The 144179-nt window shown below is 33.2% G+C and overlaps 6 protein-coding genes, 2 long non-coding RNA genes and 3 pseudogenes across 13 annotated transcripts; 7 read left to right on the top strand and 4 right to left on the bottom strand.

Moving 5' to 3' along the window:
• Positions 1–33699: 33699 nt before the first annotated feature.
• Positions 33700–40726, top strand: LOC120124892. The gene is made up of 3 exons (XR_005516313.1): positions 33700–33709; positions 39004–39008; positions 40582–40726. It is a non-coding gene; the product is annotated as an uncharacterized LOC120124892 (long non-coding RNA).
• Positions 40727–44945: 4219 nt separating this feature from the next.
• LOC120124891 lies at positions 44946–49288 on the top strand (annotated as a pseudogene).
• Positions 49289–55585: 6297 nt separating this feature from the next.
• LOC120124959 (protein FATTY ACID EXPORT 3, chloroplastic-like) lies at positions 55586–56177 on the top strand. Its single transcript, XM_039143502.1, has 2 exons — positions 55586–55868; positions 56008–56177. The coding sequence occupies exons 1-2, from the start codon at positions 55629–55631 to the stop codon at positions 56068–56070; spliced, it is 303 nt and encodes a 100-aa protein (XP_038999433.1). The 5' UTR covers positions 55586–55628; the 3' UTR covers positions 56071–56177.
• Positions 56178–57914: 1737 nt separating this feature from the next.
• LOC120124884 (transcription factor bHLH167-like) lies at positions 57915–59570 on the top strand. Its single transcript, XM_039143450.1, has 3 exons — positions 57915–58039; positions 59054–59395; positions 59477–59570. The coding sequence occupies exons 1-3, from the start codon at positions 57977–57979 to the stop codon at positions 59543–59545; spliced, it is 474 nt and encodes a 157-aa protein (XP_038999381.1). The 5' UTR covers positions 57915–57976; the 3' UTR covers positions 59546–59570.
• A 9643-nt stretch (positions 59571–69213) lies between these two features.
• LOC120125137 (boron transporter 1-like) lies at positions 69214–72810 on the bottom strand. Its single transcript, XM_039143631.1, has 12 exons — positions 72627–72810; positions 72452–72534; positions 72163–72355; positions 71932–72070; positions 71535–71700; positions 71216–71382; positions 70920–71093; positions 70733–70828; positions 70496–70633; positions 70096–70415; positions 69742–70012; positions 69214–69636 (listed from the first exon to the last, which is right to left on the bottom strand). The coding sequence occupies exons 1-12, from the start codon at positions 72728–72730 to the stop codon at positions 69340–69342; spliced, it is 2148 nt and encodes a 715-aa protein (XP_038999562.1). The 5' UTR covers positions 72731–72810; the 3' UTR covers positions 69214–69339.
• A 14111-nt stretch (positions 72811–86921) lies between these two features.
• LOC120125136 (protein MODIFIER OF SNC1 1-like) lies at positions 86922–97635 on the bottom strand. Of its 6 annotated transcripts, none has more exons than XR_005516336.1 (12): positions 97503–97635; positions 97371–97412; positions 95132–95206; positions 93210–93290; positions 93059–93103; positions 92559–92928; positions 92046–92148; positions 91487–91564; positions 90153–91374; positions 89817–90084; positions 87188–89739; positions 86922–87106 (listed from the first exon to the last, which is right to left on the bottom strand). XR_005516336.1 is itself a non-coding variant. In XM_039143627.1 (12 exons), exons 4-12 carry the CDS (start codon positions 95161–95163, stop codon positions 87271–87273), a joined length of 4668 nt encoding a protein of 1555 aa, XP_038999558.1. In that variant the 5' UTR covers positions 95164–95207; positions 96403–96452; positions 97371–97412; positions 97503–97635; the 3' UTR covers positions 86922–87270. The 6 variants fall into 6 exon arrangements, 5 of the variants coding, with proteins under 5 accessions (XP_038999558.1, XP_038999559.1, XP_038999557.1 ...); XM_039143627.1 differs by adding an exon at positions 96403–96452 and having other exon boundaries at positions 86922–89739; positions 95132–95207; XM_039143628.1 differs by having other exon boundaries at positions 86922–89739; positions 97349–97412.
• Positions 97636–112731: 15096 nt separating this feature from the next.
• LOC120124755 lies at positions 112732–115165 on the top strand (annotated as a pseudogene).
• A 463-nt stretch (positions 115166–115628) lies between these two features.
• LOC120125116 (heme-binding protein 2-like) lies at positions 115629–116533 on the bottom strand. The gene is made up of 2 exons (XM_039143606.1): positions 116302–116533; positions 115629–116211 (listed from the first exon to the last, which is right to left on the bottom strand). The coding sequence occupies exons 1-2, from the start codon at positions 116493–116495 to the stop codon at positions 115776–115778; spliced, it is 630 nt and encodes a 209-aa protein (XP_038999537.1). The 5' UTR covers positions 116496–116533; the 3' UTR covers positions 115629–115775.
• Positions 116534–117257: 724 nt separating this feature from the next.
• LOC120124847 lies at positions 117258–118382 on the top strand. Its single transcript, XR_005516306.1, has 3 exons — positions 117258–117492; positions 117947–118083; positions 118328–118382. It is a non-coding gene; the product is annotated as an uncharacterized LOC120124847 (long non-coding RNA).
• Positions 118383–118584: 202 nt separating this feature from the next.
• LOC120124846 lies at positions 118585–124619 on the top strand (annotated as a pseudogene).
• Positions 124620–125067: 448 nt separating this feature from the next.
• LOC120124865 (probable aquaporin TIP3-2) lies at positions 125068–126201 on the bottom strand. Its single transcript, XM_039143434.1, has 3 exons — positions 126069–126201; positions 125730–125989; positions 125068–125457 (listed from the first exon to the last, which is right to left on the bottom strand). Exons 1-3 carry the CDS (start codon positions 126199–126201, stop codon positions 125068–125070), a joined length of 783 nt encoding a protein of 260 aa, XP_038999365.1.
• Between the last annotated feature and the right edge of the window lie 17978 nt (positions 126202–144179).

Raw genomic sequence — 144179 nt, 5'->3', positions numbered from 1 at the left:
TAGAGGCTCGAAAAAACTCCATTAACATAGTAATGGGTAATTTCCGGGAATGACGACTTAGAGCGTTGATTGATTCTGCACTATTAGACGTCACGAAACCATATCTTACTCCAAATTGATGTACTCTTGACCATCTTTCAAACCCGACATCTTCTAGTGTTTGAGCACATTGAGGTAAAACACGTCTTAAACAATTTATATGCTTATTAAAATCCACTTCCCGATAAGCTTTTATAGCCTTCCAGTATGTCCATTTGTGATTTTTTATACAAGCAGACCTTGATTTTAGATTTTTGTACAAATGAACACCACAAAGTCCATGAAAAGCATCTGGGAAACACCTTCTAACAACGTTGTCAATTGAGTTTGCCCTATCGGATATGATTGTCAGATTGCTAATAGGACCTATAAAATCCCTAAGATGCCCCATAAACTATGTCCATGAATCAGATGTTTCAGATTTGCCAACCCCGTAAGCTATTGGTAGTATCCCATTGTTAGCATCCATGGCTACTGCTAATAAGTTTACTCCAAGGTATCGACCTTTCAAATGTGCTCCATCAACTATAATAACTAGGCGCATGCAAGTAATAAATGAACGAATCTACAAAATAATATACACAAGACATAATCATTTAAATGTGAAATGCATGTAACTAACAAAAATGAGTCAACAAAATTATATTGATTTACTAACCGCAACACCAATGGCGATAAACAGCAACTCAAAGTGTCTATCTCTATCTGTTTTGATATGAGTTACCGACCCATGATTTTCAGCTTTAAATTGTGATAATAAGCCGATAGTTGGGCAAACGATCCTTCTGGAGACCCCCTCAACAATTCCAAGGCATAATATTTGGCTTTCCAAGCTTGAGAATATGAGATACTAATCTTGAACCGAGCATTCATGTCAGTCATAATTTCATGTTCCCGATATACCCTGCCATTCAAAAACATTAACTCAGCCAGAAAACCACCCAACACCTTTTTGTTTGCTTGTCTATGGTGAGGAAAAACTTGGGTTCTTGAACATGTATGTTTATCAATAAAAGTCCTAACTTGAAACATTTCGCAATCTTTTATCCTCTTTGCAATCATACGCCACGTACAGTTTTTGTCAATCATACACTTTGTTTCGAAACGATCTTTGCTTGATTTGTTAACTTTTAGTTGATAGGCATCTTCCACACATTTCGTATACAAAGTTATCTTCAAGTCTTCCTTTGTATCAAAACAATCATCTTTCTTGATACGAATAACTTTTGTGTAACAATCAACTGCTATCTTTACCAACTCTTCTTCCGGTATCTGAAGTAATTCTGGCATATTCCAGTTATACTCCCGTGGCATTTTCTTCTTTTTCTTTTCTTCAGGGACTTCTTTTTCTTCTTCAGGGTTATATGAATTACAGAATGGATGTTCAACATGTTCATTCACAGTCGTAACTTCCTTCTCATTATTATCAACAACATCTTCCTTGGCAGCGGCTGTTTCATCATCAAAATTCGGGTATTGACCAATATCAAAATCATTACACGCAGGGTCCGTTTCTTCTTCTGAAACATCATCAAAATCTGAGTTTTGAGATTGTGTTTGATATTGTGTTTAGTATTGGAAATGTGGTGAAACAAAATTTTCTTGGTGATGAAATTGTGGTGGAACCATTAAATTTTGAGGTTGATAACAACGTTGTACATTGTGAGCACCATAAACTGGGTTGAAGAACTTAGTTGATTACTACCCGCAACTGACCTAACTTCACTACTTCTAGGTTCAACAACATACAATGTAACATCATCTTCTTGCGAAACACTAATGTAAGCAATGAATCGTTCAACATCTTCATTGTCGATTAACAAATAAACTTTACCTTTTCTCTGATAAGATAGCCTAAATCCACTTAGAGACTCTAAATTCAATTTATTTGCAACACATAACATTAGAGTTTCATAAGTTAACTTTTTTAATGACAGTTTTAGTTGAAGATTCATGGGTAAAAGCATATATTGTAAAACACCATGAACATTTTCCCATGACCCTCCAAAACACAAATCTTTCCAAACATGATCAACATTAGATGATTTCATTCTACAAATTGTAAATTAATTTACTAAACAAATGAGCTATAAACTACATATAATCACTAACTTAGAGAAAACATACCTTTATTAAGTTGATAATTGATAATTTGGGAGAGAAATCATTGAAAAATTATATATAAATAAAATTATGTAAAAAAAATTAGAGATGGGGAAGGATGTCGTTGGATATAGGAACGGATGTCGTCGGAAAGAGTGATAGATGGAGATGGAATGAGTTGTGATTTAGGGATTTAGGTTATGAGTTGCTGTTGATGCGTAGTTATATACCCAAAACATTTGTGTTGCGAAACTAAAACATGTTGCGAAATTAAAATTCGTGTTGTGAATTCGAAAATCGAGTTGCGAAAACAAAAATTCGCGTTACGAATTCAGAAATCGAATTGCGAATTTGAAATTCAGTATTGCGAATTTGAAATTCAGTATTGCGAATTTGGAAATCGCGTTGCGAATTTGGAAAATCGCAATGTGATTTACATATTCGCGTTGCGAATTTGGAAACTGAGTTGCAAAATTGGAGTTCGCGTTGCGAATTTGTTGGTCATTTTCGTAAATCCAAAAAAAATTGGTTAAAATCGTATATTATAAGGCATTTTCGGTCACTGAAGTTATTTTCTCTTTAAAAAAATCAGGTCCTTTTTAAAAAAAAAAAACCAACTCTTTAAAAAAATCACAACCGCGAATATCTGCAAATACCACAATAACATCCATTATTTTTGTAACTGATAAATGCAACGCGACCAAAAACGCAGCTGCAACCGCAATTTAAATCCCTGGTTTGGGATATTATAAAGGGGAAATAAGTACATTCTTCCCTTTTGCAAGGTAAAGTAGTTTGATTCCCTCGTCTCATTCTCATTCTAGAAAAGTTGCATTCCTACTAGATGTCATGATCTATTCATTTTCTTTCCTACTAGATATGTCATGATCTATTCATTTTCAGCAATCTTTTTTTCATTGTGTTGAGTTAATCGATCGACAGAATTGGCCAAGAGGGGTTGAATTGGCAATTAAAATTTTGGTGGAAGCTTTTGCAGAAAATTGAAAAGATTTACACAACAATTTAGAGTGGTTCGACTTTCTCAACCAAAGTCTACGTCCACTACCTTAGCTATCCACACTAAGGATTTTCCAACAAATTCACTAATTTGTTCTTTCTTTTGAAGCCAAAGAGATAACCTTACAACACCCTCAAGAATATACCCCAATTCTTGAGAACACTCTTTCTCAAAGAGAAGATTACAAAATTGCAAACTTACAAGGAAATCCTCACAAGGTAGATTGTTTACACAATTCTAGAACAAAGAAAAGAACACTAAAAATTGAATACAGTTGAGTACAAGTAGTGTTCTTGAAAGCAAAATGAATATTGAATGAAAAATAGGCTTGAAATGCTCAAACTTGAGGTTTGATGCTTTCTATTTGATTCTCTCTTGATTATAGTTGCTTGTTATTTTTTGTTATTGATCAATGGCTTCTAAGCTTGTTTAAATACACCTTCAAATGATTCTGAATGTTGGGGATGATTAGTGGAGTCAATAGAGCCGTTTAAGTGTGAAAACAATTAATTAAAGCAATTGGACTCTCAGTGCATCGGTGCACTAAGAGTGCGTCGATGCATAAAATACATTCGATGTTTTGAAAAACCTGATGCATGGTTTTGTTCATCGATGCATAACATGCACTGAGTGCATCGATACATGGTATGTGCATCGATGCATAAAATGCATTCGATGTTTGAAAAACTAATTGGTGCATCGATGCATGATTGGTGCATCACTTTGAAAAATTGATTTTAGGCTTGATTTTGGTTCAAAATAGTTTTTGAAAATTGTTTCAAAAATAGATTAAGTATAAAACACAATTTTACATATTTAGTAAGGTTTGAAATTGATCTTGAAAGACTTGGAGTAATAATTTGATATTCGAGTAATTAAATCGAATATACTTAGAAAATCATTTGTGAAATCTTAAAATTAATTTAATTTAATTTGTTATATCGAAACATCAAAATGTTTTCAACAATCTCCCCCTTTTTGATATAACAAAACATTTGTGTAATTTTAAGATTTTCTTTGAAGATAAGTTTTGAAATCAATTTTTAAATTACTACTCCCCCTTACTATAACACTTCTCCCCTTTTAAAACATTTAAAACATTAATATTTATTTATCCCCCTTTTTGTTAAATCAAAAAGACTCAAAAATTTAAACAAGGTTGTGAAAAACATTTAGCCAATTGATTAAACCGTTAAATATAGCATAAGCTGCTAAGATCAAAGATCAAAAGAGATATTAGCCATTAGTTTCATAATCAATATTCATAAATATGTAATGGATAATTGGTCATAATGAACTAATACGTAAATGATATAAAAATTAATAAACATTAAGCTCAAAATGAAAATTCAAACCAAACCAATATATATTAAGTTTAAAATCTATAAAACATCCAAATCATATCTCCAAACAAAGTCAAACAATCCAAAGAAAACAATAATCCTCAAATATTCAAAATTTTTTAACAAGAAAAGTTCAACAAAGATCCAAAACAAAACAATATATACTCGTCCATAGAGGGATTGGGAGGCGGAGGAAGAAATCAGGCTTGCATCTCAAGAGAGAAAGCATGCATACGTGCAAGCATCTCCCTTTGAAACTTCATATGTCGAGCTTCTAAAGTGTCTAAGCATTGATTTACTGCTTCGTGAGTAGTAGTCAAATGGGATTCGATGGAAGCATATTGTAGATCAAATGTCTCCAAAAATGAACGAAAATATGGAGGCACTTGATCTTCTGGTGGAGCAGGCTCGTCATCTGGTACGTGATCATCGATGTCTTGCATAAGTTGTTGAAATTTAGGATCATCGTCAACAGCTGGAGCCGAAGGAGGAGGAGGAGCACTAGAGGAGCTAGGAGCAGCTCGTGAGGAACTAGCTCCCAAAGTTTGCTTACCGGGTCTAAAGACCTATTGATCGGTTTCCTCATCTTGTTTCCACTCGGCTTTCTTTAACGAGGTTAGATTGATTGGATTTTGGAGAGGAATGGGATTATCGAGAGAGACGTCTAGACCAAGTTTGATAAAGAGGTTACTAAGAAGACATCCATAAACTAATGTTTCTACATGTTTTGAAGGAACAATATTTATTATATCTACTAGTTGGCTAAAAATAATGTGGGGCAGATTTATTTTGAGTTTGTTCTTAATATAATACATCCACCATAAATCCCTAGCACGAAGAGTGGAGTACCTACCAGCAGATGGTTGAAACCACCACGAGATTATCAAATGAAGAAAATGATCGTGATGAGAACGAAGGGTACTAACACTAGCGTTTGGAATATAGGGATAATCCACATTTTCATTTTCATTATATAACTCATCATCATCTAACCCAAAACGTGAGGCTATAGTTGTGGGGTCAATATTAATATATTGGCCTAAGACATAGGATCTAATAGCAATAGTCCCACATTGAGTATCATTTTGAATGCACACTGCATTAGAATAGAAAATGCGGACTAACTGATGAAAAATGACAAGTTTGAGACGAAACAATTTATTAAACTTCCAAGTTTTAAGAATTGGGAGGTATTCAAAATCAATGTCAATCATGGCTTGAAAAGAAGGAATGCGCTCTTCCCGGATTCTATAGGATTGGAAAGACTCCATATACCTATGGTACAAGTCATCTCTACGACGTTCAGGTATGTTGAAACAAAGTCCTATAAGACTATTAGGATGAGGAGGAACGGGATTTGAAGGTTGGTTTGAACGAGAACGACTAGATGAAGTTATAGGGCGTTTGGGATTAGACATGGTTTATGAATCGGAATAAGAAATATAACCTGCAAATTGAAACACGTGTATGCAATTTAATCAATCCCAAAACTGAATTGAGTCTGCAATAATTCAAGGTTCTCTAAATCAAATCCTAATGGGAAAAGTTTTGAAAACTATTTGAAAATAATGTTTGTAAAATTATAATATGTATAGTTTTTCATGAAAATAACATAATTAAATCAAAAGCATCAAATATAGAAATTAAATTTAGATTTTCGAATTTTTTTTATTTCAAAAATTCAAAAATTCATTGAATATTTGTGAGTTTTTGATGAAATTAGTTGTAAAAACTAGTTTGTAATCATCAAACTATCAATGCCCGATATAATGTTCATCCTAGAACTAATTAAAACTAGTCCTAAGATCATAAATCAATAAAATAGAGTTTTTGAAATATTACCTTGAAAATTTTGGATTTGAGAGGAATGTGATGTTGTTTTGCACGATTTGATGATAAATGCAGGATTAGGAGTTGAAAAACTCAAATTTTTCGACAAATTTTCGTTGATTTAGAGAGTTTAAAGAGGAAGAGAGGTGTACGGCTAGAGAGGGTTTAGTTTTAGGGTTTGAAGCAAATAAGAAAAATAAGCCTTTTAAACCCAAAACCCGACGGATGCATCGATGCATGACCATGTGCATAGATGCACATTCAAGGCGTGCATCGGTGCATCAACATGATGAATCGATGCATATTCAAAAGGATGCATCGATGCACTATTAAGTGTATCGATCATGAAGCACAAAAATGTCAAAAATCCATTTTAAACACTTAAAATGCTAAATTAATTAGCTCTAGTGGTATTGGCAACTCATACATTGAAAATTAATCATGTTCAATCAATCAAATTAATCTTTAAACAACATTTGAACATAAAATTAATTTTCATTAGGAATCATAAACTCCCCCTAACTAATAGCAAATAATGCAATCAAACAATATTATTATTATAAGCATTTTCAAATTTAATTTAAAAGTGCTAAAATTATTTTAAACACTAAGTGAAGATAGGTTAGTTAAACCTAATTCTCTCCTAAGTGTCCAAAATCTTTCCTTGTCTAAAGGTTTTGTAAAGATATCCGCTAATTGATGCAAAGTATCAACAAATTATAGAACTACATCTTCCTTAGTGACATGGTCTCTAATGAAGTGATGTCTTATTTCAATGTGCTTAGTTCTAGAGTGTTGGATGGGATTTTTAGTGAGACAAATAGCACTAGTATTGTCACACTTGATAGGAATGGTACCTACTTCAATTCCATAATCAAAAAGTTATTGTTTCATCCATAAAACATGTGCACAATAACTACCGGCTGAAATGTATTCTGTTTCAGTGGTAGATAATGCAACACAATTTTGTTTATTTGAAAACCAAGAAATCAACATATTTCCAAGGAATTGGCAAGTATCGGAGGTGTTTTTCCTATCTAATTTGCATCCTCCATAATTCGCATTAGAAAAGGCATGCAAGCTAAAGCTAGAGTCTCTAGGATACCAAAGTCTTAAACTAGGAGTGTCCTTAAGGTATCTAAAGATTCTCTTAACAGCTAGTAAATGTGATTCCTTAGGACAAGATTGAAATCTAGCACATAAGAAAACACTAAGCATAATGTCCGGTCTACTTACAGTTAGATAAAGCAAAGAACCAATCATTGACCTATATAATTTAACATCCACACATTTACCTCCTTCATCCAAGTCAAGCTTTGTAGAAGAGCTCATTGGAGTGTCATGAGGTTTCCCATTTTCCAGTCCAAACTTTTTGAGCATATCTTTGACATATTTAGCTTGATTGATGAAGATGCCATCTTTTCTTTGCTTGATTTGGAGTCCTAAGAAAAATGAGAGCTCCCCCATCATGCTCATCTCGAATTCGCTTTGCATTAGCTTAGAAAATTCTTGGCAAAGAACATCATTAGTAGAACCAAATATTATATCATCAACATAAATTTGAACTACTAATAAATCTTTACCTTTATGCTTTAAAAACAATGTAGTGTCAACATTCCCTTTTGAAAAACCTTTTTCAATTAAAAAGTTTGACAATCTTTCATACCAAGCTCTAGGAGCTTGTTTTAAACCATAAAGTGCTTTTGTCAATTTAAGAACATGATCAGGAAATTTTGAATCTTCAAAACCTGGAGGTTGTTCCACATACACTTCTTCTTTAATAAAACCATTTAAAAATGCACTTTTAACATCCATTTGATATAATTTAAATTCATGAAAACATGCAAATGCTAATAACATTATAATTGCTTCCATCCTAGCTACGGGAGCGTATGTTTCATCATAGTCTATGCCCTCTTCTTGAGTATACCCTTGAGCAACAAGTCTAGCCTTGTTTCTCACTATATTACCTCTCTCATCAAGCTTATTCCTAAATACCCTTCTAGTACCTACAATAGATTTATTACTAGGCCTTTCAAATAATGTCCATACTTTACTTCTTTCAAATTGATTTAACTCTTCTTGCATAGCCATAATCCAATGTTCATCATTTAATGCTTCTTTAATATTCTTAGGCTCTATGCATGAGATAAATGCAACATAATTACAAATATTTCTAAGAGAAAATCAAGTTTTTACCCCTTTGGATGGATCACCTATGATTTCACCATCCTTGACATAGTTGTACTCTCTTGGGTAAGATACTTCCCTTTCTTCAATGGTTGGATTCTCGAGAGGATCATGAGTTTCCTCATCTTTCGTTTCTTCCTTTGATGATGGTTCTCCAACGTCATGTCTAACGTCATTTGTATTTGTAATACCTGCATCATCATTCAAACAAGAATCCTTCCTCGGAAAGGAATTATCATCGAAAACAACATGTATAGACTCTTCTACAACTAAAGTTCTTTTATTATATACTTAAAAAGCTTTCGAATTTAAGGAATATCCCAGAAAAATTTCTTCATCACTTTAGCATCAAATTTGCCAAGATTGTCTTTACCGTTGTTTAAAACAAAACATTTACATCCAAAAGGATGAAAATAGCTAATGTTAGGCTTTTTATTTTTGAAAAGTTCATATGGAGTTTTCTTTAAAATATGCCTAATCATTACTCGATTAATAACATAACAAGTGGTATTTGTGGTTTTCGCCCAAAAATATTTTGGCAAATTGTTTTCACAAAGCATGGTTCTAGCCATTTTTTCTAAAGTTCAATTTTTCCTCTCAACAACTCCATTTTTTTGAGGGGTTCTAGGTGCTGAAAAATTATGGCTAATACCGTTAGAATCACAAAATTCAGTAAATCCAAGATTTTTAAATTCAGTTCCAGGATCAGTCCTAACACTAGTTATAGAGTAACCTTTTTCATTTTGGATTACTTTTGAAAACGTGATGAATTTTTCTAATGCTTCACCTTTAGTACTTAAAAATAGAACCCAAGTATATCTAGAATAGTCATCTACCAAGACAAATGCATATTGTTTTCACCCAAGCTAGTAATCCTAGTTGGCCCAAAAAGATCTATATGGATCAATTGTAATACTCTACTAGTTGATACATCATTAATGGATTTAAAAGAAACTCGCTTTTGTTTTCCTTTAGCACAAGCATCACAGATTTTATCATTATAAAATTTTAGTTTAGGCAACCCTCGAACTAAATCACCTTGAATTAGCCGTTGCAAAACACTCATATTAGCATGTCCTAGTCTCCTATGCCATAACCAACTATCATGCTCATCCTTAGCAACTAGGCATAAATTAGTCATAACGATAGAGTCTAAATGCACCATGTAAATATTTCATATTCTATGACCAACAAGCATAATCCAATTAGATGCAATGTCAATAACTTTATAACCATTAGTTTCAAACATGACATTGAATCCCTTATCACAAAATTGACTAATACTCAAGAGATTATGCTTTAATTCATTCACATATAAAACATTTTTAATTTGTATGGAAGAGGTATATCTAAAGTACCTATACCTTCAATGTGACCTTTTGAATCATCACCAAAAGTCACTTCTCCTCCATTTTTGGTGTTAAGCTCAATGAACCGGCTTTTGTCTCCGGTCATGTGTCTTGAGCATCTACTATCAAGGTACCATGAATTTGAATTTGTTTCCTGTGCCTTGTAGTAATGCTCTTTTTCTTACAAACATAGATTAATTTCTAATTTTTGGTACCCAAATTCTTTTGGGTCCATATTCATTAGTTTCCAAAATCCTAGTCCCCTTAGGTATCCATTTGTGTAGGATATCTTTATCTTTAGTAGTAATGAGCTCTTTAGGAACCCATATACTTCTAACAATTTTTCTATTAGAGGTTCTTCGGGGACCTCTATTATTGTAGTTTTTAAAACTTTTTCTAACAAAGTTGGATTTTGAATTTTCTCCATTTTCAAAATGTTTTGTTCCAACTTTATCAAAAGAGGTTTTCATCAATTTTCTTTTGATGATCATCATTGACCTTTGAAAGTAAATTTTGCAAATCCAAATTTTTCTTTTCAAACTCTTCTAGTTTGATTTGCAAATCTTTGATTTTACTTTCAAGATCGTTGTTGGTTTTGGATATGAGTTTATTTTCATTTTTCAATTTTGAAACACCATTTTTATATTTTAAAAACAATTTCTCATAATCCCAAGCCAACCCATTATATTCCTCTAATAGCTCATCATAAGATAAATCATCAAATTCAAATGAGTTAAAGGTTACCTTAGAATCTTCCCTGAATGCCATCAAGCACAAGTTTGCTACTTTTTGTTCCTCTTCATCAGAACCTTCTTCATCGCTCCATGTAGCCACATGAGCCTTGTGCTTATTCTTTGATTGACCATTTCTTTTTAATTATGGGCAATCATATTTGACATGCCCCGGTTTTTTGCATTGATAACAAATGATAGGGTCCTTCTCTTTTGGTTCATTTTTTAGGCCTTCATTTCGTTTGAATTTTCTTCCTCAGTAAGGTCTCATCATTTTTCTGAACCGTTTGGCAAACAATGTCATTTCCTCGTCATCGTCATCTTCATCCGAATCACTCTCATCTTTTATGGATTTGAGAGCAACTCCAATGTTTTTCTTCTTCTCCTTCTCCTTTGGTGCCTTGTCAATCTTATCGAGGTCCACCTCATCTTCAAGCATCATTTCATGAGTGAGGAGGGAACCAATTAGCTCTTCAAGAGTTAAGGACTTTAGGTTCTTAGCCTCGATGATTGCAGTCTTCTTGGATTGCCATGATTTTGGAAGTGAGTAAACTAACTTCCTCACAATCTTTTCGTTTGGAATGATCTCTCCATATGATTTGAGACCATTGATAATCATTGAGAATCTATCCGTCATAGCTTTGATATCTTCATTTTGGTTTCATCCTGAACTTTTCATAGCTATGTGTTAGAAGACTAATTTTAGATTCTTTTACCTCGTCGGTGCCTTCATGAGTGACTTGTAGTTTATCCCATATTTCTTTGGCGGTTGTACAAGATGAAACTCTTTCATATTCATCTGGTCCAAGAGCACAAAATATGATATGGATGGCTTTGGAGTTGAGCTAGAACATTCTTGTCTCTCATTCACTCCATAATCTTGGATGAGTGAGAGGCTTGATATATTCGTCTTCTACAACATTCCATGTTCCCATGTCACTGGCTTGAATGAAATACATCATCATATTCTTCCAATAGGCATAGTTAGCTCCATTGAAGAAAGAAGGCTTGTTGACGGGCATCGAATCGAGACCGGAGTCGACGTTTGAAGTGGAGGCCATTGATGACTTTGATTATTGATGTAACTCTTCCCGAATCGACTCAAGAGGCGATTAAACCTTCAAATGAGTTAGGCTCTGATACCAATTGTTGAGTTAATCGATCGACGGAATTGGCCAAGAGGGGGGTGAATTGGCAATTAAAATTTTGGTGGAAGCTTTTGCAGAAAATTGAAAAGATTTACACAGCGATTTAGAGTGGTTCAACTTTCTCAACCAAAGTCTACCTTAGCTATCCACACTAAGGATTTTCCAACAAATTCACTAATTTGTTCTTTCTTTTGAGGCCAAAGAGATAACCTTACAACACCCTCAAGAATATACCACAATTCTTGAGAACACTCTTTCTCAAAGAGAATATTACAAATTTGCAAACTTACAAGGAAATCCTCACAAGGTAGATTGCTTGCACAATTCTAGAACAAAGAAAAGAACACTAAAAATTGAATACAATTGAGTACAAGTAATATTCTTGAAAGCAAAATGAATATTGAATGAAAAATAGGCTTGAAATGCTCAAACTTGAGGTTTGATGCTTTCTCTTTGTTCTCTCTTGATTCTAGTTGCTTGTTGTTTCTTGTTGTTGATCAATGGCTTCTAAGCTTGTTTAAATACACCTTCAAATGATTCTGAATGTTGGGGATGATTAGTGAAGTCAATAGAGTCGTTTAAGTGTGAAAACAATTAATTAAAATAGTTGGACTCTCAGTGCATTGGTGCTCTAAGAGTGCATCGATGTATAAAATACATTCGATGTTTTGAAAAACTTGAGCGCATTGATGCATGGTTTTGTGCATCAATGCATCAAATGCTCTGAGTGCATCGATGCATAAAATGCATTCGATGTTTGAAAAATTAATTGGTGCATCGATGCATGGATTGGTGCATCACTTTGAAAAAATGATTTTAGGCTTGATTTTGGTTCAAAATACTTTGTGAAAATTGTTTCAAAAATAGTTTAAGTATAAAACACAATTTTACACATTTAGTAAGGTTTGAAATTGATCTTGAAAGACTTGGAGTAATAATTTGATATTCGAGTAATTAAATCGAATATAATTAGAAAATCATTTGTGAAATCTTAAAATTCATTTAATTTAATTTGTTATATCGAAACATCAAAATGTTTTCAACACACTGAACTCTTGATATGATACAATTTTATGAATGTGGTCATCATGGATTTAAATAGCGATCCAATATTGGAATAACAACCATTATACAGCAGGAAAGGTAGCGTCTGACACTATTATTTCACAACCCTAACATACGCAACGATTACAGTAGCACCGCTATTATAATAATCACGATCAGGGTTTTAAATTATGGTGCGGTCACGTTTTTTGTCATTTCATTTTTATTGCGATTGCGGTCGTCGCGGGCGCGATTGCAGTCGTCGCGGGTGTAGTGGAAGGCAACGCTACCATAAAATTACGGACACTATCGCGGTAGCGAGGTGCTATTTGAAACCCTGATCACGATAAAGGAAACCATAATTTAAATATCTATTGGTCACAATAAAAACACAAAAGAAAAAGGCAAAAAGCACATGACTATGTTTTCTTTATGTCATCAACATCAAATTCCCCAAATCCACACCAACGAAGGATGCATAATTCAAACATAAATGGATGACACGGGTCCCTTTCAGCACAAACATAATGCAGGCCAAAGGATACCAAAGATAAGCAGATATGACTCACAATGATGATATTGGGATGCCTCAAAAGAAAAAAGTAAAGCCACTTCAGATATGAACTGCTTCTCAAGAAAGTTAGCTAAATTATCATCCTCCTTAGACTGGCTGATTATGTTAATGGCCACACCTCTTTGCTTATATATCCCTCTGTAAATCCTACTAAGTCTCCCTGAAGCAAACTTGTTGCCAATAAGCAACTGTGACATGTTGGCACTCCATTATTCTTCTTCTTTTCCTTTAATCTCAGCACCAGTGGAAACCAAATACTTGGACCATGAAATAGCTCTCTTGTATTCTCCAAGTGAGAGTCTCCTCCCTGACTTAACATTGAGATTTGCTTAAAGCAGTAAAATTTCTTCATGGGTTAGCACTAAAACTCAAAGACAATCATCAAATCAACCCAATGTTGGACTTTAAAAAAACACTCTCCAGATTTTGAAGCAAGAACATGTAAATATATAGAGAGAGGTTATGATTATGATTATAATCTTTGGGTCTTTAAAGCTAATAATTTTTTTAATTTCATTAAAAAAAACAATGGATAAGAAGGAACATGGGTTTTCTCAGCTAATTAACTAACTTGAAATTGAAGTAAATTGGTAAAATTTAAAAAAAAAATTGTGAGCATAAAAAAGAATTAGAAAAACATGACTAGTGAAAATTTGTTTAAGGTATATTGTATTTGTTTCAGTGATTTAAAACTCGTCACGAGAATATGATAAGTTTTATAAAGCATAATATTTTATTAAATTCGTCACGAAAACATGATAAGTTTCATAGACGAATTCCATAACCGTTTGACTTTAGAAAATATAAGTTATTTTTATTTTCATTTTCTTATAAAATAGAAAAGTTGAAGAAAATGTGTGTAAAATTATAAAATATTTTCTTGAAAATAAAAGCAAAAAATTAGTGAAAATATATAATAAAAAAAGTTGTTTTCAATAGTTTCATTAAAATTGTTTTAGAAAATTGAAAAATAAGAAAACAATGTATCTATATTTTTAACTTAACTTACATCGGTTCATATCCTTATAATAATAATTTTTTGACTTAATGGTATATGAAGCCGTCAAACTTTTACAAAAAAAAAATCAATGTGGTTTATGAACTTTTTTACACTTAATGTAATCCTTAAACAAAATTTTTTAACAATTTAATTATGTAGTATTTTTATAATATTTAATGTATTGAATAACTTAATAATTGTTTATATTTTATATATTAAATTTAAATAATTTCTTATTTTTTTCTAATAAATTAAAAAAATATTGAATTTTTTAAAAAATCAATTACGTCATCGAACTTAACTGAAAAATCTTTAAGTCCATCTATCACATCATCATCCATTATATACTGTCAACATTGTAGATTGCAATGTAAGCATAATGATAATCAACGGTTGATTTTATTGGTCAAAATATTATATTAATTTTTTTCATAGCTTAAAAATCAAGTTGAGTGTAAAAAAAAGTTTCTACACTAATTTTCCCCCAAAAAGTTTGAGGACTTCAAATACCATTAAACATTTTTTTTAATTTTAATAACACTTTTATGTGTTCTTGCTTGCAATAATTGTTTTGTGTAATTTTTAAATTTAATTGATGTATAATATGCATTAACATTATATTCGTATTATGAACTAAAATAATTTGTGTTATGAGTTTTTTTTATCAATTTTATTATTTTATATTTGCATAGTTCACATGTTAAATATATGTAATGAATTTTTTAATAGTTATATTTTAATTTAATTATTTAATAACTATTTATTCATCTCTATTTAAAAAATATATATCAAATACATTTTCACTATTTTTATTTTCTTAATTTTAAATTTTCATTTATATTAACCATGTTTTATAATTTAAAAAAAACTAAAAATGAAATCTATTTTCTAAAAATAAATATAAAAAACAGAAACAGAAAATATTTTCTAACATTAAATAGATACTAAATTTTTTTATTAGAACCCTTGATATAAATTCCAATAAAAATTATATTTTATAGAACTCAACATGCTCTCTTGATGAGTTCCTAATTCACTATAATAAATATCTTAGATCCCTGAATAATTTTTCATCAACAATATATTTCAAATTATTTTTGGCGCCAATATTTTTTTACGTTAATTTTTCCAAATAAATTCCATTTTCTTTTTTATGAAAAGAATTTGGGTTAATCCTCGTATGGTTTCATATTATTTGAAATTAGTTTTTTAAAATATTAGTTCAAATTTTTTAGATAAAATATAAAGATAGATCAAATCTAGGTCTCAAAGAGGGGGGATAAAGATCAAACTATAAAGTTTACATATTTACACGAATTAGATTTACCCGTGTTTAAATTTGAATCAATTCGCACGAACTAACTTACCTCAATAGTTAAAGGAATTGTTATTATTTTTAGAGGTCACAAGTTCAAACATCAGCGATTGCAACAAAGTGATTGAACATTTCTTAAAAAAAGAAAAAGATTAATTGAACACCACCTATTATAAACACAATAATAATAAACGATATTCCAATAATAACAAAACATTTCGAGTTCAGAAAATCCCAAACCGACATAAAACGAAACAACAAAATCTAAAATCACAACACAATAAAAATAAAAAGAGATATGTAGGAACCAACAATCAGTTAATCAAGCGGGATGAGATACTAAATCCTATAAATAAGATCATATGTTCGAATCCTAGCGATTATGAATGAAGTAATTTGGGTTGGGAGAGTCACCCTTATCTCCTCTGCAGTACCTGATTTGGGTTAGTTGATCAATAGATCGGATACCGATTATTCATTATGTTCCAAACTTATCTTTATTCGTTCAAAAATTAATGATTGTCTAAGCTAGACGTTAACATTATAACTAGGATATGATAGTCGTTTGAGATTCTGAGATTATATTTTATTATATCACAGTTAGCAGATTAACATTGAACTTAGAATATCATTAATCTTTTCATAGAAAATAACGAGTTTGGAATATAATAAATAGTCAAATGACTATTTTATAACTTTTAATAGTCGAGAGACTCAACAAAATAATACTCTATAATTAGAGGAATATTTATAACTTATAATAATTAAGAGACTTGATAAAGTAATATTTTATAAACGATGATCATTTTTATACTTTACCCATAATTTTTTTTACAAGAGACTGAAATTAAGCATGCGAGAAGTCACATTACAGGTATGTGGGGGGGAATATTTTTTTAATTTTTATTTTAAGTAGATCTGATTGTGTATGTATTATATTTGGTAATTAGTAATCCATCACCCATTTCATGGAGAATTTTGGGGTGAAAGGAAACCATTGCAATATTTTGTTTCATCGAAAGACATTTTCTTTTATTCAAATCAGTGGCGGAATTTGGTGATAGTGTTTGAGGGGGTCAATTTAAAATTTTAAAAATTATAGGTTTAAATTATTATTTTTAAAAAATAAAGAGCCCATTTTACATTATTTTAGAAAAATTAATGTCTAACTAAAATTTTTAAAAATTTGAAAGGCTTAATGATAATTTTTTTAAATTATGGGAGGGTTTTAATTAAAATCATTTAAAAAATTTAAAACTTAATATGAATTTCTAATAATTTTATGGGGGCCAAATTAAATTTATGAAAATTTTAAGAGTGTAAAATTTCAAAAAATTATTTTTAAACTATAAATACATTTTTAAATTATATTTAAATTTGCTAAATAAAAATTAAATTAGTGAATCAAGTTGCTTAACAAAAATTGCCTTCGCTTTTGACAATTGACATTGTTGGATTTCAAATATTATAGATTTTATAAATTTAATCATAACTAAATAAAAAATAAATTCATGAAGTTGTAATTTATAATTTTAAAAAAAATTGTTAATTTTTATAAATTTTTTATAAATTATTTTTTATAATTATTACTTAGAAATGTTAAAAAAATGAAACTTTATTTATAATTGAGCGGGTAAATGAGATTGTTTTATTAATTTAATATATCACTCCACTATTTTGATGACAATCAAAATTATCGTATCTATTTTATAAAAAAATAGTTTAATATCAATTATATAACTTTTGAAAGTTTAATATCTAAAATATTATTTTAACATAACTTAGTGATTATTTAAAAATTTTATCCTACAAAATTAACGGGTTAATCATAAAGCGATCCTATAATTATTTAATATTTAATTAATAAGAATCATTTAATTAATGATGTGTTTGGTTGGGCAAAACTCTGGAGATAATGTTCTCGAATAAATTATTTCACTAGATAATGCACTCCCAAGATTAATTGCTCAAATAGGGTGAAATCCACAGTGTTGGCCGTAGCTCGCCATGCCATCCGGGCGACCTACTAGGTCGCCATGGCTTCCCGACGAGCTGCAGAGAGATAATGAACCTTTGAACGTTTGCATGTGCCATGCACGTCCCCAACGCATAGGTCGTCATGCACTCTGGGTGACCTTGTAGGTCGTCATGCCCTCTGGGTGACCTTGTAGGTCGCCATGCACTCCCAGCCCCCTTGTACGTCCAGAAAATGATGCATGTGCCATGTACGACTTCTAGCGGAGAGAGAATGATTGCCATCACTCCCACATAGGTGGCCATGCACGCCCGACGACCAAGTTTATGTTCCCTCATGCCATAGTTGCTCCCTCGTGCTCCCGCTACTCCCTCGTGCCATAGCTTCGAGACTGTCCCCTCCCGCTATCATAGTTGCATTGTTGCAACGTAAAATCAGCTGCTGCATGCATCAATTAGTGCTGCATTATTGCATCGTTCAACGGTTGAAAAATTTACAGCCTTTAACGTGAATTATACAGCTCAAATTGATTGCAACTTACCAACCGTGCAAAGATCATTATATATTGGATATGAGGGGTTTAGGGTAGAATCATAAGAAAGAAAGAAAATTTGGCGAGAGAAAGGAAAAGAAAAGAATAAGAATAAAGAGAGATAAAGGCTCAAACATCGTACGTGAGGTAATTTTTTATTGTTTAATTTAGTTTATTATATGAAATAATTAGTTTGTTAGTTTAGGGTTTAGGGTAAAATAGAAATTTAGTTAATTAGTTTGTTAGTATAAATTATTAGTTTGTTAGTTTAAGTTATATTATATTAGTTTTTTAGTTTAAGTTATATATTAGATTATATAAAAAAAATAGTTAATTAGTTTCTTAGTTTAATTTATTAAATGTAAAAAATATTTAATTAATTTGTTAGTGTGTTTAAACGTATATTAGGTTGTTTGTTGAAGTTTAAGTTATATTATAAAAAAGTTAATTAGTTCTTAATTAGTTTGTTAGTTTGTTATTTTAACTAAATTATATTATAATAAAGAAATAGTTTATTAGTTTAAGTTATATTATAATATATTAGATTATATAAAATTAATTTGTTTAATTTATTGTTGTTTAAAGAAATAATTTTTTTACACGTACAGGGCATTATTTCACAACATTTGCCCACGTACAGATTGATTCGAAGAAAGAAACAAGAAAGGAAAGGAAGAATGCATAAATACGGGGTAATTTATTATTTTTTGTTGTTGTGTATGTGTAAATTAGTTAGTTAGTTAGTTTATATTAGATTATATAAAATTAATTTGTTTAATTTATTCCCTTTTAAAAAAATATTGTGTTTAAAAATATTTAGTGTTGTTTTAAAAAAATATTTTTGTTTAATTTATATTAGATTAAGTTTAAATTAGTAAGGAGTAAAATTTGAATGGAATATAATCTTAAAATTTATAACAATTAATTAACAAATTTGTTTGATATTTAAAAAAATAAAACATTATCAAACTAATCATTACTATTAGTAATCATTACTAAATGATTTATGAAATTGTCTTATCTAATTTTTTTAATCTAAATTTATATATATTTTTTATTTATATAGAAAATGAGTAACAATTTTTTCACGATTGTCCATTATAATGAACAGATTATGGAAAATGAGGTCAGAGTTGTTTTTCAGTCTGATAAACCAATAAATATGATGTTCAAAAAAGACATCACAATCATAGAAATGAAGCAAAAGATAGAGAGAAAAATTCGAGCTACAGTGGATGATTTGAGGTACAAATTTATGATACGTCCCAACCCAGTCAGATATGCTGCAGTTCCACTTGAAGAAGATGATGATATTGAAACCATGATTGGATTACATGAGTCAACTAATATAGCAGTCAATGAGTTATTTGTTGATGTGCGTAACATATGTGATGTTCTTGGGTCATCAAGAGATGTGGCTTGAAATTCATCTGAAATGGCTTTCGATCGGGAGTTTGAGTACCCGACATACACGTTCCAGAACAGTTTTATGGAACTATTAGAAAGTGGAAATGAAGTCGGAGGGACATCTGCAGCAACAGAGTATGAGACGAGAAACATACCGGAATTGGATGTTGATATTGATGTTGAAAATCGATGGGGAGAAATTCATGATGATTCAAGCGAAGATGAAAAAACTGAAGAACCCGTTTTGGGCGACGATGAAATTTTTTTCGGTGGAGGTGCAATTGATGAAGTTTCGACACCGTATAAAGCTACTCCTCACATGTATGAGATAAACTATGATGCGATGAGGCCACCTGAATTCCCAGACATGCCACAGGATACGAACTACGTCAACCAAATTTTGACAAGAGATTGGAGAATTTGAAGGTATTTTACGATGATCAGCGTGTTTGGAAGTGGGCTTCAAAAATACCGCGGGAAAATGGTCGCAAGTATACGATGAAGGTCGGAGATACAGATATATGACCACAAACCTTGCTGAGACCTTTAATTCGGTACTAAAAGGTACACATCATCTCCCAATAGTGAGTGTGGTGAAAGAGACGTACTTTAGATTGGTTAAGGTTTGGTCGGATAAAGGCAAGGTAATTGAGAGTCTCAAAAATAGAGGTAAAACTTGGACTCATACAGTGGTGGAATCAATGAAAGCAAATGAGTGATTGGCAACATCAATGGTTGTTCATAATTTCAACCGAGTTGGTCATACTTTTGTCCTGCCGTGCATACAACATAACGTCGGAGGAGAAGACCAAACATTTAGAGTTGATTTACGACACAAATGGTGTGATTGTGGTAGTTTTCAGGCATGGAAATATCCATGTGCTCATGCAGTCGCTGCATGTATGTATGTTGGTGTAAGCGCATACACTTATGTTGATGAATGCTTTCACCTACGTAGGATATTAATTGTCTACAGCTATGCGTTCAGACAGATCCCAAATGAATCATATTGGCCCAAAAATGATCATGACGTATGGCTGCCAAATCCAATGCTTCACAAAAGTCCAAAGGGTCGACCTAAGTCCACTCGTATTCATACCAGTATGGATTTCCATGCTAGAGAGAGAGGACAAGCAAAGAGATGCGGATCATGTAGGGGTGAATGCCATTTAAAAAGCAATTGTCCTAATTTACCAAGATATAGGCCTCATCATTAATAATCATATATGTATTTCTATGTATTTATCCAGATTTAATTTTGTAATGATCTATAATTCGAGGACTTGAACATATTTAAATGGATGTGTGGTTCAACTAACCATATTTTCGTTACATAACTAATACCCATCCAGGGAACACTTGTTTGATTTATAATAATGATATGATTTGATTTAGTAATGATTTGATAATCATGATTTAATAATGATTTTATATTTAAAATTATAATAATTATTTAGTAAAAAATAGTAATAATGAAATTATTATTAATATTTAATGATTTGATAGTTATGATTTAGTAATGATTAGTAATAATGAAATTATATTTAATGATTTGATAGTAATGAAATTATTATTAATATTTAATGATTTGATAGTAATGATTTAATAATTATTAGTAATAATGAAATTTAATAATGATTTTAATATTTAATGATTTGATGATTTAATAATTTAGTTTTTTAAAGAGATTCGAACGCTAACCATTTAAATTGTAGCAAAAAAACAAATTTGTTCAAATTTAAATCAAAACACATACAATTTTTTTAATAATTATATGATTTAGTAATTATTTGATAATAATGATTTAGTAATGATTTAATAATGATTTTAATATTTAATGATTTGATGATTTAGTAATGATTTGATAATAATCATTATAATAATGATTTAGTAATAATCATTATAATAATGATTTAATAATAATATAATAATGATTCAATAATGATTTAGTAATGATTTGATAATAATGATTTATTATTAATATTTAATGATTTGATACTAATGATTTACTAATGATTACTAAAAATGAAATTATAATAATGATTTGATACTAATAATCATAATAAATATGTCGATTAGTAGATGAATTTATAGCTGCATTATTGCAGCGTTAATTTAGCTGCTAAATGCAATAAATATTGTTGTTGAATTGCAGCCTTTTAACGCTCAATAATTACACGATTCAACGCTTAATATTATAATAATTATTTTATATTTAAAATTATAATAATAATTTAGTAATAAAGTAATAATGAGTCAACCAATATTTAATGATTTGATAGTAATGATTGGTAATAATTAAATTATTATTAATATATAATTATTTGATAGTAATGATTTATTAGTGATTAGTAATCATGAAATTATAATCATAAAATTATAATAATGATTTAATACTAATGATTTAATAATTATTACTAATAATTATGGAATAATAACAAATGAGTTTATAAGTGTGGACTACTCGAATTTAAATTTATACATAGTCGAATTTATTAATGATTTCTAAATATTTAATGATTTGATACTAATGATTTAATAATTATTATTAATAATGATTTATTATTAATATTTAATTATTTGATACTAATGATTTAATACTAGTAATAAAATTATAATAATGATTTTATACTAAAAATCATTATAAATATGTCGAATTTGTTAAGGTTAAAAAAATAGTCTAATTTCAATATTTAATTTGTAACAAATAACAAATGAGTTTACAATTATTGCCGATGCCGGGGTATTGTTGAATGATAATGTCGGGGCGGACGTATGATGCGTTGTGGCCGTTGCGGTTGCTCAGGAGTATGGTACTCATCCTCCTCATTCATTAGGGGCATTTGAACTGCCATGTGTTCAAAGTCATACGTCGACGAAAACATGGGAGAGTAGATGGGTGCCTCAAGCTGCACAAACTCTGGTATGTATGTCGGGACAGTAGAATCATCAAGTGTTTGATGCAACGACCTGTAACGCCGAACGGTTGTGGTGCGCTATTATCCACATCGGTAATTTCCGCTTCAGGTTGTTGAGATGAACTCTCACTCCCACTCGGTAGAGAGTATTCAACTTAACCAAATCTTTTCTTAAACCTAAAAAAATGTCGCCTCTCTACCATTTTTGTCAAGAACGGCTTTCCATTATCCAAAAAATAAGCAAGGTAAGCCGAAGTCTCAAAATTACAGTCGTCATCTTGAATGTCGTCAAGAGTTGGCATGAATGAAGCCCTATTGTTCCAAGAATTAATATAGGTTTCATGCTTCTCAACCCAATTAACATTTTCTTTACGGCGACCATCAAATCTGTGCAGGCGGTCATGTGTCTCAACCCAATTCACCTGACGACGACCATCTAAGTTTTGGAGGAGGTCGTGATCTCATGGACTCCTCGGAATAGGTTGATGGAAGTGGAATTGCCTCAGCACTTTATCCCCAAATTGGATCTCAAAAAAACAAAATTGATCAATGGTATAACAGGACACCAATATTGAAACCCATCTAAAACATCGTGCGACACCAACGCCAAAATTTCTTCATTCATGTATGATCTCCAATTAAACTGTAAAATTAAAATAACAATAAAATTGATTTAAATCAAATAATATAGTTAATTTAAATAATAATTAAAAATAACAGATTATACATACCTCCTTTTTGGCCTTAATGTTGATCTTCAGCCTGAACTCTTTAATGTTGTTGTGAACCAACCTCGTGCCTTCAATTTTATGCCTCCATCTATATATCAATCAAAACAAAAATATGGCCATTTTGTTCAATAATTTTAATCAAAATAAATATTTTATAATTAATATTTTATATTAAAATAGAGAATTCATATTACCTTCCGGCAAGTGGAAAGTCAACCGCAGTCCGACTAATCGGTGTCAAAAACGGAAGTCTATGCCAAGCCCATGATTATAGCAGCAACAGACATCCACCGATTTCTGTTGTATTATTATCATTCACGACTAATGACGCCTTGCACATCTCATGATACAAGAACGCCAATACCACCGATCCCCAGCTATATTGCCTACTTTTCTCAAAATTTCTTAAAAAAAGAAGATACTCAGTGTGAACATAACTACCAGATTTATCCGACAACAAAATACTCCCAATCAACTGTAATATATATGCTCATGTTGCATATATAATTTTGTGCTCCGTACTATTTGGTTGAAGCTGAAATTCATTCTTCAACTATGACAACCTCACACGCCACCCTTTATACTCTGGTGGTACGGGCGTTTTCCCAAGAAACAAGCTGTAAAGTTGTGCCACATTATTAAACTCATGTGACATTACCACCGACATCCCATTTGTTTGGACCCCGAGTTGCATTGCTACACCCTCCAGAGTTATCGTACATTCGCCACACGACAAATGAAACGTGTGTGTTTCTGGTCTCCAATGTTCAATCAACGCACTGATCAAACCTGGGACCAACTTGTAATCTCGCACAAATGTTACATACCAAAATCCAACCTCTTGCAAGTTTTCTTCTATCAATCGGTGTGGCTTGGGCACTTTATGTAGCCGAAGACGAAGGATTCGCTGCTCGTAATAATATTCAAATATTTATTAATTATAATTCATTAAACAAATATTTTATTCACCATTATTCCCAAATGACTTGAAATAGGTTCATTGTCAAGTCTCAGCAGTGGAATTTGGTCAGCCATTGGAATGAATCTATAAAAAAAATTAAACAACAATATTTAAAAATCATTTAATATAATCTAATATAAACTAACTAACTAATTAATTTACAACAAAACAAAAAAAAATTAATATAATAACTTATAATATAATAAACTAACAAACTAAACTTTTTAAAATATAAGTTAAACGTAAACGCTAAACCCTTAACAACTAATAAAATATTCTTTTATATAACTAAAACTAATAAACTATTTTTTCGTTATAATATACTACTAATAAACTTACTAACTAATTTTTATATAATATAAATTCAACAAACAAATATAACTTAACTATTTAACTAACACAAACTAATTAAATAATTTTTTTATATAACTAACGACTAACAAAACAAACTAATTAATTATTTTTTAACTATATAACTATCAAGCATACTAATTAAATAGTTTTTTATTTATGTATACTATAACTTAAACTAATAATCATATAACCCTAAACTAACAAACTAATTAACTGATTTTTTTTACCCTAAACTCTAAACTAACAAACTAAAAATTTATAATAATAAACTAATTTAAATAAAAAAAATTACCTCACAAGAGCCTTATCTCCCTTTCTTATTATTCCTTTCCTTTCTCCCTTTCTTTCTTTCTCGGTTGTAATCTCTTTTCCCTTTCTTCGGCTGTAATCTCTTTTCCCTTTCTTCGGCTGTAATCTCTTCTCTATTTCTTCTTTTTATGTTCTCACGTTAACCACCTCCCATATATAATTTAGGTGTCACCGGCTGCCTCAATTATTTCACCAATAATTGTACAATTCATGGACTGAAATGGTTCACATGCATGCATCAATAATCAACTGCTTCTTGCTGCATGAAGCAGATGATTTCACACTACAATTGCAGCTATGATAGCTGCAGGCATTCAACGGGGAGTAGGAGGGGAGCACGTGCATGAATCTCAGTTTGCTCGATCACATGGTGACCTATAAGGTCGCCCGGCACACATGGCGACCTATGCATGCGAGAAGGCATGGCGAGACGTGCATGGCACATGCAAGCGGGGAAAATGTCGCCCGGAAGGCATGACGACCTACAAGGTCGCCCGGAAGACATGGCGACCTTGGAAGGCATGGCGGCCTACGGCCAACACTGTGGATTTCACCCTATCTCAGCAAATAATTTGGGGCGTGCATTATCACGTGAAATAATTATTTCACGAACATTATGTCAAGAATTTTTCCGTTTGGTTGTGTAACTTGTGTTGCATTATTAATATATTTTGGTGGACTACGTGCGAGCGTCCGAGCTATTAGAGTTAGACTAAAAGAACTTTTATTTAATTATATGTGTGTATTGCTCTATTGCTCATTTTTTATGAACCCTTTGCTACTATTCAGTCATATTCCCTAACTTTTTATTGATTTAGGGTTCAGGGTCATGAAAAACATAAAAATCCTCGAGGTGGGGTGCAAATGGGTTTTACATATATATTTTCGGGTCCGGCGGCCAAAAACCCGGCCTGTCCCACCTCGAGCCCATCCCTAATTTTGATCACTCAAGCTTAAAAATTGTCAATTTAATTATTCAATTTTTGAATTTTTTTAATCATTTGACTTATTTTATTATTTTTAAAGTTGTGATATTTATTATTATTATTATTATTATATTTTTGAATTTTTTTAATCATTTGTTATCGTGAACGTGAAATTTGTTATATAGAGGTGACAATTTTCATATAATTTTGATCCATTTCATATGACAAATTTTATTTTTAATATATTTTACAGAATTCGTCATCATCATATAATAAATTTCATGTATACTATAATAAATGACCTATATCCAAAAATAATTTTCAATCACGCATACTTTTTAATTTTTTCCACCAACAATATTCTCAAAATTTAAACCCAAAGGTGATATTGATATTAAAGTTTAGGGTAAATTACACTGTTCATTGCTACTCTCTCTCCTATTGCTAACCGTACTTTTAATTTTTTTTTTATTTTATTCTCTGAACTTTACAGATTAAATCATTTTGCTCATTCTTGTGTTAACTCTATAACAGTGTGATGACATGCCATTTTATTATTATTATTATTTAATATAAAATAATTGAAAATATATAGGGTAAATTACATTGTTCCTCACTGAACTTTACTCTCTCTCTCATATTTTGCTCACTCAATTATAAAATAAAAACAAAATGTGGCTGAATGCCACCGCCGGCCACCGTTGACTACCATATATGGTGACTGTTTGATCCCAAATTTCATGGGTCGCTTCGCCTCGACACCTTGAGTCCGAATCTGACCTCCATTTTGTTAGAACTTACTTCGAAGTCCACGAATCAGAGATTGAAAGTGAGGGAGCTGAAACATTTCAGCTGAGATTCACAGATTTTGGGACATTTTCCACTGAAACAACCACCAAATTCAGACTCAGGTAGTCGAGATGAGCTGACCTGTGAATTTTGGGATCACACGACCATCATCAACGATGGTCAATGGTAGCCAAAATGAAAAATGACATGGTGGTCGATAGCAACAATGGGTGAAAAAAGAAAATTCAAAACGACGTCGTTTTGGTGTATACTTGAGTTTTTCAAAATGACGTCGTTTTGATGCTTGTGACATTTCATAACACCGTTAAAAAGTTAACGGTAGAGTGATCAAAATAGAAAAATTTGTTGAAAACATTTTGATGTTTCGATATAACAAATTAAGTGTTAATTAATTTTAATATTTTATATTGAATTATATATTCGATTAAATTATTTGAATATGAAAATTATTACTCCAAGTTTTCAAAAAGTCTATTTCAATCCTTACTCAAGTGTAAAATTAAGTTTCAATCTTAAATTATTTTTGAAACAATTTTTACAAAGTATTTCGAGTTATATTCGAGCCAAAAATAAAATTTACTTAGTATGGTATCGATACCCACCTATAGGGTACCGATACCCCTATAAACGCTTTGGTTCCGAGAAATAATAGAATGCTCGGATGGTACCAATACCCCCCATAGGTATCGATACCCCCATGAAATGGTACTGATACCCCTCAAGAGGTACCGATACCCTAAGGCATATAACAGTCGAAATATTTGAATTTTACACTGCAGGTACCGATACCCTATGAAAGGGTACCGATACCCCCACGCTCCAAACTTTTTTATTAATTGTTTTTCACACTACAATGGCTCTAACTTCATCCAAATGGTTCCCAACGGTTATAATCATCCCAAGGTGTATTTAAACAAGTTCTGAAGCCATTAATAAACAAGAAATCATTTAGAAACAAAAGAGAAAGCATCAAACACCAAGTTTGTGCAATTCAAGTCAATTTTCCTTCAATATTCATTTTTCTTTCAAGAACATACATTGTGCTCATTTGTAATCATTTTTTAGTGTTCTTTTCTTGTTCTAGAATAGTGCAAACATCTTACCTTGTGAGGTTTTCTTGTAAGTTTGCGAAATTTGTGTATTTCTCTTTGGGAGAGAGTGTGCTCAAGAATTGGGGTATAATTTTTAAGGGAGTTGTAAGGTTACTCTTTGTCCTCAAAAGAAAGAACAAATTAGTGAATTTGTTGGAAAATCCTTAGTGTGGATAGCTAAGGTAGTGGATGTAAACTTTGGTTGAGAAAGTCAAACCACTCTAAATCGATGTACAATTACTTTCAATTTTTTGCAAAAGCTTCCACCAAATTTTAATTGCCAATTTACCCCCTCTTGGCCGATTTCGTCGATCGATTAACTCAACAATTGATATTAGAGCCTCACCCATTTGAAGGTTTAATCACCTCTTGAGTTGATTCGGGAAGAGTTATATCGATTATCAAGTCATCAATGGCCTCTACTTCAAATATTGACTCCGGTCTCGATTCGATGCCCGTCAACAAGCCTCTTTTCTTCAATGGAGCTAACTATGCCTATTGGAAGAATATGATGATGTATTTCATTCAAGAAAATGACATGAGAGCATGGAATGTTGTAGAAGACGGATATATCAAGTCTCTCACTCATCCAAGATTGTGGAGTGAAGAAGAGAAAAGAATGTTCAAGCTCAACTCCAAATCCATCCATATCATATTTTGTGCTCTTGGACCAGATGAATATGGAAGAGTTTCATCTTGTATAACCACCAAAGAAATATGGGATAAACTACAAGTCACTCATGAAGGCACCGACGAGGTAAAAGAATCTAAAATTAGTCTTCTAACACATAGCTATGAAAATTTCAGGATGAAACCAAATGAAGATATCAAAGCTATGACGGATAGATTTTCAACGATTTTCAATGGTCTCAAATCATATGGAGAGATCATTTCTAACGAAAAGCTTGTGAGGAAGTTAGTTTACTCACTTCCAAAATCGTGGCAATCAAAGAAGACGACAATCATCGAAGCTAAGAACCTAAAGTCCTTAACTCTTGAAGAGCTAATCAGTTCCCTCCTCACTCATGAAATGATGCTTGAAGATGAGGTGGACCTCGATAAAATTGACGAGACACCAAAGGAGAATGAGAAAAAGAAGGACATGAGAGTTGCTCTCAAATCAACAAAAGATGAGAGTGATTCAAACGAAGATGACGATGACGAGGAAATGACATTGTTTGACAAACGGTTCACAAAAATGATGAGACCTTACCGAGAAAGAAAATTCAAACGAAATGAAGGCTTCAAAAATGAACCAAAAGAGAAGGACCCGATCATTTGCTATGAATACAAAAAGTCGAGGCATGTCAAATATGATTGCCCACAATTGAAGAGAAAGGGTCAATAAAAGAATAAGCACAAGGCTCATGTGGCTACATGGAGAGATGAAGAAGGTTCCGATGAAGAGGAACAAGAAGGAGCAAATTTGTGCTTGATGACATTCGGGGAAGATTCTAAGGAAAAAGAGCATTGCTACAAGGAAGGGAAACAAATTTAAATTCATGGTACCTTGATAGTGGATGCTCAAGACATATGACTGGAGACAAGAGCCAGTTCATTGACTTTAACGCTAAAAATAGATGAGAAGTGACTTTTGGTGATAATTCAAAAGGTCATATTGAAGGTATAGGTACTATAGGTAATACCTCTTTCATACAAATTAAGAATATTTTATATGTGAATGGATTAAAACATAATTTGAGTATTAGTCAATTTTGTGATAAGGGATTCAATGTCATGTTTGAAACTAATGGTTGGTCATAGAATAGGAAACATTTACATGGTGCATTTAGATTCTATAGATATGACTAATTTATGCCTTGTTGCTAAGGATGAGCAAGATAGTTGGTTATGACATAGAAGACTAGGACATGCTAGTATGAGTGTTTTGCAATGGCTAATTCAAGGAGATTTAGTAAGAGGGTTGCCTAAACTAAAATTTGATAATGATAAAATCTGTGATGCTTGTGCTAAAGGAAAACAAAAGCGAGTTTTTTTTTTAAATACATTAATGATGTATCAACTAGTAGAATATTACAATCGAGCCATATAGATCTTTTTGGGCCAACTAGAACTACTAGCTTGGGTGGAAAACAATATGCATTTGTCTTGGTAGATGACTATTCTAGATATACTTGGGTTATATTTTTAAGTACTAAAGATGAAGCCTTAGAACATTTTATCACATTTTCAAAAATAATCCAAAACAAAAAAGGTTACTCTATCACTAGTGTTAGAAGTGATCATGGCACTGAATTTGAAAATCTTGGATTTACTGAGTTTTACAATTCTAATGGCATTAGCCATAATTTTTCAGCACCTAGAACCCCTCAACAAAATGGAGTTGTTGAAAGGAAAAATCGAACTTTAGAAGAAATGGCTAGAACCATGCTTTGTGAAAATAATTTGCCAAAATATTTTTGGGCGAAAGCCACAAATACCGCTTGTTATGTTGTAAATCGAGTAATGATTAGGCCAATTTTAAAGAAAGCTCCATATGAAATTTTCAAAAATAAAAAGCCTAATCATTCTTTTGGATGTAAATGTTTTGTTTTAAACAAAAGCAAGGACAATCTTGGCAAATTTGATGATAAAAGTGATGAAGGAATTTTTCTGGGTTATTCCTTAAATTCTAAAGCTTATCGAGTATTTAATAAAAGAACTTTAGTTGTAGAACAGTCTATACATGCTGTTTTCGATGATAATCCCCTTCTGAGAAAGGATTCTTGTGTGAATGATGATGTAGGCATTATAAATATAAATGACGTTGGAGAACTATCATCAAAGGAAGAAATGAAAGATGAGGAAACTCAAGATCCTCTCGAGAATCCAACCATTGAAGAAAGGGAAGTCTCTTACCCAAAGGAATACAACTATGTCAAGGATGGTGAAATAATAGGTGATCCATCCAAAGGGGTAACAACTCGATCTTCTCTTAGAAATATTAGTAATTATGTTGCATTTATCTCATGCATAGAGCCTAAATATATTAAAGAAGCATTAAATGATGAACATTGGATTATGGCTATGCAAGAAGAGTTAAATCAATTTGAGAGAAGTAAAGTATGGACATTAGTTTAAAGGCCTAGTAATAAATCTACTGTAGGTACTAGATGGGTATTTAGGAATAAGCTTGATAAAAGTGGTAATATAGGGAGAAACAATGTTAGACATGGTTCTCAAGGGTCTACTCAAGAAGAGGGCATAGACTATGATGAAACATATGCTCCCTGTAACATACTCCATACCGGGTTAGTGATTAAATTGTAAAGTTTCAAAATTTGGTGATTAAAGTAGAATGATGAAAAAGTTCAATGACTTATTTGAGCTATTTTGTGTTTGATTAAATTATAAAGAAGGAGGATTAGAATGCTAAAATGGTCTTTTCATAGAAAGATAATTATTTGGGGTTAATATTATATTAAACCACGTGCAAGTATAGGAAATCAAAACAAGCTTCCAGAGTTCTCTTCTTCTTCTTCTTCTTCTTCTTCATACGTGAGACCCAAGCTAAAGGTAAGATCTCTTGTTAGTGAATTTCTTGAAGAAATTATATTTGATTTATGACCATTAGGCAATAGTTAAGCTTAAAGGAAGTTTGATTTGTTTTAAAACCTCAAGATGAGAAGTATATGAAGAATTAAAAAAGGAAGTAGAAAAGTGAAATCTTAGATTAGAGTTCATAATAAGAATTGGAAGTGAGATTTGACTTGTCATCAAGTTAATTAAGAGATAGGAAGTGTTAAAATAGGAATTTGAGCATGTTGTAAAACTAGTATAATTTTTGCAATTACATAGGAATGACTAGATTTGGAGTTTAAAGAAGTGATTATGGAGTAGAAATGAGTTTAAGTATGTGTATTAAAGTTAGGAATATTAAAGGGAGTAAAATAGGAAGGTTTGAGCTGAAATAAGGTGATTTTCGAGCTCAAAATGGGATTTCTGGGCTAGGGGAATCGGTACCCATTCAAGGGGAATCGATTCCCTCTCAAACGAATATGAATTCCAGAATGCTAGAGGGGAATCGATACCCCTACAGGGGGAACCGATTACCCCATAAAAAAACTATCAATTCCTTACATTGTTTAGGCTATTAGAGGTTAATTTCAAGACTTAGGCATCTAATAATCATCTTGAAAATTATGTTTATGTAGATATTGAGCCTAATCGAGTTCTGGAACAATCGACAAGTAGGATCGATCGAGGGAAAGACAAAGAAATCTAGGTGAGTGCATATGCATAGCATGAATATAGTATTATAATCAGTTCTAGACTTATGATAAGTCTAGATTCAATATTTTGATACATGATTACATCCCATATTATGAAACATGATATGAGTTTATACCATATGCATTATGTGACATGAATATGCAGGAAATAATATGTCTATGTGATAAAGATATGAAAATATTATGTCTACGTGATATAAATTATGTGAATTGTGAAAGCCCATGTTATGTAGATGAGAACTATAGGTATAGTTGGCATGCCAAGGGTAGAGGGTCTACGCGGTCCTTTGGGATATATATATATTCTTTGGAACATGTGTGAATTCTTGTGAGACACATACTTGATACCTAGTATATCTATATGATTCTTAAGGAATGATATGTGGTCCTTATGGACATTATTATATGGCACTACGGTGCAATTCTACGTGGCACTCCGGTGCAATTCTACGTGGCACTTCGGTGCAATTATACGAGCTGTGGTGACAGCATAGTGTACAACCTCACAATACTCATATACCTTAGGTTCTCAGTATGGTATCATGGGCTAATGAACTTAATAATGTGAACTTATGAATGTGAAATTTGATAAGTCTATGTGTAAGAATATGGTTATGGTTATTGCATTGATTACATTCATATTATCATTGCAACCCATCTCATTTTGGCAATTTCTTTATATTTTAAGGTTATTATTATATTGCCTCACTAAGTCGATGACTTAGCGTGTGAGTGTTGCATAAGTAGGATTCGATAAAGTAGACGATCGAGGTTAAGCAACTGGACAACATTACTCCTGCAACTATCAGATCATAAGCAACTTAATAGTATGTCATTTTGTTATGTAAATCAATGTTGGCATGTAATAGAAGGTTAAGTTATGTATGCTCTGAGTATTTTGTGAATCTTGTATAAACCTATATATATATATATATGTAGATTATCGTATTTTTTTAATATAATTCAAATGTTTTGTTATTTTCTTAAGAATAATACTTTAAAAAGGTAATGTGACATCTCAGACTCGTATCCGGTTCGGGTACGGGTTGGGGGTGTTACATTTAATGGTATCAGAGCTATGGTTTAGCCGATTCTAGGCATAAACCAGAGTCTATAGAGTTTTTAAATGGTATACATGCCAACATATAGTGAGAACTTCTGATCTGGTATAGTATGAGTATGTTGTTTTGTTAATAGAACGATGTGTTTATTCTTATTAGATGTCCGAACATAGTAGCTCCCGAAGTGAAGTGAGAGAGGATAGGCCTGCTAAAAGCAGTAATTCACCTGCCCTGGCCAGGCAAGGTGAAGGACATGCATCTTAGGGAGTGCCTGTACAAGACCAAGATACTTTATTCAGGACGTTGGACACTATTCTAACGCGTCTTCAACCTCCTGCTCTACCAACTCAAAGAATGAATGTAGCAAAAGAGTTGAGAGGTTTAGGAGCTCCTGAATTTAAGGGAGAAGTCAAGGAAGGTCCGGTTGCGGCAGATCTTTGGTTAAATGATTTGAAAATCATGTTGGATGGTCTCCACTGTTCTGAAGTGGAGAAGTTAGATGGAGTTGTCTCGTTGCTGAGGGGTTAGGTGAGGATATGGTAGACGAACATCACCATGAGGATGTCCAGTGACCAGTTGACTTGGTCTTTGTTCTTAGATGAATTTAAAAATAAGTACATTAGAGATCAGTTTATTCGGCATATGAAGCAGGAGTTTTTGAATTTGAAACAGATGAACCGCTCTATATATGAGTATGAGTGCGAGTTCAACAAGCTGAGTCAGTTCGCAGCCGAGCTTGTGCCTACTGAAAAAGATGCTTGTGAGTGGTTTGTGGAGGGATTACGCCCTAGATTGAAAGAGATGCTGATAGTATTGAATTTGTCCTCGTTCCAGGAGGTGATCAATCATGCAAAAGCTTTAGAGAGAGCCCAGAATGAGAGATTCGGGGATTCAAGAGTTCAAACATCAAAGAGGACAGGTGTTTCTTCCAACTTAGCACCATAAAAAAGAGGAAGAGATTCGGGATTTCGAGCACAAGCTAGATCAGAATCAGTTGTAACCCATCTCATTTTGGCAATTTCTTTATATTTTATGGTTATTATTATATTGCCTCACTAAGTCGATGACTTAGCGTGTGAGTGTTGCACACATAGGATTTGATAAAGTAGATGATCGAGGTTAAGCAGATGGACAACATTACTCCTGCAACTATCATATCAGAAGCAACTTAATAGTATGTCATTTTGTTATGTAAATCAGTGTTGGCATGTAATAGAAGGTTAAGTTGTGTATGCTCTGAGTATTTTGTGAATCTTGTATAAACATATATATATATGTAAATTATCGTATTTTCTTAATATAATTCAAATGTTTTGTTATTTTCTTAAGAATAATGCTTTAAAAAGGTAATGTGACATCTCAGACTCGTATTCGGGTCGAGTACGGGTTGGGGGTGTTACACTCCCGTAACTAGGATGGAAGCTATTAGAATGTTATTAGCATTTGCATGTTTCAATGAATTCAAATTATATCAAATGGATGTTAAAAGTGCATTTTTAAATGGTTTTATAAAAGAAAAAGTGTATGTGGAACAACCTCCTGGTTTTAAAGATTCAAAATTTCCAAATCATGTTCTTAAATTGACAAAAGCTCTTTATGGTTTAAAACATGCTCCTAGAGCTTGGTATGAAAGATTGTCAAATTTTTTAATCGAAAAAGGTTTTTCAAAAGGGAAGGTTGACACTACATTGTTTTTAAATCATAAAGGTAAAGATTTATTAGTAGTTCAAATTTATGTTGATGATATAATATTTGGTTCTACTAATGATGTTCTTTGCCAAGAATTTTCTAAGCTAATGCAAAGTGAATTCGAGAGAGCATGATGGGGGAGCTCTCATTTTTCTTGGGACTCCAAATCAAGCAAAGAAAAGATGGCATCTTCATCAATCAAGCTAAGTACGTCAAAGATATGCTCAAGAAGTTTGGACTGGAAAATGGGAAACCTCATGACACTCTAATGAGCTCATCAACAAAGCTTGACATAGATGAAGGAGGTAAATATGTGGATGTTAAATTATATAGGTCAATTATTGGCTCTTTGCTTTATTTAACTGTATGTAGACCGTACATTATGTTTAGTGTTTGTTTATGTGCCATATTTCAATCATGTCCTAAGGAGACACATTTACTAGCTGTTAAGAGAATCTTTAGATACCTTAAGGACACTCCTAGTTTAGGACTTTGGTATCCTAGAGACTCTAACTTTAGCTTGCATGCCTTCTCTGATGCGGATTATGGAGGATGCAAATTAGATAGGAAAAGCACCTCTGATACTTGCCAATTCCTTGAAAATATGTTGATTTCTTGGTTTTCAAAGAAACAAAATTGTGTGGCATTATCTACCACTGAAGCGGAATACATCCGGTAGTTGATGTGCACAAGTTTTATGGATGAAACAACAACAACTTTTTGATTATGGAATTGAAGTAGGTATCATTCCTATCAAGTGTGGCAATACTAGTGCTATTTGTCTCACTAAAAATCCCATCCAACACTCTAGAACTAAGCATATTGAAATTAGACATCACTTCATTAGAGATCATGTCGCTAAGGAATATGTAGTTCTAGAATTTGTTGATACTTTGCACCAATTAGCGGACATTTTTACAAAACCTTTAGATAAAGAAAGATTTTGGAAACTTAGGAGAGAATTAGGTTTAACTGACCTTTCCTCACTTAATGTTTAAATTAATTTTAGCACTTTTATGAATAAATGAAAAATGTTTATAATAATAAATTTTTTATTGCATTATTTGCTATTAGTTAGGGGGAGTTTATGTTCTTTGGAGAAAATTAATTTTATGGATTAAATTGATTGATTGAACATGATTAATTTTCAATATATGAGTTGCCAATACCACTAGAGCTAATTAATTTAGCATTTTGAGTGTTTAAAATGGATTTTTGACATTTTTGTGCATAGAGTATCGATACCCCCTTTGAATAGGTATCGATACCCCTGCAATAGGTATTGATACCATCTTTGAATGGGTATCGATACCCCCTGATGGTACTGATACCCTCCACGGGGTTTGTTGATAAACACCCCAAATAAACCACATTTTCTCAAACCCTCTCTTCTCACTCTTTGCCGCCGTTCCCTCTCTCCATCTCCCCTAAATCACTACATTGCTTCAAAACATCGATTTTTAGTCGGAATTTGTTTGCATCTCAACTCCCAATCCTGTTTCAATCATTAATTCGTGCAAAATATCACTATATTCCACTCAAATCCAAAATTTTCAAGGTATTGTTCAAAAACCTCTATTTCAATTAATTTTTGAACTTAGGACTAGTTTAGATTAGTTCTGGTTGAAATAATTATCGGGCATTAATCACATGTTTCTTCTAAACTAGATTCTACAACTAATTTCATCAAAAACACAATACTTTTCAAAAAAATTCAAAATTTCGAAATAAAAAAAATAATATATATATATATATATATATATTATTTTTGAAAATCATGGGTTTAATTGATGTTTTTGATTCAATTATGTTATTTTCATGAAAAACTATACGTATTATGATTCTTAAACATTATTTTTAAAATAGTTTTAAAACATTATTGAGTTTTTGGGATTGATATATTTGCATACATGTGTTTTCAAAATTGCAGGTTATCCATTCTATTCCGATTTCCTAAGTCATGTCTCACAAACGACCTAGGTCCTCTTCTAGTCGGCCTAACTGACCTCAAAACCCACCTCCAAATCCAAATCCTCCAATTCCTCCTCAAATTCCTGATTCCATTATGACTATAGGTAATTCGTGCTTTAATGAACCTGGACGTAGACAAGATCTACACTATAGGTATTCTCATTACTTTGAGTCATATAAAATTCGCGAAGAATGCATCTTGTCCCTTCAATCTATGGTAGATATGAACTTTAGATATCTACCTACCCTATTAGATTGGAAATTTGATAAACTCTGTCAACTCGAACCGATTGTTTATCAACAACCCGTTCGAATCTTCTATTCCAATGTCGTTTGCATTCAAAATCAAGAATAAATTACAAACATAGGGATTCGATCCTATCTTCTTGGTCAATTCATTTAGATTGATTCTCAGTATATAGCAAATGCTTTTGACTTAGATGATAATGGATTATACAATGAAAAATAAATCATAGGTTCCCGTTACAAGGTTAGATCAAGTGCGAGTATCTTAGATCATCACGATCGATTTCTTCATCTTTTGATCTCTTGGTGGTTTAGACCATCCGGAGGAAAATACTCCACTCTTAGAGCCTTAGATTTGTGGTTGATACATTGTATCCATAATAATATGAAAATTAACCTTCCTTATATTATCTTTTCGGTTCTCGTTGACACCGTGAATCTCGTTCCTAATAAGAAAACTTGTCCAAGTCTAGTTTATGGTTGTCTACTGAGTAACTTGTTTAAGAAAACCGAGCTTAGGGTACAGCTTGATGTAGCCATCCCTCTCAAAACCAAATTAATCTTCTTTCCTTAACGAGATCAGGATGGACAAAGGATAAGGAAACCGATGTATGGGTTCGATCCTCTGAGGAAACTCCGGGAGCTAGTTCTTCACGAGCTCCACCGGGAGCTGATGACGATCCAGAGCTTCAACAAATAATGCAAGATATTGACGAAGCCGACGACGAGCCGGAACAGCCTAAAGAACAAGCACAACAAGCGGATCAAATGCCTCCATATTTTCAATCTTTTATGGAGACATTCGATTTTCGATATGTATCCATGGATTCACGCATAACTTCCATAAAGTCTCATTTATCCACAATGGGAGCTCAACAATTGGAAATTCTCTGGGAGATACGCACGAACAATACAACTATGAATGAACGTATTAATGCACTCACACATGTGATGGCAGCTATGCGAGCTCATTATCCTCCTCCTGATCCTCCAACGGATGCTTGAACCTTGCTTTGCTTTAGATATCTAGGATTGAACTTAGAACTTATTGTTTTTAGCTTTTTTGATGCTTTTGTGGATGTTTAAATTTGCTTTGAATATTTGTGATTTGAATTTGTTATGGATATTTTAGATGTTTGGGATGGTAATTGTTGGTTTGAATGTATTTATTTGAATATTGAACTTAAAAGTCTATTAATTTTGCATCATTTAGAATATATGACCAATTTCCATTGCACATTTGTTTATGAATATTGATTATGGAACTCATGGTTATTCTTTCTCTTGATTTTGATTTAGCAGCTTAAGCTTTATCTAATTCACATCAATTGGCAAAAACTTGTTATATAAACCTTTTAGAGTCTTCTTTTTTATTTAACAAAAAGGGGGAGAAGTGTTAGAGTAAGGGGGTAATTTTTTCAATTTTTTCAAACTTGATTTCAAAAATGATTTTCAAATAGAAAACCTTAAAATTACTAAAATGTTTTGTTATATCAAAAGGGGGAGATTGTTGAAAATATTTTGATGTTTCGATATAACAAATTAAGTGTTAATTAATTTTAAGATTTTATATTGAATTATATATTCTATTAAATTATTTGAATATGAAAATTATTACTCCAAGTTTTCAAAAAGTCTATTTCAATACTTACTCAAGTGTAAAATTAAGTTTCAATCTTAAAATATTTTTGAAACAATTTTTACAAAGTATTTCGAGTCATATTCGAGCCAAAAATAAAATTTACTTAGTATGGTATCGATACCCCCTATAGAGTACCGATACCCCTATGAACGTTTTGGTTTCGAGAAATAACAAAATGCTCGGATGGTACCGATACCCCTATGAAATGGTACTGATACCCCTCAGGAGGTACTAATACCCTAAGGCATATAACAGTCAAAATATTTAAATTTTACACTGCAGGTATCGATACCCTATGAAGGGATACCGATACCCCCACGCTCCAAGCTGTTTTATTAATTGTTTTTCACACTACAACGGCTCTAACTTCATCCAAATGGTTCCCAACGGTTAGAATCATCCCAAGGTGTATTTAAACAAGTTCTGAAGCCATTGATAAACAAGAAATCATTGAGAAACAAGAGAGAAAGTATCAAACACCAAGTTTGTGCAATTCAAGCCAATTTTCCTTCAATATTCATTTTGCTTTCAAAAACATACATTATGCTCATTTGTAATCATTTTTAGTGTTCTTTTCTTGTTCTAGAATTGTGCAAACATCTTACTTTGTGAGGTTTTCTTGTAAGTTTGCGAAATTTGTGTATTTCTCTTTGGGAGAGAGTGTGCTCAAGAATTGAGGTATAATTCTTAAGGGAGTTGTAAGGTTACTCTTTGTCCTCAAAAGAAAGAACAAATTAGTGAATTTGTTGGAAAATCCTTAGTGTGGATAGCTAAGGTAGTGGACGTAGACTTTGGTTGAGAAAGTCGAACCACTCTAAATCGCTATGCAATTACTTTTAATTTTCTGCAAAATCTTCCACCAATTTTTTAATTGCCAATTCACCCCCTCTTGGTCGATTCCATCAATCGATTAACTCAACAAAATTGAAAGTACGTTGATCAAACTAGGAGAGATAATAAAATTCAGTGAGGAACGGTGTAATTTACACTAAAGTTTACACTAAGTTATCTTATTTTTTAGTACTATTAATTATAAGGGTAATCTATGTCAAATATCACTCATCTTTAAGTTCGTACTCGAAAATGCCATCGATATTTCAATTTTGCCAATTTTAGCACGGGCGTTTATGTTTCACTGCAATTTTGCCACTCCGCCGTTAATTCGTTAACGGGACGATGACATGGCATCTTTTTTCCGTGACGGCGATGACATGGCACCCTCATCAAAACGACGTCGTTTTGGCACGACCGTTTTGATGCTCAAAAAGCTCAAAACGACGTCGTTTTGTTGATGAAAAATATGTTTTTCATGAGATTCGAACCATAGACCTTTAGAATCCAAATCTAAATACCCAACCACCAAACTAACTTAAGAACTTGGTATAATCTTAACAAAACTATTATAAATTTGGTTCTTCATGTGAAAAAAATTATGATTACTAGTTGTTTAGTCGATTTTTGGGATTGAAGCCTGGTTTTTTAATCAACAGATACCCGAAGACCTTCATTTTGTTCTGAGAATGAGGCATACCTTTAAATCTCTTGGATACCAATCTGGTTTCTGTCTGTCTCAGTTATTTTCATTGAATAGAAATGGTTCGTCACTATCGACTATTCTTTCGAAGCAGTCCACCGTTCCAATGTTGCCACCTCCTCCGCTCTTCAATTGGAGCCAACAACCACTTCCGACAACAACTAATCCGACGCTTGCTTCGCCTAATTTTCAGAACCCGGTTAGACTTGGATTTCAGCAACCCAAAGACGAAACCCACATGTTCCTACTACCACGTTCGTCCGAAACCCAAATGGAAGACATGATGGTTGAGCATGAAAACGACATCAAATGGCCTAATGGCTTGAGTTTCTTCAGTGCTCTCACCGGACGAACCGAAGACACCAAGCTTTTATTCAACTCTGAGAGCGTAGGGAACAAACCAGAAACAAACCATCACCCACTTATACTCGAAGAAAAATACTCGAATCAAAATCCATATAGCTTGGATAGTCATCCGAAGAATACGAGGAAGATGGATAAGTTAAAGAACTTTCTGATACCCGCAAGGATGGCAACGTCTTCATCGTCGACTTCAGTCGAGCATCATCAGCACCAACCCGGGGAGTATAGGAACTCCGAGCCCGGGATGTACACGGATGTCATGGAAACGTTCTTGGAATGAAATGCAGAAGAATTAGGGTTTGTTTGTTTGTTTGAATATTTTCACATGAAGATAATGAGGAAGATAATGAGGGTGACGGTGGTAGCGTTGCTATTTATAATAGTTTTGCTAAGGTTATACCAAGTTCTTAAGTTAGCTTGGTGGTTGTGTATTTAGATTTGGATTCTAAATGTCTACGGTTTGAATCTCATTAAAAACATATTTTTCATCAACAAAAGGACGTCGTTTTGAGCTTTTTAAGCATCAAAACGGTCGTGCCAAAACGACGTCGTTTTGATGAGTGACATGTCATCGTCGTCACGGAAAAAATATATCATGTCATCGTCTCGTTAACGGATTAACGGCGAGTGACAAAATTGCAGTGAAATATAAACGTCTTTATTAAAATTAACAAAATTAAAATGTCGATGACATTTTTAAGTCCGAACTTAAAGATGAGTGATATTTAATATAGATTATTTAAATTATAATTGGGGGCAGAGTGGGGCCAGGTGGAGTCTGGGATCCGTGGGTGTGTCGGACATTTACCGTATTGGTATGGTCCTTTTCCGTATACCATTTTGAGTTTTGTGCCATTCATTTTAGTTTGCAGGCTGTTACAAAGGCCCACCCGCTGTTTAGAAACGCGTGGAACACGCATCTCCAGCCAAAACTAGCAGGGATTGGCAGATCCGCCTGATGTCGGGGACAATTGTTTCTCCCCTCTTTTGCATGCCTCGCTGTACGTAATTATCATATGTTTGTTTGGTCTGGTTTACATTTAATTGTCATATATGTATTATACATTAAGTTAATCTATTAAAATATTTCAATTTCAATTTAATATTAAAATTAAAGTTAGAATTTTTAAAAACAATAATAATAATAAAGAGTAGGTTATTAAATTATGTGATTCATTTTATTCTCATAACTAAATAAAAAGACTGACGTAATAATTTTAAAATTCATATAATAACACGTCTAGTTTTCATATTTATATATTTAATAAGATTAGACCTATTTTAAAATATAATAACACGTTTAGTTTTCTATCATTAGTGTGCCGGTCATATATTTTCTTTTTCGTTTTTGTTGATTGATGACAACATTAATTTTAATGTTGGTTGTCAACCGTCGATATTATTTTTTATATTTTTTATTTCTATATCGTATATTTATTTTCTTTTATTTTTTTATTTTCAATAATTCTATTTGTGTTGCATGTTTTCATATGCTTTTACAACATGTTTTCTTATGCTTTTTGACATGTTTTTCTGTTCTTTGGTCGTTTTTCCATTTTTTTTTCTCAAGGTTGATTTGATATCGCCACAACAGATCAATATGACACTTATCAATATCTTGTTGATCTTCCCTGCTTTGGACCATCGAATTGGATTTGAATACCCAATTTGCGTTTGTGGATAGCTTTTCACGTCGCTCGATTCTGATTTGCGATTTATCAGTGATCTTTCAATAGTTTGATCTCCTTTTGTGGTTTGTTTACCGATGCGATCAGATATGTTTATATCTATCTTTGTTCGAGTTTCTTGGTTAGATTTAATCTTTCCTTGTATGATCCTTATGTAATCTTAAGTTGCTAATTTTGTTTCAATGATTATAGGAAATTTTCCTAGTTATGTGTTTAATTACGATTGTGATTGTAAATCATTATTGTAATTTGAAATATTTATTATTTTAAATAAAATTAGTTGCTTCTATCAAAAAATTATAATTTAATAAATTTAATTTTTAATATTTATAAATTATTTTAATTTAATCATGTTTTAATTCTAAATAATTTAATAAAGTTAACCATCTAACAAAATAGCTATAGGTTCTACTAAAAGGGTTGTTCAAGTGGTAAATAGTTTGATATCGTTTAAGTAAAGTCTCATTTTCGAGTCGTTGTGTATGTAAAAAAATTTGTTTAGAAACTTACCCACTAAAACCAGATGTGTGACTCAGGTCAATTCAGATTAATTAAAGTGAAACCTCGAAACTAGAGGGGAAAAATAGGTACTGGTTCTAAATAAGCTTAAAAAATGGGACGGGCTTTGCAGTTGGACCCACCACAGAATAAGGCTTGAGAGTACTTGGTGACTCGGCGGGTATCCATTGTTCTACTCGGTACTCACCCATATGAACTTACGGGCTATGATGAAGCAACATTTTGGAAGTTAACCCTAATGTGACGAATGACTGTGAAATAAGAATTTATTATGTGATTTAAATGATAAAAATAATTAAAAATTTTAAATTCAGATAATTATATTTAAAAGATATATATATCATCAATAATTAAAGAAAATTATGAAATAGATGGAGTAGCATAAAGGATATATAGCTCAACTGGAACTCATTTTCCCAATTTAACATTAATATGTTTTTCACGAGTCAAATGACATCTGTGGTAAAAGAGTTGTTCTCTTTAAGGTATTGGATTTAAGTACTAGAAATGTTAAGAGTATGAGCGCTCAATGTCAATTGGTATAAAGTTATTTTAAAACAAATATTACCTTGTACTTATCCTAAATTAATAAAAAAATGATATACTGTATTTTACATTGCGACTAAAGATTATTGTTGAGTTAATCGATCGACGAAATAGCCAAGAGTGAGGGTGAATTGGCAATTAAAATTTTGGTGGAAACTTTTGCAGAAAATAGAAAATATTTGCACAGCTATTTAGAGTGGTTCGACTTTCTCAACCAAAGTCTACGTCTACTATCTTAGTCATTCACACTAAGGATTTCCCAACAAATTCACTAATTTGTTCTTTCCTTTGAGGACAAAGAGTAACCTTACAACTCCCTCAAGAATTATACCCCAAATTCTTGAGAACACTCTCTCCCAAAGAGAAGAATACAAATTTCGCAAACTTACAGAAAACCTCACAAGGCAAGATGTTTGCACAATTCTAGAACAAAGAAAGAACACTCAAGAATAATATAATTGAGTACAAGTAGTGTTATTGAAAGTAAAAATGAATATTAAATGAAAATTGGCTTGAAATGCTCAAACTTGATGTTTAAGGGTTTCTCTTTGTTTTTCTCACAATTCTTGTTGATCAATGGCTCCTCAGCTTGTTTAAATACTCCTTGAATCACTTCTGAACGTTGAGGATTATTGGAGAAGTCAATAGAGTCGTTATTGTGTAATTATCATTTAAAAAATCTATTGGGAGCATGAGTGTATCGGTACACTGTTATGGTGTATCGGTACACTGTGTGTAAAATTCAAATATTTCGACCGTTATATGACCGAGTGTATCGGTACACACCAGGTGTATCGGTACACTATTTACATTCGATGTTTTAAAAGAGCCATGAGTGTATAGATGCATGGTTGTGCATCGGTACATAAAATAGCTTCGATGTTGGGTGCGCATCGATACACTAAAGAGTGTATCGGTAGATCCCTTTGTAAAAATTGATTTTTGGCTCGATTATGGTTCGAAATACTTTGTAAAATTGTATCAAAAATATTTTAAGATCCAAACATAATTTTACACTTTAGTAAGGATTAAAATTGACCTTTAAAAAACTTGAAGTAATATTTTGATATTCGAATAATTTAATCGAATATACTTAAAAATAATTATAAAATCTTAAAATTCAATAACACCCAATTTGTTATATCGAAACATCAAAATGTTTTCAACAATTATATTTTTAAATTTAAAGAAAAGTGTACAAAACTAAAACGAAAGTGATTAATTATGTAGTTTACTCATATTATAAAACTTAATTTGTAAAAATTTGATAAATTAAATAAAATTTAATAATTATTTAAAGGCTTAGTGCCCAAATAAGTGTCCAAATTATATCTTTTGTGCTAAATACGAGCCTACATTTTTTTTGGCCCATTTGAGTGCCTAACGTTAGAAAAGTTAACACTTTTGGTGCTCGAGCCGTCAACAAAGTTAGTTTTTTTCATTAAATAACATGTGTCACAATCTGATAATTTTAAAATTTTTTAAATATTAAAAATATTATTATATTTATAAAAATCTCTAGCATTTCTTATATTAGGGGTTGAAATGAAGATTTTTAAAATTTAAGAGTTATTTCAAAATTTATATATTTTTCTAAAATATATAATTTTTTTAATTTTATATAAATTTTTTAAAATTATTAAATTGTGACATATCAATTATATTTTTGGACACTTATTTAAGCATTAAATCTTATTTCAACATAATTAAATAAGAAGGTAACATTTTAATATTTTCAACGCCACCTCGAATTAACTAAGGTCGGCCCTTTTGTTTACTTTCGAGTCCTCAAAATGCTGCTGAATTTCACTTCACCTTTACCATTTTCTTTCTTTTTCTTTGTTATTTCTGAAAATTAGTTTCTCTAATGAATGAATCAAAAACTAAAGCAAAGTTAACCATCGTACGAATATATTCTTGTTCGATTTCATCCTCTTTTTTGTTTTTGGTTTTTTGGGTTCCGAATGAATATCAGATCTTTTGTGTTTTTCTGTTCTTACTCTCTCTAAAGCTGACGACTCCTTCTGTTATACTTTTTTCAAACTCTTTCTTCTATGACCATAAGAGGCGTCGATTTCAAGTGGTTAGTTTTTCATCTCTTTAATTTTTTTTTCATTTATTTATGCATTCAAATTAGGTTTTTTTTATTATCGTCCCCCCTTTTTTGCAGGTATGATGGGTTTTTCCTGTCTATGCTGGCTACAAGTGTGTATCCTTTTTCTCTATCAGTTCGGTTTCTGATTTTCTTGCTACTTTTGTACATTTATGGAGTTTTGTTTAGCACAGTTTGACTGCTTGGAAAATTGGAGGAAATGAATCTATTGTTGTCTTCTTTTGTGTTTATTGGAGAAGTACTTGTTAGTTTAACAATTCTTTTCGATTAGAATCATTGTTGCAATCAATTGGAAGAGTTATCATGATTGTACGTACCCATTGCATATATGGATCATGGTGAGTGTTTTTTATTTGAGAATTTTTTTATGGATTGAAAGAAGTTTTTTCCTTCTGGATTTTGCTGATGCAGGAAAAAGTTTCTTCTGAATCCGTAACTCAATGGCTATTGTTTCAGGTTGATTACACTGTTGTGTTCGTTTTTCGTCTTTTGATATTTGTAGATAACGGGCTCGCTGCTGGAATGGGTTTGTAAGTACTCATCTTTTACTCTTAAGCAGTTCAAATGAGACTGTTTGATCACAGGCTTGAGAATTTTTCATCTTTAGGTATAAATTGTTGCTTTTTTTTTTCATAGTAGTGCTGTCATGCCACTCAACGTAGCTACTAGAATGGCAATTACCCATTACAGTTTAAAAATCTATTTTTACTTTGTACTGTTTGATTCTCAGTTGCAGTTACCTGCAATTCTTTCTGTAAAAGGTAGTATTCCGATAATAGCAGCTGTTTTACATGACAGGTAATTATCTTATGCTTGACTTCATTTGCTTCTAGGGATTTGGGATGGCAGCAGAGGTATGCTCGTTTTTGTGGAAGAATAGTGGTCCTCTCAATTCTGTCTATGCTACTCTATCCATTTCTTTGGGCCTGGACTGTAATTGGCACTCTATGGTTCACCAGTGCTAGGAACGTGTAAGTGTTTATTGCTTTCACGGTTGTTGGCATTGTTCTCTTCTGAATGCTATCTTATCACTGGAGTCTGGGGTTAACATGGCAACATATGCAGTTGCCGGAAGAAGGTCAGAAATATGGTTTCCTTATTTGGCTGTTTTTCAGTTTCTGTGGACTGCTCTGCATTGCTTGTATGTCTATTGGGAAGGTTAGTCATGCCTATACTTCATTAGAGTCTCTTTCAATGACCTTGCTTCTGTATGTTATGGATCCATGATGACTACTCTGTTTTGTTTCTGTCTCTTTACTTTAATGTCAAGTGTTTTCATGACCTGGATGTGTGCATAGAACATACAATTTGTTTGTCATTTTACTTTTTTTCTTACCATGTTCCTATCTTTGTTCATGAAATTCATTTTCTGCAGTGGATGACACGAAGACAAGCACATCACTTACGGGCTTGCTGAATTCCTATTTCAGAATACGGGGTGAGTTCTTAATCTCTTGCTACATGTATCTTGAGTTGTGTATCCAGCAAAATTTTTCTTGGTTTATTATTTCATTGAAATTCAACTATTGATGATATGTCATGGACTTGGAGTTTTGAGGAAATAAAAGATTCACAAGGCGTTTTGTTTAATATTGAAATATGGATAAAATATACTTGTGATAAATGTATCATGGAAAGGTTAACGAGTTCAGGTAAACAAAAGAGATTATCTTGTGTATAATTTTGTATGCAATGGTTGCTTTGGTGTTTATGATGTAAATATTTGCACAATTTACGTTCTGAACATTTGTTTTTCATTTTGCTTCTTATCCAATCTAAGTGGAGATTTCTGTAGGAAGCTTGACTAGAATTTCTAATTTGGTGTTCCAAAGCACTACATTTATCCGTCTTTGAGTGGAAATCTAATTCAATTATGTGAATACACAAGAATGTTGATCTTGGAAAGGTAATGCAGCTTGGTTCTGCTGAGTCGCTATAGTTTCTCCAGTGCCTGACATCCTTCGAACCTGACCACCAACCTTTGAATTAAAAAAAGTGCCTAAAAGTGGTCCAATCATTCACATTTTTAACCTTAAATGATGCAGTCTTTGTCTTTTGTTTGAATTAGTCACTTTTGTTTCAATTTTGTCTAGTTTATAATTATCATAAAATTGTTTGACTATCTAAAGCATGTGTGCAAGTGTTGGTGGTTTCAGAAATTCTCCTTCCATATCTGTATCATTTCAGTCCGATGGCTCTGAACTAAACAGATACTTTAATCTAGGTCTTGGTGGACATGATTCGTGTACCAGATTGGGCGTTTGAAGCTGCTGGTCAAGAGATGAGAGGCATGGGCCAAGATATGGCACCGTACCATCCTGGACATTATTTGACTCCAGCTCAGGTTGGTGCTTAGTTATCATGCACCCTATTAATAATTTCCTTTGTTCTATTTTCGTGTTTGTGTTAAATTTTAAATTCCTAGAAAAGCTCATGTAGAACAAGCAGGGATAAGAAATAGAATATATAAGTTTAGAGAGGAATTCCGGAATAAACAAGAACAATTATGTTCTCAGAGTATCGGGGAGAAAACCTGATGGGATTGATATACAGTGAGAGTCTCAATAATATAATATTCAATGCGTAAAAGCTAATTGAAACTACAGTGACGCAGGTATTGATAACTAGACGCTATACTTGATTAAATATGCAAAATGAACAGATATGACCCTAAAACCCCAGTATTTGAAAATAACAATAAAACTCTAATTAGTTTGAAAAATATCCTGATTTTGTGTACAAGTTACTACAAACCTGAATAAAATAAAATATTTTCTATCCTGATCGTCATTCGTCCCTCTTTTTTTGGTCGTTGCTCAGACAGAAGCAGTAGAAGCACTCATTCAAGAACTTCCGAAATTCTGGTTGAAGGCCGTTCCGACCGATTGCAGTGAATGTCCAATCTGCTTGGAAGAGTTCCATGTAGGGAATGAGGTAAAACCTTTTAGTTTTACTAATCTTCTTGGTTAAAGAGTAGATAAGCCACTCTCCATCAATTATAAGTGGGATTTGTTCCTTGTGAATTTGGCTCTTTAAAGGTGATTTATATTGACGTAAAATCTGTTATGTTTGTGGGATCCGAAGTTTATAGTCACAGTCCTGAGTTTGCAGGTTACTGGCCCGAATATGTTAGTTTCGGTGTCACTGCAACTCACACTGATCATATGGAAAACAAAATACCTAATAAAATAGCACCACGAAGAGAACTTCTCCTGATTTTAAAGCTTAGTCCATATTTTCACTTTAGCTGTATCTTGAGTTTCTAACACGGAGTGGTGCAGGTTCGTGGATTGCCTTGTGCTCACAATTTTCATGTGGAGTGCATTGACCAGTGGCTTAGACTGAATGTGAAGTGTCCTCGATGCCGATGTTCTGTGTTCCCAAATCTTGACCTAAGTGCCTTATCCAATCTACGAAGTGCCGAGTCTGAACGATCATCAGCCAGTGTAGTGACAACAACCCAATACGTGAGAACTCAGCCTCCCAGCCAGAGCTATTTATTGAGATTGCAAGGTCTACTCCGCCCAGTTCGAACAGGCAATGCTGGGCACCAAATGATGCAGACTCTTTAGAAACTGCTGAGAATGGAGCCTTTAATGTGGTAGATCAGAATTCTAGAGGCACAGAAACTGTTGGACACAGGCTTGGTCATCTCTCCAATCCACCATAACACTGAACATTTCTTGAACAATTTTTGCTACATTTTTTTGTCTAGCCTGTAACCGAAATAGGCTAGGCTAGACGATGTTTGTCACATGGCCGTTGCTAAACACTTGCAGTGTGTTGGCCTATCATGATATCAGCACAGGGTTGCCTAATCACGTTGGAACCAAATATGTTCCATGTTCTTAGCCATGTTCTTGAAGAGGTTAACAATCCCATCATTGTTAATAGGGTATTGGGTTTCAGGCTCCACCCCATCACCTTGAACCGATAATTCTGATTCAAGCCCAGTAATCGTCAACTACCTGCGGTAAAATTGACAAATAAGTCAAGCAGACAAAAAAATTAGCCCATTAGACCAATTCAGATTTTATTTTGAGATCTACAATAAATGTTAAAGTGTAGGGTAAATTTGTTACGCCTACGTGATGAATTTATCTAAATAATATTTTTTTTGTTTAAATTCGTCATGTCGACGTGATTAGTTTCAATAAAATATTTTTTATTGGATTTTGTCATGTCGGGATGACAAGTTCTAATAATAAATATATTTTTATTATAATTTGTTATGTCGACGCGACGAATTTCAAGTAACTATAACAAATATCGTAGATCTCGACGAATTTCAAGTAATTATAACAAATATCGTAGATCCCGACTTAATTTTGAAAATGACCTAGCCTATTAGGCCAATTTTACCCCCTACCCACTCGATCCATTAAACTTGCCTATGTTTCACCGGCTCCCTCCACTATTGTAATGGAAACTCTCATCTCTCATCACCACTGTCTAATCTAAACTATTCGGGTAGTGATAAGTGTTGAATATTGCATATTTTTACTATTATTTACTTTTTATTTTTTTGTTTGTTTGAATATTACTAATTTATTTTTCATTTTTAGAAGACAAACAAAATTATCTTGAATATTTAATTTGGAATTTACTTAGGTCAATGTTATCCAGAAGATGATGAAGTAGAATTCAACTAGAGCTATATGACTTGAATATTTATTTTTATCTTTTGTGATAAACCTTAAAATTTAGGTTTTTTGTTATGAGCCTTGAGAAATAGAGAAGTTGAGATCGAAGAAAATGAGAGGATTTAGAAGAGAAGAAGAGGGATTATAGAAAAAATATTTCTTTTTTCATTCATCAGATAAGATTTATCTCCTTCAGTACATAGTTTTATATAATTACAATAGACTATGGCTAATAGATTATCAACAGCTATACAATTCTATAACTTATTGTAACAACTTCATTCTCCCGTGACAGCTAAGGCAAACATCTCTGGTGAGCTCCCAACTGGATCCACTGTTGGGCTTGCTCTCGTTTTTCTTCATAGTGTCCATTTGTGCCTCACGTGACTCCAATCTCATGTTAATCTTTTCTGCCATAATTCCTCAAATCAAAATCCCTAATTCCTTATTTCTCTTTTTCAAAATCCCTAACCCTTTCTTTGAATTACCCAATTCCTTTGCTTTACTCATGAACCCTTTGCATTGTTCTTCTCCTTCGTTCGTGACATTTTTTTAGTTTGATTATTTTATTATTATTTTTTATTTAAGAATTAGTTATTTTATTTACTTAGAACTCTGGGTAGGAGTTTTTAATTTAATTATTTTTAGGAATTAGATTGAAATTTATATTTCCAATGTATTTATTGAAGTTTTACTTTTCTTTCGTCTCTTTGTTTTCTTTCATTATTTTCTTTTCACAATGCTAAGCATGATTAAATTCATGCTTAGCTAAACTCCACTTAGCCTAAAACTTTGTGAAGCTCAATTCTAAATCGTTAGAATTGAGTCTCGTTCTTCATAACTTTGGACGACATTCTTCGTTTCTCTGAAAATTAGGAGTAGCAATTGGTCATTCCTTTAAAGTTACTACATCTTCAATCCAAAAAGACGTTGTTGGCTTGAAGGTTGTTTTGAAATACAGTTGGAAAGACGAATTAGTTTATCGTAATTCGAGTTCGATTCTCAAAGAGACGCCATAACCCGAGTTGGGCTCTTCCAGCACTCAAAGTTGTCTTGGTGCTAACATCGATAAACATGATTAATCCAGAAAAGACCGAATTTCGGAGATAGTCTCGGTTAACCCGATAGAAGAGTTAGCTACGAATGTTGGGCTTCGTTGACTGTAATTGGCGTGCATCAAGGAGAGAAAATCTATTTTGATGATCGATTGAAATTGAGGCTAAGCAAAACCTAAGGTTATATCATCTCTATTGAATTCTTCTATTTTATTTACTTTCACCTCATTTTCCATTTTCCATTTATTATTTATTTTTATTATTTTATTACTTTTACTATTTATAAACCCCCTATTTTTTACCTTTACAGTAAAACCCAATGATCGAAACAAGCAAATTATTCAGACTTCCTTAGTCATTGTGGATGAACCTCTATTTCTCTATGCTACTTTTATTATTTATTTGAGATTAAATTATTTATTTATTTGAAAATTCGATGTTTATCAGGTAATGATTAACCGTTAACGATTAGTTGTTATTAACAATTCGCAACCTATTACAAATTTCCATTTTACATATTCAATGCTTCTTTGAGTATAATGAAAGTACTTCTCAAATAAATATTATATTAAAATTTTCAAGAAAAAAATTATTTAATTAGAAAGGTTTTAAACACAAACTCTATACTTTTTTCTTTTGAAAAGTACATATTGATACTATAATAATTAATACATTTACATATTCATACTACATACTATTGTATTAGTTTAAAGTTAAAACACAACACAAAATATGTCATCATCAATCATATTGTAGAGTTCTAACGCATAATGCAAGGCTAATACACTATCAAAGTTTCAAAGACAAATCTTTAATAAAAATAAAGCAACAATTATACTCAAAATTCGTAATTATAACCATTAATTGTCATTTTCAAAAACTTGATTAACTAAAATTATTTAATCTCAATCGTTCGATTAATCAATATATAAAATATAACGATTATATTAATTAACGATTACATGTTAATCTGCTCACCCTTAGGGTGTGTTTGGTTCACAGAATGTAAGATTACCAGTGGGAATGTAAGATTACCAGGGAATAGGATTACTGGGAATGTTGTATTTTGTGTTTGGTTGGTTTAGCAGGAATGTAAGATTACCGTGTTTGGTTAAAGGAATAAAAGATTATTGGAATGTATATTTGACCAACTTGTCCTTATTATATATTTGTTTTTTAATAAGTTGGAAAATATTTATATATTTTCTTTAAAAAATTTAATTTCATAAAATTTATATTTTTTTTACAAAATTGAAAATATAAAAGGTTTAATCTAAGGGTAAAATTTTATTTTAACCCCTAAACTTTATACAAAATTTTAATTATAGATTTTTTTTGTAAATCTAAAATAATTTAAGGATAAATTTGTAATTTAGCCTTCGTAGAATTTTTATTATTCAATGACAGAATAAGGATATTTTTAAAAAAAACAAAAATTTTAAGGGCATTTTAGTCCAAAACGTCGGTAATCCAACAATACCTAAGGAAAGGGAGGTAATGACATTCCCGATAATATACCCCAAAAAATCCACTATTGGTAATGTAAGATTACCGAGAATGACATTTCCGGCCAACCAAACGGAGGAATGTGGATTCCATTCTCATGAGAATCTCACGTTCCCCCAACCAAACAAACCCTTAGGTGGCGTTTGGTTCGCTGGAATGTTTATGAGGGAATTGAAATATGTGAATGAATTGAAATATGTAGGAATTGGAATCCAATTCCATATTCTGTTTGGTTGGCAGGAAATGGAATTAGAATCCAATTCCATATTCTGTTTGGTTCGCAGACATGTCAGATGAATTTGATTTTAGTAATGTAAAATGACAGAATTGTCCTTCTTGTTTTTTTGCTTTATTTTAGTTTATTTTAGAACTTACATGTAGTAATATATTATAAAAAATTAAAAAATATTAAATTTTCATTTTATTGATTGGTTATTCATTTCAATAAATTATAAAAACCATGCTAATAAACATTATAAGTTAAAATCATCGCAATTAAAATATGTTAATAAGTTACCAAAAGATAGAGCAATATTTCGATACATTCCAATCGGAGTATGTTAATTAGTTACCAAAAAATATAACAAAAACTATTTTTATTCAATATATGAATTAGAAACTCGACCCGACACGACTCAAAATAATAAAAAAATTATTTTTATTCAATAAAAACATTGACTTAATTGAAAAAAATTATATATAGAGGGGGTATTATTGTAATTATTCCTAAATATATAAGGTAAAATTATATATTTTTTCGGGTCGGTCCAGTTTTTTTACCCTAAACCCGAACCCGACATGACCTAACCCGAATATCACACTTCAAAAAACCCAACCCGACTCGACCCGAATATCACACTTAAAAAACCCGACCCGACCTGAACAAAATAAAGTTTCATCCGACCCGACCCGAAATAATAATAAAAAAATTATTTAATAAAAACAGTGACTTAATCCGACCCGACCCGAATTATATATATTTTCGGGTTGGTCCGGTTTTTTTCACCCTAAACCCGAGCCCGACCCGACCTGAACAAAAAAAAGTTTCATCCGACCCGACCCGAATATATGAATTAGAAATCCGGACCGACCCGACCCGAAATAATAAAAAATTATTTTTATTTAATAAAAACAGTGACTTAATCCAACCCGACCCGAATTATATATATTTTCGGGTCGGTCCGGTTTTTTTCACCCTAAACCCGACCCGAATATCACACTTAAAAAACCCGACCCGAACAAAATAAAGTTTCATCCGACCTGACCTGAATATATGAATTAGAAATCCAACTCGACCCGACCCGAAATAATAAAAAATTATTTTTATTTTAAAAAAACAGTGACTTAATCCGACCCGAATATCACACTTAAAAAAACCCGATCCGACCCGACCAAAATAAAGTTTCACCCGACCCGGCCCGAATATATGAATTAGAAACCCCCCGACCCGAAATAATAAAAAAATATTTTTATTCAATATATGAATAAGTTACTAAAAGATTGATGAGGGTAGTATGATCAATCATTTGATGGAATTGAATTCCATCAGATATTCAAATTATCTTGAAAAACTTGAACCAAACATGAGAAAGTGGTGGAATTAAATTTCAATTCTCATCAATTTCAAAGGATTCCATCCAACCAAACGCCCCCTTATTGTTATTGTTAATTGGCAGTACGGTTTCTCTATCTGAATTGTTGCATACCGCTATAGTGGAACCTCTAAAATTGTTGGAATAGGCAATTTCTTAATTACACTGTACATTTTATACAACAGACTCCATTTACAAAAGAGGTGAAAGTCAGATGCTTATTTATTGACTTTAAGGATGATCTTTTTGAAAAGACAATAAGGAATTGTCATGCCTCATGTCTATTGTGGACCATTAACCAACAATTGAATGCTTTTGATTCTAAAACAACACCATTTCCTTTTTTTTTTTTTTAAATTTATCTCATTTCAAGTAAAGAGAATCGGTCAAGTGTTGTATACTCCTTGAAATGAACACTTTTGGGTTTTACTTGTTATTTTTTAGGGTAAAGTACACATATGATCCTCCGACTACATAATATTACTTTATTGAATCATTTGACTATTAAAAGTTACAATTTGCGGTGGCGGAGCCACAGCTTAAAAAGAATGGGCATGTGCCCACTCTGAAATCCGAATTTTCTTCGATTAATTACTTATTTTTCTGATGGTGTCCACTTTGAAATTTTTTGTGCCCACCCTGATATATGAGTTTTCTTTGATTAGTTACTTATTATACGGACGATGCCAACCTTAAAATTTTATTTATACCCATCCCATTTAAAATTGTATATTGTTAACATATGTGTGTCGTCCCTAAAAAGTATTTTTGGTTCCACCATTGGTCCCCTGACTATAGGACGTTACTTTTTTATGTCCCCTGAGTAATAAAAGTTACAAAATGGTCACCCGACTATTCATTGTGTTCCAAACTCGTCCTTTTTGTTAAAATTGATGGCAATTTGAGTTAGACATTAACTTGCTAACTGAGATATGATATAATATGAACTCCGGATCTGAAACGACTATCACACCTCAGTCAGTAGGTTAATGTCTAGCTCAAACTACCAAAAATTTTTTAACGAAAAAGGACGAGTTTGGAACACGATGAATAGTCAGATGACCATTTTGTAATTTTTAATAGTCGAGGGACTTAAAAAACAATGTCCTATAGTTAGAGTATTGTTTTGTAACTCATAATCTATGTTGCACTGATACGGATATAGGGACAGATACAGGAACATGGACGGAAAACGATAATTTTTAAAATTATAGGATACAGGGACGACAAGGATAAAGTAAATTTAAAATTATAAATATATATAAAAAATCATAAATAAAGTCAAATATCAAGACTCAAACTACAATATTAAATTTAGAATAGTAAAATTCATAAACAAATCACAATATTAAAATATCAAATTTCAAGATTGATGTACAAACTAATTAAGTGACTAATGGGACAATTTACCCAAAATTATTTCTCGTGCATTTCGCCCAATCCTTGGTTACCCTTTTTCCTTTTGTTTAATCAAAATGTTTTTGGCTTACTGTGAAAAAAAGTAAAGAAAAATTTTGGTGATACTGGAAAATGTTATCAATCAAAAGCCCTAACCCTAGCTCCGCCGTGGAGCCATTGAAGAGACCGATCACTTGTGCTTCTGCTTCTCCAGTTACACTTTGTTTGCCGCCTTTCCTACGGCTCAGACCGCCTTCTAACAGAGTCTCTCTCGCCGCTCCCAATGAATTGGCTGTCGGTTTTCGTTCATTCCATTCACGGCTTCACTTCAATCACTCCGTCGTCGCTTTCGCAGCTTCCCACGAGAAATCAGTGAGTTCTGATTCAAATAAATGATTTCTACTTCCTTTGAACTTACAAGTTTTCATTTGTTTTACTTTGTGATTATTGAAAATGGTATTAAGAAAATGTCCCTTTCTTCCTAATTTTATTTGTTTAGTTATTGGTTTAGAAGCATTCAGAACTAGAAGTAGAGAGAAAAGGATGGAGTGGGGAGCGAAGAAGAATCAAATGAAGCATGGAAGCAAGCTTTAGAGACATTCAAAGAACAAGCTTTGAAGATGCAAAGCGTATCCATGGAAGCTTACGAAATTCATTCCAAGAAAGATTTGACCATCCCTGGATTCGGTCAGCCGTACCTGCCATCATGGCACGTCCCCGGGCCGTACTCCGGCCGTCCACGTACCCGAAATGTATCGAGTATTTAAAACGGGGCTCCTTTGCCGTCCCCGTGCTTCATAGCTCATAATAATCCGAGGATTCAATAAAACAATATTTTATAGGCGAAAACCATTTGTGTATTTTATCCTCTTGCTTTTTTTTAGTATTAAAGGAGAAAATTTATCAGTTAAAATCCATATACGCAATTAATAAATTTTAAAAGGAGAAACTGTGGACGGATTATTATTGAATCTGATAGTAAGTAGGCTATCGCTGTGCTTCAACGCCAGCCTAGAGTTAATGGTATTTCTATGATGGTACCACATATTGGAGTCTTCAGTTCAGTTATGTCCCCCAAGAATGTAATCGGGTTGCCGATGGTTTGACGTGTTTAGCCTGGACTCTCTTTGCAAATGTTCAACGGTATCTGGAGCCGCCGGTAGGAGTTTTGAATCATGTCAATATGGATGCCCAAGGCTTGAGGAATGATTAAGAGCCTAGTTCTTCCCACGGTATTAAGAAAAAAGATTAGATAACAATCAAATCTAAAGAAAATACAATCCAAAAGATATTTAAATACATTAAGATGTACGAAATTATATCACTAATCGATATTCATTAATTGATCGAGGGATCAAAGATATTCATGTTATTTCACCTTATGTGTGTTCAAATCCTAATATTTACTTTGAAAATGAAATATTTTTTTTATTTATGAAAAGCAGATCACAAATAAAAGAATATAAAAAAATATTTAAATCATAAAAAAATTTAAATTTTTTAAAAATGCGATCACGTTACAATATTCCGTCGATCCATTCTTAAATAGAAGATATGAAAACACATCATGATCTTTCTTTTTCTTTTAATACTTTACATCCCACCAAACAAAATTCTAACGCCAAGTACGGAGTTGAAATACTTGAGTAGTGTTTCTAGAACCTAGTTTGATTCGGTTTTCAAAGTCAATTTCCGGCCAACAGAGTTGTATGACCACGTAATTTGTTTATTAATTTAATTGGACGGTGGTCATACTTAATTCAAATATTTCAAAGGTAAACATAGGGCGAGTAAAATTCGACTCGAGTAGAAAAGTTAACTTTTTTTATTTTACTCGATTCGAAAAAATTAGACTCGAATTGAGCTCGAATTGTAATTTCATAAACTCAACTCGATTCAAATTTCAAATTCAATTCGAGTTGTAAAATACAACTCGAATAACTCGAAATTTGTAGTAATTAGTAGATTGATTTTCAAATTTAAGTCGAAGTTTGAGTTGAGTCCATCGACTTTATATGGTATATGTAAATCACATATGAAAAAATATATAATATATATATATATGATTATAAAATATCATTTAAATTAGAATTAAATAATTTCATAATATTATAAATATTTATAATATTATTTAAACAGAAACTCGAAAATTTGACTCGACTCGAATTTTATAAAACCAACTCGACTCGAAAGAATTCCAAATAAAATCTGAATTATAAAATATAGGAATCGTCAACTATAATAACTCAAAATTTTTTTATTTGGCTCGATCAAATGCTCACCCTAGGTAAACATATATTTCCGATCAACCAATTTACTTTTAAATAAATGATCGGTGGCGACTCCAATCCATTTTCTTATGTCGAAACCCAATTCTGTGCCCAACCGAAAGACGGTTCCGACAATAAGCTCACAACAGTGGCGGCTGTCGGAGCTCGAAACCTGATAGGAAAACCATAGAGAGGAAGCGTAGATATGACATGAAAACTTTGTGCTCTAAGCTCACTTCTCTTATTCCTCATCACATCTTCAAACTCTCCAAGGTATTTTCCTCTCTTTCTCATCACTCTTTCAGTGGTGCTACTACTTGATGACAGATTTCTCTCGGTTGCTTATTTTGGTTTATTTCCCTTCGTTTTAAAATTTCTTTATCACCTTGTATATTATAAAGGCATGCATCATACTATTTCTTAATGATTAGAGATCAACCTTTTTTAATCATCAATTAAAATGATTGATTTTTGGGTGTAAATGAACCGAGATTAAATGAATAAGGCTCAATTCGTATTTGTTTGTTTATTTTTGAGGTATTCATGTCCGATTCATTTAATGCTTCTCAACATATTTATTTAATGTCCGCGAACATAAACGAGCTTATAAACGAATTTTTTTGTGAACATAAACGAACCAAATACACCTCTGTTCGTGTTCCTTCGTTTAGCGTTTGTCAACATGCTCATCTAACGTTCACGAACATAAATCAACCTGTTCGTGAACATAAACGAACCGAACACACCTCTTTTCCTATTCATTCGTTTATTAAATAAACATAAAATTTTTGTTCATACTCATTTATAATAAACAAACGATTCATCAACCGTTTTATTCTGTTAGACCCCTAATTTTCAATGTAATTTCGTGTTGGAGGTATCAAGTTTTGATGTGCCCTAACAGGGTGCACCAGTCTATCCTTCCGACAGCATACAAACCCATATTTCTCAGTCTTTTAGTATCAACTTCTAATGTGTTAAGGTATATAGTTCTATACATCATTAGTGAAGAAGATGATAACATGTTTCTTTGAGGTGTTTCGAAGGTAACTTCAATATTGATCTGTATTAAAATTACTGAGTAGTATCAGAATAATTGTTCAAGTGATAGTATATTTTATGAAAACTATAAGTTTCAATAAATATATATAATATGATAGTATAACAACTTACGAGATATTAAGCGAGACTAATTGCATTATCATGTCCTATGATAAGGGTTTATAACTGCTTTAGTTAAGGAGACATTTTAGAGTTTCTTGGGTGTTATTAGTTCGTGTTTTGCAGGAAACTGTATCCCAACCAGACCAGCTTGATCTTGCAGCTGCCTACCTAAAACACTTGACAGAAAGGATAGAGAAACTAAAGAAGACAAAAGACGAAGTGATGAAGTCGGTCGAACCAAGCGGTCGCGTAACGGAGACTGCGGCGGCTCCGGTCGGTTTAAGTTCGCCGGTGGTCGAATTAAGGGATTTGGGTTCGAGCATTGAATTGGTTTTGATAACCGGATTGAATAGGAACTTCAGGCTATATCAAGTTATTAGCATTCTTGAACAAGAAGGGGCTGAAGTTGTAAGTGCAAGCTTTTCTACTGTGGGTGGCAAGATTTTTCACTCTCTTCATGCTCAGGTGACCAACTGATACCATCATTTTATTATTCACACGCACACACATATATTGTATAATATTTCATTTCTTGAATTAATGCAGGCTAAACTTTCTAGAGTTGGTGTTGAGACTACAAGGGTGTGCCAGAGACTGCAAGAACTGATTCGGTAGATATGAAGACGTGGTTTTATTAGATTAAGGGCATGAAGACCAACGGGATGGATAGGGTGGGTGGATGTACCTCGTGATGGATATGGTTATTACACGTATAATATTATTATCACATTATTATATCGTCTTTGTTATCAAGATCTTCTATAAAGTTAATCGTCTCAACACACACGTCAACCAATGCCACACAAGGGCAACCAAAGTAGCTCGACTACTCACTATCGAACATATCATAATCAAGTGAGGTCATCCCCTCATTCAACATAATCTCAATCGTTATCTCATCTAGAACATTATGCAAGGGCTTATTAGTCTTTTAGTATTTCACACCCTAAAGGCATCAAGATACATCGCTACTCACTTGTTAGGTTATTGCTACCCCGTCATTCGGTTCGAGGTTGTTTCTTTAGTAACAACTCCTCGTTCTCATCACACTTCCTATCGGTCGACCCTTGAACTAGTAGGGCAACTTGCTCATCTTTGATTATAGGTGTTCCTGAGGTACTTAATTTCCTTTATCTCGCTATCCACTACGTTCATCGTCTCACTCATTGAAACATCCATTGTAATGATCATTCGTTCGCAATTATTCGACACATGTTCAATGGGATATTCAAAGTATTATACCTAATATGGTTACTTCTGCCGTAACCAACTCCTATGAGTGTTTCTAGGCAACTTTTTCTATTTATGTCCCTCACGGACTATGTCCCACCATCACGGATCCTTCTTAACTCTTATAGACTTTAACAAAGTTGAATCTAACCATCCGAAATGAGTAGTATCAATACTCTACATGCAGTATCGATACTCCTAGGTCAAGTATTGATACTCCCTTGATTATCGATACCAAAAATAACTTTTATTTGCTAAAAATCATCTCACTATAAATACTGAGACCCTCAGTATCGATATCAGGCTTGTAGTATCGATACTTCTCCTTAGAGTATTGATAACCGTCGTTTTGCTATCAAAATAATTTTGGCTTCTTAAATAGAAAGGAAAATGTAGTATAGAGAAGCAGGGTCGATTCATAGGGACTATGATGTTTCTGATTTAGTAAAATTGTTTCTTGATTTTAGGAGGAGATAGAATTCTAGGTAAAGTTGAAAAGATTTAATTAAATAAAATAGATAATAATAAATAAAAGGGAAAATAATAATATTAAAATAAAAAAGGGGTTTTAAAATGTTGTTTTTAAAATAAAAGATAAGAATTAAATAAAAGAAATAATTAAATAAATAATGGAAAGAGATTGAGATAAATAGAAACTTATTGTGAAAGCAATCTCAGACTTCAGCTTTGCCTCAAATTCCTTGGATCATCGAAACAGATTTTTACTTCAAGATTCATGTTTGCTTACAAGGGCAATTCTTTGCTGCCAATTCGGATTGTGTCGTTTCAACAATAACTGATTTCGATCTCAGTTTCCTCTTAGCAAACAATTTTGCTAACTGTGTTCTCAGGAAATTGAATATGCTTCAATAAGCAAATCCTTCTTCAAACGTTAACCATAACTGTAACACCCCCAACCCATATCCGACCCGGATTCGAGTCCGATGTGTCACATTGACTTTTCAAAGCATTTTCCTTTATAAACTGATTAAAATTTGAATTCACATTTCAAATAAGATGAATATTTTACATTAATTAAATCAATTAGTTTACAAAACATATCAGAGCATATTCAACTCAATTAATTAGTACATGCCAACTATATTCCAATAAACAAAATACATCTAATCATTTTTTTAATTTTTTGATCCGAAATTTGTAAGGGGGATGCTGACCTATCTTGTTCTTCTTCGTTTCTCTTCTCGGTTTCCGGAACCTACGTGTGAAACACTCACACGCTAAGTCTATAACTTAGTGAGGCATACTAAAACATATACTATAAACTTAATCACTTAACAATACAAAACATTTTATAGGCTCATGTCATACCACTCATATAATATTACATATAACAAAATGCAGACATACACATATACTATACTTATCATTATCAATAACTTATCATATTCCTTATTACTACTAACATCATTATCATTATCATTATCATTATCATTATCATTATCATTATCATTATCATTATCATTATCATTATCATTATCATTATCATATCATATATATAACCTTATTATCATTAGTCCCTTTTTAACATATAAACTTATACTTATCATTTATGCACAACATATAACACATTTTGCAAGAGCACAAATAGTATCACACAAGATATATTTATGTTATCTCTTTTATTAGCCCATGTATACTCGTGAGAACTAAAGATATGCGAGTACATTGAGGTTGTGCACATATGCTGTCACCATAGCTTGTATAAGTCACACTAAGTGGCATGTGAAATATGTCTCGAAGGACCTATGTATATGTCCCAAAGGACCACTATCCATATGTTCCGAAGAACATAGGTAACTGTCCATATGTCCCTAAGGACATAGGTAAACAATCCATATATCTCGAAAGACATAGGTAACCCTCGACTCTTGGCATGCTAACTATACCTATAGCTCTCATACACATAACATGGGCATTATCTTTACACTTATCACATATTCACTTGTTCATATCATGTAAGCTCACAGCTTCGTATCATATCGTTCACATCTCAAGACTATCTCTTGTAATCATGTAATCATTGCATTTATTCTCATATAACTTATTGTCACATAAATCATATATCACATAGCTTATATTAACTTCCCAAGTCATTTCATATTATTTGTCACATATATCATATCCCATAACTTATCTTTGATGTTCATATAATTATATGTTTTCTTCATATAACATCATATATATATCCTCTATGTTCATTCACTTAATCTCTTATATTCATATATCACATAATCATACCATTCATTATGTCAATATCATATGACTTATGTAAACATATATATCACTTATATCAGTTCCTATATCCTATCACACTACCATATATTCATACAAAACATATCACACATACAATAACATATAACTCATACACTTCTAACAAACACATGTTCATGTTCATGAATTCATGCATAATAATATAGGAAATAGACTTGTCGCAAGTCTTATTTCCATTAAACATCATATACTATCTACTATGCACTCACCTGGCCTCACTAGTCAATATCGTTCTCTTATCTTTTCTTCAATGCTCAATACTTGTCGACTGATATGGACTTGCTTTCGATTGATATCTACATAATCATACCTTTATACATATCAGTATTCCAAATAATATACTCTGATTTCTCATTTCTTAAACTGAAAGAAAAACTACTTTCATTTCTTATTTAAGGTAAGTATCGGTACACTCTATAGTGTATCGGTACATTCCTAAACATGTATATCGATAAACTACCTATGTATTGATACACAAATTACATTCTAAAGTTTTCCTGTTCAATGGGGTATCGATACACTCTTTAATGTATCGGTACCCTTTGAACGCCTTCCCAGATTTTACTCTTGATATATCGGTACCTATTGAATGTGTACCGATACAAACTATCCCAGAAATCAATTTTAAGCACAAAAATTCACTATTTTCAGCTTAATTGCTTCTATAATCCCCTTTCTTATACTAAACTCAAATATACTCACTTAGACTCATTAATACTCATTATCACATCTTTAATCTCAAAATCCTATCTTCTATATGTAATTTCAAGAATTACACCAAATTTGCAACATGTTCTAAATCCACTTCTAACACTTCATATCTTTTAATTAGACTCTTGACAAGTCAAATTCATCATTAGAACTTCAAAAACCTCTTTATATCAAAAGTTCATTCCTAAACACTTAATAGAATTTCCTTTTTATATCTTTATTCTTGACGTTTTAAGCTTATACAAGATTTCCCTAAGCTTATATAACAACCAAGGAATAAAACCCAATTTAAAAATCTAAGAATTAATCAGCTGAAATTAACTCACCTATTACTCTTGAAGTCCACGGCTGAAGAAGAAGAAGAAAGTTTATGGAGAAATCTCTCATTTTTCCTCTTAATCTCACGTTTATATAGCCAATAAAAGAAAGATAAAAATCTTTCTTGTCAAATGACCATTTTACCTTCTTTCTTTCCATATTTACTAATCAATCCTACTCACATAATTTCCAATTAAATCCTTGTACTTTTGACTTATTTCGAAATTGAGCACAAAGTTTCCAAAATTTACATTTTAGTCATTAGCCCTGATTTTGGGATGTTACAATAACAACATCCGGACCAATGTCGAAATCATTTTGATTTGAAAAGTAAGCTCAGAAAACAGAGAGAAAAATCCGAAGTGATTTAAGTACCTTACAATTCTCAAGCTTGGAATTGAGTGTTCACTTTAACCCTCGGCTTAAAAATAAATTAGCTAAACATGACCAAAATCATACTTAGCAATTGTTAAAAACGAAATTCTAAAAGAAAATAGGAAGATATGCGAAAACTAGAGAGAAAAAGAAGATTTTATTCTTAGATGTGAGAGATATGTTTCTAGGCTCACCCTTAGAGAGTATTTATAGCCTTCAAATTCCTAAAAACAAGCTAAAACATCTTAAATCTTAATTAAAACTCTTAAAACTATTTAAAATAAAATACCTAAACAAATATAAAATAAAATACTATTTAAAATATTATTCTAAATCCTAATTAAAATACTAAAACATATTTAAACTAAAATACAAAGATAAAATATAATATTTAAAATATTATCCTAAAACTTAATTAAAATATTAAAACCTATTTAAACTAAAATACCTAAAACAACGTTAAAAAATATTATCCTAAAACATGAGTTTAATTTAAATCTGAATTCCAAAAACGTGTGGACAATTCATTTATTCTTCTAGAAACGCTGACTGGATCTTCTAGAAGGTACTGACGTCATCGCCTCGTCGGATGTTTCATGCTCGAATTCATGCCCACTAGTTCAGCTTCGATTCCGAAAATTAAAAAACTGCAGAATTCCATCCTTTTAGTGCAATTTCCAAAATCTAACGTCCTGCACAGAAAATGAATGAAAACGAACAATTAAGCCACAAAAACCAATGATTAAGGAGTAATTTCAAAGCAAAATATTAACTAAATTAAGCACTTATCAAGTATCGATACTTCTCTTTAAAGTATCGATACTCCCTGCATAAAATGTCCAAAAATCATCCCAATTCATCTAGTATCGATACTCTAACTTAGAAAACCTAGAAATAGGCTCGAAAAACACTCAAGAATCCTCCCAAACACTCTAGTTTGGACCCAAATCAACTTTTAAAGCTTAGAGGATTTATTTAGGGTCATTTAGCACTATAAAAACACTATCTTTACACCAAAAATGTCATAGAAGCATGAATAACGCAAAATCTCCAAATATCTTCAAATCCCCAACAAAGCATCATGTTTAGAAAATTCATAACACAATAAAGAATTAAAAATACACTACCTTAGTTAGAGAATCCAAAATGAAGCTCCTTTAACTTAACCAAACTTGCTCTCATCATTTCCTTTGACTTAGGATGCTCACCATCCACTTCTTCTAGCCAAGATACGGAAACAAAGTTGTTGGAGGGATTGGGGACGATTTTAAAGTATTAAGGAAGCATAAAAGGGCTTAGGAAGCTTACCCTTTCTAAGGCACTTGGAGAGAGAAGGAGAAAAGAAGAGAAGAAGATGAATGAGGATATAAAATCCTCATCTTTTCACAATTGGGAGAATCACACTTGATCCTTTGTATTTTGTCTTGAAATTAAAAATCCCCTTTTCATAATTTTTTGGGCTTGATTCCAACTCAATTAAACTCTCAATCGGTCCAACGACTTTAATTACAACTCCACGAGGTCCACATACCTCTCGGGTAAACTCAAATCTACTAACCTAGAATTTGGAGTGTTACATAGTATATGTTCAAAGATAACTTTGAACCATTTGACATTAAATGCTCACACTCCTAAAATTCGTGATATGTTTTTATACAAACTCTGCTTAGCTACTTTTTTTAACTGTTATATGAACTTCTGTTAGAATCGACGTTTATTATATAGTTATCTGTTACTTATGAAAATGGATTGCATGTTAACAATTCAATAAAAGTAAAATTGATTTGTCATTAAGATAAATTTTAGTTTAAGTAGAATCGATCTTGAGCTTCAATCCAAATATAAACACATTCAAAAGCCAAAACTTGATAAACAATTAACAAAATCATGGTTAAAGTATAGATAGGAAGCAAAGATGATGGTTTAGGGTTCTCATGATATTACCTTAATTCAAGAAAATCCGATCAATAATCCAGTGAATTTTCCACTTAAACGTCATACGATAAACAATGGGTTTGTAGAATTTAAAAGGGTTTCACCATAATTTATTTGATTATAAGTTAACATCTGTTTATATTTTTTAGTCGTTGATAACATACAAATATCTTGCAGACGTAGATGCTCGAAACTATATCTAAAAAGAACAATACTCCTTTTAACCACCAAAGTCACATGAAGAATTTAAATTTTCCTTAATTAAAAATATCAATCAATAGAATGTTACATCACACTTGTATAATTTTCAAGCTCATATCATATCTTAAGATTAGTTGCAGTAGCTAGCAATGTTGTAGTTAGATCTTGTTATTAGGATGGATAGCATGTTGGGACGGACCTAGATTTTATTCTAAGGGTGAATTTATAAAAATTAAGGGGTAAAAATAAATTATCGATAGAAAATACAAATAGAAATATATAATAAAAGAGCATATAAAAAAATTTGGGAGGTGGGTAATTGCCTTCACATGTGCCCTCGATCTAGAGATGGCAATGAGTCGGGTTAGGGTCGAGTTTTTGGTCAACCCGACCTAACCCGAAAATATACACCCTCCACCCGAATCTAACCCGACCTGGAAATTTTATATCTTCCACCCGACCCGAAAAATATATACTCTCCACCCGACTTCGACCCGATCTGAATTTTTAGAGAGTAAATTTGACCCAATCCGATATAAAATAAATATTTATTTAAAAACATAATAAAAATTTAAACGAAATTACATTATTATCCTCGGATCGGGTCGGAGTTTTTTAACCCTCCATCCGAACCCGACCCGGCCTCACCCCTAAAAAATATGACCCTACCCAAACCCGATTTTAAAAAAAATATCCAATCCTATCGAGTGTGGTCGGATTGGAATCCGTCAAATTCGGGTTAAATTGCCATCTTTACCTAGATCCATCCCTGATATCATGCTTTTTTTAATAATAAAATAAATGTTTTATATGATGGTCCGATATACATAATCTTTGCTGACATGAATTCAGATATTGATAAAAAAGCCTTTAGGGTTCATGATAGTTTCCACTACCTAACTATCAAGTTAATGGGGGAACCAGATAACAAAAAAAATATCTTTTACCAAAATATATGCCAATCTGTCTTTCCCTCTAGCAAAGGTGATGAAAAGGCAAACGACCAAACCTTCCACCAAACATCAAGATAGTGCAACACCTTGTATGCTTACCACCCAATTCTTTATTACAGAATTTAGTATTGTTATATCTCTTCCAGATTTTTTACTCGAATTATACTTTTGTTATCAGTCTTTGTTTTCATAATTCCTCAAAATTTTAGGAGTTCCTTAACTTCCGGCTACGGCTCTTTGACATAACTAGTACTAATAGATCTTGATCTAGATCTATTATCTGACAACTAAGGTGGTGTTTGTTTTTGAAGAGGTAAAATGTCTGCAGTCTGCGGACCACATCTGCAGGCATCTGCAGCAGAAGAGGTGGACCAAAAGTCTGCAGTCTGCAAGAAAAAGACGGTTTGTTTTTTAACGTCTGCAAACTGCTAAAATAAACTGAAATATAAATAAACTGATTTTTTAAACTTAAAAGAGTTTTGTAATACTGATATTTAAATAATTTTAGTTTTACAATACTAAAATTTAAATAATTTATACAACTACAATAATAATTTTTTTAAAAAAACAAACACTACCTTATTAATTCTATTATAAGTCTCACATAATCACATGTATTATTAGTTTTATAAGTTTTATAGAATAAAATTTATAAATGATCATTAAATTATATGATTTTTTTAAATATGTAATTTTGTAATACTTTTAATTTTTTTAAATATATATTCATAATTTTTTTTATAATTATATGATATTTTTAGAAAATATTTTTTAATTTATCAAATTATTTTATGATTATTTTTTATTTAATTGTGATTATATTTTAAAATTTTAAAAACATAATTTATAATTTTTTATATTTTAAAATCTTAATTATCAAACAATGAAATCATTTTTTATTAAGCAATGTGGTTTAAATACTTACATTTTGTATAAAAAGTTTAAATATAATTTAAAAATAACAAATCTAAAAAATATTATATTTAAACTTAAATCAAAATAATTAAAATAAATATAAAATTTTAATATATAAAATAATTTATATGATAATAAAATTAAATATCTATAATATAATATTAAAAAATTAATATTTAATTTATTTAAAAATTAATATTAAAATTAATATCTATAATATAATATTAAAATATTAATATTTAATTTATTTAAAAAATTAATATTAAAATTAAAATCAAATATAATATAAAATTAAATAAAACCTCTTTGAAGAGGTTAGAAGACGTCTGAAGACATAAGACCACGTCTGCGCCGCGCAGACCACGCGCAGACGTTAGAAGGGCTTGTGTCTTCTAAAAAACAAACGGTCTGCGAAGCCCAATGTCTGCGTGTGGTCTGCGCGACGCAGACATAAGAGCTTTGCAGACCTTACACAGTAAAAACAAACACCACCTAAATCTATTTACTCTATCAAATTACGAATAGCTATCATCATTCTAGATCTGAAACCAGTATTAAGAGCATGTATATAAATTATCATGCAAGACTGGAGAAATGAGACTCTCTCTCTCTCTATATATCTATTTTGATGGTTCATCAGCTCTTCTATTCTCTCTTTCTCTTCCATTAAGTAACCGTTTACGATCCTTCGTCTAAATTAAAAGGGGTGAACCGTCAGAAACTACAACTACTCCATTTCTATCATCAACTAATATTTATCTACGTGGCTTTGTTAATGCATGAAGTAAAATTGGCAAAGTTTTTCAATCAATCCTGAGCGGTACGAAATGCATAATTTAATGCTGAACAAGAATGCTTTGATTACTAAGAACACGCTGGGGTAGTCCCTTTGTACAAGTTGGTGACATAGTGGAAAACAAAGTATACTTAGCACTACCATGTGTTCCCTCGTTACTTTGCATATCGCCATAATCGGATTTCCATCTTTATATTATACTATCATGTGAGAGCCTGAAGATTAAGTTACCTAAATTATCTGCACTATTTTTAATTCTTGAGACTGTAAAAGTCTATTAAGCAAGAGCACATGCTCCCTTTACTGATTAAAGAGATTCCCACACGTGTGAAGCCTGACAGATACAAAGTATACCTGCATTACGCTTAGTGGGGACTACTTTTTATGGTAAAACTTTGTCCCAACAACAGAATCTCCATTGAAGGACCTACTACTGCAGTAAACATCACAAGAAGTTACAGAACGTACTGTATGTACTTACAGTTTTTTATTAAAATATAAGCATTTGCTTGGGAATGGCATATTTGCCTTTATTCCTGGCTTTGATGTTAAAAAAAAAGGTATAGTAATTAAGTAAACTAGAACCTTTGAACTAAACACAAGACCTCTCGATTGCAATTGACATATAAACTTACCACACCACTAAACAGACTTATAAAAAACAGAACAAAATGAAGTTTTTTCTAGCTTGATGATGAACCACGACTGCTTTGTCCAAGTGATGATGGCCCGGGACTGGGAGTTTGCTTTAATCCAAGACCCTTTTCATCGATTTCCCTCGGTTGACTAATCCGAGGACTATGTGCATTTTGCTGGACTCGTGGGCTGTAGGAAGGTTTTATGTCCCGAACTGAAGATGGAGTTGTACTTGATACTTTAGGACTCTGCATATGCCGGATTTCTCCGCGGCTTCTCGTCATAATTTCATCTAGAATTTCTAAATCATCGATGGGAGTAGCTGTTGCCCGACGTTCCCGGTCCTTTCCATTATACAAAACATAATGTATCAAGGAACATCTAAGATTAAAGTTTCGTCTTTAAAATGAAAATTTGTGAAGAACTAAAGCGAGGTTAAGAGAGCGTACTTCGAATGTCATGTTGTAGGCAATGGATGGAGCTTCCTCGTATTCTGCGGCATCAAGGTCTTGAAGATGAGCACCTTTGAAAAACTTGGGGAGCAAATATTGGCGCACCGGCACGAGAAGCATGATTAAAAGTGGGAAAAGGACTCCAGCTATTGGGATCCATGTTATGCCAAAGCATACCAGCAAGTAAACTGTCTGGAACAAGGTAAAGGTGGCAATAGTTTTGAAAGGTACAGTCTCAATAAAGGTTGCATGATACTCCTCCAACACCCTGATACGGCACAGATCATGTGGAACGAGCATTAGAATAGAACTGAAGATGTCCTTAACATAGTATAGAAGTGGAATACGTACCTGTATCTCCGAGTTGGAGCAGTGAAAAGCAACAATATTCTCTCCCAAAATTGATTCCCGGGCAAGCTTTCGATGGCCATGAAAGCAAAATAACCCCAAAGAACAGAAGTAGGGATCTTCTTAAGAAGAGGCATAGCAGCAACACACCCACCAACCATCAATGACTGAAGCAAGTTACTGAAACGTTGTTCTTTGACTTCCACTGGTAAAAGCTCATCTATTTCCTTATCAACGTCAAAAATGGTCTCGTCAACAGGTGCGTCAATGTAGCCAGTACTTGAAGCCAGTTGGATAGTGGATTCTTTCAGTTCTTTCAGCCCCTATTTTAACTAAAAAGATCAGGGCAGCTGGGGATTATAATAGATGGTGTAAATCAAAATTAAGAGTACAAATTATGTACCATAGTGGATGGAAGCTGACAGAAAAGTGGAGTCTGCATCTCATTGTATGCCTCTTGCATGCTTCGATATAGTTGACTCAGGCTGGAATTTTTACTTATACTTTTCCGGGCTGTTGAAACAAGCTTATTATGCAGAAGCTGTCGCCAATAGAATGAAAGAACTGATCAAAATGAGATACATACGAAAAGGCTCAACCTACAGTCGTGTATAATCAGGCTAGCAAACCCCATGTATACCTGATGTTTAAGAGTTGCTAAGCTTTTTGTATGCATTGGGGATTGTGGAATAACACCATTGGATGGTGGAATGCCGAGAAGACCGCATAATATAACCTAATCAAACCATATTATGAGTTGAGACCAAAAACAAAAAGAGAGAGGCATCCATCAGATTCAAAAAAGTTATCAAATGACAATGGCGCACCAGTAAACCCAAAAGAAGAAGATCATAATGATATGAAGGTGGCTTTTTCAGATTGAATTCTTTCTGTTGAGCAAGTTGAGATGCTACACTGTGGTCAAAATAGTAAAGCACGGCAATCATGGTTGCTGGAATAAATGCTCCAACTATGTAAAGAGGGGGCACAGTTACCATTTCCTGCAAACTCGAGAAAATGAGTCCCTTGGCAGTTTTCAAAGAAAATTTAACAAAAAAATTAGCTCCTATGAAGGAAAGGGAGTAAACAGATTCTAAACATTTGAACACCAAAGAGGATTGACCTTGATAACGGTCCAATTAGAGTATGCATCAGGAGACCATGGGTTCGGACTGAAAAGACGCCTTGGAATCCCTCTTGGGACATCATTAACAGGTATGTAAGAAACAGCAGTCCACACAAGAACCATAAGCGGCACCCCATAATCTGCTATAAAACCTCGAAGCCAGCCTATATAAAAAAAAGAGATGCAGAAGTCAGAGAAATAAGGATGACAAATGTGTGGCCTTTCTCCAACCAGGAAACTATTCTTTCTGTAGCATAAACGAATGTAACAGCGTCCTCTAATCCCTAATGAGAATAATTGGAAACGCATCCAATACCTGTTCCATAGCGCCAGGATCTTGCTTTACGGCTCCTTATTGCAGTCAGGAGGAGGCCAAATGACAGAACCAGTGCAAACATTCCATTGCCAAATCGCCACGAAGGCTGCAATGCTGTTTGCTGAGGATTTTCTCTCTGAGGAACTCCAAACTCCTCCACAATTCCCTTTAGAATAAAATTCATTATGTACAAAAAATGAAAGCCTCTAGCACAGTCTTGGGAGGGAATGAATGAGAAAATGATCAGTACATTTTAATTTTAAATAACAACAGAAAGCACTATAAAAGCAACCTTAAATTATCTTCAGGTGACACATAAGGGTAGATCATTTCAATTATCATGATCATAAGAGTAGATCATTTCATTTAATAATGTTAATTATATGAGGATACTCACCCGTATAGCTTGCTGCATGAAAAGCATTGCAATTAGTAGTCCAAATAATTCACCCGCTACACGTGTAAATCGGTTTATTATAGAACATGCCCCAAGAACAGCCAATAAGAAAAGCAAAAGTGCTGTCCAGACACATACCCTGAGAACCCATCCAAGTAAAGAAAAAAGCTTAGTGACACCAGAAAACCTATCCGGTTACAGTACTCAATTATGATGGAATTGAAGAAGTACCATCCAGTCCAGGCTAAGAAAAGTTTATGCCCCAAATCTTCTCGGTCCTTCGCAAAGTTGTACATAAAAGTATACATCAATACTGTCGGCTCTGCAACTCCAAGAATGAGCAAGGGCTGTCCTCCGACGAGTGAATGAATGATTCCACAAAGTGCTGTTGATGCAAGAGTTTGTACTGCAGTCAAACTTCCATCTAAAACAACAACAACAAAAACAAAGTATCCATTAGAAATCATGACAAACATAGCAGAACACGCTGATGTACATGTATAAGTTGTCTAGTCCCCACCTGTATTTCGTTCCAGCTGCACCCCGAACGATATAACCGGAATTGCGGAAGCAAAGAATATATATGTTGTTGGAGCAAGAATCCTAAATGGCAGATAGTTGTCTTTTGTAATAATGATATTCACAAACTTTATAGCTCATTGTATGAATATAGATGAGAAATGAATGTTACTAACCTGACACCGGCACTGAAGCCACCAGTCCAGTCTTGCTTGTAGCATAAAAACCTTCCTTTTAGATCATTCCTGATTCCACGTAATGGAACAAAAGTTTCTTCCATGGTAGCTCAGTAATTGAGCAAACACTAATTCTTTTTCTTCCCCTTTTCAGTTGGAAGACAACTAATGAAAGAATACAAGACACAACACGCTGACAAAGATCAAAGAACTGAGAGGTCGATTCGGAAACTAAAGTTGCATAGGCTTAGATAATCAAGTTGTAGAAAGTATAGGAAGAAAGATGTTAACTGGTTGATCATTGTTGGATTTAAGAAGAAAAAAGATGTGAGTTTCATCATTTTTCCTATGTATAATTGACCCTTGATAAGGGCAGTAACTAAATATTCAGAACAAAAGGAAGTTTACATTTCAATGAATTTGTAAAGAATGACCAAAGTATGAAAAGAATCAAATTGTGTACGAATCAAAGAACCTGAAATTCAATTTATTATGGAACAAAAGTTTCAAATTCAACAAAACAAAAGTTTCAAATTCAACAAACAACAGAGGCTGTTAGATCTTTGACAAATTACATGCTGCCAAACAGAAACTTCACATAAGCTAAAAGTTTCAAGAGCTTACAAGCGAACACCAGAAAAATTAACGAAAACCCATCATCCTAAACTCCATTAGAGATCGTTTAAACAATTTGAAGCAAATGGGCACTGATAAAAACCCAAGAAGAAACCTTTAAGAAGAAAATAAAACAGCGGAAAAAAACTGGCAGTGGAGCAAGATTAACGAGAATCCATAATGGGAAACATAGCAGAACAAGTTTAAAAAAAAAAGAGGAAAATTTTATCAAGATTACATTATAAGAAAAGAGACCCTTCTCAAGCAAGAACACAAAGTTTAGATGAGCAATGGGGAAGAAGCAGAGAACTATATATATATATATATAATAGAAGGAGAAGCTAAGAGAATACAAAAGTAGGCAATGTGAAGGTTATTGTTAGAGATGAGGAAAGTGATTAACAGAGGATTAAGAAGAGGTTTTTTATGACAAACAAACTCTGGCAATGAGCAAAAGATATTGGCGTTAAACGAGATAGTGTGTGGTGACTAAGCATAAAATAAAACTATCTTCTTTTTCAGCAATGGAAACACAAGGCGAAAGGTGGTGTGGGCTAACGGTTGCTGACAAAACTGGGGATTGACAATTTGAGTTCAAAAGCACGTTTAGTTTATAGAATATAGGATTACCTCTAGAAATATGATTATCGGGATGTAATATTATTTAACATATTACTGGAAATATTACATTGTTTTGTTCTGTTTGTTTAACAGGAATGTAAGATTACAATATTTGGTTAAAAGAATAAAAGATTACCGGAATGTATATTTTATCAAATTATCCTTGTTATATATTTATTTTTTAAACAAGTTGAATTCTAATATTCAAAAGAAAATATTTATATAAAAGATCATAGAAAATATATTATTTTACTATTTTTAATTTATATACTTTCTTTAAAAAAATTAAATTCATAAATTTATATAATTTTTTTACAAAATTTAAAAGATAAATTAGTTTAATAAAATGGTTCAATTTTATTTTAACCCCTGAACTTCATATAAAATTTTAATTGTGGATTTTTTTTGTAAATCTAAAATAATTTAAGGATAAATTTGTAATTTACCCTTCGTAGAATTTTTTTATTCAACGGTTAGGAGATGGATATTTTTGGAAAAAAATTGTTTTAAAGGCATTTTAGTCCAAAGTTATGGGAAAAGAATAATACTTAAGGAATTGGGGGAATGCCATTTTCAGTAATAAGCCCCCAAAATATCATTGTTGGGAATAATTTATTACCCCTTACTAAGAATCTTTGCAATTCAAACATGAGTATCACGCTCTGAAAAAAAAATTCCCCAAGTAATCTCACAATCCCATCCAAAACGCACCCTTAGGGTTGATATAATGTGGAGATTGAGATCACATGTTTGGAATCTTACTCCAAAAGCTGGGAAGGGCTTGTTCTTAAATTTAAAGGGAGCTTTTGAAGAAGATTTGTTTTTTCTTACTCCAAAAGCTGAGAAGGGCTTGCTCTTAAAAGCAAACAAGGATTAATTGCTTATTTTCAAATATATTTTTTTCTTTATAACTACTTAAATTCGACATATTAAAATTTATTGACATCAATGATAAAATATAATATTATTCACTCTTAAGAATTTAGGTTGGAATAATTATGTCTATAAATATTATATTATAATCACCACATATTATTTCACTAGACCAATTAGTAACTTTTATATAGAGGAATGATTACTTATTAGTCATTCATATTAGACTCTAAATGAGTTAAGTCAAGCTTGAGTATTATTAAGCTTGACATGACTCGAAAAGTTTAAAGTTGGACTCGACTCGTAAGCTTATAAGTTTAAAATTGTCAAGTTCGATTTAAACTAGAAATCAAAAAATTAAAGTTTAACTCTACTCGAAAGCTCACAAGCTTAGAATTTTCAACCTCGACTCGAAAGCTCACGAGCTTATATTTTCTTTTCTTTTCTTTTAAAAAGCTCACCAGCTTATACTTTCTTTTAAAAAAATAAGCTCACGAGCTTATATTTTCTTTAAAAAAAAAGCTTACGAACTTAAATTATCAAGCTTGACTTACAAGCTTAAAATTATCAAGTTTGACTCGTACTAGAAAAAAAAATTGAAGCTCAACTTGAGCTAAAAAAAATTAAAAATGAGACATTCTCAAACTTAGCTCGATTGAAGATCAAACTTGAGCTCGAACCTTAAGTACATGAAAATCTTATATTAAATTTAAAAAAAAAGACAACATATAATGTTAATAAATTTATTGTTAAATGGTAGAGAGTATTTAGAACAGATACTACTTTATAATCACCTTATTAATAATTTTATTTTATTTTAAAGTTAAAAATATACTGTTATAATATCATAACAATGATTATCGGCAAAAAAATAAACACGATTGAAAAGGGGGAAAAATAAAGAACACTGAGATTTATGTGGAAAACCTAAAAGGGAAAAACCATGAGCAAAGAAGAAGAATTTTACTGATATGAAGGAAGGAAATATAAGAGAGTTTTGGTGAAAGAAAAACTTGATATCTAACCCTGACCCTTAGTAAAGAAAAACTTGATATCTAACTCTGACCCTTAGTATCTATTTATATGGATATATACTTTATTACAAATGAAAACTAAATAAAATAGAAATCTACTTTAATAAAGTTTTCTTCTTTTAACCAAATTGGGTTTCCTATTTTCCCAATATTTATATATTAATTCATTTGTGCAACTTTGAATTCGAGTCAAACTCCAACAAATCTCCACTTTGACACGAATTCTAAAAGTGCAAGGGTTTCGAGACAAAACACCCAAATTCGATGTGACACCCAAACTCAATAAAATAATTCTTCACTTCAACGAATAAGTTCTTCACCTCTTTCACAACACCCCTCAAAGGGGAATCTTCATTACAGACACCGATCAAGTCCAAACTTTTTCTAGGGTTGGATTTAGTCTTTACATCGACATGGTTATCATAAGTGCCAACTTTGCTCACAAATGTTTCACCACGAGTAATATCATGCACAACACGATCCTTATGCTTTTCCTCATTCGTCCATTGTGTTATCGACTTCTCATCAAATCCTTCTATTGCATCGTCGATATCTAACTGTGCAAGAACATCCTGAATCTTCACTTTCCATAGTGAGAACCTGGTGTTTCGATCCAATAGTGGATTATCATATTTCATTGTTTTCATAATCTTGAACCTGAAGCTCTGATATCAATTTGTTATATTATCGAAACGATGATTATCGGCAGACAAATAAACACGGTCGAAAAAAGAAAAAGTACCAAGATTTACGTGGAAAACCCAAAAGGGAAAAACCACGGGCAGAGGAAAAGAATTTTACTAATATGAAGGAAGAAAATACAAGAGGATTTTGGTTAAAGAAAAATTTGATATCTAACCTTGACCCTTAGTATCTATTTATAGGGATAGATATTTGATTACAAAAGAAAACTAAATAAAGTAAAAATCTACTTTAATAAAGTTTTCTTCTTTTAACCAAACCTAGTTTCCTACTTTCTCAATATTTATATATTAATTAATTTATGTCATTTTGAATTCGAGTCAAATTCTAACAAATTTGTTATATTTTAACCCAAATTATAATTGGCAATTAAGTTGAATTTTATTGTAATTGTTTTATGTAAGAATTCTTATGGATTAAGAATTATTGGTGATCAAGTATTTGACTTTATAAATAGTGATAATGTCATAACCTAATTAGTGAAAGAGAATTATTTTGGAGAGATGTAATCTTTCTGGGATCTTTGTAACTTTTGGGGTTTATGTTATAGAGATAGTTTTGTAGGGATTGAGAGAGAGTTTACTGGATTTTGGTATCTATACCGGGTTTTGGGATACATGTGATATCATGTACTTGTACTCTTCGTGTTCTCTACATCTATAGTGGATTATTTTTCATCTCGATCGTGAAGGTAAACAAGGCTGAACCATGTTAAATCCCGTCTCCTGTGCATGTATTATTTTATGTTGATCACTTTGATTATTTTTCCGCTTACATATTATAAAATATAATATATTATTTTTTTCAATTTGCTCATTAGCTTTTTGAGTTAGATATCAAATAACACATTTTGGCTCGTTAAGAATTTGAGTCGAGCTTGAATCGAGTTCATCGATTATTAAACTTTAACCAAATCAAACTTGAACAACTTATGATTTGTCTCGTCTCTTTTATAGTGGTATTAGTATATACGTATGTATTTCTGTAGAATATATATTAATCCCATTCTTAGTAAACCTCTAGTACCTATGTGAAATTCTATGGGCAAAAGATTATAATAAACTTATATTAGTAGATAAGGTATATGACTATCTCTTGATAGGTTAGGAATTCGATAAGCATGACTCTACTTTTTTTACACTTCACGCTCGTGCACATTACCTATAAATCCATTATACAAGTCTATACGTTAAACATTATTGATATATAATTGTATTAGAATTATTCCAAAAATATAAATTTAATTTTTTAACGGTTAACTGTTCATTAATCATTTATCAAAAATTTGTAAATGTAACCTAAACCGTTAATCATCATTTTTAGCGGTTCAATTAACCCAAATCGTTTAACATTAACGGTTCAGTTAATTAACATGTTAAATAAAAAAGGTTAACCTGCATTTTCTATGGGCGAAATCTCATTATAATGATATTACCAAATAATATTATAATATAGAAAGAATCACATTGTTTCTTTAATTGTCCCACATTAGTAAAGTTGTGAGCAACAATCACGTATGGAAAAATAAAATCCATAACAATAGAATCACAATGATTATTTATTTTCACTTTTATTATCGGACAGGATCAATGTTCTGAAATAGTATTAGTAACCAACATTACTTTATTGAAAATTTCTATTAAATAAGTTTGTCCACTTTGAGATTAAATGGATCCTTAAAATGACAGGATAAATCTTAAAAATAGATTTATTTACTATCTCGATTTTTTCACGATTTATTAATTATCTCGGATTAAAGAAAGGTAGAAGAAATATTAAGTTTGTCTTAAGATTGTTATAAAACAATAATAATCCAAGATGACAATCAAACATGAGAAAATAAAACAAAAAAATTCAAACTTCTTAGAAATAAAATAAAATTGAATAGAAAGAACTCTTTTTTTTTATAAATCTATCAATCAGAAACGAGTTGAGGAATGTAGCTACACATTTTTCTTAATACAAGTTTTCTATCACTCCTTGATGCTTAAGATCATTGGTCGTCTGCTTCCCATGATATAACAACTAAATAATTAACGTACAATAACACAACTATCAAGATCACAGACTATTTCTTGTCTATCACCAGAAAACTAAAGAAAGAGAGAAAAAAAAAATTCAAGTTGTTTGAAGTTTTTGAATTCTTAGATATATTTAACCTAGAAGGATAACACTCTTTTTATAGAGAATTCACAAATGAGAATTTACTAAAAAAATAATGTTATTCATTAATATTTAAACTGTAAAAAATATTTTAATAGATAATATTTTTAAATTTGAAATGTTTAAAAATATATTATTATCTTTTAATATCTTTTTATATTAAATTTAAAGTATCCTATTAAAATTAAAATTTAAAGAGATAATAAATATCTTTTAATTTAACATATCTAAAAAAATATAAATTTAATTTAATTATTAAATTAATCGATGAGTTCACTTCATTGATAATATTTTATCAATAGATAAAGAACAGTATATTATTTTTAATAATATTTTATCATATAATATATCTATCAAGATTTAATAAGATCTTATATTATGAAAATAATGTAATTAATATTTTATTTTCAATACTTTACTTTTAAATTTGGGTAAACTATACCAGTGATCACCCAACTATCGCCCCTTGTTATTTTGATCACCATTTTTTTAATTTTTATCAATCAGGCCACCCAACTATATAAATGCATTTAATCAAGCCGCTAGTCGTTAACAGTTAACGGTAGTGATGATGTGACAGTTAATAAAATTGATATAATTACACATTTGGTCATCAATATTTATACATTCTATCAATTCAGTCTTAATGTAATTTAATTCAATACATTTAATCATCCAATCATAAGACAACACATGTAATCATTTGATTGGAGAGATTTTTTATAATTTTAATTTATTTAATATAGCATTTTTTTGTCCAAAAGGAAAAAACAACTCTCAAAGAAATAATCTCAAAGAAATAAGAGGGGAGGGATTAGAACACATGCCCTGGAGCCTGAAGGAAGAGAAGCAATCAACGCCAGAGTTAGGCTCCCATTTGTGATTTGGATTACGTAAGATTGTATAAAATCTATTAAGTATACTGCCAAAAAAATAAATAAAGAAAATTGCTTATTTAAGGACTTAAATCTTAAATTATATAATTAGGGAACTCTAATCTTAAATTAATGTAAAAATAAAAATAAAATTAAATTTTAAATTTTTAAATATAATATATAAACATCTTTAAATTTTAACCATTTAAACCTATTCATCATTATTTTTTAAAAATATGTTTTCTACACATTTCTTTAACTCAAAAGTAAAAGTTAAAAAATTTAAATTTTGAATTTAAAAATTGTTCATTAGGGTCAAAATTATATTTTTAAAATTAATTTGTTATCATATGATATGTTATTTTATAACTTTTGGATAAAAGTGCACTAATATTTTTTATTTCAAATGTAAAAGTTAAAAATCATTAAATTATAATTATGAAAAAGAAAAAAATATTAAATTTCGTATAAAATGTAAAAAAAATTATTTTTTATTAATTTAATATTAGAGATCCCTAATCATATGATTTGCTTATATTTAAGTCCCTAAATAAGCAACTTTCTTTATTTATGTAAGCCAAATCACAAATGTGAGCCTAACTCTTTGGCATTGGTTTCTTCTCTTCCTCCAAGCTCTAGGGCATGTGTTCGAGTCCCTCCCCTCTCAATTCTTTGAGAGTTGTTTTTCCTTTAACCTGATGCTGACACGTGTCGCCATTTGGTTGGAAAAAATGTTATATATTAAATAAATTAAAATTATAAAAAAAAACTCTCAAATTAAATGATGACACGTCTTGTCATATGATTGGATAATTAAATTTATTGAATTAAATTACATTAAGACTAAATTGATTGAATGTATAAATATTGATGACCAAATGTGTAATTATATCAGTTTTACTAACTGCTACATCATCACTTCCGTTAACTGTTAACGGCTAGCGGCCTGATTGAATGCATTTAAATAGTTGAGTAACCTGATTGACAAGAATTCAAAAATGGTGGTCAAAATGAAAAAGGGACTATAGTTGAACGGTCACTGGTATAGTTTACCCTTAAATTTTTAACTAATTTATAATTATACGTTGAGTCCTTTATAATTTAAATTTTTTATAAATTAAACTAATGGTGCTGGTCGAGCGTTATAGAATTTTCTTTATGATTGTGCACGAATATGTAATACGTATGGTTGTATGTTTGTTCTTTCATGAATGCTACAGAGATCTTATGATAAATCTCTCATTTAATTTTTTTTCCATCAAATATATATACTACCAATAAATATATCACCTATAAAGAATCTTAATTATCTTGTATTTATAGCATTACTTACACCATAGGAAGGACATAAATTATTGTGATTAAAAAATTACTTATTGATTGTTACTACCTATATGAACCCAATTCATGATATCACCAGTCACTCATTAGATTGAGTCACCATCATCGTTGATAACTCTATTTGACAAAAATAGTTATGACTTCACATAATCTATGGACATGGTTTTTGTAGCTACTTAATCATGCTATATCTTAGATAAACTTATCCAATGTGTTAATTGATGTGTCGAGACCGTCTTTCGGTTGGGTCTGAAATTGGGCTTCGACGTGAATAATTGGGTTAGAGTCGTCACCGATCATTTTAAAACGAATTTAGGTGGGTCGGACACCATCTTATCTGATCTGCGTTTTACCAGAAACGTGTCGGGTTCGGGAGTCTGTTACGGTCAAGGAAGGATTAGCACCCTTGAACCGCCCTTTCGGTACCAATTAATTTGTCGGTTGTCTCAATTGCGAAAAAATTAAAAATTGAAATTTAAAATATTCGATTAAAATTATTTATCTTTGATTGGTTGAAAAGTATCCCTAAAATCAAAAATGTTGTTAGATTGTAAAATAAAAATAAATATGAAAAAAGAAAAAAATATTAATATAAATATAATAATAATAATAAAATAAATAAAATAGATAACAAAGACAAATAAAAGTTAGTAAAAAAAGAAATAATAAAAAAAATAGAATAATAAAATAAAACAAAATCAATAAATAAATAAATAAAAAGGACCAAAATGAATGATGTTCAAAGATGGAAGGATTACACCAAGATTTAACACTTTATAACCCTCAAATACACGTGGGTTATAATTGGTCTATCCAGGGGCAATCTTGAGAAGGGAAAGAGGAGGACAATCACAGATGCAAGGGGACAGGAGGATTTGGAATCGCCAAGGTTGAGAGTTTTGTTGAATCTCCAGTAAAGAGCAGGTCCACAAACTGCAAATGCAGGGATGCAATGATTGATGGCCATAAATATGAAATTAACAGCTTCAGCTGCCCTTTTAATGTTTTCATTCCCACGTTTTTCCATTAAAAAGTTGAATAAAATGAGAGTCAAATTGCACTTCACTTCTTCCAAAATCCATGATTTAGGTAGATTCACCGATGCAGCGAATGAAGTCTAGGTAGGCGCCGACCCATATACAAATTCCTTGGTATCTCCTCGGGCAGTGGTAAAACACTCGGTTCGTGCTCTGTGTCATGAATATTCCAATGTAAACCTTCGTCTCCAGGTTACCAAAGCTGATCAGATAGTTCGTTGGAAGCCGCCTTTAAACCCAGCAGTGAAAGTGAATTTTGACCAGGCCTTCATGGTTGAAGCGGTGGCAGCATATCACGCGTTGGAGTTTGCAGTAGACTTGGGCTTCTATAACATTATTGTCGAGGGCGATTCTCGAACAGTAATACGCAAGGTAATCAAAGAGATTAGCACATGGATATGGGACATAAGAAGGAAAACTGACCTTTTTCATCTTGCATGTTCAATTTCATCTTCAAGTCTGGAAACCTTGCTGCTCATTTGTTAGCCACCGACAGAGATTATGAGGAAGAGGAGCGAATCCCAGAACCAGAGTCTGATGATTACTCATTTTTCTAGCTGAGTATGTTGAAAATAAGAAATTCTTTGCTTCTGGTCCCCCAAATGTGGTTTTCACACTCTGATCAACATAGTCCACTTCACACTGGTTTTGCACTTGGAATTTGCTTAGAGGACACGGCATATACTTGCTCTTTTCTTCTGCTTCCTTTGCTTCGCAGGCTGAAGAACCACCTTGATAGCAGCGTCGAATACAGCTTTCACATTCTGCTGTGTCTTTGAGCTGCACTCTATGTATGCTACTGCTCCTATTTGCTTCTTTAGTTCAAGACCATTAAAACGGGTGTCTACACGAGGTTTACATTTTTTTTAATAATTATTGTCGATTAAATCACAACGAATAGGTACTATTTTGATTGAGCACCAACGGCTGCAGCAGGGTGATTGAGCGTTCATTCTCAAATCTCAAATGGTTGAGAGTATTTAGAATAAATACTACTTTGTAATCACATTAACTTAATAAATAAAAAATCTCAACGAACAGGTCTAGAACGTATCTAAAGAAATATTTGATAATGAACACTCACGCCTCTGACGTTTGTAATGCTCAAACCCTCAAACGATAACAACAAATCACTTAACCACGATATAATAATATTCCCTCTGTCCTAAAAAAATCTTTTATTGACTTTTTAAAAGTCAAAATTTTTCAACTTTGACCATGATTATTTTAAATGTTGTAAGTAATTAAATTTTATAAAATATGTATTTGAAAAGTTTTTGATTGAAGGATTTTAAAATATATTTTGATCTATAATAAACTTTAAAGAATAATTAATCAAAATTAAAAAAAAAATTAACCCAAAAAACACAATACTTAATATCTAACTTTGCTTCTCTCAAATCCAACAACAAATACTATATTTAAGTAAATATCTCATAATAGTATTGATGACAGTGACATTAAATATAACACCTAAAATACAAGCAAGTGTATGTTATTCTTAAATTATATAAAATGAGAGAAATGATAAAATTATCCCGAGATTGATTGATAGATTTAACTGGTTTATTTTGATAGGGATAAAAAAGTGAGATATATAAGGATAAAACAAGAAATACAAGTGTTTTTATTTGTTGATTTTTTTAATAGGATTTTTTTTATATATAAAAAAAAAAGATAAATATAGTGGAACGGATGACACACTGCATGCGAACCAAACCCCAATTCTGATAACATTTAAACAGGACATAAATGAAGTCCTATCATCCTTGTAGAGGTTCCATATATAGTTTCGGCAAAGATGCTTCTGTTCTGTCATGATTTGATCATCATCTTCTTCTATCAAAGATCACATCTCTGTGAAGGATCAAACATTAAGTTGCATTCCCTTTCAAACGAACTTGATAATTTCAACCTAGGTGTCTGATTGGTGGATGGTCTTCAAGTTTTCACTCAGTTAGGACCTTAATGATAATTAAAACACCATTGGGCAAGGAATTTATTAGTCCTGAAAATTTGCCATAAGTTGACCAATCGAGTTGAAGTTGGATCTGAAAGCCATATTCTCAAGTGCAATATACGCCGCTGGTCTTACCAGGCACTTTCGAATGGTGGTGGTTGGTGTTTCCTCTTCCACCGATCTGCCATTTGAGTTAGCTTTTTGTTTGTTCAAATCTCATTGGGTTACTTTATTTGGTTAATATGTTACATTTCAGTTTAATCAAAATCTAAATAAAAAAAATCACTTTCATCCCTTCAAATTCATACCTTTATTTTCTTAAATTTGTTGTCACTCCCTCATCTATGATGATCCAGCTAGCAATAAAACAAACCAATCTTCGTTTGTTACATTTTAAACCTTTAATTTTAAATTTTGTCAATTACAGCCTTATCTTTTTTTTTTCTTTTGCTTCATAACTGAATAAATATTAAAACGAAGATAACTCATGCGAACCGACCAAAATTAACTTTATTCAGATCTGATAATAAAGTCAATTCAATTTATCTAATTTCAATTAACTTAATCAGTTATTGATATATAAAATCTAACTGACAAAATGGAAAAAGAAAAGTTGATTCTTTCCATAAAGGGTTAATTAAATGATTGATCATGTTTGAATTTTATCTTCTTTTTTCACAGATTTAAAAAAATAATATATGATCACTTTCGATTTTATTTTGTTTGAATGTTATATGTTTTTTTCTCATCGATTTCAAAAAATATAATATATGATCACTTTCGAGTTTATTTAATTAAGATGTGGTCATCATGAGTTAACTGTTGTTAATAGCAATTAAATACTTTGATATAATCACACATTCAGTCCATGTTAATTACATATTCTCTTATTTTAATCATATTTTTAATGTGTCAACACACCTTTTCGTCCGGGTACAACACTCTCAACAACCCTAATTTAGTGGGATTCATAAAACAAACATAGCGTTAGAGTTTTACTACGATTCAAACTCCTAAAAATAGGATAGATTTTTACTAGGATTCAAACTCCTAAAAATATGATAGAGTTTTACTATGATTCAAACTCCTAAAAATAGGATCCAGAAGCATTATAAATAGCCATTGTAACTCACTATTGTAACACACGATTTATATACAAAATACAGAGAAAAACACGAAAAAATAAGAACGCAAAGCTATTGTAAACGATTCGAAAAAGAAATAAAAGGTAGCATCTTTTTTTTCCTTTATTCGTTCATTTTTCGCACGTGCTTATTATTTTTCTTGAGATTTGGTTCGAATAACCCAAAACGTGGGTTGCGTCGATGACCAAAAAGGGGTGGAGTTTCGAAATTTTGAACTTAGATCTACCCCGAGGCGTATTCATGTTTTTAAATATTTAATTCTCCCCCCAAAATCATTTTTTTTCTTCAAAATTTGCCCATCGATTTATTTTTTTTCCTTTTGATTCAGTCTCTTACATTTACGTTTTAATTATTATTATTTTATTTATTTAATTTTATTTATACGCACATTTCTCTTATTACTCATTTTATTTAATTGCTTTGTTATTTTTCTTTTCTTTTTTCATGTAATATTTTTTTACATTTTATGCATTTTTTTTCTTTAGTATATATTTTTATTTTTTTTAGATTACATATATAAATATATATATATATGCATATGTTATTTTTTATTATTTGTTTTATTAATTTATATATATATTTACTATTTTTTATATTTTTATTTATTATATATATATATATATATTATTTTTACTTTTTTTATTATTATTTTATTTATTTGTTTTATTTATATATATTTTTTTCTTTTTCTTTATTTTTTTTAATATTTTTTAATATTTATTTATTTATTTTACTTACTATTTCATCTTTGCTTTATTTATCTTATCTTTTATTTAATTTGTTTTTTCTTCATTTTAATTTAATTTAATTTATTTCTTTCTTACATTTTTATCTAACAAGTTTATTGGGTCTCTTAAGGGTACACCTTTAAAACTATCTAAGGTAAGTAATTGAGATCGTAGTTTTACCTTTTAATTTTAAATTACAATTTTCTTAATTTAAGACAACTGAAAATTGCATAGTATCGAAAGGGCAGTTCAAGGGTATTAACCCTTCCTTGACTGTAACCGACTCCTGAATCCGACACATCTTTGGAAAGATGCAGATCAAGTAAGAAATAGGATATCCGATCAACCCATTTGTTTTAAAATAAATGATCGGTGACGACTCCAATTCATTTAATCTAAGTCGAAGCCTAAATTCGGAATCCACCCGAAAAACGGTTACGACATAATGAATTTAATATTTCAATCGAATGATGTTGTATGCCACTGGTGCCACTTGTTCTCACCATTTGGTTGGAAGACTAACTATATTTTTCACCAATTACAACTATCAAACACCATATAATGTTTTTCCATAAAACCAATTACAACCATCAAACACTAAAAATTTTAATTAAATTAAAATAAATCAGTCCTCCAATCGAATGATAACAAGTGACACCAATATCACATAACATCATTCAATTTAAAGATTAAATTTATTTTAATAAACCCAAATGAATTATTCTACCAAAATACCACATCACCTAATCTATTAACGGTTAACAACAGTTAACATGTTATGACTACATCTTAGTTAAATAAAAACGAAAGCGACCATAACTTAATTAAATAAAAATAAAAGTGATCATATTTTATGTTTTTTAAAATCGAGAAAAAGTTTACAAAATAGAAACTTAATCATGTAATATAAGATGAATAAAGTATGTAAGATTTGGGAATAAGTATGAAACACAAATTTGAGAAATAAGTTTGAAAATGCAAATCTGTTTCAATCACACGCACATAAAGAAGAGAAATTCGGCAACTCACACGTACGTAGAGATGAGAAATTCGATTAATCACACACACCAACATAAAAACAAGAAATTCGATAAATCGCACACACAAGCATAAAGACAAGAAATTCGATGATTCACACGCACGACCACACACACATGCAAACATTACATTATGACACATATAGAGAGAGAGAGAAGTGGGAGACTAGAAACTTCTTGCTTCACTGAAATACAGGGCTCAAACAAATGTGGCAAAGGTTCCACAGGATACGAACTGTGGCCATTCCAAATTACAGTTGAAAACTACAAATGAAGTAAACCGCATTTGAGTACCTTCAATCATGTTTTTTCACCCATAGCGACACCATCATCTGTCTTTCTCCCAGCCCTGCTCAATCCATATACCATCAGTTAAGAGAAGAATTAATAGTTTTACAGCACACAAAAAATGTCTACTCATGAATGATACCTGAAAATACGAGGGGTCGTCCATGGCAGATAGCAGTTTTTTACCAAAATAAAATAAAATACCAACCCTGAAGTCCTTCCTCACTACTCATAACCACCGGTTCCACTTGGACGTCCATGGAAGTTTCCCCCACCACGCCTTGGGCGACTCTGACCCCTCTCCCTGTACCTTCCACCTGTTCCATGAGATCCATCTCTTGGTCCTTCAGGATTATTTGCTCTATTATTATTGTTGTTGTTATTTTGGGGTCCGGCTGGCTGGTACTCGTAATGTGAATTGTGCCTCTGCCTTTCACGGTTTGCAGGGGTTTGCTGTTTCATTTCTTGACCAGATGAGCCCCAATCACCACGGGAATCATGCCCTCTACCATATCGGTTATTTTGGTTTCCATTTCTGCGGAACCCTGTGGTTGTGCGCTGCTCATTTCTTGTATCCATATTCGATGGAGGTGCCTCAACTGGAAGACCAGGACCTTGGTTTGAGGAGTGTGGGTTTCCTTTAAGTGAAGCTACATTCCTTTCCCTCTTTGACTCGTGATGTCCGACATTTTGTGCTTCAACGCTTCCTTTTTCAGAGACATGATCTTTAAGAGACACGGTCACACCTTTACAGGTTTCTCTGTCTGGTTGAGGTTGATGTGACTTCTTAGCCTGAAGGGCAGAATCCGTTCTGTTTGTCCTACTAATTTCAGAACCAATATTTTGATCACTATCAGGCCTGCTTCCTCGTTGATTGATGGGCGCAGATTTGGGTTGCCAATGAGATGTTGATCGATCCCCAACACCACGGTTCTCTTTTGATTCAGCAGGCGAGTCTAATCGAACCATCTCAGGGACCGATGATGGTGGGCTAAATTTATCAGCTTCACCATTGTTAATTTTCTTGCGATCAGAACTGTAGTTGTTTCCCCCACCTTTTTGTCCCTTGAATGGATGACGTTTTCCTCTTCCTGTTGTCCCCTGATTTCTTAAAACAGGTACTGATGATACAGTAGAATCAGGATATTCAGGCATGTTCCAACCATCGGACGTATCCCATTCATCATACTTGGGTTGCTCTTTCACTAGGCTGGAAGCAGCCTTCTGCTCTTGCTTCTGCTCAGCTGATTTCTCAGCATTTTTACTAGGATTGGTATAAAGCCCATCTTGCAAAGATGGCTCAGCCAAGGCACGTTGGCTCCAAGATCCATGTCCTCTTCCCTGCCTACCATCATTCCTAGACTCATTAGTGTTCCCCACAGTCCCTGTGGATGTGCCTGACTGTTTAGAACATTCAATTCCATGGGACCCAGGACCTGCTCTACCTGCAATGTCATCTGCAGCAATCTGATTGTCTAAATGAGCTACTGTTTGCTGAGAAATTACTTGCTGAGCCATTTCTTTTGCAACAGGCTTCGGGATGTATCTCTCTATCTCAGCCCTCTTATTTCTGGCATTGTTTTGCACTTGATCATAATTCTTTGTCTGAGGAGTAACATCATTCTCAGCTGCCGACTTATGGCTGACCTCTTCAATAACCTCAGTTTTGTTTTGTAACCGCACAGGTGCCCATACAACAGCATCACCACCATATATTGCAGATTTATAAGCTTGTGGATTGCGTGGCATCCTGCGATACTGCTGAGATTTCCACTGGTTATTCACTTGGCCAGAGGCTTCTTCATGAGGAAAAGCTAATTCCTGCGCTGAAGACTGGTTTCCATCCTTCGATTCAGTCAGAGACTGAAATGAGTTAAGATCCAAGTTACATTCAGAAGACTTGGGCTTCAGACCCTCAACAGAGGAACGTGTATGACTTATTTCTTTTGAAATCCCAGATGACAGAGAAGCCAAAGACAATGTCTCCTCCACTTTATGTTTGTTCTTACCACTCCTATTATTTTTCCTTTTCTGGTGCATTGTGGAAGTGTTCACAACATTTTGGGTAGAAACTGACACAGAGATTGAGTCAATTTCATTTGTGACAGCCTCAGCAGACGGAGCCCCATCAACTACTGCATCAGTATGAATATTTAGCAATTCAGTTGTAATATACTTCTCACTGGAACCCTTATCCAATAAGTTGGGATCCTTTTTCCTATAGTCCACGTGCTTCTGCTTCAAAGTGCTACCATCGCTAACCTGTGGGTTATCGTGGAGAGCAGCATCAGCATGTGGCAAGGGCAAAGAACGGTTATGCATTTCGGCAGTAGCCTTATGAGCATTCCTTGTTGACACCAAGGGTTGTTGATTGGACATAACAGTATTTTCAAGTTCCCCAGTGCTGCTTTGACCAACATCTGCAACTATAGTTGAGCTAGAAACCAAGCATGTTATTTCAGATCTGCTTGGGAGGATATCATCAGTTAGTGTTCTGGATTCTTCTTGCTTACTCTGGACAGCCATATCTGGAACGGGTTCCAACTTCTGAGTTAAACCTTCAGCTGTTTGTGTACGTCTGTTCAACTCTTCTAATTTAGCCAGAGCCTTGGCCTTCTGGTCTCTAGCTCGCTCTTCCTCCTCTTTTTGTCGTTGTTTGGCCCGCTGCTTTGCAAGTTCTCTCATCATAGCTCGCTAAAGAAAATGTCAAATGAATTTGTACATTCAATTTAGGTTTAAAACAATGCTGCATATGATATAAAGAAAATTACCTGTGCTTCATTATCACTTGGATCATACACAGGAGGCATCAACTCGCCCTCATCCCTTTTTGGGGAATATGATGCAGACTTTTCTAAAGCCTCTAATGGTGCATGGTCTTTCACATTTGCATCAGAATGGTTTTCAAAATGTGTGGTGGACTTTACATTTGAAGAATCTATAAACGGAGGTTTCTTTCTCCATCCATCAACATCTTCAGAATTGAATCTTTCCCTTCCTCGATGATCAGTTCTACCATGCCTAGCATGGGAAGATCTTCTGTAAAGGTGTGTAAGTGAGAGATACAAGAAAACTATCAAATAAAAGCAGGTAGAAAGAAAAGCAACCTGCTGTTTTCTACTCCAACAGCTGGCACGTCCATTCTCTTATCTCCAGATGAAATGCCTACTTCATTAGAAGTAGGTCCAGTCATTCCAGAAGCAGGCACAGCACGAGAACCAATAACAACTTCATTTGCAAATTGCTTTGCTACTTGCCCATCAGAGGCACGAGACTTTGCGTTTAAACTCTCTATTTTCTGAAAGAGACTGGAATCTTTTGTGGTACCAGGGTCATCCATATGCTCAATTTTCTTTGCCGAAATGTCGCCATATGCCCTAGCTTTTTTAACACCTTCAGATGACTTCACTTTGGACGAGATAGAATCCCTTCCATGGTGGTCAGTAATATGAGTGGAAGCTTCTTCAACAACTGTCCTCATATTCACTTCTTCCTTCTTTCTCTGATCCACTTCCCAATCATTTTCCCATGATGATGTTCTCTTTAGATCACCCTTATCTACACTGGGAACAGTATCCTCTGACCTGTGTTCATCTTTTCCTTCCCAGCCATCATGCTGCTTCAGAAGAACCTTGTATGGTCCTCGTGTATCATGAGGATGGCCAGATTCAAAATGCTGTGGAGCCAGTGCTTTTCCAGGAGGACCATGGCCACCACCGGGCCTGGCATGAGAACCACCAGGATCTGGAGCATTTTGACTTGGATGCCGATTATAAGGAGGACCAGCTGGTATTCCCATAAATGGCATTTCTCGCTCATTTACATTACAATAGCCCATGGGAGGACCATAGTAGCCCTCATAAGGCACTGGACCAGGGTAAAATGAAGGTCTTATTGGCATACCTGGGCGGACAAAAGCATCAGGCATGGGGCCTCTATACATATCTCCATTTTTTGGATGAGGTCCCCTTGGCCCTGCTCCTGGAGGAACTGGCCGTGGATTAGGAAGAGCACTACCTGGAATCTGAGGTCGATAATAAGGAAATGACTCCAAGGGGAATCCCCCAGGTGGAACTGGTGGCCCATATGGAGGACCTGAAGGGGGTCCTCTATACCAAACACCACCCGGATGATTGTTTATTGGTGGACCATGCCAAGCACCATAATGCTGGGGATGGATACCAGTATTAGGGAATGGATGAGGTCCCTGGGGATCCGCATGCCACTTCTCCATGCTTGGTCGGACTCCATCTTCACTATATGGAGGATTCTCTCTTCTCCAAAATTTTGCAGCTCCACTCTTTTGATTTTCATTTCCAGAAATGTCAACTGAAAAAATTGCATTAACAACTTAATCATATCAGAGTGCCAATATCCAAAATAACAAAAGTTGATGTGAAACCAAAATGATTATGATGGGAACAGAAAATTGCACACAAACCAACAACAGGATTCCCAGTCCTCTCTTTCATTGGTGCTACTTCAGAGGATGAGCCAGGACGACCTTGGGAACCATGCTCTGCAGTCAAAGTTAGCCAGTTGAGAAAGAACAGAATAAAATAGGCCATTCAAGGTGATAAATCCTTATTCTGTGATTATTCAAACTTCAAATCGAAGTAGAAAATACAGAACAGTAACTGATATCAATGTCAGCCAGGAGATGAGGCTTCAAATGCCAATCAAACAAGCTCCATCAATCAACATTTAAATACATAATTCAAATACCTTGTTAGGTCAATATGAATTGTTTGTTACTGCAAATCAAGCTCTCAATATAGAACTTCATCCCTTACAATGATAACACCACAAATATTTAAACCTAAATGTTCAAACTTGGTGTGGCATTTTTTTTTCAGGATAAGTGTATATCAAGTTTTCTCATGGGGAAAAAGTTCATTTGAGAACACAAACCATGAAAAGTTTTTAAAGAGAACCGACCTTTAAACCACATGAATAAATCTACAATTGGAAATAACTAAAAAATAAAAAACCATAAAAACCTTGCAACTCTGTGTTTTTCCCAGAGGTATCCTTTTCAGACCCAAGAGTAGGAAAGTCTCCAGAAGTGGGAGAAAACCCATCATTCTTGGAAGATGGCATCCCCTGCAATGAACAATTGTAACTGCAACATTGAGACACAGAAGCAAACTGCAAGAGAGAATAAAATAACGACTTCATAGGTGGAATACTTGGTAGGAACTGATTATGTGAAGCATTTAAAATGGATCAAGTTAGCACAATCCTAAAATATTAAAATATCTCACTTCGCCACTCAAAATACTGAACTCATAAACCACATCAAACCAATGCCACAACACTATGCAGCAAGCACCCAATAACAAATTATCAGAAAGGAACCTTGAGCAGATAATCACAAATACAGTAACCACAATGTGCTTGAAATTATAACTGAAGCAAATACTTAAATAGCAATAAGTCTATATATTACATATAAGCAACTTTATGGTTAAAATCAGTTATGGTCAATGAACTTATTGACAACATGATCATACCAATTTTTCAGCTCTCCCAGTTTCACCCCATGTCCCTGAATATTCAGGAACAGGTTCAGCAAACCGAGATAACTGAGAGCTTCTAGGCCTTGTTTCAGCACTTCGAGGACGCAAAGATGCAAGTGATGTTTGATTTGAAGCCAATGGCCCAGAAGATGATGATGGTCTAGAATCCGAACCCCGAGCATTAGTAGATTCAGGTGCTCTGTCACTACCTGCAGTTGAAGGTCGTGTGCCACTGCCACCAGATGAAGGGCGAGCACTTAGATGGCTAGGGGAACTGTTACCACCATCAGTATTTGGAGACAATGTCGAGGAACCCCATGCATTTGATGAAGAAGATGATTTACTCCCCCAACTAAGAGTACCCCTATATGTACAGAACAACCAAAGCAACTGATAAGTATTTCCACCATCCAAACAACAATCCCCACATAGAAAACACAACAGGGGAGGAAGGTTAAAAAGGGGAAAAGACATTTAGATATGGTACTACTCACTTGGGTACAATTTCCACATTAGGATCCAGACCATGATTTTCTAACCTTAAACAACAGAAAGTAAGAATAGTGTAAAGAGAAGAACTCCAGTGGCTTGTTTATTTAACCTTGAGAAAAGGAGAGAAGCACGTGAACTATGGAGAAAAGGTACCTCTGACTAGGTAAGTTTATAGGTTTTGGAACAGCAACTTTTCCCAAAACAGTCATGCCACTTCGTCTTGCAGAAGCCCATCTGCAGAAAAATTAGCATCTTAGATGCAAAAGCAAATTGCATTGCATCGCATAAGATAAGAAGTATTCATTACTGTGAACCATACTGAAGAAGAAAATGGCAGAACAGTATAGTTAAAAGGCAGATAATATCAACAAACAAACACTTTATGTGCTCACTCAAAAAGTATGTGATAACTGTAAAAATATGTTAGGTCAAGGCATGACCTAGGTGCTGCAACTAGCGCAAAACAGCAAAAGCACCTGAAACCCTTTCTGGTACATTGATCAAGTGCACACCTAGTGCACCTAGGGACAAGCTTTTGTAAGGTAAATAGGCAATAAACGTCAAAAAGACCACCTAATTGAAGGCCTCTTCAATTTATTTTATTTATAACTTATTTCATTAGATGTATCTTTAGTGGTAAGAATCAAAATATCTACTTTTAGATATTTGAGCATTCAGCAACAGACATGGAACCATAAGGAAATCGTGAATATCAGACAGAAAAAGAAAAAGAAAATTTGGCATGTTTGGTAGATAATTGGACCACTCTCTAGAGCTACGTTGCAGGGACTCGGGTACAGGTTTTGGTACATGTCTAGGTGCCTGGCACATCAATTGTCCTGAGCCTATGACATAGGGATTTGGCACAAAAGGATCCAATAAAAGAATACTGGTTTGAGGATTTATTTCGCATATATATATTTTACAAAATATATAATACATATTCTATATAAATAAGATTATATTTTTTCAGTAAAAACTACAATTTAGTTGAAAATATTTTATTTTATTATCAACTTTTAGTAATTTGAATCCATTAATAATAAATGAAAAAAATACTTTGGTCAAGATTTATTTGGATTGACTTTGTGTATCAAATTAAAAATATTTTGGGCCATACATTTCAATCCCATTCCTAAATTTTGCTTCTTTTCCCCTTCCCTTCGCTATTTTATCGTCTCCTCTGTTTTTTTCCCCTCAAGCTGAGGCCCAAACTATGATTTTCTTCAAGAACAAGCCTACATCACTTTTGAACCTAAACATCATCACCTTTTGGGCATTCCAGCAGCTGCTTCTTTTTTTTCCTTTTTCCTTTTATCTCCTTTTTGCTTTCTGATCTGCCCTTAAGCTCCTTTCTGATTTACTATCTTTTACCAGCTCTCCTCCTTTTCCTTCCACTTCTCCTCCTCCTCCCAATCAATAGAGGCCGTATCAAAGGAATCCAAAATAGATCCCATACCCAAATCAGTTTCAACAGGGGAATGGCACCAAAATGGATGAGTCCAGTAACAGAACTTTAGGGTTTGTTATCACACCAAAATAGTGCCTCAAGCAATATAAGGTTCTAGCACCCACTGTGAAACTTGCCCTTCGACAAGACTGCTCAAAATTATTTCTTGAAACAAGAAAAACTCTGGTCTTCAATCTTTTGTGAAAGCATTAATTCTTAAAGAAAAACCTCTCAAAAGACTTTCTTCACCAACTTACAATTCACAGTTTAAAACACTGAAAGATAAAATATAACAGTAAAGGTGGAGGAAAAGTTAAGTAGCATTCTAAATCGGTACATTAGTCATTATAATTTCCTCATCCTCTTGAATTAGTTCAACGTTGCCTCGGGTCACTCAAATATAACCTAAAGAATTAATTCCAAGATATTTAATCAGTTAGGCCAGGACTCTCTAATAGTTAGCACATGAAGCAATATCTCGGTAAAAAGCATCACTTAAGTTTCTGTCAATATGCCAACACCTGAAGCCAAGTAGGAGAGTATAAATGGTCGAATTTAAAAAGGCAGCAACATTGTCATTCAAACAAGTTTCTCAGCAAAGGAAGATTTCGAAAAACAAAATCACCTCCGTTCTCCAGATAGCGTACTTGATGTCATGGTTCAGAATTTATTGCAAGGTCATTCATACAGATTGAAACACCTGGAAAGAAAGAAGAATTGATTTTCATCATTTGAACACTTTCAATGAGCAAAAATGTACTTAAAATGAGAACAATATAAAGTTGTAAACAAGCAGAATAAGCTACATGGAATATCAAACAATAAGATAATCTTAGTCTGCAAAATCTCGGTCCATAAAGGGCATGTGATACATGTTTGTCTCTGTGTGTTAATCTAGGAACCTAAAACTTTAGCACCAAGCAGAAAGTCAACACCTATCCCCTGATGCTCAATTCCTTATAGGTCAAGATCCCGCAAAGATATCATTCTAGAACTGATAGCACATAGAAAACAGAATAATAAACACTTAACAAGGTAATTGAGTACAGATGCAAAGATGGTCATAAAAATAAAAAAGAAAACAGTACATAGGTATAGATATATAACATTTTGTTTGACCGACAAAAATAAAAAAAAGGGAGAGAAAACAGCAATAACCTAAAAGTTATGTTAGTAACAGAATGAAAAGTTTTTCACACTAGCTGGTTACCAGTAATGATAGCAAGAAATAAATTATCTGCAAGACTTCCAAATATTAAAACCATAAATATTTAATTTTATCTCGTGAACTTTTGGCTTCATATTGCTTTAGAAAATAGAAATAAACCTTAGTCTTTAACCAAAGGCTCACATCTAACTTGATACAAAGATTAAGAAAAATGTTAACTTTGGTTATCTTTTAAAAAAATATCATACAAAATTGATGTTCAAAGGTTTTAGTGTAAAGAAATTTACAATATCATAATACTATGATATATGTAGTAAAAACTTTGGGTGTTAAAAGAAGTAAAAACAAAAGGAAATGACACGGTTTTGGAAAATCAAAAACACGGCACAAGCAATAAACTGAATGCACCCGATAGACTAGTGTAAAACTCCCATTTCATTATCATTCCAGCCTTCAAAATTATGCAAAACAATAAACATAATTTTACATAAGAACATTAGTAAATAAGCCGGACCTCCTTTTATCCACTTACAGAGAAACAAATCAGAGTAAAAGCAAATTTACGTACAGAGAGCATAAGCATGCATTCAGTCTTCTCATACAATAACTTCTATAACCTACATGCCATTGTTCTAAATCCTATCCATAGGAATGTACAAAAATCAATCAAGCTAGGTCTACAGGCAGCCCTAGTACTCCTCTCAAGAAACAAAATTACCAAACCAGGCAAAAAGCTTCTCAAAGCATAAAGATTTATGGCCAAACAAACACCCCAAACCTGAAGACTAAAGGTCGTGAAATCACACCTTAATCTTTTACTCGTAGAACCACCAGCAAATATGTTATGCATTACAGTCCATTCAAATTATAGTCAATGAGCACTTCCAACATTTTAACTCAGCATGTGAACAAAAATGTTATCAAGTAAAACCCACTGAAGCAAATAATCATTTACCAATCAGAAATGGAGAGTATATTGTTGGCTTAACATCTATCTTCACCCCTAAACTCTCTGCTGAATTAGCAAAACTCAAAAGAAACCAAATATCCTACAAACTCCGAGCATCATTTAGGCAAGTAAATACACTTCCACTATTTATAGTTTAGTCCTTTCCGCAATATTGCATTTCATAAGCAAGGTCAGCAAAAGAACCACACTACCAAACGGGGCTTCTTAGTGAACCCTTGTCCATCAGCTTCTTATTCTCTTCACTTTAACAAGACCACCAGTCCCACAATCACCCTTCTCAAGGTTCAAAATTCACCAGTCCCAGCCATTTGGTAAACCCAGATTTCACAACAACTAAACCTGTCTCGTAAATATATTCTTCACTAACATCACTACCAGCTATATCTGCAGCGATCCCTTAAATTCCTTTTTTTCTACTCTCTCTTCAGAAAGCCTATGCACTCCATTTCGTGATACCCAAAAATTAAAAAGACAAACAATAAGGAAACAGAACAATCACATCAATAAAGCATTATCACCGTTTGAAGTGGAAGGCTAAACAAATTATTTAAGGCCCAAAAATAGTTACACCGAACAAAACGGCTTCCAGTTATTTTAGTTCCCCAGAAGATCAAATCACGAACCCGATTAAAATAAAAATGAATCAGATGGCGCATAAATTATGAAGACATTGGATTTGTCTTATTATTGAAACTATTTCCTACCGAACTGTTGTTTCCACCTTGCCTGAGATAAAATGGAACTGCGGAGTCGTCCTTCAACGAAACCCTAGAAAGAGAAAAAAAATCATAAATAAGCTTGCCCTTAATTTAAAACTAAAAGAAAATAAGGAGGGAGAGAGAGAGAGAGAGAGAGAACCTCAGAGTTGGATTAGATTGGGAGATCGGAAAATATGGAGTGGAGGAGAGCGAGGAGGCTGTGAAGGCCGCAGATCGGAAGAGAATGAATAGCGAGAGAAAAACAAACAAGGAAGTTGGGGATGGTGTTTGGACGAGTGACTCCTCTTTCTAATATCAAATCGATAATATTTTATTTTTTATTTTTAAAAATTAAAGGAGAAAATAACCTCAGTACTGAAAATATATTATAATATACGATTTTAACCAATTTTTTTTAGATTTGTCAAAATGACCAACAAATTCGCAACCCAGGTTCCAAATTCGCAACGCGAACTCCAATTTTTCAACTCAGTTTCCAGATTCGCAACACGATTATCAATTTCGCAATGCATTTGTTTCTTAAGAATTTTCTTTAAAAAGATAGTATCCGCGCGGACGTGTCGAAGACACGTATGACCACGACCACGACGGGACGGGACGGGACGACGGCGGCGGTGCGCGAGAGTCCCCCTTGTTCTCTTTCACTCAACAAGGAAGTGGGAAATCCAAGCCTTAAATACACATTCCCAATAATGTTTACAATACTATGTGGGATTGAGTATTACCAACACTTATTTCCAATGCTAAGTTGAAACATTTAACATTTAACATTTGGAAGTTGGAACACATTTAACCATATGAAAATCCTTTCGGTGGCCAAGATAATTAAGTGATATTTGTAATCGAGTTGGAAAAACTTGGTTTGTTTTGCAATATTTAAGTGATATTTATTTTTAACATAAGAACCAATTCCATTATTACGTGCCAGGATGTACACAACACATTGGGGTTAATCAAATGTCTTTTGTGTTGGCTACATGGTGTGATGGCGACATCGTCGGGGGAACACGACGAAGTGTTTACTCTTGCTTCCCATCATCTCTTTTATATTCTCTTAACCCAACTTTCGTCAAGTGCATTGCCTTCTCAAGCATTGATTAAATGTGTTCCAACTTAATTATCTTGGCCACCGAAAGGATGTTTACTTGGTTAAATGTGTTCCAACTTCCAAATGTTAAATGTTAAATGTTAAATGTTTCAACTTAGCATTGGAAACAAGTGTTGGTAATACTCAATCCCACATAGTATTGGAAACACTATTAGGAATTTGTATTTAAGGCTTGGATTTCTCACTTCCTTGTTGAGTGAAAGAGAACAAGGGGGACTCTCGCGCACCGCCGCCGCCGTCCGTCCCGTCCCGTCGTGGTCGTGGTAATACGTGTCTTCGACACGTCCGCGCAGATACTATCTTTTTAGAGAAAATTCTTAAGAAACAAATGCATTGCGATTTTAAAGTATCGTGTTGCGAATTTGACTTCTGCGTTGCGAATTTGACTTCTGTGTTGCGAATTTGACTTTCGCGTTGCGAATTTGGAGGGTTGCGAAATTTGAATTCGCGTTGCGAATTTGAGATAATTTGTTGGTCATTTTGACAAATCCAAAAAAAATTGGTTAAAATCGTATATTATAAGGCATTTTCGGTCACTGACTCAAATTAAAAACACAAAAGATTGGGAAAACATGTAAATTATAGAAATGGTCACTCATATTTGAGTAACTACGACGGATAAATTAGGTCAAATTGTTGGAATATTGTGCTTGAAAAAACAGATAAATAGTGATTAGAAAAAATATTTAAAGAAATAAGAACGAATGTTATAGTAAATATTAAAGTTGTTAACGGTTGATATTGATTTTGGTAAAAGGCTATTTCATTCTCCTTTTTAAATTTTTAAGATCAAATTTAAAAGTAAAAATTTAAAAGATGTTAAAAGTATAAGGATTAAAATGAAATTTTGAAAATTTTGACTATATATGTAACACCCCAACCCGTACTCGACCCGGATACGAGTCCGAGATGTCACATTGACATTTTCAAAACCTTTTTTCTTGTAAAATATCAAAACCTTTGAACTTATATTAAGAAAACACAATCATATATTGTTCAATTGTGTTTGGTATAAAATTTTGAGATAAAAACGTGTTTATAATCAGTAAAATACGGAATAAACAGTTCCGTGAACAGTAATGAACAGTGCTACAGTAACCTGCTACAGTGCATCGATGCATTGCTACAGTGCACCGATGCATAAAACTTCGAATGGCTATAGTGCATCGATGCATTGCTACAGTGCATCGATGCACTGCTACAGTGATTTTCGTAAAACATACAAAAAAAACTCGTAAAAATTTAACCGTTCATTACTATATATTTACATAAATACGTTTAACATTAGAAAACTCATTCATATAATTTTACAAACCAATTAGAGCATATCGGATTCAAATCTTTTATATTATTACATGCCAACTAAATTCTTTCTTACAAAACACATGTACTCAATTTACATTTCTGATCTGATCTTAAATAAGGAGAACTGACATGTCTTGTTCCTCTTTACTTCTCTTTTCGCTTTCCAAACCTACGTGTGAAACAATCACACGCTAAGTCGATGACTTAGTGAGGCATATAAAACATTTAATAAAAATCATAAAACATCTAACATAACAGAATACATACATGTACATATGCCATCATTATCATGATCTCTATCATATTCATACAATATTATCATTCATATTTCTTATCTCTTGTTCATATAATCTCTTATGCTCTTATCATATATATTATGTCTCATTCATATAACAGATACAATGACTCATAACACACATATGTCATTCCATACAATTCATATCATATAGAAACATATCTCATCATATATGTTCTTGTAACATTTCATATCATCAAAAACATATACATCGTATATATTATATTTAATCTCTTTATTAGCTCATGTACATTGTTGAGAACTGAAGGTATGTGAGTACACTGAGGTTGTGCACAAATGTTGTCACCACAGCTCGTATAAATTGCACCTGAAGTGCCACGTAGAATTTGCACCGAAGTGCCACGTAGAATTTGCACCGAAGTGCCAAGTAGAAATGCACCGTAGTGCCATATAAATTCCTTAAGAATCATATACATATACCAAGGATCAAGTAAGTGTCTCAAAAGACCTCATACATGCTCCAAAGAATACATATACGTCTCGAAGGACCACGTAGAATTTGTCCCGAATGACCGCGTAGACCCTCTACTCTTGGCATGCCAACTATACCTATAGCTCTCGTATAATATAACATGGGCATTATTTTTCATATTTATCACATAGTTCACTTACACGTAGAACATTTCAATATGATTCATATTCATATGTCACATAGCTTATACTTTGTTCTTATGCCTTCTCATAGACATATTTCTTTCTCACGTAGTCACATAGGTTCATATCACTTTGCATAGAATCACATAGTTTACTTTCATGTAATTCATATATCATACAAATCATATCATATCTTGTTCTCGTATGTTTCCAATCCATCACATATATCACATGCGCATTTTCACATAAACATATAAATCATGTAACATATAAGAACATATATTCATTTATATATATTAATACACACATAATAATCACATAACATGGTAAAAGTTACTTCTTACCATAGTAACTCCATCATTGGCTCATCGCAAGCCAATGTTTGTTCAAGAACCTAAGTACAAAATAAATTGCACTCACCTTAGCCTTGTTTTGATTCAATCTCAATTCTTTGATTGTTCCAGAATTTGTTTAGGCTCACTATCTACATAAACATAATTCCCGAGATGAATTTCAAAAGCCTAAACCTTATAACTTGATGTTAATAACCCAGACTAATTTAATAAACCAAATTTCAGCTTTTCCTTTAAGAGTGCATCGATGCACTATGGGTACATCGGTGCACAAAATAGCTTCGAAATATCAATGCATCGATGCACCTACCCAGAAATCACTGTTCATTGCAAGAAAATTCACTCTTTCAATTTCAATTCTTCAAGTTTCATTCCCTTTCATATTCTTAACTCACATACACATGTTTAAACTCATTTATATCCATTCATCTAATCTTAAATCCCAAAATTACATCTTTCATATGGAAATCAATAATCATACTAAATTTTCAAGATATTCTAAAACCAATTCTAACACTTCATATCTCTTAATTAAGTTGATGACAAGTCAAATTTAGTTTCAAATTCAACTTATCATCTCTTTTCCAAATATTCACTTAAAAACCCATTTTCTTTTATCTTTCATAACTCCTTTATCTTTTGATTTTAAGATAACTTAAGCTTTCCTTAAACTTAGTTATCATCTAAAGATCAAAACCCAAGCTTAAAATCAACAAACAATCAACAAATTCGAAAACTTACCTTTGCTCTAGCTTGGGCACGTTGGAGAAGAGAAGAAGATGAAGAAGATAAGTTTGGAAACTTATCTCTTCACACACTCCACATGGGTATTATAATACCCACTAAACTTTATTTAATTATTTATCTTGTTCAATGACCTATTTGCCCTTTGACTTTTTGGATAATTACTAATAACCCTTCAGATATTATTTTCAAGTAAATCATTGAACTTTTCAACTTTTCCACTTTAATCACCAAATTTTGAAATTTTATAATTTAATCACTAACCCATAGTTTGGGATGTTACAAATCTCCCCTCCTTTTATAAGAAAATTCGTCCTCGAATTTTCATTGCCCACACTGATAAGAAAATTTCTAATATTCTCATGTTGCTTCCTTTACTTAATCTTTCCTGTTCATCGCTAACAAACTTATTTTTTTCTCTTACTCATTCATCTACTGTCGTTTATCACATAAACAGTAACCAATAACCTCATCTATTTCCGTCTTTCTCTCATTCGATTCTACATTTTCCTTTGACTTTTCTAAAATTCCATATAACATTTCTCATCACGTATACAATAACATCCAATCCTTACTACTCAATATTATGAATCAATTGATTTCCTTCATCCTGCTTTAATTGCTTTATACAATAACCCAAATCTTTATTCATTCCTTAATTCTTGTTTGTATTACAATACACAAAATCTTTTCATATAACTCAGGTATTTGTTCAATGAATAATCACCTTTTCTAATCAAAGGTATTAACTTTAAATCTTCTTCAAACATACTTAAACATATACTTCATAGAATCAAACAATATTTTCACATCACCTTACACACTTTTCGTCTTTTATATCAAACTTATCATCTACACTTCCATATAACCTTCATCATATTTGATCCTTTATACTTCATCATTTTATTTCCTTATTCTATTATTCTTTTAAATCAAAACCTTCATATACATAGATCATATCTTTTCATTCATGTTCACATACTCTTTTCCTATCTTACTTAAACTTATCCCTGATTATTCATCTTCATCACATCTTAATAACTTTGATAAGCAACTTCACTTATACAGAACCTCATTCTTTACCATCTCTTGTACTTGGTATTATTTTTTTCCCCTCAAAACTCTCTTTGAAACTTGTAAATACTCTTTTCATTGCCTTCATCATATCTATATGCTCCAAATACCTAACCATATTCAAATCCATATCATACTTGATTAATTCACTTTATCTTTTCTTCCAATCTTATAACTCTATCACCTTTACTATCACAGTTAGTAAATATCAACTGTTCAATCTAGGACACACACCCAAATAAATTAATCATATATATATATATATATATATATATATATTTCCAACCAGAATTATCTCAACAATAGTTTACTTAACTTTTCAAATCCATATTCATTCTCACACATCATGAAATTTTCTTTACTCACACTAAACATTTCAACATCTTCCATCTTATAAAATAATCATCAACATACTTATTTCTTAAACTTTTTCCGAAACAAAATTCATATCAATGAATCTTCCATTATTTCCATTATAACATTTATTTACCATATTTTAGCTCAACCGCATAGCAGCTAAATTATTTCATTTAACTTTTCCACTTTGGAATAGTAGAGATCCTCTAACATTTTCCGATTGCACATTAAATTTCTAAACATCATCCTCAACTTTTAATCTGGGGTACAACCCTTATCAACTTGATCCTATACATTCTTTTCCTTCAAAATTTCCCTTAACGATATCTTATGCAACTTTTTAAACACAAACTTTTACTCACATACAATACTATTCCCCTGCTTCAAAATCAAACGTTATAACTTCCTTTGTCTTATAAACTGTTCACCGACATACTCATTCTCAAACTTTTCTATTACTCTTTATATTCTCTTGAATATTCAAATCCTTATTTCCTTCACTACATCACATTACATAATCAAGATATACATTGTATTCGAATCTATTTCATATTTGGCTATCATAACCTTATAATATCTCATAATTCCAATACATTTCCATCACATAATTTTTTTTTCAGTCATTGCTAACTCTTTCCATCTATAATGCAAATCCCTTATCATATCCATACTCTTGCTTATACACAATACCATTTACACGTCTACTATTCCTTTTTACGTATCACCTCTTCAATAAATCTTTCGTGCTATCATAAACTTCACTTCATTACTTTAATTCTTTCATTACCTTTTTTCTTATGCTTTTACATTCCTTTCATATCATTTATACTTTTCCTTCTTCATCCTTTTAACTTTTCTATCAATCCTTAGTTTCCGTCAAACATACAAATCCTTCAACTTAATACACTCACTATCACACTACTTTATTATTCCACTTATTTCTTTCAATCAAAACGTAAACCTTCATCAAACTATCCATATATTTATTCTTCCCAATCAAAATAATTCATTCACTATTTTCATCACTTATCAAACCTTTATTCTCATTCGTCCATAATAAAATTCATTTGGTTCAAATTCAACCATTCCATATACCTTTGTCTTATAATCGATCACTGATATTCATATTTTTAAACCATTCCTAGGTCTTTATCCATTTATCCTTTTATAATCTGCATTGTCTTATACACAACTAAACCATATCATGTCCTTCATACTCCCATGTTCTTATATATTTCACATACTTATCCTTAACTATCACTCCTTATCACACTTTTAGGACTTCGATAGTCAACTTTACTTGCACAAAACCTTATTCTTTATCATTCTTACACTTATGTTTTCTCCACTTGTTTCAACAATCACCAGATTTCAATACTCATCTTATCCCTTTAAAATAATTTTCCTGCTTCGATTTTCTTACTTCTAACAGAGCTTTTAACCCAATTCACAAAGGTTATCTTTAACCCTGATTTATTATCAATTAACTCCTTATTTAATCTTTCAAGATCAAACCCTACTGCTGGAGTCTGTCGGACTCTCATCTGATTTGATTCTCTGGCAGAGAATACAATTAATTCATATTTGGTTTAAAATTGAAAACCAAAATTCTCTACCTTTCTTTGATGGTGATAACTTTATGAAGCACTAATTCTCTTAATCATCTGAAATTTATGCTCTTCAATCCTTCCATTCTTAGCTCTCTATAGAGCTTTAACGCGATTAACCATTTCTTGAAATAAGAACAATTTCAAAACCAATAACACTCTTTTAATTTAAGGCGTAAGCCTTAAACAACCAATCACATTTATCCTTTTTATCCTTCTTAATCAGAATCAACTCAACAATAATTCTGCTTAACTTATCAAACTTACTTTCATACACATGCATGTGTAATTCCCTTGCTTCAAGCTCATATATTTGAGCTTCATTTGTCTTATGAACTGGTCATAGATTTACTTATTCTTGAATTCTTCTACAAACGATAACCGCGTCACTTGTTTTTTTTAACCTCTTATGGTGACATTTTATCCACCATATTTCTAACTTTCCCACATAGTAACAAAACTACTCAATTTAACTTCTCCAATTTGGAGAAATGAAAATCTTCTAACATTATATTCCTATAATTTATTCAAATTTCCATAACAATGGAACATTTCTCAAATTCACCCTTGAGCTAGGGTGCTCATAACTCTTTTAACTATTTCGATACATTCATTCTATGAGTTAACGAAGTATATTATTGAAAACACATCAGAATATCATTCAACGTCATGAATAATTCTCTAATCTTATACAGGCATTCCCTGAGGTTTTCGCTCTTCTCCCTGCCTGGCCAGGGCAGGTGAATGCTATTACCTTCAGGTCTATCGCTTTGTGCTTCACTTTGGAAGCTCTCATATATTCATGTGCTCATATCATTTCTTCTATCACATCTAACATGTGCATATGATCATCCAATTCATATCATAAAACATATGTCATTTGCATATGTTCACATATCATCTATCATATCATACAAACACATATATCTCATAAATCATTCTCATGTATTCACTTATCTTATATAACATAACAATTTAACTCTATTTACAAGACAATATACTCCTTACACTATCAGATCAGAAAATTTTTCACTTTATGTTGGCATGTATACTTTTTAAAACACTTTTGACTTCGTTTTTAGCCTAGAATCGGCTAAACCGTAGCTCTGATACCATTAAATATAACACCACAACCCGTACTCGACCCAGATACGAGTCCGAGATGTCACATTGACATTTTCAAAACCTTTTTTCTTGTAAAATATCAAAACCTTTGAACTTATATTAAGAAAACACAATCATATATTGTTCAATTGTGTTTGGTATAAAATTTTGAGATAAAAACGTGTTTATAATCAGTAAAATACGGAATAAACAGTTCCATGAACAGTAACCTGCTACAGTGCTACAGTGCATCGATGCATTGCTACAGTGCACCGATGCATAAAACTTCGAATGGCTACAGTGCATCGATGCATTGCTACAGTGCATCGATGCACTGCTACAGTGATTTTCGTAAAACATACAAAAAAACTCGTAAAAATTTAACCGTTCATTACTATATATTTAAATAAATACGTTTAACATTAGAAAACTCATTCATATAATTTTACAAACCAATTAGAGCATATCGGATTCAAATCTTTTATATTATTACATGCCAACTAAATTCTTTCTTACAAAACACATGTACTCAATTTACATTTCTGATCTGATCTTAAATAAGGAGAACTGACCTGTCTTGTTCCTCTTTACTTCTCTTTTCGCTTTCCAAACCTACGTGTGAAACAATCACACGCTAAGTCGATGACTTAGTGAGGCATATAAAACATTTAATAAAAATCATAAAACATCTAACATAACAGAATACATACATGTACATATGCCATCATTATCATGATCTCTATCATATTCATACAATATTATCATTCATATTTCTTATCTCTTGTTCATATAATCTCTTATGCTCTTATCATATATATTATGTCTCATTCATATAACAGATACAATGACTCATAACACACATATGTCATTCCATACAATTCATATCATATAGAAACATATCTCATCATATATGTTCTTGTAACATTTCATATCATCAAAAACATATACATCGTATATATTATATTTAATCTCTTTATTAGCTCATGTACATTGTTGAGAACTGAAGGTATGTGAGTACACTGAGGTTGTGCACAAATGTTGTCACCACAGCTCATATAAATTTGCACCGAAGTGCCACGTAGAATTTGCACCGAAGTGCCACGTAGAATTTGCACCGAAGTGCCACGTAGAAATGCACCGTAGTGCCATATAAATTCCTTAAGAATCATATACATATACCAAGGATCAAGTAAGTGTCTCAAAAGACCTCATACATGCTCCAAAGAATACATATACGTCCCGAAGGACCACGTAGAATTTGTCCCGAAGGACCGCGTAGACCCTCTACTCTTGGCATGCCAACTATACATATAGCTCTCGTATAATATAACATGGGCATTATTTTTCATATTTATCACATAGTTCACTTACACGTAGAACATTTCCATATGATTCATATTCATATGTCACATAGCTTATACTTTGTTCTTATGCCTTCTCATAGATATATTCTTTCTCACGTAGTCACATAGGTTCATATCACTTTGCATAGAATCACATAGTTTACTTTCATGTAATTCATATATCATACAAATCATATCATATCTTGTTCTCATATGTTTCCAATCCATCACATATATCACATGCGCATTTTCACATAAACATATAAATCATGTAACACATAAGAACATATATTCATTTATATATATTAATACACACATAATAATCACATAACATGGTAAAAGTTACTTTTTACCATAGTAACTCCATCATTGGCTCATCGCAAGCCAATGTTTGTTCAAGAACCTAAGTACAAAATAAATTGCACTCACCTTAGCCTTGTTTTGATTCAATCTCAATTCTTTGATTGTTCCAGAATTTGTTTAGGCTCACTATCTACATAAACATAATTCCCGAGATGAATTTCAAAAGCCTAAACCTTATAACTTGATGTTAATAACCCAGACTAATTTAATAAACCAAATTTCAGCTTTTCCTTTAAGAGTGCATCGATGCACTATGGGTACATCGGTTCACAAAATAGCTTCAAAATATCAATGCATCGATGCACCTACCCAGAAATCACTGTTCATTGCAAGAAAATTCACTCTTTCAATTTCAATTCTTCAAGTTTCATTCCCTTTCATATTCTTAACTCACATACACATGTTTAAACTCATTTATATCCATTCATCTCATCTTAAATCCCAAAATTACATCTTTCATATGGAAATCAATAATCATACTAAATTTTCAAGATATTCTAAATCCAATTCTAACACTTCATATCTCTTAATTAAGTTGATGACAAGTCAAATTTAGTTTCAAATTCAACTTATCATCTCTTTTCCAAAAATTCACTTAAAAACCCATTTTCTTTAATCTTTCATAACTCCTTTATCTTTTGATTTTAAGATAACTTAAGCTTTCCTTAAACTTAGTTATCATCTAAAGATCAAAACTCAAGCTTAAAATCAACAAACAATCAACAAATTCGAAAACTTACCTTTGCTCTAGCTTGGGCACATTGGAGAAGAGAAGAAGATGAAGAAGATAAGTTTGGAAACTTATCTCTTCACACACTCCACATGGGTATTATAATACCCACTAAACTTTATTTAATTATTTATCTTGTTCAATGACCTATTTGCCCTTTGACTCTTTGGATAATTACTAATAACCCTTCAGATATTATTTTCAAGTAAATTATTGAACTTTTCAACTTTTCCACTTTAATCACCAAATTCTGAAATTTTATAATTTAATCACTAACCCATAGTTTGGGATGTTACAATATAACCAAGGTTTAATTCCAAAATAAGTACTCAAACTATACCCAAAATCTCGAATAGGTGCCTAAACTATTTTTTGACTCATATCGGTGCATAACGTAACAAACGTTGCCCATTTAGGTTAGTGGTGAGCATTCGATTGAGCTGAGTCAAAAATTTTATAGTTATTAGAGTTGACGAGTCGTATTTTACAACTCGAACTTAACTTGAATTTTTTTTAGTCGAATCGAGTTATTCGAGTTTCTATACTAATTTTATTATAATTATTTATACTATTATGACAATGATTTGTTCCAATTTTTTGACTTTATCTAACCATAATATATATATATATATATTCTTTCATATTATAATGTTATTTAATATATCAAATACAATCTTAAATTATGAAATATATTCATAATAATATATTTTAAAGAAAATATTTTGAGGGTAAAATATTGATGAGAGTATAAATGAATCAAGGAATTGATGAGAAGAAAGAATTTGCAAACGATTGTAGTCAAAAGACCAAATTGAGTAAAATGCAAATTTAAGGGACTAAATTAAAGGAGAGTACATTTTTTAGTAAAAAAAATAACAATTGAAATTACATATGTATTCTATTATGATATATGAGCATGTAGTTCAAATTTTGTAAAAAAATGACTTAAATAAATCACAAATTGAATGAATAAGAAGATTATGAAAAATTGTAGGATTAAATTGAAAAATAAAAATTTTATTATATAAAAAAGAGGAATTGAAAGTACATATGTATTCTAATATGGTTTAGGAGTATGCGACTCAAATTTGGTAAAAGAACGGACTTAAAATAAATGACGAGTTGAAGAAATAAAAAAAATTATGAAAAATTGAAGACTAAATTGAAAAATAAAAAAAATTGTTAACAAAAAGATGAATTGAAAGTACACATGTATTCTACTATGGTTTAGGAGCATGTGGCTCAAATTTGGTAAAAAATGGACTTAAAATAAATGACGAATTAAAGAAATAAGAAGATTATGAAAAATTGAATGACTAAATTGAAAAATAAAAAAAATTGTTATAAAAAAGAGGAATTGAAAGTACACATGTATTCTACTATGGTTTATGAGCATGTGGTTCAAATTTCGTAAAAAATTGATTTAAAATGAAGAAGGAATTGAAGAAATAATGAAATCAATGACTAAATCGTAAAACTATCAAAATACTTAGTCAAAATTTCAGTTTTTCGAGTAGCTCGAAAATTCAAAATCTCAACTTGACTCGAACTCGAAAACCGAAATTATCATTCTAGTTTACTTGAATAACTCGACTCAAATAACTCGAAATTGAAAAAATTGATTTTTCGAGTCGAGTCGAATTTTGCTCACCCCTAATTTAGTTGCCTTGGTCGTAATGGTCGTTATAAAACCTCGTTAAGTGAAATGTGTCACAATCTTAGAATTTAAAATTCTTTATTATTAAAAAAAATATTAAAAAAAAACTTTCTTCCCCGTATTCCCCCTTCTCCCTCCTTCCATGGTCAAAAGCCAAACGATCGACCGATCAAATGGTCGACTGTCACGGTTGGCAAAACGAAGATTATCATATCGAATTTGAAGGATTGAGTATTTGGTATTTTAGGGATTAGAAATTTAAATTTAAGGATTTAAGAATTTTGAGTTTTGAGATGATAGTAAGAGTTGTGACTAGTCATTGGGTGGTCGGCGACGTATGGGTGGCCGGTCGCCGACGAATGGGTGGTTGGAGATGATTGTCGGTCGAAGTAAATGAGACTAGAATAAGAAATCTTTAAAGTTTGAGGTTTGTTTATATTTTTTTAAAAATAGGGTTTTTTTGAAAATAAATTATTTTTAGTTTTTATTTTAAAAAAAAATAAATTTCTAAAATTATCATGACATGTGTCACTTAACGGGAAAATTAACGCCTTTGACGGCCCGAACACCTAAATGGGTAACGTTTATAACGTTAAACACCAGGATGAATCAAAAAAAATAGATAAGACACCTATTCAAGATTTTGGGTATAGTTTGTGCACTTATTTTGGTATTAAACCCATAACAAAATAAAACGATGAGTTTAGGAAAGATATTTAAGTTATGTTAATATTTGAATTATAACTATAGAAAATTAAAATTATAGGGATCAAAATAAAAACTTTAAAAAGCTTTAAAAATATGTGTAATTTTTAGTTTATCCTTACTCTCATATATGTATGTATGTGTGTATGTGTGTTTTCAAACTATCAATAGACTATATGACGTATGTGTTTAAATTCATTAATTGAAGTTAAGATTTATCTTATTATTGTTCAAAATTATTATGTGAATATTTGATATTTTATGTTACTATTATTCGAAGCTATAATTTATCTAATAATGATATAAAATGTTACTTATATCATTGATGGCTTAAATGATCATTTTACATTTTTTGATACTTTATAACTAAAAAATATGAGTCATAATTGTCTTGACATACCATAAGATCGTTAACGTTAATATGCATGTTGTACGTGGTACGAGTAGTATTTGTTAGATAGATGTTCCTTCATTTTTACTGAAAGAGCGGATTGATTGTAACAAAACTTAATTAATGACTTGATTATATTTTTTTTAAATTATGTGATTAGTTTACAACTTTACTAATAATTGGGTGAGCTGAGATGTATTTTACCCAAGGGTTAACTACACAGATAATCACTTATGTTTGTGTTTTGTCCGCTTTTAGCCATTGATTTAAAAAACATAAGATATGATCACTTTTATTTTTATTTAATTAAGATGTGATCATTACGGGTTAACTGTTGTTAACAGATAAGAAAATATGTGACGTGATAGTTGGTATAATCACATATTTGATCCTTATTATTTATATATTCTCTCATTCTAGTCATACTTTTAAATAAATTTTAACATAAAATATATTTTTTAAATGAAAATAAAAATAATATTTTTAAATTAAGTTAATAATAAAACATATTTAATAAGTTAATATAAAAAATATTATGAATTTAAGTATTTATACACTAAAATATAAAATATATACACCATGTTGTCTATTTTAGACTAAGAGGTGGTCTTGGCTTAATAGTTTGATACATATTTAATTTTTTAAGTGACCAAGGATTGATTTTTTTTGCCTCAATTTGATTTCTTTTGTTTTCTTTCAACTAGAGGGTGATACATGTCACCCTTTGATCGATGAAAATAAATATATTAAATTATAATAAATTAGTCTTTCAACTGAATTGTAACATGTGACATGACATATAACATTATTTGATTGAAAGATTAAATTTATTTTAATCTATTAAAAGTATGAATTAATTGAGAGAATATACAAATAATATTGATTAAATGTGTAATTATATCAAAATATTTAATTGTTTTTAACTATTGTTAACTCGGGGTGATCGCATATTGATTAAATAAAAAGAAAAGTGATTACATCTTATATTTTTTAAAATCGATTACGAGAAATTAACAAAACATGAATATAAGTGATAATCCATGTAATTAACCCTTTACCCATATAAGAAATGACCATATAGTTTAGTCATTTTAGTAATCATCCATAGATGAATCAATTCATTGAGTTAGCTGATCTCTCGATCTCGTGCTCATTATTCTCACAGAGGCAGCTACAATTAGAAATGGAGTAATGGGTGGGATTCTCAGAGAATAATTAAGGTACACATGTATTTGGTTTTCAGAGCTTATTTTCTCAATATAAGTCTCAATCTTCACTCTGATTCTTTATATAAGATCCCATAGCTCAAATAATCTCAAAATTCACTGTCTGACAGACAATTTATAGTGAAACAAGTATAGAACTTGTGTTTGATCTTTTTCGAGTGAAGTGAAATTGAAAAGATTTTATGTTCTCATTGTTTTAAATCAAAAACGAAATTAAAAAGTTGTGGGATTTGATAATGAACAATGATTATTAACTGGGTTAGCAAGCTGCGGCTGTTTGGTTCCATTTATTTTGCAAATTGTGAAAAAGCTTATTTGCTTTAATATTCTGATTGGTGAATTTCGAAGGAGAAATTGAAAAGGTTGTTAGAATAGAACCCAGAATCTGGAAATGGAACACAAATCACCTTCCAAAGTTAAGTTCCCAGCTAAGGAATTCAATCCATGGAAACGAGTCTTGATTTTTTTTTTCTGTTGGATTTCTCATTCTGTTATCTTCTATTGGTGTTTATATAGCATTTAATTTCGTGAAGGTTCGAAATGTGTTAGAGAGTTCGTACTATACTGTTGTAGTGCATTGTGGAAGCACCGGAACACGAGTGAATGTATTCGAGTGGCGAAAAAGGGGTTTAATTAGTCACGGGCTGCCTTTTTGTTGCACTATTATTCAGATGATTTGACCGAGAGTCAATCCTGCCACTATCATTGCATGCAGACTGAGCCTGGTTTGGCAAATTTGTCGGTAATGCTTCATGAGTTAGGGCTTCTTTAGAACCGATGATTGCGTGGGCGGAATTGAGGGTGCCTCGTGAAAGACATGGAGATACTCCCATTATTGTTTTAGCTACTGCTGGGCTGAGAAGGTTGGTTACCAGGGATGCTAAGCAGGTTCTGGATAATGTAGAGATTGTTCTAAGGGAACATTCTTTTGTGTATACTAAAAACTGGATCAGGGTTCTGACTGGTAAAGAGGAGGCCTACTATGGTTGGATTACTATGAACTAGGATCTACCTTTGGACTTCTCGATCTAGGAGGTTCATCGTTGCAGGTTGTGGTGGAAGTGGCTGACGAGATTGACAACGGAAATGCCATGACATCAGATATTGGTTCAACCAATCATAAGATTCTAGCGTACTCATTGCCAGCATTTGGTTTGAATGAGGCATTTGATCAGACAGTGGTCATGCACAGTCAAAATCAAGCGGATGGGAGAAATGCCTCTAACAGACTAGAACTCATTCATCCTTGTCTTGGTTCTAACTTTTTGCAAAATTACACTTGTTCTGGTTGTGCTATGCTAAACATAACTGATGATTTGGAAAATTCTGAAGTTCAATTTTATAAAAATCGATTTTCTTCAATACATTTGATTGGAGACCTAAATTGGGAGCAATGCAAGGAGCTTGTGAGGGCGGCTGCAATGAAATATAGCGATTCAGATTGGTCAGAGCACAAAATTGATAGAAACTGTGAAGCAAATTTATCTTCTTATGGTGGTAAGTTAGAAACATGCTTTGCTTCTTTTTCTAATACAAAATGTACATTTGATACCCTTATGCCTTCATCATCATTGATCTGTTGATTCCACTGTATTCATATAACTAAAGAACTCTTAATTTAGTGGTAACTGCTAAAATACAAAAGGTTAGGCAGTTTGGCTTGGTTTTGTTTAATACATTTGGTATCCATAGTGTTTTTCTTTGAAGGATAATATGTTGATTTGATTTAACCATGAAATAAACTTCCGATTCGTGTTATTCTTATGAAATGAACTTGTTATTGGAAATAGTTGGTGGTTATTAGTTAGACAATGCTTCTGAGTTTTTGAAAGAACACTCCTGAATCTTTTTGTGCAATTCTCATTAACCCGTTTCGTCATGTGCAGAAGATATAACATGTCTATTCCTCTGTTCCGAAAACAGTTGATTTTAAATATCATTGTAATCATGGTCACAATTCACACTTGCTAATATAGTAAGTGCAAGCATTGCTTATTGGTTAATCTCACTGGCTTATTAGATGTTTTCCTTGGTTCTGTTTGCACATAATAGATCTTGATAAGCATTTCCCTTTCTCTTAGATATTTGGCCTACTCTTTGGTCGGGATTTATATGCCTGTTACAATCATTAATTTTTCCACAGGTAGCAACATACCAAATTTGACACCCGTTACCCATCACAGCGGACGTTTTCATGCTTTATCTGGGTTTTTTGTTGTTTACGACATGTTAAACCGGAGTACAAGAGCCAGTGTGACAGAGATTTGGGGGAAGGGTGAGCAGTTATGTTCATCATCCTCAACCGAGTGGAATATCGATCTCCAAAGACAAAAGTACGCTGGATACTATTGTTTCCGGGTGTCTTATGTAGCATCAGTTATTGAAGATGCTTTATGCCTCGGCAACGCAGAGATATTGTTCGGCCCAGGCGGCCTTTCGTGGACGTTAGGAGCTGCACTAGTTCATTAGCTAAATGCTAATGAAGCTCTTGCAAGCATTTCAACCATAAAAAACTTGAAGATCTCATCCACTGTTTTCCTTTTAGTTATACTGCTCACCCTTTTCCTTGTCGTGTATTGCAGCCAAATCAAGCTGCCTATGCTCGGCAGGAAGATTTCCAACGTCGGGGTATCGTTGCCATCTTACTACGTTCATGCAAGACGCGGACCGAATTGATATCGAACATGCCCAAATTGACATAGCACTTGAGTAATTGTTGTAGTTAGTCTGATTGTACAACCAAAACTCATTCATTCATTTGTTAGCTCGGAAGTTTCTTTGAAGAAACTATTATATAAGTTGTAAAAGAATCCGGCATTTTGTTACGATAGGTTTGGATTATATAAATGCCTATACTGCATTCTTGTTGAAGTTGAGATTGGTGTTTAATTAGGACAAAAGAAGAGGGTGATTGAAATGGGTGTAAATAAATCGAACTCGGACAAACAAAGTTATGATCATGTTCGTTTCTTTATCGTGTTTGTTTATTTATTTTTGGTGTTTATGTTCATGAACATAAACAAACCAAATACCTATATTCATGTTCGTTCATTTATTAAATGAACACCAAATACCTATATTCATGTTCGATCATTTATTAAATGAGCATTAAATTTAGTTAATACTCATTTATTTAGCTTAATAAACAAATATTATACAAACAATTTGTTGAACACTTTGTTCATTCACTATGTTCATACTCATTTATTTAATAAACGAACATTATATGAACAATTTGTTGAAGTTTATTTAAACCCAGTGATTGATTAGGGTGACAAAGAGAATAGCTTATTTAAACATACAATAGCGTTTAGATTACATTAATGATATACAGAGTTTTAGCATTATATAATAACACAAACCATAATACAATATGATTAAGTTTTCAAATATGTTCAGTTTCACACACAAGAAGCCAACCTTGTTAATAATCTTTCAAAAGGTAGCTTTTCCAGCAAAAATGGAAGCATCAACATCCACCCACACTTCATTGAGTCTGCTAAAAAGATGGAACGGTGGATCATACTGAGCAATAGAGTAAGCGTAGTCTGTGGAAGTAGTAGAGTTGGCCCATGGAGACAAGCTCAAACTAGTACCCAGTTTCTCAGCCTCTTTAACCACCGTATCATCCGTAGCAAATCCTGAGAACTTCCTCACGGCAACAAAGTGAGAATCCCATGTGTAAGGTCGCAAGTTCAGCTCCGGGAGTGGCGTCGGTGGACTGTCCTGGAACTTGGCCGGCAAGTAAAATCGGATAACGTAGGCCGATGAGTGCAGCGGGCCAGCTCCAGGGATTAGGCTTGTCACCACCGGAGATGTCATGGCGACTCGAGAAAAATTCAGATTCGCACCCTGTATGAACTGGAATAACCTATCCCACAAGGAAATTAAATGGAAAAAAACAAAAATTAATTGACGGGGAATCGATACCAAGAAGACAATTGTAAAATTAGTTGAGCACCTGTGGAACCCAAATAAGGTGGCTCTTTGGAAGGAGAGGTCGTTGACGGTGGCGGACATCCACGTGGCGCCTCGGTAGTGCCTGATTTCGAAATCGGATTCGACGTGTACCACCTCGTACTGCGGCGATTCGGTTGCCCGGCAGAGCACCAGCAAACATAGCAGGTTTATCACCGTGATCGAAGCTTTCGCCATTGTTTTTCCCTTCAGTTAGTTTTTCTCTAGTTGGTTGAGTAAGACGTTCAGTATTTAAAGGAGAAAACAGAAAGTTGATAATAATAGGGGTGTGCCGTGGATTTACCGCTTTGTCCCTCATTGGTCAGTTGACACGTTTACCAACACTACGTGGGTTAACTCTTCTACCACCGAGAGTGATGTATATTATTATTATTTGATTATTTAATTAATTTTTATTTTAAAATTGTATCTAAAAATATATTTTGATTTCATTTCAACGAAATTTATACTGTATAAATATATTTTAATTAGGACGGGGTTTTGACTGGACCCGATCGGATTGTGTGTGTGTTTTTTTAAAATTTGAGTTTGGGTTGGGTCGGATTGAGCTTTTTAAAGATGATGTTCGGGTTGAGTCGGATTTAATTTTAGGGTGAAAAATATTCGACCCGACCAAAAAAAATATAATTTCACAATATATATTTAGAAATAATTATAATAATACCCTCTATATATTATTATTTTTAATTAAATCACAGTTTTTATTGAATAAAAATAATATTTTTTATAATTTGGGGTTGAATTTCGGAATCAGATTTTATTTCAAAAAATCGAATCGAATTTAAATCGAGTGAAGAATATATATTTTACGAACCAGATAAAGAGTGCAAAATTTTCAGGTCGGATCGAATGGACCGAAATCCGACCCACGCTCATCCCTAATTTTAACCCCTTATTAATCATTTCGGATATGGTTGTGGATCAAAATTAGGAAAGACTGTTAACGGGGCAGAAGTCAAAGGTAGATTGAAAAGTTTTATTCCAAAGATTAATTTTTTAGTTTCTGCTGAAACGGAATGAACTGTGATCCCAGGCCTACTACTGTTTAATTGATGAAGCAGCAGTAGAATGGCGTTTCCCATCACAAAATTTGAAACGAACAAGTAATTCATTCATTGCCAGCTACTTCTAGGGTTTGGACTTTGGAGTTTGACCCTCTCTACTCGGGCGCATGGTCAGAGTTCATCTTCTTTGTCTCTTCATTGAATTGAAAACTTCGAATTCTCTTCTCCTCTTTCCGTTTTTTTTTAATTTCTGACGATTGATTTTCTGCTTTCTGCTTTATCTTTGATTTGATTCCTAATTTCCGAGATGCTTTCCTGATTAGCTGCAACCTTCACTACATTCAATTATTATTGTTATTAAAGCTGCTTGTGAATCCAATTCACAATTCTCTACTTTTACACTATTCTTCTGAATTTTGCATGCAAAACCATCTATGATTGTTTTGTAATGGAAAGCCCATCCACTATTTAACTACTTGTGCTCTTTGCAATATGAAAAGGTAATGAAATTTTCTAGTTCTTGTGGCTATCTTGTGATTCACTTGCTTTTGGTCTGTTTGCTAATTCGCCTTTCATTTTTATTCATTATATAAAAAAATGGTTTTGTACATTTGTTGGATGCAGAAACTACTGGACTTTTGACCTATCCCCTCTCCTTCTTCTGATAAGGGACAACAAGGTGCCTAAGTGCATCATTTTTTAAGGAAAAAAAGTCGAAAATCTTTTGGAGAGTTGTAGTTAAGAGTCCTTTGATGGCGCTCGTGAGTTGCCTACTACTTCTGCTTTGTTGGTTGGACATTTAATTATTATTTTTTTTTTCTATATTGCTTTGCGTATTGCAAATGCATACACATATCGGCTTCTTTTGTAACACATGGCTGTGTTTATTTACTTACGCAATTTACTTCTATGATCTATCAGATTATATTGGCAACTCTTTGCACTTTCATGCTGGAAATAAGTGATTTTATTGTGGAATTTGACTAATTTTGCCTGGATTGACAGATACAGTAACTCTAAGATATGGGATGTCTGGTTTCAACTCCAAAGGACTATTGGGGAAGTTTCTGTTTATGTGCCAGGCTTACGAATTCCCAAGCCTGTGGACTTCTTTCAATCACTTGGTGGTCACTTGTCAAAGACATTAGTGGAACGCCTTACTGCCTTGAGAACTCGTATAGTTGTCATGGCCAGCCAAGAAGCCCCTACAGTTACAAGGACAAGGAGGAAAACTGCTACACAGCATGGGTTGTTGCAGGCAAACCTGGTTTCCTTATAAAAGTTTGTAGCAAGCATTTCACTGATATTTCAATTGAACATATTGTCTGCAGAGGGTTCAACATTGGCAGATCTTCATCAGGCTCTTGAGGACTACTTGCCTGTTCTTTTAGGATTAGTAACAGATGGTAAACATATTATTAAATTCATTCCGTTTAAAGGTTAATGTGCTGTATAAGGTGAAATATAACATTATGGTTCATTGTTATTATTCAGGGAGACAGCTACAATACAAAGCACAGTTTATTTGGGTAAATCAGCAGGATGATGCTGAGGTGAGACTGTGGTTTAGGCTATTGTTGTCAGCAGGCCTTTTATTTGCTTTTGTTGTTTATTATTCGATCACTCTTCTCTTTGAGTCATACAGATTTGATCTAAAGCATATTTTTTGGCAGGAAACAACAATGCTTAATACTTAGTATGAGGTGCTGTCAGTTCTGCATTTGATGGCAATGTTATCATTTTCACAAGGCAACTTATTGCTTCTTCCAAGGACTTCTGCTGATGGTTATCAACCAAAAGTATCAGAAGGTAGGTTGTAAGAAGAAAGAGAAGATATTCAGTGCTGATTATTCTTTTTGGATGCTATTGACTTCTGTTTTCATTCCTCTCTACAATTTTGTCTTTAAAGTGTAAAAGGTTTATTACTGGAAAATCTGTTGACCATTTCTTCTCAGCTTAGATTTTCATTCTTACTTCTGCTTTAACCATTTTTCCCATGGACCTAATGAGAGGGGACTGCCTTTTTCTCTCAATAAACAGAGAGCAGGCGAGCCTCAATAGATATTTTCTTGAAGGCAGCTGGATACTCGGATTGTGCTGTCAGACATGTTCTTCCCCAATTGCCATCTGAACTTAGGTATACAAAGATGATATACTTGAAATCAAAATTTCTTTGATATATTCACAATGAATTTCTCGCTTTCCAATTTTTGTAATAATTTATTATCTCTACTTTGATTGTAGGAGAAATTTACCAGTAGATCTTGCAGAAGGAGTTCTTCGAGCGCTTTGTTTGCAAGCATTAGGACAGGTAACTTAATCTCCTGCTCGATGTAGGCAATAATTTTTAGTTTCTTGCGAATCAAGTTTACAAATGTGTACTTTAAGGATCCATTTGGTGAATTTATTCTTATAATGAGTGTGAATACATTTTGGTAAGCGAAAACCAGTTCTTTCGTTTTTCTTATATTCCTGTAAACACTGCAGTGACATGTCTGAATACTGATGCATAAAAGTCTTGCTTTTTTATATTTGAATTTTACTTTTTAGTTCTTATAATGTGTGGTTGCGTGTGTCTAGGAAGTAGGAACCAATTGGCATAGACCCATCTCAGGAATTTTTTATTATCTCATGGTTTAATGTTATCTTTATTTAGCGTAGGTTGTTGATATCCAGCTTGGAATGGCAATTGATAGTACCAAGGCCACTCTAGCTGTGAAAAGAAGGCTTGCATGTGAGATGGTAAAGTACTGGCAGCAGGTATGAACGCTCCTTTTGTTTTATCATTTTTAATGTTTTGACCAGCTAAGCACATAAAATCTTGAATTCAGTGTACTTTTTTAATTTGCATGTTTAGGTGAATCAAGAGGCTTACGGTTACACATTCCATTGCCAATCTCATTCATAGGACCAGTTTACCAAAACAGACTTATATTGAATCTCCAAGGATCTACATCCTGAGCTACACTTAATGGCTTCTATATCCTACTTGGCCTTGAGCATCAACCTATAGTTGTCCACGAATTTACACGCAACAAGTCTTAGGTTTCTTGATCATTCCCATGCGGAAGTATGAATGGGTTTGGGTCCACTTGTCTTGATTCATTTTCCAAGATCATATATTATTGTTCAGTTTGTTTGTAGCCCTTGTATCATGTCGATGATACTCTATTTCAAATGTAGTATGAATGAGATTAAGGGCCTTGTCTTACGCATCCATTTTATCATAGTCTCATAACAATCTTTAGCACCAGAAATCATGCTTTGTCTTCATTCTTCACTAAGCATTTCCTAAATCATTCCTCTTGTCTCAATATATTAGTAAAAGCGTAGTTAGTGATTTTCAAATATATATTGATATTTATTTCCATTTCTAACAGGCTCAAGATAATTTTATGAATCTTCCATTATCTAATGGATGGGGTGAAAAGCACCGATATTTTATAAAATGGATATGCATTAAAGCTAAGGTACCTCACCCTTATTTTCATTTCCTATTCTGTTTTGGTCATGAAAACAAAGGCATTGTGTAAATATTCTCCTAATGGTTCTTGAATTTAAATATCAGTTCATGTTATTTTGAAGAAATAATAACAATTAGTACTGAATGTAGCATATCAATCAGGGTTTTAAATAGCGGTCCGCGACCGCGATAGCGCCCGCGAAATAGCGGTAGCACTGCCTTCTGATATACCCACTACGGTCGCAATCGTGGTAAACGGGACATTACTGAAAATGCGACCGCGACCGTGATTTGAATCCCTGATATCAATCAAAGGGATATTTACTAGTCTATCGAGCAGTATGGGATATATTCCCCTTCTAATTAAGAAAGAGATTAGCCAGCAAATTAGACAATGCCATCAGCATGATGAATGAACAGGGAGTGGTACATTATCATGAGACAACTGTGATGGGCAGATTCGGGCAGAATCAAGTGATTGTGAAAAAGGAAGAGTGATGAACATGGATATTGAGTCGAATAATAAATAGGACAAAAAAGTCTTTTTGGGATGCAATAGCGGCAATAATGTTTAAGAAAGAAAGACCCATAGACTGTCACTTGGTTTGCATAGTTTGAGTCAAATTTTCAATAAATGACAATAAATGAGTTGAAGATAAATTTGAAAAGGGGGTCATAGCTGGCTGGAAGTGATGATGATTGGTGGTGAGTAAAATTGGGTAAAGATCCTGGAGTTTGTCTGTAGGAAGAGTTTCACTATTTTGTTATGCTACTGTGCTAGTACTTATCACCTGATATCTTTGAAATGTGTAAACAAGACTGACTTTTCGATATAGTGCTTTATGAATTTTTTACCCAATAAACATAAATGATACATATGTCTTTCCTAAAAGTAGTAATATTTTTTTTTTCTTTTGTCCTTTTGAATAACTGACAGTAGCAATCTTAATGAGCCTACTTCAGATTCAGCTAGTAACTGTAAGATAAATTGGAATGAATTTTGGAAACTTTATTCTTTTACTTGGATTTTAGCCAGTCAAGGATAGATGGATAATACTTGTAAAGCCTCTCCTTTGTTTACTTCTACATTTGTAGGTTTGAGCTGACATTGCTATACGAAATCAACTTGTTAGTCAACATGCTTCTTTTGCTACCATACAATCCTAGTAATTCTTACCATCTTGAGGTTGAGGTTGCATTTCCTGGATAATGGTAGTTATTTAAATACACTTGTTAATTTATGTGAATACAGTCTGCAGCATATTATTATCATGGTTTGATCCTTGATGAGGGAAATACAGAGAAATCTCATGGTATGGCTGTAGCTGCTCTGTAAGCCGCTGATGAATATTTCAAAGAAAGTAAGTGGGCTTGTGAGGCGTTTAATGCAGCTCATCCTTTATCCAGGTAAGTTATATTGGATCATTTCTGGATTTACATTTTTGCTTCCATTCACCCTTTAGCTTTTGGGTGGCCAATTGGCCTTTTGTGGTATGGCATTTACCCAGTGACCACATGCTTGGTTCACATAATAGAATGGATTAGTGGAGTAGAATAGTTATTATATAAACTTTGATTCATTGGGAAGAGATGTTGTGGGAATATTATATTACTAAATTATGTTTGGTTAGTTCAACAAATAGGGTATTAGTGAATGTAAAAGATTAATTATTTAGCCTTGCATAAAATCAATAATAATTTCTGATTTTCTCATAATTAATTCCATAATAATATTTCATAAAATTGCATTTAATTGCTGAATTTTTTAAAGAAAATTTTTCTCCCTTTTTGTTTTTTCCTTTTTCAATTCATTGACCAGCCAATCTTGTTTCCGGCAGCCAGATCATTCCATGGGGGCACCAGCACCCTGTACAACTATATTGCTCTGTGCTTCAGAGTTCAGACTAGTACTTCTGGCAAACTTTTTGTCACTTTAACCTGAAAATCTCATTCTCTGGAGGTGTTGATGGTTTCAATGAAATTTTCTGGTGAAAATTCTCTATAAGGGTGAAAGTAGGGACTTTATTAATAATAATAAATTATAGAGGGGTATTATAGCAATTATCCCTAAATATAGAAGAATATTATACTATTACCCTGGCGGTTTTTTTTACCCTAAATCCAAACCCAACCCGAATCTGTTTTTTTTTTCTTTTTAAAACATGACCCTATCGGGTGGGAACCCGTTGGATTGGGGTCAAATTGCCATCCCTAACCGAAAGACATGGCCTTGGTAATTCTTACTTTTCCCAATATTGTTGGAACAAGTAAATGTCTTTAGTTGACTGGAATTATGTTAATGAATCAATAGTTGATAGGTTCAGTAGTCTTACTAGATTATGACTTTACACTGATATCTAGATAAGTTCCTATAATTTTATTAAACTCGAATAATCCTTTAATCTTTAGTTTGTACCTAAAATGCCCCTTAATATAATCAAAATTTCATTTGCAATATGGGCTTATTTGGATAAAAATCAATGGGTCAAGGATGTTTTTGGTACACATTAAATGATAATGGTGTATTTGGGTCCAAAAATAAGGACTTATTTGAGAAAAATGAAATAGTGTAATGGATTTCTTGGAATTTTAGCCTTTATATTTTCAAAATTAGTCAATGCCTTGTAATAAACTCTTGTATTTTTCATGCTTTTTACTCGTTTATAGTTACACTCAAAGACAAATATCTCCCATCTCGTTTCATTATAATTTATTCCATAACTGAGATCTATCTGATCAGAGAACCTTATGTAGCGTGTCGTCATTGATTTCAAGTTGCACTTTAATGTACTTCATCTAGATTTCAAGTGTAATTTTTTTTCCCTGAGCATTTTGGAGTAGAACTGTCTTAGACCTCCTGGTTTGGCTGAACTGGGTTGCCTAGCGCTTAGAATCTGGGTTTGTGTTGAAAATGTCTTGAAGAATTAATTGAAAGCATTATGGTGTTGTTAGATAAGAAGATTTTATGGCTCATTTTAATTGGAAACAAATCTATATAGTTATTGTAAATTTCCCAATAACGGTAGCCTAGAGATGTATGTTGATTTTGCTACATATGTGAGACTAGTGATGGTGAACTGATGTTTGCCAACACGATTTTCATGTTTCATATATGCTCGATTCGTTTGGACCAGAACTCTATTTTTGCTTTATGCTTGCAAACCTTGCCTTTTCTTCTAGTAAGTCGAGTTTTCCCGACTGCACATTCTGTCTCTGCCAGCAGAAGATTATACCGGCTATTAGTTTATTCGCTGAAAGCATCTTGATGGTTGGTGCAGAAACCCACCTCTTTGGGGAACCATGAAGCATCTATCTGAGAAAATCCCGAAAGACACTTCTAGCAAGGTGCGGATAAACCGTGACCTCTACTTTTATGAAAAGTAAGTGTACGGTTTCTTATTACAATTTTGACGGCAATTATTTTACTTGATAAACAAAATACAATGATCTCGGTGTTGGTTATTCAGAATCATGGAGACGGCTCCAACGTTTCCGGATTTTGCTTTAGCAATGAAACCTGACGAATATCAGCTGCCTCCGGCCGACCCCTCCTGGGACGAGAATGTACAGTTGAGCCACATTGGCATCAACCAGGTAAACCCTGATGAAAGATAAGGAGGGATCCTCATTTTCGACTTTTCGTATCGAAGGGGACGGTTCAGCCGCTAAATATAAGAGATTCATATCAGATATGCAGAACTTGAAGGTGAACGTCTCCAATTGTTATTGTTTGTGTAGGTAGCTGAGGTCCATGCATGCTCTTATAGCTTTTAAATTGAAATTTAAAAAAATATTTTAAATTAAAAAATTGAAATTGAAATGTGCTAACAAGCTATAAACCCGTGAATAAGTTGAAAAAATTCATTTGAAAAAATATATATTTTAAATTAAAAGTTTTAAATTGAAATGTACTCGATATCTAAGTTTTTGAACTTGAATCAAACTGGAGCTAAGTTTAATTGAACTAAATCTTCTGAAAATATTTTGAGTTTAAGATTTTCAAATTTAATTGAATTTTTGAGTCAAGTTAGTATAATTTCGAAGTTACTTTAAGTTGATCTAACTTGAAACTTAACTTTTTGAGTCAAGTCATAGCCTACTGTAAACCGTGAAGCATTAACGGATTCTAGGGAAGCGGAGACAAGGAAACGTTCTCTACTGACTGCACCTTTTTTTATTAACTGCGTACAAGCATACAAGAAAGAAGAGACATTGATGGATTCACAAGGACCAAAGTAAGTAGCTAGGTACCGGCACGGGTTCAAAACGCAAGAACCATTCACTAGTAATCTTCCGGAGCCAAGGGCTGGTGCGTTTGGTGCGCAGGCTCGACAGCCGGGATGATCATGTACTCGTACACGAGACCTGCTAAACCACCGCCTATCAATGGACCAACCCAGTAGATCCAGTGATTGTTCCACCTCCAACCCACCAGGGCCGGACCAAATGCCCTGGCCGGATTCATGGCTCCTCCGTCAAACGGCCCGCCTACTAAGATGTTGGCCGCCACTATTAGCCCTATAGCCAACGGTGCTATCGTCCCCATGCTTCCTCTTTTCGGATCAACCGCTGTCCCGTAAACTGTGTACACCAATCCAAATGTCATCACTATCTCTAGTATCATGCAACGCAGCTCTCCGGTTCCGTAAGCCACCATGAACCCCGTCGGTCGCTGAAACCAACGATAGGTATGATTTTAATTTTAAAAAAAGAAAAATAGATACCTAAACGAAACTATGGAAATAAGTGGGTGACTAAATACGATTATTAAGGAATGATGAATTTATAAAATATTAGGGGGTGAAAACAAATTATCAATAAAAAAAAGTACTGAAAAAAATCTGAAACGTATAAAATTGAATTTAAAATTTTCAAAGAGCTGCGGTAAGTACGATCCTTTCCAGCATCTATATATATATATAGATGCATGCATGAATGATATACCATGCCGGCGGTGAGTCGGAGCAAGAGACAAGCGGCGATAGCACCCAAGAGCTGAGCAAGCCAGTAGTAAAGTGCACGGATGACAGAGATTCTTCCTCCGAGCAAAGCTCCGAAGGTGACGGCGGGATTAACATGTCCACCCGATACATTCATGCTGGATGCCACAGCAGCAAACAATGCCAACCCATGCGCGAGTGCTACCATCACCACTCTTGCAGGCGTCGTACTCGTATCAGTCGTACGACCCTTATACATCTTGTCTGCAACCAGTTTTAAACAATAATCAACAGCTATTAGAAACAAACGGGAACTCAAATCCATCGTGTTTTTGGAGGGTACCGAAAGCGAGAACGGAGCCTTCGCCGGCAAAGACGAAGATGATAGTGGCCAGGAATTCAGCCAAGGCGGCTCTCATGGAGTCGGGATGAGTGGCCTCATCGGCCCTCCCCACTACGTACCTACGAGTTGGCATCTAAAACAAACAATTAGCTGCTGCTATGATTATTGAAAACACTGCTGTAATTGCAAAGAGATGAAGAGGAAAAGCAAAGAGGTTGTGCACTGCATGGAAGTTGATTTGCTTAAATTAGGCAGAGGCAGAGGGCTGTTGGATTTATGTGGGACACTTGGCATCATGTTAACCCATTAACCTTGACACCTACATATCTATGTGTTGCCTTCTCACTAACTCTTTCATTGCCTTTCCTTTTTTTCAAGCATAATATTAAAACTAATACTCAATATTTATTAAAATAACTATTTTAATTTTATTTTCAGAACTTTTTGATTCTTAATATTTTAATATTTATTAAAATGTAATGAAGTTTCCTTCAATATCACTAGTAAACAGTATAAGAAATAGAGAAAATAGGATTAAAGAAGATAGAAAGGTTTCAGTAAGGAACACTGAACCCAGAGAGGAAAATAGTCGCAGCTAAAGGTTTTAACAAATCTCATATCCCATCTCTAGGTTATCCTAATCTATTTATACTGGTTCTTCTGTAATATAAGTAAAATAAAATTCAACTAATAGTGATTCAACATCTTTCCATGGTCCCCTTCGTATGGTCTTTCATAGCATCATTCGATTTTCGATTCATAAATATTGCAGTAGTGTAGGGAAACATCGTTTCAAGGTCCAACAACTTGCTGCAATCGTTTCCCTTGTTTCATCGGGGTCTGTATAGTGGCAACACATATAATCACTGTTATTTTTATATATTTTTATACAAGTGATACGTTCGTCAATTTATTAGATCTAAAGTTCAAGTTCAAATAATTATATCTACAAGATTTTTATGTTATAAATACCTTTCAGTGGCCACAGTTAAGGTCTCAGATGCTCCTTTAAACACCCCTCCAATGCTTTCATATATAGTTGTAATATTTATGTTATATATATTGAATATAATTAATATTTGTAATATATGTTATATTATAATATATATTTTTAATAAATAATTTTTACTTTTAAAATATAAATTATAAATAACCTCAAATGTAGTTTGATGTGATATTAATATTTGTATAGCCTAAAATAATTTTCAAGGAGCTAGAGTTCGATCAAATTTATAGACTAAAATAATTTATCATTATCAAACATATAATTTTAGACATTAAAACAATCGAACCAAAACAATGTTATTTTGATGTGAACTATTTCACCGTTAACGATTCAATGATATAATTGAAACAAAAATCAAAGTTCAATGCTATCACACCCCAATTTGAAGCTTGATTTATAAGTAATTAATTAACTTAATTTTGGGACCATTTTATAAGATTCTGAAAATTTTAAGATAACTTTTTATATATCTAAAAGTTCAAGGACCTATTCCTGAATTTTCCCCTCTCTTATCTACCGTGAGAATAAAATATAAGAGTAGGTGACTGTCACGGTTTTCAAAACGTGACCCGTAGGCATGGTGCCCATGCCTTACCATTTAGGATAGGCACTGTTGAGTTTTGTTTTATAGAACTTAGTTTTATATTTGAGTTGGATCAGATCCAACACCCCCCAAAAAATGCTTTTGCTCGAGCCAAATCCCTAACCCCTAAATTACATTTTAATTCCGTTATATATCCACCAGTTCTCCATCACCTTCCAGTCGTCGTGTTCGTCACTGTCATCATGGAAGTGTTCGTCGTTCAGTCACGAACAAAACCTGACCAAGAGATCACCAAGACTCGTCGTCATTTGCCGTGTAGGAGCCGTCGAAGGCTCGTCGTGACTTCAACTATCGTCGCGATTTTTCCAACGATTTCGTGTCGATCCCGATGCCTTTGAGCTACACCATCATCGCCATTGGGTTCCCCATCGTCGTCCAACCAAAACCCAACCAGTGGGTTACCTCTCCGCTGTTGTGTCCTCTACTGTTCGTTGTTGGGTAAGCCGATCGTATTATTTTATTTATTTCGTTGATGTTTGATTTGATTCTTGGCTTGAAATTGTGTTGAAGTGTTGATTGGAAGCTTGGGGAGGTAATCGGACCATCACTACCTTATTTTTCGTCGATGCACGTGCCCCCATGTGCCGCCCCTACGCGTGGGGTTTCTTTGGAGCTTGGGGAGAATTCCAGAACCGGTCTGGACATGTCCAGACCCCTTGAATCGAGTCGAGCCAAGCTGCGTCTGAACCAATCCATTGACCCTGACCGTTGACCCCGACAGTTGACTTCGACTTTAACCAAGGTTGACTATTGACTTTGATCAAAAAGTCAATTTTTTGAAAAGTAGTATTTTATGTTTTTCGACGTCCTGGGTCTGAATCCGGATGTCCGTTTTGCCAAATTCGAACCCAGTAAGTTGGTTTCCAGCATTTTATCTCCCATTTCGATCCAATTTTCACGTTTAAGTTTCGTTTCCGACGTAATTTGTTTTGCCTTGTATCTGAGATATTATGAGACATCAAAATAAAGTGTGAGGGTGATTGAATAGAGTTTAATTGATTGATCAATATGGCATAAAAATCGAGGTAATACAATACTACCATTTCCATGCTATATGGAACTCGTTCATAATTGATAATTGCATGAATAAAAATTATTGGTTATATGCTTATCGATAATTATTCTGAAACTAGTAATGATACGGTGTTGGGACCGTTGACGCACCCCATGGCGCAGCAGAAACAAAACTCGGCGATCTCACCAGCGATCCAACTGCGAAAAACCGAAATCGGGATGAAGAGATGCGAATACTTACAGCAGGTTCCTTGAAAAATAGCAAGAACAGTAGCGATTAATGGTGGTGTCGATAGATTCAAATCGTAAGCCTCCATGAAATCACGTCTTGACCTCTACTCAGTTCACCCGATTGAGAGCAATATTTGTTTTCCCCAAAACTATTTTGAGAGAAAACGGCTGAAGATTATGTGTGTGTTAAATGGCTGCTACACCTAACACATCCCTTTTATATCCATTACCCTAACATTTTAGCGTTTTTAGAGTTATTTCGAATTAACAATAAAATATTATTTAATTAATTCAATTAAAAATACATTAAAGACTTATAATCTAAATTATAATCTTTAATGTTTATTTAAAAACTTATTTAATTATTCTGAATTATATATATACCAATTAAAAGAGTTGTAATCTAAATTACATTCTTTTAATGCTTACTTATAATAGGGATAATTAAAATCATATGTATATCAAATATACATATCTTAACTCTAGATATATTTTAGTAACATACAACAAATTGTACATTTTTTCTCATTTCAATCCTAGGGTGTGACCTTGTAGGTTCTTGTAACGTTAGTAATAATTATTAGAACAATTCTAATATTACATACAATGAGTGACATCTAGCAATATATCATTGTCACCTAAGTTACAAGAAGTTATGATTCGACATATCATCTTCGTGGTTAACTCTTTTATGTATTACATCATTTTGTCCTTTATATCTAGAATAGACACAAGTCTTAGAATAGCCACTCTTGTATAACCCATCTATTGTTTCTTGATATCTAGAGTAGACTATAATTAACGAATAATTTATGATATCCCATATCAACTTATTCGAGCATGGCCATGCATTTCTAGTCTCACTCAATCAAGTGGCATGTGATATATTTCTCATTATGCAGGAAGGACAAATACTATCTTAACCATATACACCCCACTACATATATCGAGATATATTCAATAACAGTCTTTATAGTGCAACTAGTTACGGAGCATGTTTAACTGTATCAAAACATACAACAATATATGTTGGGATGACATTGATCTCAAGTCTGAGGATCATACATATAGTCATCACCATGAGCAATGTTATGATTGTTACATAATAATCCAAGACATATACTCATGATGGGTCAATCCAACACATTGTTCTCTAACAATATAATCATGAATCAATTCTGACATCTCTATGTCAATGATAACCCATTGTCATCAATCAATAACACGTTAGTCTTAAGCGTATTATTATTGTCCATGCCCATAATAATACTTAACTATGGATCTTTTAATAATGTTATTATATGGACTTTATTATCTTTCAGTTTATGTTAAACACATACATATAACTGAAAATAATAGTGGCAATGCCTTTATTCAATAAAATTGGTAAATAAATGTATTATTACAATCGTCATATGATTGATATTTGGGCATACTTTAACATACGGTAAAAAGACAGTATATTGAATAAGACTAAAATGACCCGTTTAAGGATTTAAAATGTCGATAATAAATAATTTTCAGTCCAGTGAATAATTAGTATATTGATTGACCTCAGGATTTGTAAATTTTGATTATTTTCTTTAAATGTTAAATGTCAAGAATACTTGGATAAGAAATTACGAAAATACCTTATGTAATAAAATTACAAAAATACCCTTATAATGCAAAATGACAAGGATTGCCTTTAAAAGTGGTAATAACTCTAAAAAGTCATGCTTGACCCAAAGAAGTTAATGTTTCACCTGTTGAATACTATATTTGTTTAGAGAAACCCTGATAATCAATTTGTACTCCTAAGATGGAAAAGTATACTTAGAATATATGATTCTTGAGAAAACGTCTGGAGACTAAATCAGTGAAAGTATCACTTACTTTTGAATGGTTCGAAATGATTGAATTATATAAAAAGAGTGAATTGAAAGAAAATGGCCAAAATACACTTAAGACTTGGATTAAATGAATGCCTTTGGATAGACTCTAGAAACATCGATAAACCTAAATGTCGTATTGCCCCTAAAGGTTATACAACACGACCCAAGCTTTCAGACATTCTGAATACTGTTACAATGTATAAATAAATAATATCATCAAAATAAATGTTTTCCCCTCGATCTGTTCAATGGTAATTTTGGTGGTGATCAGTCCAGCTAGTGCTGTCAGTATTAAGGAGTGAATATTCTTGAAGTATTTCGGTCTGAACGATTGGAAAAATCGTAGTGTTGAGGTCCGTTTAACTCGATTTGACTCAAAATCATGAGAATTTGATATAAGTTCGGCATGTTGCGAATTATCATTTTTACCCGTATTGGGTTAATTTTACCAATAATTCATCTGGTTACAAAATGATTAAAATACCCCTGGATGTTTAAATTATGGAATCACTCATGTTATATTCGAATCTTAAATTATTATGATATAAAGGTTCCTGAACACCTTCTTGATGCACCTGAATCCTAAAGGATCCTGAAGTATCAATTCTAAATGTATGATTAGATCTGTTAGTAATCGATCCCTTTTAATAGGGACTTCATCCCTGAAATCCGATCAATTTATATAAGTTTCATATTTTTCGTTCATGATAACTACTAAGTGCCTCCTAAATAAATTTGGATCCTCTAGTGTGTTCCCTGTGTATTATATTTATCTGTTTTAACTGATTTTGAAAGCATAATTTTGTTTATTGATTTTCCTGAGTTCTATTTTTACTGATTTGAAACTTTTTGATTGACTGGTACCTGTTCTCTAGATTACTGTTATTGTAAAATGTCTGATTTATGATCTCCTGATTTTACCAGTGTTATCTGAAACTGTTTTATTGGGATACTGTCTAGGTAGGAGTTTGGAGACTATGAGGTTCAGCTAGATGGCAATTCCTTTATGTTCTAATCATTCATAATGGACTCCTAGATCCTATAGGTCTAGGGTAACTCCTTATGGATGCTTGTTCTGGGATTTGCATTTAATGTACGGTTGGAGGGTATGTAACACCCCCAACCCGTATCCGACCCGGATACAAGTTCGAGGTATCACATTGACATTTCAAATCATTCACTTATATAAAATAGAGGAGAAATTCAAACTTAATTTAAATAAACTAAATAATTTACGTATATTAGATCAAAAAGTTTACAAAAGCTGATCAGAGTATATACAATTTAAAATTTTAGGTACATGCCAATATTATTTACTATAACAAAAGAACCTACTGTTAAATTGCTTCTAATCTGATCTCTGATGATGTTATGTTGTCTCTGTTGCCTATCATTTCTTTTCAGACATCTTGGATCCTACGTGTGAAACACTCACACGTTAAGTCACAGACTTAGTGAGACATGTATGCATAAATGAACTAAGGAAACATGCAGTTACAAAAACACATACGATCATGCATTTAACAAATAATAACATATCACCTCATAAATGTTAATTCTTTTTATATATTTTATTATCCCATGGTACATTACTGAACACTAAAGATATGTGAGTGCATTGAGGTTATGCACAAATGCTGTCACCACAGCTCGTATAAATTGCACTGAGTGCCATATAAAATGTCCCGAAGGACCACGTAGAATTGTCCTGAAGGACCACATATATATCCCAAAGGACTGCGCATAACCTTAGACTCTTGGCATGCCAATTATACCCTCATCTCTCATATCACATAACATGGGCTTTACCATTTTTAACAGTTCACATCACTTATATCACATGGTATGAATCTCATAACTTATTATCACGTAGCTTATGTAACATTATCGTATAGTCTCATAGCTCATTTTCATATAAAGCATATCACATAGGTTCATCTCACATAACATGTAATCACATAACTTATTATCTCATAGCTCATGTTACATTTTCATATAGTCACATAGCTTATCTCATTTTCCTTTTAATCACATAAATAAATTATATCAGTTCACATAGTTTATCACATAGACATGCATTCACATAAATCATGTATATAATTGTAGTTAACATCTAGACATATGCAAATACTCATGTACACATAAGCATCATATCAATAACATGCTTGTATTCATGTACTCATGTAATCTAATATAGGAATTAGACTCATCGCAAGTCTTAATTCCATAAAATAACCTATATATAATACCATGTACTCACATTTGCCTCACTAGTCAACACTAATCTCTTATCTCTCTCTCGGTAAATCTTACTTTGTCGACTTGTTCGGACTTTTCTTTCGCTCGATATCTACACGAATATACAATCCATATAAATATCGGAATTCGAATCACTCTAAAAGATTCTTACCAATGCAAACTAAAAAAGCACTAAATTCTAAATTTCAACTTGAGTAGTATCGGTACTACAAGTACAATACCGATACCTCTATGCTTATAGTATCAATACCATCCCACGATATCGATACCTATTCTTGATTTTGGAATTTCATTGTAAAAATGGTACGATACTTCCACATTGGTATCGATACTCATGGTACCAATACTACCACTTTGGTATCGATACCCAGGAAGAATTTTCCAACTTTTAACTTATGGTATCGATACTGTTCATGTAGTATCGATACCTACACATAATTTTCATCTATTATTGCCTTGTAGTATCAGTACTGCTCATCTAGTACTGATACCACTAACCCAAATTTTATTCCTTTAACCCGAAAATTACCAATACTTCACTTAAACTCCACTTTTAGAACTCCTTTCATGCTATTAAACTCAACTATACTCACTTAAACCATCTTTTATCACTATAACACATCATCAATTTCAATATCTCACCATAACTCTTGAAATTAAGAATCTTACTAAACTTTCAACATGTTCTAAACTCATTTATAATATTTTAGACTTCTTATTCCAACTTATGACAAGTCAAATTTATCAAAAAAGCTCCAAAAACTACATCAATCAACAATTCATTTCTAAACCCTTTTTACAAATTCCTTTCTAATTCTCTCCTCTTATTGTTTTAATCCTATACAAGCTTTCCTTAATCTTATATAACACCCAAGCCTTCAATACTAACCCCAAAAGTTAAAGAAATCAAAAAAATTTAGAATCTTACCTTTGAAGTAGAACTCACGAGCAGAAGAAGAAGACAAGAAATATGTTTCTAGATATCTCCCCAAATCCACGTGCTTATCTCTTAATAAAGGAGGTAAAATATCCTTTAAAATGAAAATACCATAATACCCTTCATTCCTTCCTTCTATGCTATTTAATCCAACACTAAGATATTCCAATCTAAGTCCCTGAACTTTTCTAATTTTCTGCAATTAGACCCGAAGTTCCAAAATCGTACAATTTAGTAACTAACTTATTTTTGGGATGTTACAGTGTAACTATGTGTTTTAAATAAAAACTCAACCTCTGATTTTTATTTTCTGATATATAATATATCTGACTCCAAATCTCTTATATTACTGGTTACTGTTAAATTGATTTATAATGGGGTATTGATTGGGTAGGATTTTAGAGTCTTTGAGGTTCAGTTAGCTAGTAATTCCTTTCTGTTCTGATAATTCATATTGGACTCCTAGATCCTATGGGTCTAGGTTAAGTCCTTATGGATGCCTGTTTTGGGGAATTTCATTTGGAGTGTTTGGGTGGAGGGTATTACAGTGATTATAAAAATCTGTTTCCTAAAATAAACAACTACTTTTTTAAACTATTATTTGTTTTATGGGAACACACTAAACGTCTATTTTTCAATCTCTTGAACCTAATCCTATGAACGTTTCCTCTGAACTATGAGCTTCTTGTCTGTTACTTGAAGAAATACCAGTGGAACCTCAGCTCATCCCAAAAACATGTAAATGCCTGAATAAGTAAAGAAATTTTTATTCTTGTCATTTATCTGCATGTGTTTCAGCATCATCTGGTAGTTCTGTATTACTGAGCATCCCAAAGCTCACTCTTTTACTCACCATTTTAGGTTAAAAGAATCGATCTAGTGCAGTTATTGACATCAGTAATGGGAGTTCCTTTGGCGTTGTTGGCGAGTACGATAACTATATAATTAGGGGACATGTAGGTCATAATTTATCTGTATATTAGAGTTTGAAATTGGTTTTGATACTAAATATTAATAGACTCCTTATAACTCCGTAAAAGGCCATATTTTGGGACCTTTTAACTTAAGTTATTGAATGTCTAAAGGCTCATTTAGAACCATGTAGAGGCATTTAGAAGCATTTAGTTGTATGTGGTGGATTTTGACTTGTCGTGGCATTTTATTTTTACAGCGGTACTGCTTTATGGGAAAGGTACTTGTCTGATGATGTGTAGATATTGAGAGCAATGAAAAGAGGAAAGAAAATGCCATGACATAAGGAGATTACTGAGCAAAATTTGCCAAGTTTAACCAGCATTTCAAAAGTGCTTAAAGTGTGAGAAGATATTTTTGAAGCCAGCTATATCTAACTATCCGAGAGCTCTGCCGAGAAATCCACCTCGAAGATACGCCTGGAGGGATCGACGCTGCAACCGCCGGTTCTGCTGATGACACCGTCTGACCCTGCAGATCTTGTTTGTCCTTGGGCGCCTGCAACAGGATTATGCCGGTCACTCATTCCAGCTACCCAGGCTGTATCATCACCTGTCTTGCCCGACTCCCAAACAAAGTTAACCTTGGTTTGGGAAAGTCAACTCTTAGTTCAAGGGTTAATTTTCTCCTATAAATAGAGGATTAAGCCACATTGTTAGAGACTTTAGTTCTACATAGATTTGAGCTTAAAAAGTTAGAGAGAGAAAGTCTCATCTTTCTCCGTCAATCCTACTTGTCGTGGTATTTCTCCTTGACAAGCCCGAGGGAGTGGCATTCTGAGCATTCGAGAGGATCCAGTCCACTGGGAGCAGTTCTTGGTGGCCAAGATGAGCATTGGGCAGTTCACGTCGAAGGCTTTCTCTCCTCCCATTTGTTCTTTGCTTTCATATTTTGTTATTGGATTGTAAGGAACGAATGAAACTTATCTTGAACTTGTTTATTTCGAACCCCACCATGAACTAATCATATTTGGTGGGAGTTTGCTTGGATGTCTAAGTTTTATTTTCAATGAATGGTTATTTTATTATGCTTTAATCTGTTTTTTTTATGAAACTTAATGCTTTGAGGTTGTAGGAGCTATGAGAGTAGCCTTTCCTTAGAAGGTGCTTAGGGTTTGAGAGAATGCCTAGGTAGTTTATCTTTAGTCTTCGAGAGAAGCTAGGGAGGAATTACATAAACAACGGGTACTAGGTAGTAACTAGGCCTAATCCACCTTAGAGATAATGATAGGATTTCATTCGACTAAAAGGAGTAGAGCATAACCAATAGGTTAGATGTTAATGCTGCCGCAAAAAGGTATTGCCGAGACATATCCTGTTATCTGAACTAATAAGATCGCTGTAGGGGTTTACGCCAATCGGAGTTGCCAGGGCATTTTTAATCTGTCGAGTCCCTTACTAGAGATAGCTTAGGGCACTTCAGTAGAATTTGTCGGGTAGGTTAAGCATAGAGGAAATACCATTCAGAGAAATAGACTTAGATTTTTCTAGTGACTCCCATCACTCATTCCCATTGCTGCTTGTCGTGTGAGAAAGCTAAAGTCCTACAAATTAAATCCAGTATTTACATTTTATTTTGCCTTGACATTTTCACCTACTTGCATGTTTCACAATTCAATTTGCCACAACATATCAATTTTCTACCATACTGCCATTATCCCATTTCCACATCAGTCATTTCATTTTGCCACATTATTATCATTTGTACGTACCATTACTAACTTTACTTAGGTGACAAAGTAAGTGCCTTGACAAAACTATTTGATTTCCCCAATTCCCTGTGGAGACAATACTCTACTTATCACTTTATTACTTATTCGATTGTGTATACTTGCACACATATCCTCACCCATATTTAGTACTCACAAAGAGCGGACAAGTTTTTGGCTCCGTTCCCGAGGAATTGGCAACTGGAAGTTAAATTAATTTGTCATAGCATTTTTATTTTACTTGTTCATATTTTCTTTTTGGTTAGCTTTACTTTTTACTTTACTTAATTTTTCTTCATTTATTTTTCTAGGTACATGACCCGAAGCAACCCTGAAGAGCCATTAGAACCGATTGATCCTGAAATCGAGAGGCTTTTTAGGCAAAGAAGACGTGCTCAACGTGTAAACATGTACTAAATCAGAAATCAAGGTATTGGTCATGAGGAGGATTAGAATGCCGGGGCAAATTTAAATGCTGGAAATGCAGCCAGACCTCGTGCAATTCATGATCACTTAAATCCGATCTTGGAGAATTTAAATCCTGGAATTGTGGCTCCAGATATTCAGGCAGCCCACTTCAAGCTCAAACCTGTCATGTTCAATATGCTGAACTCCATAGGCCAGTTTGGGGGCATGCCAAATGAAGATGCCAGACAACATATTCGTAACTTCTTGGAGGTGTGCGAGTCTTTCCGCCAACAAGGGGTGCACGAAGATGTTCTAAAATTAAAGTTGTTTCCGTACTCCCTACATGACCGAGAAAGAGCATGGTTGAGTGGTGTTCCAGCGGGTTCAATGGAGTCGTGGACAGATCTGTGCAAAAAAATTTTGCTGCGGTATAATCCTCCGAATATGAACACCCAATTGAGGAACGACATTGCTTCCTTCCGTCAAGCTGATGATGAGTCGATGTATGAACGCTGGGATCGATACAAGGCATTACTCCGCAAGTGTTCAAACCACGATTTTCAAGATTGGACACAAGTGGTGATGTTTTACAATGGAGTTAACGCGCCCACGAGGATGATGCTAGATGCCTCGGCAAATGGGACACTGCTTGACAAATCACCAGCAGAGGCATTTGACATTATGGATAAGATTGCCACTAATGATTATCAGTTTCCATCCATACGGCTTGGAGCTGGGCGCAAGTCACACGGAGCTTTCGAGCTAGATTCTAAAGATAACGTGTTCGCCCAACTTGCTGCTATCACCAACATGCTAAAAAATTTGCAAAGGCCAAGTGAGGTGAGAGAAGTAAAGGCAACCCATTCAGCTTGTCTATTATGCCACGACAATCACAATGAGAGTGACTTCCCGACCAATCAAGAATCCATAAACTTTGTGGGCAATTTTAATCGAAGCAATAATAACCCCTATTCTAACATGTATAATCCTGGATGGCGCCAGCATCCAAACTTTTTGTGGGGAAATCAAGGATCCAACAATACCCATCAACCAGCTCGACAGCAGAATTACAATGACTCCCAGGGTTATCAATCGAATATGCCATGGCATATTTCTAACAAGGGAGGGCCATCTTTATCAAGTACCAGTTCTTTGGAGGCCACAATGCAAGAGTTTATTGCAACAACAAAAATAATGCTGCAAGACCATGCGACCTCCATAAAAAATCAAGGGGCACTGCTTCAGGGCCATAGTTCGTCGCTGAGGGCGCTGGAGAGTCAAGTTGGTCAAATTATCGCGGTATTACAAGAGCGTAAACCAGGATAGTTACCGAGTGACACTGAAGTCACCAAACCTCATGACAAGGAGAGCTGCAGTGTGCTAACTCTCCAAAGTGGTACACAAATTAATGTTGAAGACAAGTTTGGGGAAAGACCGAAGGATGAGTCACCCTCTGTAACCAAGCAAGCTGATCAAGAAGTACAAGAAGAAGCACCAGTAGAAAAGGAAAAGGCTGAGGATTCGTCAAGTGAAGAAACTGAGGAGCAAATAAAAATGCCAAGGCAACTTTTGTTCGCACCCCATCAGTACAGGAATCCAGACCCCCACCTCCTTTTCCGCAAAGACTGAAGAATCATAACGAAGATATCCAATTTAAGAAGTTCGTTGACATTCTGAGTCAACTGCAAATCAATGTCCATTTTTTGGAGGTGATGGAACAAATGCCGACATATGCCAAATTTCTCAAGAAAATTGTTACCAAGAAGAGAAAGGTTGAACAGTATGAAACAATTGCCACGACAAAAGAATTTTACTATTCCTTAAGTAAGCTGCCACCAAAGAGACATGATCCGGGAAGCTTCATCATCCCATGATCAACAGGAGATAAATTTATTGGGAAGGCATTATGTGACCTTGACTCAAGTGTGAACTTGATGCCTAAGTCAATATTCATCAAGCTTGGGATAGGAAATGCAAGACCCACCTCGGTCATCTTGCAATTAGCCGATCGTTCGTACGTTCGACCAGAGGGGCGAATTGAAGATGTCATCGTACGAGTCGACAAGTTTGTTTTTCCTATCGATTTTCTGATTCTGGACTGTGAGGTTGACGCCACAACACCCATTATCGTGGGGAGACCCTTCTTATCTACCTGTCGTATTCTCATCGACTGTGAGAGGGGTGAGCTAACCATGCGAGTGACCGATCAACATGTCACCGTAATTGTCTTCCGATCACTTAAGTACATAGATGATTCTGAAGAATGCTAGAGCATTTTAGAAGTGGATACAATAATAATAAAAGAATCATATCAATTTTTCCAGGACAATTTCATTCAGCTGGGATCTGATGAAGGGTTGCTGGAAGACTTAAAGGCCGGAGAGCCTAATGATTTTTTATCCGAGGAACAACAAGCTAGCTTCCTTAAAGCTAGCCCAGGTACGCTTTTTGAACCTTTGAACTTTGAAGAGTTTGTTCCTCCCAAGCCCTCATTACAATATGCTCATACCCTAGAACTTAAGAATTCGCCACATCATCTTAAATATGCTTATCTGGGTAGTGATGAAACTTTGCCTGTGATTATTTCCTCTGCCCTTACTCCTAACCAAGAAACGAGTTTGTTAAGTGTTTTGTCACAGCATAAGAAAGCATTAGGGTGGACTCTGACAGATCTGAAGGGAATAAGTCCAATAATCTGCATGCACAAAATCCTGCTAGAAGAATGCTATGGAAAATCCATAGAGCCACAATAAAGATTGAACCCAATCATGAAGCAAGTTGTGATGAAAGAGATTCTCAAATGGCTTGATGCTGGAGTAATTTACCTCATTTCGGATAGTTCGTGGGTGAGTCCCGTTCAATGCGTGCCCAAGAATGGAGGCATGACCGTGGTGATGAATGAAGATAACGAGTTGATACCTACTCGCATGGTCACCGGGTGGCGAATTTACATGAACTACCATAAGCTTAACAAGGCCACCAAGAAATATCACTTCCCTTTGCCATTGATCGATCAAATGCTGAATCGACTTGCTGGCAAGGCATGTTATTGTTTCTTGGACAGTTACTCGGGGTATATCCAGATTGTCATCGCACCAGAAGACCAAGAGAAGACCACATTCACGTGCCCCTATGACACTTATGCTTTCCAAAGAATGCCTTTTGGACTCTATAATGCCCCGAAAACTTTTCAGCGCTGCATGCAAGCCATATTTTCTGACATGGTTAAGGATTATCTTGAAATTTTCATGGATGATTTTTCTTTTTCTGGGGATAACTTTCAAAAATGCCTCAGCAATTTGGCAAAGGTACTGTAGTGATGTGAGGAGGCTGACGTCGTGCTGAATTGGGAAAAATGCCACTTCATGGTAACAGAATGCATTATTCCAGGCCACATGATTTCTGCAAAGGGCATTGAGGTGATTGAGAAGCTCCCCCCACCATCTTCTGTCAAGGGCATTCAGAGTTTCCTTGGACATGCTGGATTTTATCGAAGATTCATCAAGGACTTCTCCATAATATCCAAGCCCTTATGCACCCTGTTTCAATAGAACCAACCGTTTGTGTTCGATAAAAAATGCCATGATGTATTCAAAGAGCTGAAGCAAAGACTTATCTTTGCACCGATCGTAGTTCCCCCAGAATGGACGACACCGTTCGAATTAATGTGCGACGCAAGTGATTTTTCCATGGGAGCTGTGCTTGGGCAACATAGAGGTAAAATATTTCATGTGATTTATTATGTTAGCCATACCTTAAATAATGGACAATTGAATTACACTACCACTGAGAAGGAATTACTTGCCGTAGTATTTCTCCTTGACAAGCCTGAGGGTGTGCCGTTCTGAGCATCCGAGAGGAGCCAGTCCGCTGGGAGCAATTCTTGGTGGCCGAGAGGAGCATTGGGCAGTGCACGTCGAAGGCTTTCTCTCCTCCCCTTAATTCTTTGATTTCATATTTTGTCGTTTGGTTGTAAGGAACGAATGGAACTTGTCTTGAACTTGTTTATTTCGAACCCCACCATGAACTAATCCTATTTGGTGGAAGTTCGCTTGGATGTCTAAGTTTTATTTTCAATGAATGGTTGTTTTATTATGTTTTAATCTATTTTGTTTATGAAACTTAATGCTTTGAGGTTGTAGGAGCTACGAGAGTAACTTTTCCTTAGAAGGTATTTAGGGTTCGAGAGAATACCTAGACAAAATATCTTTAGTCTTCAAGAGAAGCTAGGGAGGAACTACATAAACAAAGGGGTTCTAGATAGTAACTAGGCCTAATCCATCTTAGAGATAAGAATAGGATTTCATTCGAATAAATGGAGTAGAGCATAACTGATAGGTTAGATGTTAATGGTGCCGCAAAAAGGTATTGCCGAAACATATCATGTTATCTGAATCAATAGGATCACTGCAGTAGACTCTGTCAGAGCATCTTTAATCTGTCGAGTCCCTTCCTAGAGATAGCTGAGGGAACTTTAGTAGACTCTGTCGGGCAGGTTAAGCATAAAGGAAATACCATTCAGAGAAATAGACTTAGGTTTTCCTAGTGACTCCCATCGTTTATTCCCATTGCTGCTAGTTGTGTGAGAAAGCTAAAGTCCTATAAATTAAATCCAGTATTTGTATTTTTGTTCTGCCTTGATATTTCCATTTTACTTGCACGTATTATAATTTCATTTGCCACGACATATCCAATTAATACCACACCACCATCATTCCATTTCCATATCAGTCATTCCATTTTTCCACAGCATTATCATTTGTATATACCATCACTAACTTTACTTAGGTGACAAAGTAAAGTGCCTTGACAAACCTATTTGATTTCCATAATTCCCTGTGGAGATGATACTTGACTTATCACTTTATTACTTGTTCGATTGTGTATACTTGCACACATACCCACACCCATATTTAGTACTCACAAAGAGCGAACAAGTTTTTGGCGCTGTTGCCAGGGAGTTGGCAACTGGATGTTAAATTGATTTGTCATAGCATTCTTATTTTGCTTGTTCATATTTTCTTTTTAGTTAAATTTATCACATTTCCCCCAGAATGGACGACACCGTTCGAATTAATGTGCGACGCAAGTGATTTTGCCATGGGAGCTGTGCTTGGGCAACGTAGAGGTAAAATATTTCATGTGATTTATTATGCTAGCCATACCTTAAATGATGCACAATTGAATTACACTACCACTGAGAAGGAATTACTTGCCGTGGTATTTTTCCTTGACAAGCCTAAGGGAGTGGCGTTCTGAGCATCCGAGAGGAGCCAGTCCGCTGGGAGCAGTTCTTTGTGGCCGAGAGGAGCATTGGGCAGTGCACGTCGAAGGCTTTCTCTCCTCCCCTTTGTTCTTTGCTTTCATATTTTGTTATTGGGTTGTAAGGAACGAATGAAACTTGTCTTGAACTTGTTTATTTCGAACCCCACTATGAACTAATCCTATTTGGTGGGAGTTCGCTTGGATGTCTAAGTTTTATTTTCAATGAATGGTTATTTTACTATGTTTTAATCTGTTTTGTTTATGAAACTTAATGCTTTGAGGTTGTAGGAGCTACGAGAGTAACCTTTTCTTAGAAGGTGCTTAGGGTTTGAGAGAATGCCTAGGTAGTTTATCTTTAGTCTTCGAGAGAAGCTAGGGAGGAATTACATAAACAACGGGTACTAGGTAGTAACTAGGCCTAATCCACCTTAAAGATAAGGATAGGATTTCATTCGACTAAAAGGAGTAGAGCATAACCGATAGGTTAGATGTTAATGCTACCGCAAAAAGGTATTACCGAGACATATCCTGTTATATGAACTATTAGGATCACTGCAGGGGTTTACGCCAATCGGAGTTGCCAGTGCATTTTTAATCTGTCGAGTCCCTTACTAGAGATAACTTAAGGCACTTCAGTAGACTCTGTCGAGCATGTTAAGCATAGAGGAAATACCATTCGGAGAAATAGACTTAGATTTTCTTAGTGACTCCCATCACTCATTCCCATTGTTGCTTGTCGTGTGAGAAAGCTAAAGTCCTACAAATTAAATCCAATATTTACATTTTATTCTGCCTTGACATTTTCATCTGCTTGCATGTTTCACAATTCAATTTGCCACAACATATCCATTTTCTACCATACTGCCATTATCCCATTTCCACATCAGTCATTTCATTTTGGCACAACATTATCATTTGTACGTACCATCACTAACTTTACTTAGGTGAAAAAGTAAAGTGCCTTGACAAAACTATTTGATTTCCCCAATTCCCTGTAGAGACGATACTCCACTTATAACTTTATTACTTGTTCGATTGTGTATACGTGCACACATATCCGCACCCATATTTAGTACTCACAAAGAGCAGACAACTCTATTTTTAGTATATGTATTGTTGAAACCATTTTGATATTACGATATAACAAATTAAGTTAAATGAATTTTAAGATTTTGCAATAAGGTTTTCTAAGTATATTCGATATAATTATTCGAATATCAAAACATTACTCTAAATCTTTCAAAAATCATTTTTAATCCTTACTCAAGTGTAAAATTAAGTTTTAATCTTAAAACAGTTTCAAAATAATTTTACAAAGTATTTCGAACCATTTCAAAGCCAAAAATTCCAGATTGCTCAGAGGGAACTGATTACCCCCCAAGGGGGTACCGATTCCCCCCTAAATGGTTTGGCTCCGAGAATTGTAGTATGCTCGGAGGGAACCATTCCCCCCCAGGGGGTACCGATTCCCCCTTTGTAACGATCGAAATATTTGAATTTTACACTTAGGGAACCGATTCCCCTCAAGGGGTACCGATTCCCCCCACGCTCCAAACTATTTTATTAATTGTTTTCACACTAAAACGACTATATTATCTTCATTAATGATCCCTAACGTTCAGAAGTGATTCAAGGTGTATTTAAGCAAGCTTAGAAGCCATTGATAAAAAATAAGAAACATCAAGCAACTAGAATCAAGAGAGAATCAAAGAGAAAGCATCAAACCTCAAGTTTGAGCATTTCAAGCCTATTTTTCATTCAATATTCATTTTGCTTTCAAGAACACTTATTGTGCTCAAGTGTATTCATTTTTGAGTGTCCTTTTCTTTGTTC

This window comes from Hibiscus syriacus, unplaced genomic scaffold (genome assembly GCF_006381635.1).
Source record: "Hibiscus syriacus cultivar Baekdansim isolate YM2019G1 unplaced genomic scaffold, ASM638163v2 tig00110429_pilon, whole genome shotgun sequence".
NCBI lineage: Eukaryota > Viridiplantae > Streptophyta > Magnoliopsida > Malvales > Malvaceae > Hibiscus > Hibiscus syriacus.
Note: the sequence above shows the minus strand (reverse complement) of the source record. Positions and strands in the feature narration are given on the sequence as shown.

What these genes read in the sequence shown, in the direction of transcription:
- LOC120124865 (XM_039143434.1), bottom strand. Translation starts at nt 126,201, where the DNA reads ATGCCAACTCGTAGGTACGTAGTGGGGAGGGCCGATGAGGCCACTCAT. An exon ending in AGGCTCCGTTCTCGCTTTCG is followed by an intron (nt 125,990 to 126,068) that starts GTACCCTCCAAA and finishes AACTGGTTGCAG; the next exon opens with ACAAGATGTATAAGGGTCGT. An exon ending in TCCGACTCACCGCCGGCATG is followed by an intron (nt 125,458 to 125,729) that starts GTATATCATTCA and finishes CGTTGGTTTCAG; the next exon opens with CGACCGACGGGGTTCATGGT.
- LOC120125136 (XM_039143628.1), bottom strand. Translation starts at nt 95,163, where the DNA reads ATGACATCAAGTACGCTATCTGGAGAACGGAG. An exon ending in CTGGGAGAGCTGAAAAATTG is followed by an intron (nt 92,149 to 92,558) that starts GTATGATCATGT and finishes TGTTCATTGCAG; the next exon opens with GGGATGCCATCTTCCAAGAA. An exon ending in GTTGGAGTAGAAAACAGCAG is followed by an intron (nt 90,085 to 90,152) that starts GTTGCTTTTCTT and finishes ACACCTTTACAG; the next exon opens with AAGATCTTCCCATGCTAGGC.
- LOC120124959 (XM_039143502.1), top strand. Translation starts at nt 55,629, where the DNA reads ATGTTATCAATCAAAAGCCCTAACCCTAGCTCCGCCGTGGAGCCATTG. An exon ending in CAGCTTCCCACGAGAAATCA is followed by an intron (nt 55,869 to 56,007) that starts GTGAGTTCTGAT and finishes TTATTGGTTTAG; the next exon opens with AAGCATTCAGAACTAGAAGT.
- LOC120125116 (XM_039143606.1), bottom strand. Translation starts at nt 116,495, where the DNA reads ATGGCGAAAGCTTCGATCACGGTGATAAACCTGCTATGTTTGCTGGTG. An exon ending in ACCTTATTTGGGTTCCACAG is followed by an intron (nt 116,212 to 116,301) that starts GTGCTCAACTAA and finishes CTTGTGGGATAG; the next exon opens with GTTATTCCAGTTCATACAGG.
- LOC120125137 (XM_039143631.1), bottom strand. Translation starts at nt 72,730, where the DNA reads ATGGAAGAAACTTTTGTTCCATTACGTGGAATCAGGAATGATCTAAAA. An exon ending in TTCTTAGCCTGGACTGGATG is followed by an intron (nt 72,071 to 72,162) that starts GTACTTCTTCAA and finishes ATGGGTTCTCAG; the next exon opens with GGTATGTGTCTGGACAGCAC. An exon ending in GTCAGCTTCCATCCACTATG is followed by an intron (nt 70,416 to 70,495) that starts GTACATAATTTG and finishes TAGTTAAAATAG; the next exon opens with GGGCTGAAAGAACTGAAAGA.
- LOC120124884 (XM_039143450.1), top strand. Translation starts at nt 57,977, where the DNA reads ATGAAAACTTTGTGCTCTAAGCTCACTTCTCTTATTCCTCATCACATC. An exon ending in ACATCTTCAAACTCTCCAAG is followed by an intron (nt 58,040 to 59,053) that starts GTATTTTCCTCT and finishes CGTGTTTTGCAG; the next exon opens with GAAACTGTATCCCAACCAGA. An exon ending in TTCACTCTCTTCATGCTCAG is followed by an intron (nt 59,396 to 59,476) that starts GTGACCAACTGA and finishes GAATTAATGCAG; the next exon opens with GCTAAACTTTCTAGAGTTGG.